The 144,179-nt window shown below is 40.1% G+C and overlaps 1 pseudogene across 1 annotated transcript; it reads right to left on the reverse strand.

The window, feature by feature from the left end:
- Positions 1 to 8,840: 8,840 nt before the first annotated feature.
- Positions 8,841 to 96,817, reverse strand: LOC148000168 (amphiphysin-like; annotated as a pseudogene). Its single transcript, XR_015641693.1, has 19 exons — positions 96,723 to 96,817; positions 94,387 to 94,500; positions 81,391 to 81,498; positions 80,187 to 80,272; positions 65,713 to 65,788; positions 65,049 to 65,131; positions 62,760 to 62,898; positions 61,471 to 61,599; positions 52,755 to 52,871; positions 50,087 to 50,110; positions 48,267 to 48,290; positions 47,561 to 48,054; positions 45,841 to 45,873; positions 45,162 to 45,206; positions 41,334 to 41,456; positions 27,063 to 27,257; positions 25,618 to 25,881; positions 22,926 to 23,027; positions 8,841 to 10,024 (listed from the first exon to the last, which is right to left on the reverse strand). The product of XR_015641693.1 is annotated as an amphiphysin-like (transcript).
- Positions 96,818 to 144,179: the final 47,362 nt, after the last annotated feature.

Consider the following 144,179-nt stretch of genomic DNA (forward strand, 5'->3'; position numbering starts at 1 on the left):
TTTTGGTTTTTGGTTTTTGATTTTTTTGTTTGTTTGGTTTTTTTTTTTTTTTTTTGCTTTTCTAAAGATGTTATTTATTTTATCATTTTATGTGAGTACACTGATGCTGTCTTCAGACACACCAGAAGAGGGCATCAGACCCCATTATAGATGGTTATGAGCCATCATATGTTTGCTGGGAATTGAACTCAGGACCTCTGGAAAGAGCAGCCAGTGCTCTTAGCTGCTAAGCCATGTATTCTAAAATATTCTCTGCGTAGCTTATTTCCTGCAGGTCATAAGCCCAGTCTTTTTATTTTACATATAATTCAATCCAGGTTTCCTTTTGATTATCCTATGAATCAGCATATCATGACCTCAGTCCCCTAATTCTTAGGAGACAGCAAGCACACATTTTCTTTTAACATTGCGAAAGAATTTAGAGAGCTGCCTGCAGGTTAAGCACAGGTGGTGAGCTAGGTGGGTGGGATCCTGTCCTAAAATGACCATTTTTACCACACCTGGGTCTAACTTTGCTGTGTTCCAGGCTGACCTTGAACTCAGGAATCTGCCTGCCTTATTAATGCAGCTGCCTTTGTTCCTTTAGATTCACAAAGCCCCTCATATATTTATATTGTGTCCTTATTCTTTGCGTAGTTGAGGAATTATATATTTTTGAACTCATGTTTTTAGACTCCTTTCCCACAGCCTTAAGGGCTGTCCTGAAGGTCCTAGTACATACAAAGTTTTGCTGAGAGATTAGCCACACCTTTGCCCAGATTATCATGTAGTCATTAACATTAACAGAGAGGACATTCCAGTAAAATGTGTAATATGGACATAATGAGAAATATGCATTTTATTATACAAACGAGCCTTAGGCCCAGGCAGCCATCAACACTCTTGGAGGGGGACATCCACTGGCCCTGTCACAGAGGCAGGAATCATGTCATTTTTTCTCCACCAAGGCCATGCTAGACCTGGCAAGAAAGCCATCAGTTATGATCAAACCCGGCCTCAGGTCCATGGCTGCCATACTACACAGTCAGTCTGAGGGGGTCATCTGGAAAGCGCCGCTGAAGTATGATCCATATACAGTGCACTGGGCAGAGGGACTTCTCAAGATGGAGCTTCCCGAAGGGCACCGTTAGAGAGCCTGACTGAGAGCCTACAACTGTGAACAGAATAGCTTTGAAGAAGGCAGAATGTCCAGTCAAGCCAAGTGCTGTCATTTCGAGGAGTGTGTCCTTGGGACGGTCACTGTCGTGGGCAATAATAACTCTTCCCCACGTGTCCCTACCACGCTGTGCTGGGAACTGCAACAACATATTGGTATAGATAGGTTAGCTTTAAGGACCATTTAAACTTTTATAATGTTCTAATTTTAATAATAAAAATTCTTCAAGAGAGATAAAAACTGCACTTGACAGGTGAGAGAATTGGAATGTAAGAAGCATTACCTGCTTCAGATCACTTTAGACACAAAGAAGCTGGGACTAAACCAGTCCAGGAAGTTCCCAAGAAGAAGCCACTGTCATTTAACATACAAGGAACTTTGTGTAGACAAATTTCTATCCTAGACTAGACAGTGTAAGGGAATAATGTGAAGAACATTTCTGAAGCTAGAAAACAACACTCAGATGTCACTAAAGCATGCAGGGTGTCCTCAGATCAGTTAGTCGATTATCGGGGCTGAAAAACATGGTAGGCATTTCCCCCAACACGGCAATAGTTAAGGGCACTTTTTGAAAAATTAATTCTTGATGCATAAAATAATAATGAACACCCTTTAGGACATAGTTAGCCATTTCCTAGGAATAATAGAGAAGGTATCACTTGTTCCATTTTTTTTTCTGATGGAATTCTGGCTTAGAAAAATGAAGGAAGTCATATATGTCATACAGCTCTCAGGGAGTACACTAGGATTTGAGAAGGGGGCTGGAGAGATGACTCTATTCTAAAGTCACTTGCCATATGTGTGAGGTCCACAGTTTACATCCCCAGCACCCCAGTGAAGCTGGGTGCAGCATGTATTGTATCCAGAACTCCAATGCTGACACGGCAAGAGCGGAGGGAGAGACGGAATCTCCCGAAGTGTATGTAAAAGGAACAACAAAGGAACTTTGTCTCAAAAACACTCAAGGTTGTCATTAACTTACTGCACACTGTGGCAAGCATGTGTCTACAGTCACACAAACATATGCAAGCATACAAACAACACACACACAGACACACACACACACACACACACACACACACACACACCAAATTTTAAAATTAAAAACAAATAAAAAGAAGTTGAAAAAAACCACTTAGTCCACTGCCTGTGCCATGAGTAAACTACTTGGCTGAGTCAAATTAATTATCTTTGCTAGAATGCCACATTTCAAACAAGAAAACATGATGGTGATCTACTTTTGCTAACTGTTGAACTGTGTGCTTCCTGCTTGTAAGATAGTTTGTTCTATTTTTTCCACTGATTTCTGGCGCCCCCTCCTGGCCATGGCAGGCATAGCAACACACTGTGTTGCCATATTAAGGTTCCAGAAAATGGCAAGTTCTAACAGCAGTCCTCATTTAGGACTGGAAAAGGCTGAGAAGCAACACAGGCCCTAATCCTCCCGTGGTGCATACCCTGGGCTTAGTTAGGACAGTCCCTTTTGCAATCTCTGCTTTCAAAACTTCAAAAGTGAGAGAAATGGCTGTTGTTTGCTTCCTTCCAGATTTAGCATTTTGTGACTCTGCTTTTAATAGATGGTCCATACACTGAGGGAAAAAAGGGTGCGTTAAGTTGAAAAAGGGAAGAGTTATCATTTTAATTTTGATTCAGCAAAGTGGGTATTGTTTTTATTCTCTTGATTAGACAAAAAGTAGGATTGTTAAGAAAACTATATGGGATGTAGAGTGTTAGCTGCCTGGTCACTGCTTAAGGTGGGCAATCCCAGCAGACTTGATTTAGACCAATAGAATGGCAATGCTCAAAACTCCCAAGGAAAGATCAGACTCTTGAGCTTGCAGTTGTAACTCGAATGCTTGTGGACATACTTGGACCCACCATGAATATACACGGAAACAACTAGAACACACCAGAGAAGCCGAGGCATGCTGATCCTTACTGGTGTTTGATTCTAGCTACCTAGACACTGAATGAGAAGATCCCTCAAGTAAAAGTGTGGAACTGGTTTGGAGTACTCAGAATGGGTCGTCTGTTGGCATCGTCTCATGGGGATTCAACCTTGTTTACCATTTTAAACATTTTAATGATTGAGTTTTACCTGTACCTGGATGGCATGGAGGTTGCCTATGATTTGAGTAAGGTCTTGTCTTCTAAAAGCAAGCTCGTAACCATTCTCTTGTGTTCTATGACTGAGCTATGAAAGGCTCTGGTCAGGCTTTTACCATTCTCTCGTGTTCATATTACTGAGATATGAAAGACTCTGGTCAGTGGCCAAATCCAGTGCCCTTCATTGTCATTGTCACCATTCCATGTTATTTCAATCACCTCAAGAAAAGAGAAGTGAGACAGATCCCCAAGATGAGTGCCCAGGGGTCAGAGCCACCTAAGTGCTCTTTGACAGATATTGGACACAGATTTTCCCTGAGAAAGGAAAAAGTCATGTTTTCTACAACCACCGAAGCAAAGGAACAATTCCTTTCACCCTGGTCTCAGTCTGTGAGCTGAGTCCACTCTCCATGGCTGAGAATTATGGGTTGTGTAAGTCTCAAGGCTTAATGACCAGACATGTTGGGCCACACCTGAGGGTCCAGCTACTTGGGAGGCTGAGATAGGAGATGTCAACTCCAAGGCCTGCCTGGCTTTGAAACTGAGTTTACGTCAATCATCTGCTGCTTAAGATTCCCACAAATAAAAATAATTTTTAAAAAAGTGGCTAGGCTGGGCAATATCTCAGTGGTCACGTGTTGCCTAGCATGCCGGATTTCAATCCCAATTACTGAAAAAGAATAAAATTTTTTAAAATATAAGGTTTGGATTCCGTTATCCAGAAATGTCATTGGTATCTTGTGGAGTTACTGGTATTGCTTTAGGTTATAGATCTCCTGTTTTTTTTCATCATATTTCTGAATGATGCTGTGCTGTCATTACTAATCCATGCCAGTAATATAGCATAATTTTACTTATCGGTTAACTGCTGTCCTTGTTGTCTCTTCTCCATTCCTATATCTTCCTGTGCACCCACTGTAATACATTTGATATATGTCCTTAAATCCTGTCTGCTGTGGAAATGGTGAGTGCTTTGTAAGTCATGTATTTTCCCTCCATGAGCAGCACACTCTTCCCACTGACTGGATGCCTAGTTCAGTTCTCCAATCTGCTTCTCTTGCTCCACAGCTGGCCCTGCTGGGTATTCATGCAGCTTCCCAGGGTTACGGTCTTGGCTGTCACTCTGCTTGCTATGATGTGACTGTCATGGGCCTCCTTATAGAAGGTCAGCACTTACTGGGAACTCTGTCCTAGGGTTGCTGGTTAGGAAGAACACACACATGTGTAAACACACACGCACACACACACACACATACACACACGTACTTACACAAAGTACTGAGAGTACTTTTCTTGGTAGAAATTTTAATATTTCCTGGTATAAGTGGGATCTCATTGTTTAGCAGAATGTGTTCTGGTGATTAGGATACTGGTATGTGCACTTATTGTTTCTAACAAATGTCTGGCTGTTTATGTCCCTAACGTATAGGACAAAAGGAAGTGCCATAGCAGAGCGTTAGAGGAGACAGTCCTCTGAGGGTACACATAGCCTGGTACTGCTGTTTATTGGTTAAATGACTTGCTTAATTTTCCTGTTTGCGAGGCGTGATATTAATGAGAACATAGTTTTGTGTAGATCCAGTGATTTCGAACTCAGGTTTTAGAGTCTGGCAAAAACAAACATCATATTCATTATTCATGTTAATTAATGAAAATAAGTACATAAACAAATCTAAGCAAGGGGCCCTAGAAATAAACTATTGCAAGGATAATTATCCTTTGTGAGTTTCGGACATAAGAAAACATAAAGCCACTCTGCCATCTGCATGCTTTATTAAATAAACATTTAACCGGACCTTTGCATTTGTTCTGGCTATACATGTGATATGCTTTGGAGTCTTATTTAAAATAAAACTGCATTGTGACAAGAGTAGTTGATATTTCCTTTATTTTTGATCTCAGAGATCCTGGAGTGCTGTACTTGGGATGCCTCTGCACTTTTGGGCACGAGTTGGTTGGTGCTGTGCCTCCTTTTCCCTCACACATAAACACCAGGTAGATGGAGAATATGAAGGTGGGGTGAGACTATATCTCTTAGTGTGGAGAATAGAAGGCTGAGAGTACTCATGCACACTCTATAAAGAGTAAGCAATCTGAAGGGGTGACAGCGCAGGATTGCACAGGTGAGAGCCTGTTAATTCAGAGGGAGACAGAAGCTGTGCTCTGAGGTGGTAGGGGAAGAGTACAGGCAAACAGAAAAGGGGACATTTGGCATTCTAGGAGAGGTTGTAGCAGAGCGAGCAAAGATAGAGTGTGTGCTGGTTTAGTAGTACAGGGTGGGGCAGTGGGGAGACTCATATGAGCAAAACCACAGGGACATGCTAGTAAAGATGGGAACCTTTGAGGGCCAAGCAATGTTACTGTGATTCCAGTGACATACAGTATCCAGAAACACGCATTGCTGTCACTGGTAGAAGAAGCAATGGCAGGAAGGGGTGCTGATGTGCTAGCATTGGTGTTGTTACTGTGATTCCAGTGACATACAGTATCCAGAAACACGCATTGCTGTCACTGGTAGAAGAAGCAATGGCAGGAAGGGGTGCTGATGTGCTAGCATTGGTGTTGTGCATATAAATGAGTTGAGGAGAGGGGCGAGCTGGGAAGGCAGGAACAGCAAAATCACCTCTGGCTAGGGGGGCATGCATGCCCACAGGACTCAGTAATAGACACCAGAACGCAGGATGGTAAGACATTTGGAGGGAAGAGACAACAGTGGTTGTGTGTTCTTGGGAAATGGAGCACAAAGGAAACTCCAAATTCAGCAAGTCCAGGATTGGGGCTTGTGCTTGGTACCAGGGGAAAGCCTTGTAGAATCATTCTCCAAAAGTCATAGGAATTCACACTGAGAAGGAGATTGACAACTGTTTAATGAACATGCAGATGTGTGGACTTGGAAGCAACAACAGGACCCTCTCCAGGGACAGTCCTCGGACAGCAGAAATACAAATGGAAGGACATTGCTATCTCCCTCCTTAGCGCTCTACTCCCAGTTCCCTCAGAAAGAAGGAAAACAAGCACAGAAAGCAAGGAAAAAAACCCAGAGAAGGACGAAAGCAAAGGGAATTTGTATCCTGGAATCTTAGGGAGAGTGTGAAAATGATGGATCGTGTTTCCGTATGCCGTAGAAATCACATGGTTACTAATGGGGAACACGTGGCAATGTGGAAGTTCTATAATATTTATTGATAGGAGGAGAAAATAGAAAAGAGTCATCTTGTGGGTAAGTGTTTAAGGACAAGGTTCTCTCACAGAGGGTTTATAGTGCTTTGTGATGTTCAAGGATGCATTTCTCAAGAGCTAAATACATACACACCCATAAGTGCTGCAGGGAGGCAAAATCAAGCTTACAACTACATGTGGCCTTCAAGTATCAGACAACCTGAGTGTTTGACCTGAGATCGTAAGGGTCATGGGACTATTTGGATTTTAGGAAACTAATACAAAGTTTGTTTCCTTTGAAAAGCTTTAGGGTCTTTCTTTCAGTTTGCATAGACTTAAGAATTGTATCACAATTATCTTTTAAACTGTAAAAGTCATTACACAGTCTTGAGAAATTATAACTAATGACTCACAAACTATTTGGGGAGACTATTCTGAATGTTTGGTGCTTTTGAATCAGTTCAGCCCCCTTGCTGTGTGCTAGGATACAGAGAACTGGTAGTCTCAGCCAAATTAGTTTCAGCCTAATATTGTAGGTTAAGAAAAATCTCAAATAATGACTGAGCCAGGAAAAAGAGTGTCTCTAAGCTGAACAAAACTACATGGTTCTCCGTTGTCTTTGCCAAGAGACTGCCACTGTCCTCTTCGTGAAGTTTCTAAATGTCTGTTTACTTGAGGTTCAGGAAGAGGTTCCATTCTGGGAAGACAATAGCTACTATGACATGTAGAACAGTATGATGCACCCCATACCAAGTTATGGCACATAGTGATTATAAGAGTTTTTTCTCAGCTCTATTTAAAAATTTTAGTTGAGCTTTTCAGAAAAGACTAGTAGAGTTCTAGGATGGTCATTCTGTTGACTGGTGTATTTCTATAGCTTCAAGGTGTGCAGTCATGCCTTTGTGTGGAATAAAGCATTGGCCCTTAGTCACCATCAAATTCTTCATTTCTCATGTGCTTGGAATTTCCCCAAGGTCAGGTGTTTTCTTTATTGGAACATCTGAATGGAATGCAGAATCATGATAATATCTCTCTAATGACCCATTCATGGCTTCTATATGATTTTAAAGAGCATCAGAACAACGAGTCTTCATACTCTATCCGACAGATGCCATCATCATGGGCTTCTTGTTGACTTCAAAGCCTCCCTAGCTTTCACAGAAAAAAAATCTTGTTCATAATGGGAAAGCAGAATAGTGCTTGGGGCTTTTGCTATGCAAGGTCATAGTCTACCCTGAGTCATCTGATTCTTGTATTTAGTATTTCAAAACTAAAGAAGTATCTTAAAAATAGGACTAAATGATTAAAAGCATGATGTCCTGGATGAATTTAGTAGGTCACTGAAGTACATTTGTCTAGGAAGCTCAGGGCAAAATTCACTTGAGCCACATCCTGTCTGTCTTACCGATAGGTCCTGTGACAGCCACTATGAGGAGGATCCCAGTGGGATTTCAGAGTAACTTCTCCTGGAGATGTGGCAAATAGCTTTGCACAGTTTAGGTACACCTTATTATTAAAATCATTTGCGCGGCTGGGATGCGGATACATTGTCTAGCATTGGCAAGGGTCAGAGTTTAATACCAAACACTGCAAACAACAACAAAACCAAAGGCCCTGATTGGTTCCGTCACTTTTCAACAGTCCATATGCTTTCCTGTTGGGAATGAGGTTCTTTTTAAGGGTCACCTCGCTGCACTTTGTTTAGTTCCCTGGCATGCTGCTGGACAGTGGTATTTTATTTTCTTGCAGGAGACTATCATTCACAATGACTAAGCCTTCTTTTAAATTAGCCCTTGGGGAAACAGTGGTCAACAATAGAAATTTCCCTATTGCCACTTAAGAAACCTAAAACCCAGTGATTCGTCAGGAGAATTTGAAACACAAATAAGAAATGCATTCACATATAGTCTTGATCTGCATACACGGTATCACCATACACAAAGCTATACTAGTAGACATTTCTCAAGATGAGGCATGCTTGTATGATACGTTCTCCTCTCACTACAATGACTCTACAGATTGGCTTTTCTCTCCAGTCAGAGCTCTTTCTTTATGTACTTACAAACATAAAAATGCCAGAAAGAAAAGTGACTAAAAATGAAGCTGCCATGAGGCTGATTATGCATCATATGGTTGCCAGTGATTCATAGACTGAGTGTCCACAGCCAGCAATAGAAGGAGGTCTCCCCATAGCTGTTATTTGCGCTCTAGTAATTGCTGGTTCCCAGGAAGCACCAGTAACCAGCAATGACTGGGATGGAGGGGTGGGGAAGTGAGGCAGGGCCACGGAGCACAACCCAGAGGTGGAGCAAGCACACATCTGCACAAATAACAACTCAGGCATAAATTGCTCCAAAGTAACTTGTCCCACTGGAACAAGATTTCAAGAAGAAAATAACCACTCTTGAAAAAGTACTTGTAACTTGGAGATTACCAAAGATTTATTTGGAATGACACAGCACTGAGAACACAACTGTTACAGATGGTTTGTGGTACAGCATACATCACCTCGTTCATTTTAGAATGATCTGTGAAGATGAGTTGCATAAATAGAATGTGGAAGTATATAGGAGCTTTTGTAAATAGGTTCTTTAGCCCCCTCATCCAGCCAATCATATAAAGGCAGAAATGATGACTGCATAGTTGCTGGTCCATGGATTTACTGGACTGAGCAGCTGGGCAGCTATACAACCAGGCCCTGCTCTCTCCAAAGGGGCAGCAGCGTAGACACTGTATCTGTTATATCATCCTGAAAACTGCACACAACACACACAGACACTGTCAACTAACTGTTTTGGCAATGGGATGAGTGGTTTTGCCTCAAGGCAAAACTGCAGCTGTAATGTCCACGAATAAGAGCAATGCGTGTATCAATGACGAAGGCGAAGAGCTACAGTGGAAAGGGAAGGAATCAGCTATGTATATGTAGCCATCTGCATACACATAGGTCCAGCAGGCATGGGAACTAGCTTGTGCGACTGTGTGTCCGTATAGATGTATATAGAGGTGATTGGAAAAGACTGTTAAGAACGTTTGCAGCTGTTCAGTTTTAATTGCAGTAAACTTGAAAGGAAAAGAGAGCACGTGCTCACTCACATCGGGCAAGGGAGTAAGATAATGTCTTACTACAGGATAACTCATCACATCTGCAGGGCAATCACTCAACACCACACACTTGATGCAAAGAAGTCAAAGTCTGGTCTGGAGAAAGCTACTTTAGATTTGGTGGGAGGGGAATCAAGTACCAGTGTCCATGGTTAGACAAAGCACAAACAGACCTCTACTGAACACAGGGAACAGAGTAAGGACTCTTTCCTTAATTTGTTTTTTCCCCTCTTATAGCTTTTGCATACATGCTCTATTGATCGGTCTTCTCAAGCCTCATCTGGCACCTGTCTGTCAGTCATTAAGAGTGTAGTAGCAAAAGTGAACTCCTCTGAATTTCATGAAGGTTTAAAAACCCAGTCACATGACCCTTTTGCAACATCTGCAGCCCTACTCCCGGCGTCGTGTGAAGTTCTCTGGAAAGAGGCCTTTGTATGTGGCCAGGTCTCTGTACTGAAGCCAGTCTGACTCCTTCACCCCCACCAACCAGCCTGCATCCTGCAAGACAAAAACAGTGTTTCAGAGTCAGGCAAATGTCAGAGTACACAGAGCTAAGAACTTACACAATAACCCATTCTGCTAGTACTGTGACCTCAGGATGCCACACTACTATAAAACACTGTAAATTTTGGTCATTTAAACATTATTTTTAAAGAGAAATAATTTGAGTCATGTATTATCATACATACTTAACTGAAGGTAAATTTTAACATTCTAATTTTCTATATGGCCTATTTAATTAGCATTATCTGAGTTATAAGTTGTTAAGGAAAAGAGATTTTACATGAAAATATGGTAAGCAAAGAATCCAACCATCTTGTGGTTCACAATGGACTAAGGAGTGAGAGAATGATTCTTGCTGGCAGGGAGGGTTAAACACCTTAAGTTGTTAAGTTAGAAAATAATGCTGACATGGCCACCAAATGTCTGGTGCTATTTTCTTATAGGAAAGCACTGCCCCAGAGCTCACACCACATATCCCCAATAAACACTAAGTAGAAGGCTCCCCACTACTGAATGCTGGACAAGTGTTGCTGACACTGCTGTTGCTGCTCTTGCTGATATCTGATGTTTCTCGTCCATGTGGATTACAGGGATGGTTGAGGCTGTGGGGTTCTTGCTGGAGACACATGTTCTTTCTAAATGAGCTTTGTTTTTTCATAGGTTCTGCCATTTAGCCATAGAAAGGCCAGAGAAGTATGGGTGACTCTGATGGCCACCTACAGAATGGGAGACTACTGCAATAACTGAGAATTACAAGCTGCTCTTTGCCCTCTGGAGGGGGTAACATGCACAGGCATGTACTACATGGAAAACAGTGAGAAATGACTATCTTTATTATGTTAACCAACGCAGGAAAGGCAGACACTTACAAAGAGGGATGGTCAGATTTAATCTGAACCAGTCCTCCATGAAACTCAAGTACATCTGATAAAAAAGAGGTCTCAAAAATTAAAGAAAAGGTTGGATGTATCCCCTTTGATATCATCAGACACTATAAACTGATGATTCTTAAAAAGACAAGAAATATGAGCACTTAGACAGGCCAATTTTGGAGAGACAGATAAAAAACCTCACAAAAATAGTCAAGGAAAAATCGCCCTAATAAACTGACTGATAATAGTCTAGCTGATGAGGAAAGGTGCCGTCCTTCAAATTACGATATCACCTATGTGAAGGACAGTTATATCTACATGAAGGACAGATAAGTAAACAATCCCCAAGCCTCTAGTGTGCACAGGAAAGGTCAGTTCCCCTCCCACAGGATTCTATTTGGAGTGAGTCAAAATCTAATGAGACCAAATAGAGCGAGGCATTTTTAAATCATTTCAACGGAGAACAAAAGATAAGAAGCGATATCCACAAAGCCATAATGAAGATATATTCTAACACATTACTCTGAAATACAACTTTAACTGGAAAGTGGAGGATATTAGGCGATATAAATCTTTAGCTAAGGAAAATTAAATTTGAACTGCTTAAAATATGTGGTAGAGAAGAATTTCCAGTTTTGAATATGGTGGAACAGTTTGTACTGGATAAATGCCTCTGCCTAGAATAAGCACTCAGACAACCATGCGTGTGTATGTGCATAAATGAATCTATACATTGGCAACTGTTTGTGGTGAAATATGATTATAAAATATAGTCTATATAAAGTGAATGGATATAAATCAGGTGCAGAGCTAGCTGAAGGCACCAAGACAAAAAGCAAATAGAATATTTAACCCTTGAATGTAGGGAATCACTGTGGGTGAGAAGAGGCTAATACAGCTTTTCCCCAAGGATTGTCCTCACTCTTGTATGCTGCAGGAGCATAGAATTTGAAGACACAAGAGCAGCTATATACTAGTGGATAGGAAAGTTCTGGAAAGAGGAATCCCCCAAGTATACAGAGGCACTTTCCTTAAATCCTAGGCTGCACCTATAAATGATACTTCAAGAACTAGGGGAGAAACAATAGTAAAATATCTGAGAACAGCAAGAGAGTTCCAGCACTGCCAGTAAAGGGGGAGTTTGGAGTTTATATCTGAGCGGGGCTGGAGAAGCGACTCAGCGGTTAAGAGTGGGAACACGAGTGAGCACCAGAGTTCGGCTCCAAGCATTTGAGTGGCTCTTAGAACCCACATCAGATGGCCCACGACCACCTGTAATTCAGGCCAGGACATTTGACACCCAGCTCACATCCCCACACAGCCATATATGCATACATGAAGCTTAAAAGAAAAATAAATGTTAAAAATAATGCAAACCAAGTTAGGAGAATCGGCAAAACTACACTATAGGCTTTCTATAGACAACTCCCCTAAAAACACTTTATGGTTTAGAGGTAGAAATATCACCCTAGGAAAAAGAACTTATGAAAAGACTGCAGACAAATATTCTAAGAAAATGCAGAACAAACAATCTTCCACAAATTTAGGGTAATAAGTTAGTAATTTAAGTGCCTGTTGGAACAAAGCTAAATGACCTTTAGATATAGAAAACAGACTCTAGTTCCCTACAGTGTAGTGTTCATTCACTGTATTCAGTATAAATAGAAATGTTACCAGACCCAAGGGCAATATTAGTAAACTATGTCCTATGGACAAAAGGCAATGGACAGGAATATGCCCTTAAGTCCTACATATGTCCAAATATTTGGAATCCATTAGAAATACTGAGTCAGCTAGAAGTACTGAAACCTTTAGTTAGAAATACTGAATCAGCCTCGGATCCCGGCCCGCAGCAGCTCTCTGCTCCCAAACCCCGTGGGAGAGAGACCTCATCGCCTGGTCAGGTGGGCACTCCTGAGGCTGCAGAGCGGAGGAGACCACCAACACTGCACAACCCTGCCCACATCCCTGGCCCAAGAGGAAACTGTATAAGGCCTCTGGGTTCCTGTAGAGGAGGGCCCAAGAGCAGCAGGACCGCTGGGTCTGAGACACCACCAGAACCTGAAGTGATCTACCGGATAAACAGTTCTCTGCACCCAAATCCCGTGGGAGGGAGAGCTAAACCTTCAGAGAGGCAGGCACTCCTGGGAAACCAGAAGAGACTGCACTCTGCACACATCTCTGACGCCAGAGGAAAACACCAAACGCCATCTGGAACCCTGGTGCACGGAAGCTCCCGGAAAGGGCGGCGCAGATCTTTCTGGTTGCTGCCGCCGTAGAGAGCTCATAAGCAACACGCCACCAGCAAACTTGAGCCTCGGGTCCACAGGTAAGACCAACTTTTCTGCTGCAAGTGACCTGCCTGGTGAACTCCAGACACAGGCCCACAGGAACAGCTGAAGACCCGTAGATAGGAAAAACTACACGCCCGAAAGCAGAACACTCTGTCCCCATAACTGGCTGAAAGAAAACAGGAAAACAGGTCTACAGCACTCCTGACACACAGGCTTACAGGACAGTCTAGCCACTGTCAGAAATAGCAGAACAAAGTAACACTAGAGATAATCTGATGGTGAGAGGGAAGTGCAGGAACCCAAGCAACAGAAACCAAGACTACATGGCATCATAGGAGCCCAATTCTCCCACCAAAACAAACACGGAATATCCAAATACACCAGAAAAGCAAGACCTAGATTTAAAATCATATTTGATCATGATGCTGGAGGACTTCAAGAAAGACGTAAAGAACTCCCTTAGAGAAACACAGGAAAACATTAATAAACAAGTAGAAGCCTACAGAGAGGGATTGCAAAAATCCCTGAAAGAATTCCAGGAAAACATAAATAAACAAGTAGAAGCACATAGAGAGGAGTCACAAAAATCCCTGAAAGAATTCCAGGAAAACACAATCAAACAGTTGAAGGAATTAAAAATGGAAATAGAAGCAATAAAGAAAGAACACATGGAAACAACCCTGGATATAGAAAACCGAAAGAAGAGACAAGGAGCTGTAGATACGAGCTTCACCAACCGAATATACGAGATGGAAGAGAGAATCTCAGGAGCAGAAGATTCCATAGAAATCATCGACTCAACTGTCAAAGATAATGTAAAGCGGAAAAAGCTACTGGTCCAAAACATACAGGAAATCCAGGACTCAATGAGAAGATCAAACCTAAGGATAATAGGTATAGAAGAGAGTGAAGACTCCCAGCTCAAAGGACCAGTAAATATCTTCAACAAAATCATAGAAGAAAACTTCCCTAACCTAAAAAAAGAGATACCCATAGGCATACAAGAAGCCTACAGAACTCCAAATAGATTGGACCAGAAAAGAAACACCTCCCGTCACATAATTGTCAAAACACCAAACGCACAAAATAAAGAAAGAATATTAAAAGCAGTAAGGGAAAAAGGTCAAGTAGCATATAAAGGCAGACCTATCAGAATCACACCAGACTTTTCGCCAGAAACTATGAAGGCCAGAAGATCCTGGACAGATGTCATACAGACCCTAAGAGAACACAAATGCCAGCCCAGGTTACTGTATCCAGCAAAACTCTCAATTAACAAAGATGGAGAAACCAAGATATTCCATGACAAAACCAAATTTACATAATATCTTTCTACAAATGCAGCACTACAAAGGATAATAAATGGTAAAGCACAACATAAGGAGGCAAGCTATACCCTAGAAGAAGCAAGAAACTAATCGTCTTGGCAACAAAACAAAGAGAAGAAAAGCGCACAAACATAACCTCATATCCAAATATGAATATAACAGGAAGCAATAATCACTATTCCTTAATATCTCTCAACATCAATGGCCTCAACTCCCAAATAAAAAGACATAGATTAACAAACTGGATACGCAACGAGGACCCTGCATTCTGCTGCCTACAGGAAACACACCTCAGAGACAAAGACAGACACTACCTCAGAGTGAAAGGCTGGAAAACAAATTTCCAAGCAAATGGTCTGAAGAAGCAAGCTGGAGTAGCCATTCTAATATCAAATAAAATCAATTTTCAACTAAAATTCATCAAAAAAGATAAAGAAGGAAACTTCATATTCATCAAAGGAAAAATCATCCAAGATGAACTCTCAATCCTAAATATCTATGCCTCAAATACAAGGGCACCTACATATGTAAAAGAAACCTTACTAAAGCTCAAAACACACATTGCACCTCACACAATAATAGTAGGAGACTTCAACACCCCACTCTCATCAATGGACAGATCATGGAAACAGAAATTAAACAGAGACGTAGACAGACTAAGAGAAGTCATGAGCCAAATGGACTTAACAGATATTTATAAAACATTCTATCCAAAAACAAAAGGATATACCTTCTTCTCAGCTCCTCGTGGTACTTTCTCCAAAACTGACCATATGATTGTCAAAAAAAGGGCCTCAACAGGTACCGAAAGATAGAAATAATCCCATGCGTGCTATTGGACCACCACGGCCTAAAACTCGTCTTCAATAACAATAAGGGAAGAATGCCCACATATACGTGGAAATTGAACAATGCTATACTCAATGATAACCTGGTCAAGGAAGAAATAAAGAAAGAAATTAAAGACTTTTTAGAATTTAATGAAAATGAAGGTACAACATACCCAACCTTATGGGACACAATGAAAGCTGTGCCAAGGGGAAAACTCATACCTCTGAGTGCCTGCAGAAAGAAATAGGAAAGAGCTTATGTCAGCAGCTTGACAGCACACCTAACAGCTCTAGAACAAAAGAAGCAAATACACCCAGGAGGAGTAGAAGGCAGGAAATAATCAAACTCAGAGCTGAAATCAACCTAGTAGAAACAAAAAGGACCATAGAAAGAATCAACAGAACCAAAAGTTGGTTCTTTGAGAAAATCTACAAGATAGATAAACACTTAGCCAGAGTAATGAGAGGACCCAGAGAGTGTGTCCAAATTAACAAAATCAGAAATGAAAAGGGAGACATAACTACATATTCAGAGGAAATTCAAAAAAATCATCAGATCTTACTATAAAAGCCTATATTCAACAAACCTTGAAAATCTGCAGGAAATGGACAATTTCCTAGACAGATTCCAGGTAACGAAGTTAAATCAGGAACAGATAAACCAGTTAAACAACCCCATAACTCCTAAGGAAATAGAAGCAGTCATTAAAGGTCTCCCAAACAAAAAGAGCCCAGGTCCAGACGGGTTTAGTGCAGAATTTTATCAGACCTTCATAGAAGACCTCGTACCAATATTATCCAAACTATTCCACAAAATTGAAACAGATGGAGAACTGCCGAACTCCTTCTATGAAGCCACAATTACTTTTATACCTAAACCACACAAAGACCCAACAAAGAAAGAGAACTTCAGACCAATTTCCCTTATGAATATCGACGCAAAAATACTCAATAAAATTCTGGCAAACCGAATCCAAGAGCACATCAAAACAAATACCTACCATGATCAAGTAGGCTTCATCCCAGGCATGCAGGGATGGTTTAATATATGGAAAACCATCAACGTGATCCATTATATAAACAAACTGAAAGAATAAAACCACATGATCATTTCATTAGATGCTGAGAAAGCATTTGACAAAATTCAACACCCCTTCATGATAAAAAGTCCTGGAAAGAATAGGAATTCAAAGCCCATACCTAAACATAGTAAAAGCCATATACAGCAAACCAGTTGCTAACATTAAACTAAATGGAGAGAAACTTGAAGCAATCCCACTAAAATCAGGGACTAGACAAGGCTGCCCACTCTCTCCCTACTTATTCAATATAGTTCTTGAAGTTCTAGCCAGAGCAATCAGACAACAAAAGGAGGTCAAGGGGATACAGATCGGAAAAGAAGAAGTCAAAATATCACTATTTGCAGATGATATGATAGTATATTTAAGTGATTCCAAAAGTTCCACCAGAGAACTACTAAAGCAGATAAACAACTTCAGCAAACTGACTGGGTATAAAATTAACTCAAATAAATCAGTAGCCTTCCTCTACACAAAAGAGAAACAAGCCGAGAAAGAAATTAGGGAAACGACATCCTTCATACTAGATCCAAATAATATAAAGTACCTCGGTGTGACTTTAACCAAGCAAGTAAAAGATCTGTTCAATAAGAACTTCAAGACTCTGAAGAAAGAAATTGAAGAAGACCTCAGAAGATGGAAAGATCTCCCATGCTCATGGATTGGCAGGATTAATAAAGTAAAAATGGCCATTTTACCAAAAGTGATCTACAGATTCAATGCAATCCCCATCAAAATACCAATCCAATTCTTCAAAGAGTTAGACAGAACAATTTGCAAATTCATCTGGAATAACAAAAAACCCAGGATAGCTAAAACTATCCTCAACAATAAAAGGACTTCAGGGGGAATCACTATCCCTGAACTCAAGCAGTATTACAGAGCAATAGTGATAAAAACTGCATGGTATTGGCAGGATTAATATAGTAAAAATGGCCATTTTACCAAAAGCAATCTACAGGTTCAATGCAATCCCCATCAAAATACCAATCCAATTCTTCAAAGAGTTAGACAGAACAATTTGCAAATTCATCTGGAATAACAAAAAACCCAGGATAGCTAAAGCTATCCTCAACAATAAGAGGACTTCAGGGGGAATCACTATCCCTGAACTCAAGCAGTATTACAGAGCAATAGTGATAAAAACTGCATGGTATTGGTACAGAGACAGACAGATAGACCAATGGAATAGAATTGAAGACCCAGAAATGAACCCACACACCTATGGTCACTTGATTTTTGACAAAGGAGCCAAAACCATCCAATGGAAAAAAGATAGCATTTTCAGCAAATGGTGCTGGTTCAACTGGAGGGCAACATGTAGAAGAATGCAGATCGATCCATGCTTATCACCCTGTACAAAGCTTAAGTCCAAGTGGATCAAGGACCTCCACATCAAACCAGACACACTCAAACTAATAGAAGAAAAACTAGGGAAGCATCTGGGACACATGGGCACTGGAAAAAATTTCCTGAACAAAACACCAATGGCTTATGCTCTAAGATCAAGAATCGACAAATGGGATCTCATAAAACTGCAAAGCTTCTGTAAGGCAAAGGACACTGTGGTTAGGATAAAACGACAACCAACAGATTGGGAAAAGATCTTTACCAATCCTATAACAGATAGAGGCCTTATATCCAAAATATACAAAGAACTCAAGAAGTTAGACAGCAGGGAAACAAATAACCCTATTAAAAAATGGGGTTCAGAGCTGAACAAAGAATTCACAGCTGAGGAATGCCGAATGGCTGAGAAACACCTAAAGAAATGTTCAACATCTTTAGTCATAAGGGAAATGCAAATCAAAACAACCCTGAGATGTCACCTCACACCAGTGAGAATGGCTAAGATCAAAAACTCAGGTGACAGCAGATGCTGGCGAGGATGTGGAGAAAGAGGAACACTCCTCCATTGTTGGTGGGATTGCAGACTGGTAAAACCATTCTGGAAATCAGTCTGGAGGTTCCTCAGAAAACTGGACATTGAACTGCCTGAGGATCCAGCCATACCTCTCTTGGGCATATACCCAAAAGATGCCTCAACATATAAAAGAGACACGTGCTCCACTATGTTCATCGCAGCCTTATTTATAATAGCCAGAAACTGGAAAGAACCCAGATGCCCTTCAACAGAGGAATGGATACAGAAAATGTGGTACATCTACACAATGGAATATTACTCAGCTATCAAAAACAACGAGTTTATGAAATTCGTAGGCAAATGGTTGGAACTGGAAAATATCATCCTGAGTGAGCTAACCCACTCACAGAAAGACATACATGGTATGCACTCATTGATAAGTGGCTATTAGCCCAAATGCTTGAATTACCCTAGATCCCTAGAACAAAGGAAACTCAAGACGGATGATCAAAATGTGAATGCTTCACTCCTTCTTTAAATGAGGAAAAAGAATACCCTTGGCAGGGAAGGGAGAGGCAAAGATTAAAACAGAGACTGAAGGAACACCCATTCAGAGCCTGCCCCACAGGTGGCCCATACATATACAGCCACCCAATTAGACAAGATGGATGAAGCAAAGAAGTGCAGACCGACAGGAGCCGGATGTAGATCGCTCCTGAGAGACACAGCCAGAATACAGCAAATACAGAGGCGAATGCCAGCAGCAAACCACTGAACTGAGAATAGGTCCCCTATTGAAGGAATCAGAGAAAGAACTGGAAGAGCTTGAAGGTGCTCGAGACCCCAAAAGTACAACAATGTCAAGCAACCAGAGCTTCCAGGGACTAAGCCACTACCTAAAGACTATACATGGACTGACCCTGGACTCTGTCCCCATAGGTAGCAATGAATATCCTAGTAAGAGCACCAGTGGAAGGGGAAGCCCTGGGTCCTGCTAAGACTGAACCCCCAGTGAACTAGACTATGCGGGGAGGGTGGCAATGGGGGGAGGTTTGGGAGGGGAACACCCAAATGGAAGGGGAGGGGGGAGGGTGATGTTTGTCCGGAAACCGGGAAAGGGAATAACACTTGAAATGTATATAAGAAATACTCAAGTTAATAAAAAAAATAAATAAATAAAAAAAAATTATAATCCCAGGATTGGGAAATAGAGACACAACAAACACTGAGCTCTATGGCCAGCCAGCCTAGCCTGCTTGGTGAGTTCCAGGATGAAGAGAGATCTTGTCTGAAAAAAAAAATACCCAGCACAAAACAAACAAACAAAAAACAAGGTGAGAGTGGAGAGATGTCTCAGTAGGTAAGAGCTGTTCTTACAGAGACTCTGGGTTTGGTTCACGGAACCCATATAGCAGCTCACGACCATCTGTAACTCCAGTTCCAAGGGTTCTTACTCCCTCTTCTGGCCTTTACATGCACACATTTGGCATACAAGCAAACAAAATGAACATACACGTAAAATAAATAAATTTTTAAGAATGTTAAAACAGAAAAAAAAAAAAAACAAAACTGCATGGTATTGGTACATAGACAGACAGATCGACCAATGGAACAGAATTGAAGACCCAGAAATGAACCCACACACCTATGGTCACTTGATTTTTGACAAAGGAGCCAAAATCATCAAAAGGAAAAAAGATAGCATTTTCAGCAAATGGTGCTGGTTCAACTGGAGGTCAACATGTAGAAGAATGAAGATTTATCCATGCTTATCACCCTGTACAAAGCTTAAGTCCAAGTGGATCAAGGACCTCCACATCAAACCAGATACACTCAAACTAATAGAAGAAAAACTAGGGCAGCATCTGGAACACATGGGCACTGGAAAAAATTTCCTGAATGAAACACCAATGGCTTATGCTCTAAGATCAAGAATCGACAAATGGGATCTCATAAAACTGCAAAGCTTCTGTAAGGCAAAGGACACTGTGGTTAGGACAAAACGGCAACCAACAGATTGGGAAAAGATCTTTACCAATCCTACAAAAGATAGAGGCCTTATATCCAAAATATACAAAGAACTCAAGAAGTTTGACCGCAGGGAGACAAATAACCCTATTAAAAATGGGGTTCAGAGCTAAACAAAGAATTCACAGCTGAGGAATGCCGAATGGCTGAGAAACACCTAAAGAAATGTTCAACATCTTTAGTCATAAGGGAAATGCAAATCAAAACAACCCTGAGATTTCACCTCACACCAGTGAGAATGGCTAAGATCAAAAACTCAGGTGACAGCAGATGCTGGCGAGGATGTGGAGAAAGAGGAACAGTCCTCCATTGTTGGTGGGATTGCAGACTGGTACAACCATTCTGGAAATCAGTCTGGAGGTTCCTCAGAAAATTGGACATTGAACTGCCTGAGGATCCAGCTATACCTCTCTTGGGCATATACCCACAAGATGCCCCAACATATAACAAAGACACGTGCTCCACTATGTTCATCGCAGCCTTATTTATAATAGCCAGAAGCTGGAAAGAACCCAGATGCCCTTCAACAGAGGAATGGATACAGAAAATGTGGTACATCTACACAATGGAATATTACTCAGCTATCAAAAACAACGGCTTTATGAAATTCGTAGGCAAATGGTTGGAACTGGAAAATATCATCCTGAGTGAGCTAACCCAAACACAGAAAGACATACATGGTATGCACTCACTGATAAGTGGCTATTAGCCCCAATGCTTGAATTACCCTAGATGCCTAGAACAAATGAAACTCAAGACGGATGATCAAAATGTGAATGCTTCACTCCTTCTTTAAAAGGTGAATAAGAATACACTTGGCAGGGAATAGAGAGGCAAAGATTAAAACAGACACAGAAGGAACACCCATTCAGAGCCTGCCCCACATGTGGCCCATACATATACAGCCATCCAATTAGACAAGATGGGTGAAGCAAAGAAGTGCAGGCCGACAGGAGCCAGATGTGGATCGCTCCTGAGAGACACAGCCAGAATACAGCAAACACAGAGGCAAATGCCAGCAGCAAACCAATGAACTGAGAATAGGACCCCCGTTGAAGGAATCAGCAAAAGAACTGGAAGAGCTTGAAGGAGCTCAAGACCCCTTATGAACAACAATGCCAAGCAACCAGAGCTTCCAGGGACTAAGCCACTACCTAAAGAGTATACATGGACTGACCCTGGACTCTGACCTCATAGGTAGCAATGAATATCCTAGTAAGAGCACCAGTGGAAGGGGAAGCCCTGGGTCCTGCTAAGACTGAACCCCCAGTGAACTAGATTGTTGGGGGGAGGGCGGCAATGGGGGGAGGATGGGGAGGGGAACACTGATAAGAAAGGGGAGGGGGGAGAGGTATGTTTGCCCGGAAACGGGGAAAGGGAATAACACTCGAGATGTTTATAAGAAATACTCAAGTTAATAAAAAAAAAAGAAATACTGAATCAGTTATTATAAGTTTGTTCAAGTATCTAAGTTGAAAGACAGTGATTATGAGACAGTAGAGGGGAAATTTTAGCAAGGAAATGGATACTAAATAGAAGGATAACAGAGGAGTGGCAGAAAGAATGTGCAGTGTGCTGGGATGGCTGCTACATAAACTTAAAAAACACAGAGCAACAGAGGAATTCTAATAAATTCCCCATCCAGACTATCACGGTGAAATATATATCAATTTAAAAAGTCAGGCTGTCAGGCATTAACTTTGAACATAATAGAATTAGAAATTCAGAAACAGAGAAGAAAAAGAAGGAGGAAGAAAAGAATTAAAGAGTGAGTAGTTGATAGTTTTCCATACACTGAAAAATACAATGTTGTGAGTCAAAGAAGCAAAATGAATCCCAAGTAGGAAATCACACACACACACACACACACACACACACACACACACACACACACACCCCATATCATTGTTAAACTCATCTATTACATTGAAGGACTCTAGTACTTACTGAAGTGTAAGAGCTATTAAGAGCCTGGTAGAAAGTAGGTAGGTTATGGAGTTCCTATGAAGGACTCTAAAGGCTTTCACCAGCTTTACACCTCAGGTCAAGATTAGGCTAAATACCAGCTTCCTGCCTCAGGTCAAGGCTAGGCCAAGTTCCATTCTCCACTCGCAGTTCTTGGGAGGAGCAGGGACATTCTCGAAAAACCACAGAATGTACTGACTAATAGTCACCTGACCCTCTGGTCCCAGATAGAGTTTGAATGCATGTCATATGCTTGCTAGCCAATAGATCCAAAGGTCAATATGTTTAGCCAATAAGTTTAAACTATAACCTTGTTGATGTAACCTGTACCCCTAAAAAGTATAAAAACTGTTTGTTATAGTCATTTGGGGTCACTTTCCAGGCGTTGCCATGAGGGGCTGATTGAAGGTCGACCCTGACGCACCAGAAAATACACCTCTTTCATTTGCTCGTTTGCATCGAACTCTATTCTCGTGTCTCACTTTGGGGCCGGGGAGTCTTCCAGTAGTTAAGACTCACTTTGAGCCTTATGGTAGCAGCATGTTAGAAAACAGAAATGCTACAGGAAGTCCCTTGTCCAGCTGACCCTCGACATGTTCAATATGGCTGGACACACCTTCCAGTCTTTACATTACCTGGTCGGCTTCTGAGTCTGAGGGCACCACGAGCACCACATCACCCCTTTGTAGGGTAAGTTCATCAGAGTTCGCTGCCTCGAAGTCATGCAGAGTTTCCACCTGCAACATATTTAAAAGGAATTAGTTACTTTTAGAAAGAGGCTGAGTGTGCTGACTCTGCCTGTAACCCCGGCACCCAGGAGTCTGGCAGGACACTAGTCATGACTTCAAGCCAGCTTGGGCTCACTATTAAGTCCAGACAAGCAAGGGCTGCAGGCTACACAGTGAGACCCTGCTTCAAAATAAAGAGAGGAAAGGAAGGAAGGAAGGAAGGAAGGAAGGAAGGAAGGAAGGAAGGAAGGAAGGAAAGGAGGGAGGGAGGGAGGGAGGGAGGGAGGAAGGAAGGAAGGAAGGAAGGAAGGAAGGAAGGAAGGAAGGAAGGAAGGGGGAACATCATAGCTCCCAATAAGATCACGCAGACACTGCTAGAAGCTTTCTCCTAGTACATAAAGGATGAAGATATGTATTGGAATGCTGCCATGCATGGGGTGTGGTTTGCTGCGGACGTTCTTTGTGGCTTCGGGTAGTAAGAGGCATGGAAAACAGCAAGACAAGGGCTGTAGTGGTGGGTCACTGGGGTAATGCCTTCAAAAGAATTAATGGGTTTCTCATAGGACCATGGTTTATTCTCCAAAAAGAAAATGAGAGAGTGAGATTTGAGATTTTCCTTACTCTGGCTTTCTGTGTCATGTGACCATTTCTTCTCACAAGATAGCATCTGCATGCAGCCAGAGCAGAGCCAGGGGCAGTGCTCTTTGAACTTCCCACTGTAGGCTAAATGGATTATTTGTCTTTCTAAAGACCTAGAATCCAGCATTTTCACATCATAATATAAATTTAATATCATAAAATAGGCAAACATAAATCTCAAGGGGAGGAAAACACCCTTGCTTCTTACTGACCTATACAAGGCCATTTGTATCTATATTTATTAATTAAGTGCAATATACAGTAGCTGAACTTTAGGCTGTTAGTTTTCATTAGCTATTTATTGCTATTGATGACTGTTTAAGTTGAACTAAACAAGCTAGGCTAAAAAGCTGTTTTAAATAATGAAAAACAAGACAAACCACCATTTGCATGTTATATAAGAATTAATATTTAATTAAACAAATGGCTTTTTAAAAATACATTTTCATCCTTTTCTATTAACACATTATACCATAGCAGCCTGCTTTTCCTTTGCATTAATTTTTTTTTCAGATTTATATTATGGGAAAAGCATAAAGGCTAACATACAATACCACATGCCTCAGCTTGAGGGACTCTCTACTCCTGGCCAGTTTTATTTCTCCTATGTTGATTCCTTAAAAACACCTGCACATTCAAGATGAAGCAGTCAACATTTAAAATATGCATTTTCTGTGTACAATAAAAACTATCAGAGCTATAACTGACTGTTATCCAAAAATTAATTCATGCATGAGAGCAGAAGGCCAGGGAAGGGTTGAGAAGGGCACTGTGGGTCACACTGCAGTGATTGGAAAGCTAAGCATGGGTCCGTCATGTCTCAGCCTTGCCTAGCACAATTTCCTGATTTTACATGCACTGCTTAAACAACTAACCAGGTTTTTAACCCCAACATTAACCCATATGTTTAGTTATTTTGCCCACATTAATCACTATCACCCTCCAGTACAAAGTGGCAATTTCCCTCTAAAGGAGGGACAGAGAATGGATCAATCCCATTCTTATGAACAGATTATTTATACGTACCTATACTTAACCTACACGCACGCACACACACACACACACACACACACACACACACACACACACACACACACACACACACACTTTAAAATAAAAATGGGTATCCAGGCAAGGTGGTCTGTGCCCATCACCCAGATGTCTGGGAGACTAGAGCAGAAGCTCACAAGGTAAAGACCTGCCTATCAAACTTAGCAAGGCCCTATCTCTAAATTAAAAAGGACAAAAGTTTGTAGCAAAGTGGCAGGATGCTAGCTTAGCATGCACAAAGCTCTGAGTTTGCACTCAGGACAGCAAAAGAAAGAACCAACCAAGCCAAAACAAGGGCTGTTTTGAAATACACTATCAAATTATACAATGCTTACAATTTCTAGTCAGATTCTTCTGGGGACCTTATCTGCCACAACCCTGGGCTGTAAATGGCTTTTCTGGGCAATTATTGTTGTTGTTGGGCAATTGTTGTTGTTTTGTTGACCAGTAAGTAGGCTTTATTTAGTTCCTGGCCAGAACTTTTTTCTTCCCAGGAATGGAGGCTTGTTTCTTTCTTCCTTTTCACAGTGTCTTTAGACACTTGATTTTGGACTTGTTGTTGGTCCCTCACTCTGCATTTGGACTGCATGACTCTGCTTCCTGTCTGTTTGACAATTCCTAATGAAACATAAAGTATGCTTGACTTGAAAGGCCTGGTCTGAGCCAGGCTACACAGACTCAGCTCTGCAGGAGGCATGGGAAGGTATTACTGTACATCTTGCTTGCCCAAAGCATGGACTTGGGGGCATTTTCCTGGGAGATGTCAGGGTAAAGAAAAAGCAGATGTGAGAAACAAGAGACAAAACGATGACAACGGTGACAATGACAACAGAACCCACACACTGGAAAACCAGAAAGTGATGCAAAGAAAACTAAAACAACAATGACTCTGAAGTGACAATACAAAGACCTTGTAGAGAAAGCCAGGAGGCAGTTCCTGAGCGGCATCCCCTGCAGACAGCGAAGCATCCACAGCACCTGCTGGTGCAGGCGTAGCAGCCTGAGAATCCAGAGGCGTGGGCTCTGTAGCCAGTTCCTGCTTCTCACCGGCTGGGCCCTGGGGAGCCACGTCCTCAGTGGCCTCCCTTGTTTCAGTACCCGTAGTGGTTTCTTGGTGTTCTTCTCCTTCATGGTTGGAGGCTGGCTCTATGACAACAGAAGGGATGACCTTTTCCTGGTGGTTAGAGAAGTGGACAGTGTCACGACCTGGGAAAGGATAGGTGTGTTTGTTTGTTCTTAGGGCAGACTCTTCTCCCCGCCACCCACACTTTCTCTATCCTACTAACCCGCAGTTCCAAGCCCACTAAGTTTGCAGACTGTGGACCTAGCCCTGACTTTTTCACTGTCTCTCTTGAGTACTAAACACTTAATGAGAATCCTATCTCGATCCTTGAGCAGTCCCACTCCTGGAAAATGGAGGATTCTATGAGCAATTCCACAGTGGTGGGAGGATGAAAAGGGAGAGGGTCTGCCCAGAGTGGGTAGGAAGCTATCCTGAAAAGAAAACACAAGGGAGGACTTCTTGTTGCTGTCACACTCTGCAATGGCTGTTCATTATCCTTGGGGCCTGGCATGTGATCTTTTTGATTGCTGCAGGAGAAACCAGAACCAGTTCTAACTTCCTGTGTGGGCTCATCTGACTGTTTCCTTGAAAACTGGGATTAGCATCGATGAGAGAAGCCCTCTAGGGAATCTGCGATGCTCTAATAATGATCACCATGAAATAGTGACAATAGTAACTCAGAGTCACTACTTACATCAAGTTCCCAGCAAGGGCTGGCCCTGGGCTAAGCCTTTGGGGGACAATTATAACTCAAATAGCTCTATCATTTTTATCGCAATCTTCCTTCCTCTCTCTATTGTGGATTTTCTCATTGTGGTGATCTGAATAAAAATGGCTCCGTAGACTCATAAAGAGTGTCTTTATGTGGCCTTGGAGCAAGTGTGTCACTGTGGGGTGTGTGTCACTCAGAGGTTTCAGAAGCAGGCATAGTGGTGCACTGTCTCTTCCTGCTGCTTGTGGACCCAGAAGTAGAAGTCTCAGCTCCTCCTCCAGCACCATGCCTGTTGCATGGAACCATGCTTCCCACCATAGTGTAATGAACTAAACCTCAGAACTAGAAGCCAATTGAATGCTTTCCTTTGTAAGAGTAGCTGTGGCCATGATATCTTTTCACAGCAATAGAAACCCAAAGACACTCCTTATCTGTGCTTCATTTCCTCTATCGTGATTGAAACTTCTTCCTCCTTTTCTGTGCTTTGGCCACAGGTATAGGAAGTCTATTCCACACCAAGCCAGCAGAAAAGACCCCACTAAATAGCCCTCTTATTAGAAGTCTCTCAAGGAACCCTTACCTGAGGAGCACCAGCTTCAAGCTCTGCTGCTTGAGGGCTCTCACTGCTTGCAAGCTCAGTGCTTTCCACATCGATTTTGGCTCCCTCAGGACTTTCGCCTTCTCCAGCAGGTAGGGCTGCCTTCTCTGCCTCTGCTTCCTCCCCTGTGGACCCCTCAGTTCCCACAGTCTCACCAGCATCAGTTCCAGGAGGGATCTGTAAGGTGGAGAGGGAAAATCACTATGCCCGTGTCTCCTGAGCCTCTACAAGGCCTCAGGCCCACTCCACTATTCTTCCCCAACTGCTAAAGCCCCCAGCACTGAGCTGCTTTGTCAGAAATAAAATCCCAGAAGTCAGGGGCAACAGAAACTGCTTGGAGCTCACTCTTCCTCAGAGCATCCTCAGAGCAGAATGATATGGATTCTGCATCCCTTAGCTTTCCCTTCAGCCAGGTATGGTGGATGGCATTGGAACAGGTGACATATACCATTCTTTAGAGGATTTTGCTAACTGGTGGGTGGATCTTTCTCAAGAGGCTATCTTTTGTTGTTGTTGCTGTTGCATGAAAGCAGACAACAGTGGATTGAGCATTAGGGAGCACCTCTTAAAACACCAAAGAGAACTGGGTTCCTTGAGGCCTGGCTCATGGAGGAACACCACAGTGGGATGACGACCCATCAAGCAGTCACAATCAGGATGGCTGCACTTTGTGATGGTCTCCACATCTGTGTGGATGAGGCTTCATAGTGAATCACCTTCAGGGAATGGGAATGACGGTGGGGTTTCCCCCAAAGAACACTAGAGGATGTGGGGAAATGGCTTCAAAATCCAATACACATCAGCAATATATAAATGCCCATGGAGCATCTGCTGGCTAGGAAAATGGCAAATCAGACTCTGGGTCTTTACTAAGGGAAGCAAAATTGATAAAAGTTTTCAGTAGTATTTAGAATGTGTGCTGATGAAATAAAGGAGGCACCATTATGTTTTAAATTTGGACAAAATGGTTGAGTCTAGCCTTTATTAGGACTCTAAAAATATCAGCATAGCAGACCTGATTCCAGAGGGTAGGAAAAAGAGGACTATTGAGAAAGAGTGTTAAGAACAAGTTTATATAGTATACCCAGGACATTCTGATGGGGTTAACATCAGTTGGTGCTTTCCTTTCCTGAATCAGCTCTCTGCTGTTCACTGCGTTAAGTCAGGAGATTGGCTCTCAATCCCGACTTCTGAAGTAGGGGTGGGGAGTAGCACTTATGTGCATCACAAATGTGGTATAGAATGTCAAGTCACAGAGGCACTCATCACGGTATTCTCTAAGGGCTCTCTTCTTCCTCAAAGTCACAGCTACTATAGTTCTTAAAATAATCTTCCATATGTGGCTACAGAGATGGCTCAGTAGCTAAGAGCACCGACTGCTCTTCCAGAAGACTCGGATTCAATTCCCAGCACCCAAATGGAAGCTTACAACTGTCTGTAGCTCCAAGATCTGACACCCTCACACAGATATTCAAGCAGAAAAAAACACCAAAGTACATAAAAATAATTAAAAAATTATAAAAATATTTTATGAAGCACTTTTTCTAAATATCAAATTTCACTTTGTGGGTAAATATTATTTGACACATCATGAAATGTCACTCATATTTGTAGAAACATCCAGGTCTCACGAAAGAATCTTCTACTATGCAAATGCAGCCAGTTGTCCCTTTTTCTTTATTCTTACACGGTTATTAAATACATGGACTAAAAAATGATCCTGTTGTATGAACAGTAGCTGATACTAATTTAAATGGATTTAAATGCTGATAGTTAATTAAAATGAGTTAAAGGTTATATGAAGATCTTTGTTCCAGTGAATGACTGAAAAGTCCAAGAACAAGAAAAATTTAAAATGTAAATTATACTTCCCATTTTAAGTAAACAGTGATGTTCTTTATAGATGTTGTCACTGTTGTCAAAAAAAAAAAGTACAATTAGTAACAACCTAGGAATTAATCTCAATTTTCGGAAGAAGAGAGAGCACTTGGTCATTGATTTAGGTGTTGGTAAAATCAGCAATTTTAGTCTGGGATGGAACTCAGTGGTAGAGTGCTCCCAGCTGAGACCCTAGTTTTAGTGCCAGGTATTGTTATAAAAGGAAGAGAAGACTGGAGAGAGGGAGGGAATAGACTTTCACTAGGATATTGAGACCTAGCAAGTGCTCTTCCACACTGGAACTGTTCATACATATGATATGAATGAAGTGAGTCATGGACTTGAATGGGGTAAACAAACTGTCTAGCCATAAATCTGTTATTTTTGCTTTTCATTTGCCTTGAAAAAGAGTTAAACCTATGACCAATCCAATGATTTCAATAGTTCAATATCTTGGGGGTTGGGGATTTAGCTCAGTGGTAGAGCACTTGCCTAGCAAGCGCAAGGCCCTGGGTTCAGTCCTCAGCTCCAGAAAGAAAAAATAGTTCAATATCTTTGAACAAGATGGACTCTAAATACATGCCAACAGAATGGCGAACCAGTCACATATGCACGCAGAGAGACAGACAGACAGACAGACACATAATACTATAGATTAAAAAGCATGCATTTGCATTTCATAACATGTACCTCCACTTACATAAATTTTTTCATGCATATATGTTCTGAGCAGCACATATCATTCATTAGTAATTGGTATTGTTTTATGTGAATTAATGTTACTTCTGTAGAAGAAAGTATATTAATTTTATGGCATATTAATGGTATTGCCAAAGGTAATTTTATGTTTTGTTTTAAGATTTGTTCTATTTTACTAATATATATGTGTGATTGTGTCTTTATGTGTACATGTGTGCAGATTTCCGTGGAGGTCAGAAAAGGGCATCAGGTCTCCTGGAACTGGAATTACAGGTGGATATGAGGCACCCAACCGGGTGCTAGAAACTGAACTGGAGTCCTTTGGAAAGACAACGAGCACTGTTAACCACCTATCCATCTCAACAGAAAGACCAAAGGAAATTGTAAAACTCATATGATGCAAACAGCATCATTAGCTTATGCATGATAAGTTTCTGTCTGTCTGTCTGTGGGCTGTATCCTATTTTACTATCGCAAGATATACACATTATAGTGTATATCTTTGGCTGAGTGATAAGAACAGGGTTTGACAGAATCTTCTGGTTCTGGCTCCAACATTGCAGTGACACCAGCCACCAGCAGATGGCTCTGTCACATGAAAGGAACCTAATAAGAGGAAGGCAAATAAAAGTCAACCAACCAGACCCTCCAGAGATCCAGGGAATAAACCATCAACTGTTGGAAGACTCCTCCATACTCAATCATCAATCATTGTAGGCTCTGCCATTGCTTCAGTCACTTCTATGATTTCCCTTATGGAACAGCCTCCTGGTCGTAGCTTAAATTTTGAAAATACAGCACTTGGGAAACTCAGATGGTCTTTGTCAGAATTCCCTTATGTCATCAATGCTGATTACAATAGAACTGATAGAATGTTTTTTATGGTGTTTTAGTGGTTTTTTGTTTCTCAATCCATCTGCATGTGCTCAGTTATTTTATTTACATTATCTCTGGCATAAATGACAATGATAAGTGAAGTCTACAAGAAGTATACACTGCACATTCTAAATACGTGACACAATCTGGTAACTGCGGGATGGCTTATGCTGGAGTCATGTATGGCAATGTTCCTGATGTTTGCTTCATAAAGACAGCTGATGGAAAGACCACTGAGCTCCAGGCTTTCTAGTTTATTCTGATTCTAAAGAACAATAACCCTGATGCACAGACAGATGACTCCTGCCGTTTTCAATCTATGTCCACCCTGTAGCTTGGGTAAGGAACCAGCTTTGACTGTGAATGTAGCATTCTGTAGGTGCTGTCACAGAAGTTTTGCATTTATTGCATATTAGTCTGTTAATATTTCTATTGTAGCTTATTCTCATTTCCTGGGAGTTATCTATGATGAAAAGAGCTCAAGGAATTTGCTCGAGTAGTGAAAAGGTTTGGAACAGACTGTCCAAATTCTGTGCTTTTGTCAAACTAATATGCACCCAAGGTCTGTAGCAATCTTTAGAACTTGAGTACAGCCTACACGAATCCATTGTTAGCTCTCAAGCCACCAATATTTGAAGAGCATGCTAAGCATGCTTTCAAGCAGTTGATATGTATCCTTATGCACTTGGAGTCAGACATGTTGCCATTGTGCCATGAAGTCACCCCTTATACAGTCAGAATACCATACTTTAAGTAACTTTTCCTATTTTCTGTACTATTCTGGAACTAGCAACCATATCACAAAGTCTCTCCTCATCAATAGCAAATTTTGCAACAAATAGAAATCAAGACGAGGTTAGTTGGTGTCCTAGTTGGTTTTAATTAACTTGACATAGCTTAGAAGAAAGCCATAACAAAGGAGTTGCCTGGATCAGATAGGCCTTTTGACATGTCTGTGGAGGCACTGTCTTGATTTTTAATTGATGAAGGAGGAATGAGTCTACTGTGGGCAGCACCATTCCCTAAAAGATGGTCCTAGACTGCATAAGAAAGGTTGCGAAGCATAAGGTTGAACAAACAGGCCATCAGGCAGTGTTCCTTCATGGCTTCTGCCTCAAGGTTCTGCCTACTCTGACTTCCCTCAATGACAGACTGTGATATGGAAAGTGAAGTCAAATAAATCCTTTTCTTCTTTCATTTTGGTCACAACAATGGAATGAAACTAGAACATCTGGGTAGAACTTTCTATATTACTTTTGACAATTATCTTCTAGATTTCACTGTTTAGAAAGTTATATAGAGAATATGAAAGTGCAGAAGGTCTTGGGATCTTTGCCTAGATTTCTCCATTCCAGTACAAATAAGAATATTTCAGTTATGTTCATCAGCTAAGTATTTATGTCATCCCAAAGGTAGAAGTTCCCTGGAGTTCTGTGTTCTCATTGTCCAGATGAAGAAATGAGAAGGATCGAAGGAGTGCTGAAGGCAGGGCTGGAGGTGGACTGTTAGTTCCCATGAGAGCTGCCTGTGTAACCTTACAGAGGAAATTACTACAGGGATAGAAGCAGTGGGATTCCCAACTATAGACTGCTGCTGCTCTTACCTCACTTTCCCTAAATGATGCTGTAGCTGAAGCTCTTGACAGACTGAATGCTATGACATTTTATGAATTATAAATTTAACTTTAAAAGGATTAAAATTAAAGAATAAATATTTTCTTCAGGATTTATTTTAAAGAGAAAGTCATGAGGCAACTCAGGTCTTCAAGAGACCATTATAATCCCATAGAAAAGATTCCGGTACTTTGGCATAGGATGGCAGTTGGTATACCTCTTCACAAAATGATATTGAAAACTCTGCCCATCACAGCCTTCCTCTAGCAAGACCAATGGGAGACTGTCACCCCAGAAGCTCATATCCTATGGCCATTTCTGTTGGAGCAGTACCTGGTACTGCAAATCTGCCTCACACATTCATGCATTTCCTTCCAAAGTTACAGGGTTTTCCCATCCTCGACCGCATCTCACTCAGCTTTCAAGCTACTACTCTAGTCTTCCGTGCAGTCCCATCAGAAGCCCTAAGCAGCTGGGTTCTATTCCAACTCAACCAACTGCTACGCTGTTACCATGGCAATAACTGTTTGAATTAACTCCACATCTTCCTTGAAAAATCATCTCCAAAGATGACAAAGTTAATGAATTTTTGTTGTTGTCAGTTTGGCTTTAAGTGCAGGGCACAGTATGAACTAATGACACTTTGTGGCATTAGATGTTTCTGCAAGAATAAGTGCTGAAGGCGCTGTCCCATTCTCTGGATGTCCTACCCCTGTTCTCCCACCCTTCCTTCACAGGGGTACAAATGACCCTCTCCCCATTCCACCCTTGTAGGAATCCATGCTGCCAGTTTCTTTTTTGGTTCCTTTCTGCCCAGGACTGCATGAGTTTCCTCAAGTGGGGGCTGCTAGGCCTTCCCTCACTTCCTCTGGGAACCAGACTTGTGCCCTGCCCTTCTTGAGCAGAGCTCCTCTTGCTGCTCCATTGGTCTAGGAGTGGGGCTCTTAGTCCCTTTGCCTTCCCCATATTGCAAACCAACACTGTGTGTGCATGCATGTGTGAATGTATGTGTCCATGTGTGTTTGTGGAGGCCAGAGTTCAGATATTTGCTTTCCACTTTGGTTTTTGAAACAGAATTGCTAACTGAAACTGGATCTTTCTGATTGGCTAAACTGTCCTGCCAAATTCTTGAAATTCAGTTTCTGTCTCCAGGGCTTGGATTATATACATGTACCCACCATAGTTGACTTTTGGTGTGGGTCCTGTGATCTGAACTCAGGCCCACATACTTGTACAGCAAGCCAACCACTGAGCCGTCTCCTCAGCCTCTGGTCTTCATGCTAAGTAGTGGCATAGGCTACTACATTTGCACAGAGCCCACCAATAAATTTGGAGAGACAGGAAGTTCAAACAAGGAACAGACACTTCTAGAAGGGATTCAGCTGAATGAACATACTTCTTATTTTTCTACAGGACATAGTCCCTCTCTGTATTTTCATATGGACAATATTAAAGCTTTATTAATTTCCTTTTAAATTTTTGTTTAAGTATTTATTTAGTCTTAATTTATGTGTATATGTTTTGCCTGCATACATATATGGACACTGCCTGGATGCCAAGTATGTGCAGAGGCCACAGAAGGGCGATAGAGTTCCTGGAACTGTAGTTAATGACAGTTATAAGCAACTTTGTTAGTATTATGGCCTGAATCCGGGTCCTGTGCAAGAACAGCAAATTGACTGTTGATCATTGAGCCATCTCCTTAGCCTCAGTCTTTTAAAAATTAGAATTATTTGGTATTTTCTATTTCTATGATAATCTACATTTACTTTTCCATTTTATTAATAATTCTATTATTTTCATCATTATTTATTTATGATGTAGTAATAAGTTGTTGAGTTGGTAGATAACCTATGATTTTATACATAAAGGAACCAATAACATATAATACATATGCAGTACATAGTCCAGAAAATAGGATTTTTGACAAAGCAGAAACTGATTTTCTATTTACATACATTCTGTGAAGACTGTGGCAAACACTGATATGGAAAGCCATAATAACATTCGCCATTACAAGATGGCGCTGGCTTCCGCTGTGCCCCATGTGGAAAGCCGCGATAACATTCGCCATTACAAGATGGCGCTGGCTTCCGCTGCACCAGCCCGACTTCCTTTCAGGAAACTAGCTGTGTGCACATGTGCAAGAGTGTGTTCGCGCCAAGTCTTTGCCCACCCCAGGGCGTGCCAATGAGATCATGGGTAAGCGTGCATTCTTGCTGGCGGGACGATAGCTCGAGACATTTGGTGCCAAAACCCGGAAAAAACGCCTCACCATCGCCGGCGCCGAGGACAGCCTCTGCTTGCGGAGACGGTCCAGAACTGCAGGTCGAAAGGTAAGCTCTGAGAGTTATGTTTGGTCTTGATCTCTCTCATCTCATCTCTCTCCCCCATTAGAAGATGCAGTGGAAGAGTTTGTTATCATTTTGGCAGCGCTCATTCTTTTTCTTTTGGTTTTTGATTTTGCGGCTGCCGCTAGGCACAGTCAGAAGTTGTGCCTAGAAGATGAGAAATGCCGCCCAACAATAATAGCAGGACAGGGGGCATTAGAGGAGTTACAGGACAGCATGTCAGAAACAGAGCGAGGTGAAAGATTAGAAGCTTTAAGAAGGAAAGGTGCACCTAAGAAAAAAGGCCCTTCCAAGGACCCTGGATCCGAGGAAGCAAGAGATAAGGGAAAGGACGCCCTGGGAGAGAAAAAGGGAGGAGATGAAAGGAACACAGTATTTTGGGAGAAAAATTTTGTCTTTGTGCTTGTAAAAGGTGTGATTAGGCTCTGGAAACTTCACAGAGTCATACTGATCAGATTTGATAGAGGTAGACCGCCTGAAAAATTTATTCAGGAGAATCAAACAAAAAGATATCTCGATTCTAAACTTTTGTCTTGAGAATTTTACAGAGTATGCCTACTTGGATTCCTGGTCTCAAGGACTTTTAGCTGGGACCAGTCAGAACACATCAGCTACAGCATTAGTTTCATTTTTCCTACCCCCTACCCCCAAGGACATCTCAACGCCCATGCACAGCTTGATGGAGTTAATGTAATTGAGTTGTGAGTGGAAATATTCAGGACTATGTTTCACTTCCATACCATTTGTGAATGTCAGTCGTGCTGCTCAGATATCCCGTAATATATCTCAGTATCTTACAGGAATTTGGTTTCAACACGTTGATGGACTAATCCAGGAATTGAGACAATCCATCGTCCATATCAACTCCACTCGAGTGGATGGTCACCATGGAAGTGGTGGGAAAGGGGAAATCCTACCTCTCTGCTGACTCCTATTGGAATCTGGGTCGCTTTGGTGGGACACCATCTAGTTTTTTCTCCTCTGTCTATTGTCTGTCCTTGGTGCACCAAGCTGTCCATGTATGTCAGTTTATGTCTGTGGTTTTTGTTTCTCATTGTTTAAATGTTTTATGTTTCATGTTCAAAAGAAAAAATGGTAAAAACATTATCTGCCAGTCGTTCACACCTTGATTTGGTTTTAACTCGTTTCAAAAGGAACAAATGAATAAAAAGCAGTTTCAATTGGCCTTTAGAGCCCTACACCTGTAGCTAGGAGCATAGGTCAGCTGGAGAAGCTGCCCGGGGCTGAGCGTCTACCAGCGGCTCCTCAGCTTCTATGTTACTTAGCAGGTGACAAGCTGCTTCTCTTAATATTACAGCTAGAAAAAGTAAAAATGGTGCTTGGTCTAAATATTAAAGATATGTGCAGCCAATTCAATTTGTTTCTGATTGGTTTTAAATGTATAAATATGCTCTACATGCCTTGGTTATGGACTATTGGCTTTTAAGGTATTGGATATGGTTAAAAAGGTATAATATTGGTAACAGAAAGTTGACATAAAACTGGTAATTTGGATAGAGTCATTCTAGACAACATGTGACATGAGCCAACCTAGGGAAACAGGTCTAAATTGAGATAATATTTTTATGGAATTCTTACTCTAGAAACCAGTCTTCTAAAAGAATTTAGGACAATGTCTCTTTGTTGAGGTATTGGAGACCGCACCATCATGCGTTCATATGTAGGAATTGGCAGTCAAACTTTGTAGCATGAAGGATAGACTTGGTGTTTTGGAGACTAGATTTTAGAGACTAGGTTGTTGGAGGTTGAGTTTTGCTTTCCAAAGTTGTGGTTTACCCTGAAGTTATCTGTATTTTAATGCTAATTCCACTGCCACAAGGACAGCTGCCTAGTCACTACTCAGAACTCAAGTGACCTTGTGGTTGTGCTCTGGTGTTACACGGAGAACTTAAGGATTGTGATTAAGGATTGCCAGTGTTGCATTGACTAACTAAAACTTATTTATTATTGAGAAAAAAATCAAACAGATAGAGATTGTTACAGGATTTACGAAGGATTGATGAGGTTTTAGAACTTGTGAGAGCATTACAGCCTGTTTGCTTACTCCAACTGCCATTTCAAGATAGATTTAGAGGATGTCCTGGCGATTGTGAGTTTTCATTTCGTGAGCTTGCTTATAATTTTAGAGAGCCCATAAAGTTATATCATTAAAAATTTTTACAAAGGAATGGCTAATAGCCTTGTATTATATAATTTTGTCGCTTCTTCAATGTAAGAAGTTAGAACTTTAAATCTTTCAGTGTATACAGAAATTTTTACTACAAACCTTTGCTCTCAAAATGAGCTTTAATATTTGGGGAGTAGCTGTTATACTACTCCAGAAAAGAATATTTGAAACTAATTTTAAACTTCTAAAGATATGTTAGTTGGCTAAATACCTCACCTTACCAGAGGACTTAAGTCTTTGTTATCCTCATTGGAAATAAAGTTTGTGAGGTGCTAGAGAGATGGCTTAGTGGTTAAGAACACTAAATACTGTTCCTTTAGAGGCCATTTAAGAACTCAAACTGGATTGCCTAGACCTCTTAACGAGGGAGGACAATACTAGACAGTTTATATCTTAATAAATAAAAAGGGGGAGTTATCCCTGTATGCTAAATAATACTCCTTTTATTTCAATGTTAAAATTTGGATGCCAAGGAACTCTGAGTGTTTATGGCACACTACAACTAGGCATACTTCTGCCTAGGTGAAATAGAAAGATTCACATATTGACATGATCCTGTTCAGATATTGTATATGGGGAAGAGGGAATCTTTGTGTTTTTTCTACAGGATGCTACAAGAGTATGCCAGCTGCCTGAGTGGTTGGTGAGACTTGCTGATCCTGGGTGCATGAAGATTCAGCTTTCGTGGTTCAGGTCCCTGGAGTCATTCCTCTGCCCTGAGAGGAAGATGGAAGATCCCCTCTCATCTTTTGTCAACCACTGCGTGTGTCCCGTCCCACTGTGGCCTACGCTCAGACTCTCTTTGCACTGCTGCTTGCTGGAGAAGACAGGACTCCAGACGTTACCCCTGCCCCCCTTATTCTCCTGGAGACTCTTGCTGCCTTAACTGGTGTTGTCATCTTGCAGTCTGTAACTTCACAGGAATGACATCTGCGTGAAGCTGCTGTGGACTGAGGAACTCTGCCCTGGTAGTACAGATCTCAGACATGGTTCAATTGCCTGCTGGTTGTTCCAGAGAAGAATGACCGATCCTAAACTGTCCTGGGAAAGACCTTGTTACTTTCACTGCTATTGTAGCAGCCATTACTGCTGCAGCCATTGTGTCTGCAGTGTCTAGAGTTACCCTCCCCCAATCTATTGTTAGGCAAGCACAGTGGGTGAACTTTCTGGAGTAGTTGCTAACAATTGGGAATTCTAAATTTTACTATAGGAGCGGCTTGACTATGGCCCTTGGTGGTAGCAGCTGAGGAGAACCAGATGAGGTGCCCACTACTTATCAGGAGTGGCTCTGTTTGGTACAGCCCTATGCTGTGGCTTAGTGTTCATGCTATGGTTGGTTTGCAAACTCAGATCTCAACAGAAACATGACAAGGTCGTTGTCACTCAAGCACTTGTGGCCATTGAACAAGGGGCTTCCCCTGGAACTTGGTTATCTATGCTCAGGAATTAGTCGGCATCTGAGTTCTCTGCTCTTGCACCCCATGGATTTGTGGGTCCATTGCATTGGGATGAGAGAGACTCAATGATTCTTTGATCAGCCCTTCTATATCGCTGAGGTTTCCTCATTGCACGTGATAGGGTGATCATGATTTCCCCACTAACTCATTTTCTGGCTGGCCTCTTTTGTAGAGTTTGCCCTAGGTCGTTTAGCAGTTACTGTCACACAGCACTGCGGTATCCCGAGACGGGCAACTTTCCTCATGCACAGACCAATTTAAGACACGGGGCCCGGTAACGATAGGGTTACCCTACGACGGATAAGGCTGTGACATTAGAGGAACGACCTAAGACAGGAGCCACAGCAGATGGACATAACTGCATAGGCCTAGACCAGCCTCATTCTAGTAAAACAAAAAGGGGGAGATGTGGAAAGCCATGATAACATTCGCCATTACAAGATGGCGCTGGCTTCCGCTGTGCCCCAGGTGGAAAGCCGCGATAACATTCGCCATTACAAGATGGCGCTGGTTTCCGCTGCGCAAGCCCAACTTCCTTTCAGGAAACCAGCTGTGTGCACATGTGCAAGAGTGTGTTCGCGCCAAGTCTTTGCCCACCCTGGGGCGTGCCAATGAGATCATGGGTAAGCGACCAATCAGGCATGGACACGCCACATTAGGGTGTATATAAGCAGCACCATTCTGGGGCTCGCTCTCTTCCTCTTTACGATGCAATAAACGCTTTTCTGCAGAAGGATCCTGGTGTCCTCGCGTCGTTTTTGCTGGCGAGATGTTGGGCGCACGACACACTGACATTCTTAGGCGCCATTTTCAACTCTCTATACGTTTATGAGCATTTTGCTATCCATGAGCTTGCTTACTGTTGGCATTTATTGTTTTTTGCAGCGTGGGCACAGCCATACCAACCAGAAATGGCCAAAGCCGTAAAGCTAGCACAGCGGTTGGAGACAGTTTCAGCAAATCTGAGGCAAATGCTGCAATCGCTGTCAACTCTCACTTTTAAATTTTGGTCTCTGAATGTTGTATTTTTGAGAAATTTCTGCATTATGATTCTTTTTATGTCTCTTCCTAAGAAAACCATGACTGAGTCCTTTTAGAAAAGTCGTAAACTTACTATCTCTTCTGCATTTAGGGAAATAACTTTATCTGGTCCTATTTGGAAGTAGTCCTTATGCCCTGCAGATTGTGATAAGCACAGATGAGGCTATGATTCTAGGAATCTTCTCAGGGTATCTGCCCCCAAGCAACTGGAACAGTATAATCGGGACAGGATAAACAGAGATACTTGACAAACTCTCACTGGCCAGGAGAATTGGCAACAGATTCATGACTGACTTTTATAATATGCTTACAGCTCTCTGAAGATGTGGTTTAAAGATAGGGGATCTTACAGGGTACACACCTGGAGTAATAGAACTCAGTAAATAAGACAGATTAACTAAAACAACGCAGATGATGTAACAATATAGTAAAAAAGTTAGGTACTAGGATTTGCTAATTCATAAAAAGACCAATTCAGATCTTTTCAGTTTGTCTGGGGTGTTTTAAAACTTCAAATACTGCCAGCCTAAAAAGCAAACTGTATATAATGAATGTTTGCTTTAGTGGATGCATTCTTTAGATTCATTGAATTGGAGTTATAAAGACAACAATAAAAATAAAATCTGTTCTATTCGTATTTTCTAATTGTGACTAAACTTGTAACCATGAATATGTAATGAAAAAACAAACACATGTCCAGAGACAAAATGATGTAATCGTTACTTCTTAGATAATTATTAGTCTATCTTTGTTCTCTGAAATCCGTATAAATAAAGAAGCCGATTGCTCTAAGACCCCCCTGACCACTAAACCTGACTCAATCCTTATCTCCTCTCACTGCTCAACACAGCTGCAGACACCCTGCAGGTCTTCCTCTTGGCTGTGTGCATCATGGTAAAAGCAAGTATCTGAGAAGTTGGGTGGGTCTCTAACCCAGCACAAAAGGTATCCTTAAGGTCCCTTATAGATGCAAAGCCTGTATAGACTGGATTCATAAATATTTATAGATTCACAGGTCTAAAATATGTACCATTGGTTCAATATTGGGCCATCACCAACTTATGAAAGTAAAACCATATATGGCAGGCAAGCATAGAAGACAAGATAGTAACCATGGACATCCATATGGTTTTGAGTTATGCAGTCCCTCCCCCCAACTTTTAATAATATACACTGCAGCCTAGTTGCATCACCTGCACCAAAAAGTCAGAACCCCCTTAAACTCCCATATGCAGCTGGTTACATGTGTTTCCATTTCTGAACAATGGTATAAGTTCCCCCACCCCCTGGTAACAAATTATACAGCTGCTACTCAAGCAGCTAAACCACACCTAGTTAGGTATGAAGACTCAAAGTGCCAGTCTGGCTGGAACTAGTTTTTGTTGCATATGTAGTAAGACAAAAATGTCCTCTATTAGGGGCCATCTTATGCCTATGGACAGTTTGCCATGCGTATGACTAGGTCAGATGTATTATGGAAGAGGACATGCATAGCAGAGAGATGATGACATAACCTAATCAATACGCTTGAAGGCTGCTCCAACTATGCCCCCCAGTAGCCAGCCATCCTCTTGGGCTCTTCCCAAGCACAATGGGGAAGCATAATGGGGACCCTTGGGTATATTCCCTCATGTGCCCTTCTATCCGTCTTCTCAGTGTATCTCTCTTTAATCTGAACTATTACTTTGCTGCAAACTAATTTATCTTGTTTCTTTTGTAGGTCTGTATGAGACCTCATTTTCTATTGTTTTTGATAAGAGGCCAAGGACTTGGAAACACTCTGTCCAGACATAACTTCCACTAGCACATAGGCATGAACAACAAAGTTATTTCAGGCTATATGATCCCTAATTACAGGGATTTCCCACTGTCTCAGGTGGAACACGGAAATAGGTCTGATTCTCTCCACTGACAAAAGAAGTGCATCAGAACAATCAAGGTAGTTTTGAAGAGACACAGCAGTGGCTCCTTAGCATTTTCCCTAGCATACATTTGATTCTTTGGTATAGTCTCAAAAATAATAATGATCATGATGTCAGGGAAATGTTCAGGTCAGCTAAAGCCTGGATAGGCAGTGATACAAAGGATCATCGGAGAAGCTTTTAGGAAGCAGCAGAGTGAATAGAGGGGGAAGGGGATAGTGCTCTCACTGCTGCCTCCTCCTTTGGCTCCTCCATCTCTAGCCCAAGGTCCAGCCCAGCAGTAGGTGCAGCAGCAGTGGTGGGAGGCTCCTCTGCCTGGGGCTCTGTAGGTAGAGCCTGCTCAGTTTCAGCCTTGAGTTATTTGGTGGTAAGGAGAAAAGAAGACTCAACATATGAATAGGTGACACTGCAAAACTCTGGACAATCCAGAATCCCATCATCACTCAGAACAGGCAGCCAGCTCCACTAAATCTATTCTAGAAAAATGAATTCTCTCATCTAGTGTCATGGGCCCTTACAGAACTGAAGAGTCATGGAGTGGAATTGTGTTGAGTTTCTTCTGAACATGCTCCAGAGCAGTTTCCTTCAAAGCTGGACCTACCACTACATTCACCTGTGACAGTTTGTCTTCATGCCACTGTGCATTATATGAGAGAACCTGAAATGACTCTTCTGTTGTATGGAGAGAGAGAAGGAGAGAGGGGGAAGGGGGAGGAAGGGAGGGAAGGAGGGGAGGGAGGGAAGGAGAGAGGAGGAGGGAGGGAGGGAGGAAAGGAGAAGGGGGACAGAGACAGAAGAGAGAGAAGAGAGAAGAGAGACAGAAGAGAGAGAGAAGAGAGAGGAGAGAGAAGAGAGAGAGAAGAGAGAGAGAAGAGAGAGAGAAGAGAGAAGAGAAGAGAGAGGAGAGAGAGGGGAGAGAGAGAGAGAGAGAGAGAGAGAGAGAGAGAGAGAGAGAGAGAGAGAGAGAGAGAGAAAGAGAATATCAAAGAGAATATCTCTAGAAGGTCCAACATTTGCCAGGTGAAAGGAGAAAGAGTCTATAGATCACATAGTTCTGTGATCCTTTGGTGTATAAATATGTACATGCACCAAATATATCTTTCTAGTTGGGAGAGCAGGCTCAGCAACCTGGCTACTTTGTAAATTGCAGAATGTTTGAATTTTTGATTCACTCCCTTTTTTTTTACTTCCATCAAGAAACTGTAGCAATCAACTGAGTGCTTGAAGAATTATAAGGCAGCTTTCTCCATGGTTTTAATTAGACTTTATACTGTGGGGGCAAAATAAGATGCTGTTGTTCCCATGAGACTACTATATATAGCCAGCCTACAATACCCCTTATGCACTGAATCAGGTCTCTAGTATCTCTTAGTTCAAAACCTTCTGCTTTTCCTATATACTTAATTAATGCAGTATATAATGAATTTTACATAAAAGCAGTGGGGACATTGTTTTAAAGCTGATGAGAAGTCAAGAGAAGATTTTATGTACAACTCATATAAAATATCAAAAACATTGTGCATTTTAACAATGCAAAGATAACTGAAAATGCAGAACAATGTTTGGATCATTGCCTTGGATTTCTATAAATCTGGAGAAAGTCTGGATCTATATTTAAATAAGAACAATGAGGATGGTTTTAGACATGAGTCTAAATGTATCTATCTGTTAAAATCAAAAAGTGCACCTACAGCATGGAGTGAACAGACATAGGATTGGAATTTTCTCACCAGCACACAAGTTCACTGAGTTCTAACAACTGTAACTGGGACTTAAGTCCTAGAGAAAAGTGCAGCTTACTAGTAATGAGCAAGTATGAAACATTGTATAACGCCCACTACTGAAACGAGTCTTACGGGCCTGTCTTTTATTCCTTCTGAGATATGAAAATACAAATATTTTCTTACGATATACCAATGAAGTTCAATGTTTAAGCAACACCTTATGGGAAAATCTGGAGTCCTATTATGTGAATTGGGCTCTGCTTCCACTGTTTCTGTTGTTGTGCCTATAAGGTATCTGCCTTGACAGATGTTAGTGGACCTATAACATGCTATGTCTACTTGTGGGCTCTAGAAAATGATTCTTTCTTCAGAATGAAAATTTGTCAGAATAAAGTCGACTGTGTGGTCTTGGATTACATATTCTGAAAACCCTCAGTGCTGTGACTAAGCCATGTCAGTAAAGAGGCAGAGAAGAAGGGCTGGGAGAGTTGAGAGTCTATTCATAAGGCAGCATGGGACTTGCCTTCTAGGACTGCCTTTTCAAGCTTAGCAAGGCTATTCAGTACAAACTCAGAGGATTGGTGACAGCTAAGGAACAAGATCTGAAGACTTAAAACAGTTTCAACTGGTACATAGTGATGTTCTGTGGGTCATGAGACATAGGCCAGGAGATATGAGCTGAATGCCAGCTTCAATCCCTTTTGTCCAGCTAGTCAGTGAGTCCAATATTGTGGCTTCTGCTATTCTTGACATGCTACACGATATCAACATACTGGTAGTTATAGTTTTCAGTTCCAGTGCATGGTGATTGCCTACGACCTTGTAGCAAGAACCTTAGTTACAAGTGCAATGCTGGGCAGGACAGGTTGTGATCCTCAGCAGAGAAGTATGAGGTTTGCTCAGGAGAATATGTGTAGAGAGGACTAGAGGGAAAGCACGGAAGTTCACATGACCAACACAACTAACAGAACCTGTAGAGATTCTCAAGGCACTAAAAGGTCATGGTTCTGAGCTTAGACTTTCTATGCTGAGGTAGTGCTATGCGTTTAAGCATGACCATTAGTTTTTCTTCTCTTCCTGAATTTCAGAGTTTTCCATAACTGTTCACAACTGATAATTTTAAAAAAAGAAACCTCACCATCCAAGTTTTATCATCAAGGCTGAGAATAACCAATATGAGAATGGGCATAATAAGCTTCTCTGGTTTTGTTATTAATACCATACCCTTAAAATAAGACTGAGAGTCTGTTCTACATTGGGTGTACAAAAACACGATAACACATTGACAAGGTATCAGAATACTGCAAAAATTAATGTTTAGACAAGAATTTCAGAATTTCTTATTCAAATGTAAACACGTATCTTATGGGGAAACACCAATCCAATGCCTGTTTCATGCCATAGGATAGGTACACTTTTTGATTTTAAGAAGGAGATACAGTTAGACTCATGTCTAAAGCCACCCTCATTGTTCTTATTTAAATAAAGATCCAGATTTTCCCCAGATTTCTAGAAATCCAAGGCAACGATCCAAACATTGTTCTGCATTTTCAGTTATCTTTGCATTTTTAAAATATGCAATATTTTCAATGTTTTTATATGAATTATGTATCAACCTCCTCTTGGCTCTTCTTCAACTTCAAAAGTCCTTCATAGCACAAACTCAGCTGGCCAGAGAAGAGCAATGCTAACAACCTCTTCAACCCTCAGCAAGTGCAAGCCCTCTCTCCTGCAGCAGGGTAAGCACACAGTGACATCTCTCAAGGTCTCTTCAATCAGCTTGATTAGGAAGCTGCTGAAAGGCTTCCCATGGGAATTGTCATTCCCACCTCCCAAGAATCTCCTCTAGTCTCCAGAGTAACTCTTTCCTACTCATGCCACAATGTTAGTCTCTTCATTAGCTGGCCTATAAATGCTTCTCTCTAGAACTTATAAAATGAAGAGATGAGATGAGAAATTAGTAGCTCTAAGCTCAAGGAAAAAGGCAATATGTTAGTCAATACAAATTCTTGAGACAAATTCATTTTTAATCCTTTAGCTTAAGTTATAGCCACATAGAAACCTGTGACTTTGATCGGTTCATTGTGTTCCACTGAGGGTCATAAGTATCACAAGAAGCTGGTTCCTGTTGGTGTCACTGTGCCAGAAATAAACAAGCTCAAAGTCAGATTCTAGGAATATGTTCTCATTTTTCTGAAAAAAGGGGAAGCTGTAAAAATCACATTATGTATATTAAAGTTCCAGACAGGCTAGTGTAGCCAACTAATTTTCAACTGTACCATGATAACAACTGTCCCCAAATATGGTCACATCAATTTTCCAAGCTACCTACCATATTCTGATCTGTCTGCATCGTGAATAATGAAGTATCCTGGGGCTGAAAAGGGAAAGAAAATGGGCCATTTCAAAAAGCCATATGAACTCGTAACCACCAGTTGTATCAACAAATATATTTTAACGTTTTTGAAAGTTCCCTTTCAAATTATTAAAACAATACCAAGTAAGTGTTAACATGAGTTATTCTAAACATAAATCTACACTATCAGAGTGCTCCAGGAAACACCGCTTTCCTGGACAGAGCCTGAGTGTGGTTTGTGATCTTCAGATGCCTTTTTCCCCCTGGAGAATCACCAAACCTATCACTGTATGTGATGTGGCTCACCTGGACATTCTAGAAGGAGCGCTTAAAAATCATCAGCTCTGAGAAACTTATCTCCTTTTTTCCCCAACAGCTGAGTATCTTTTGGATCGGAGTCACTTCTAAGAACTAGTGGAACAAATGGCATAGCACTATGGAGCACTTAATGTGCTGGGTCTGGGTTAAGTGCACTGACACACAGCTCATTTCATCACAACAATGTTATTTCCATTACTCAACTTGTAAGTATGTAGGTCCAATTTTGTGCTGACGCTCTTAATCATTTTGCTGGATTGATGACATAAAATCCACACAGAAAAGACGTACAACACTCTCTGCTGGGAGCTCTTATAAGAAAACAGAATCTCCTTACCTGGGTAAAATCATTAAATGAACCTCCAGAAGCCTAAAAGAAATGGAAACCAGGTGTGACTTTTTTCAACAATTCCACAAGATGAGTGAATATTCATTAGACAAGTAGGAAAGAAACTACTACCACACACCAATTTAAAAATAATACAACAGGCTGCTTTGTTCGAAAGTGCTCAGGAGCTACAAAGAACCATGCTGCATTATTATAAATAGGCTGACAAAAAAAAAAAAGGCAAAGATGGACACGCTTCAGTGTTCACCAACCCTGACCTTCTAAATGATGACAAGGTGATTCTAGCAAAAACCATGGGGGTTGATCTCTCTTTTGGGTCACTGATACGAATCACTGTGATAAACATCAACCAAGAGTCGAGAGCTTTAGTGAGACTGGGTAAAGCATTTCATGTGTTTTTACTGAGCAGAGCCACATTAGTGATAATCTCTGTTGCTCATAGTTTAGCACACTTTGGTGTCTGAAACAAAAATGAAAATAAAAGGGGGGTGGAGGGAGACAGAGAGAGGGTGGGGGAGGGAGAGAGAAAGAGAGACTCAGGAAGCGGGACGGCAAAAAGGACTCCACTATTTCCCAGCACAATCAATATTTAGATTTTTTTTTGTCAACCTGTTTGTGTTTGGTTTACATAGGTTTCAAGAGGTTCATATGTCAAGGAGATCAATGATGGAAATGAAGTTGGTGAGAGACATAAGGAAAAGCAGAGCCCAAGGACGTCTGGCTAGTCTAAGCTACATTCTAGGGTATGTACCTCATCTTTATCAGCCTCTATTTCTTGGTACAACAATCCATATCTCTGGTTAGCAATTTCATCTTCAGATAAATCTGAGTTGTTGATGTCATTGTCTCGGGAACTATCAGGACTCTCCACGCTAGTGTTCCAGGATGCTCCCTGACCCAATGGACTAGTTGTCTCCTGGCTTTGGTCCAAGCTGCTATCACTGGTATGTTTCCCACATATATCAGCTGGTAAGTTCTCCTCCAGTCCTTTCTCATTTCCTACCAAATGTTCCCAGCATCTATGTAAACCTTCTATATCTCTGATATGCCAGTGGCTATTAGATTCCTGCCATTTGGCAAATGTGCTTGTGTGGCCATCTGGAATATCAGAGCCTTCCACTATATCTACACTATTGATTCCTGACTCCAAGTCTGACTGCCAGACTTGACCTGGCTCTGTTCCCTTAGAATCTGTCCTTTCAGTTCTCGGAAATTTAATGAAATGACTAAAATTTCTGGTCATTTCTTTTTTAGTTAAATCCCATTCCCCAGTGCAGGAATCTTTAACAATAGACACGGGGTCAGTCTGCATAGGCAGGTTACTGATCCCTGTGTGATTGGCAGGTGTAGCTCCAGAGTCTTCTACCTTTTTATGATTAATTATTACTTGAGTCTTATCAGATAACTCTTGGATTCTGTCATCAAATTTATCTGTCACATGTACTCTTCCCATGTCCTTTTCTAATAGATAACCTTCCTCAAAGTCATTTTCATAGCTTTTTAGTTTTTCTTTACATATCATCTTTAGACCGTCCCAACTTTCCACTTCACTACTTTCAAGTGTCTCCTCCCCTTGCTCTGCGAGGTTTTTGAGATCATTTAGTGTTGTATTTCCTAGACTGTCACATACTTTCTCCTCAAATCCCTCAGGACCTTCTATTGTCTTGATATCAATACCTCCAGTGTCTACCCTTTGGTATGCCTCCGCACATCCCCACATAAGATCTTCTACCTTCTGTTTCTGTTTTATTTCTCCATCTGATATTTTAGCTTCTTCATGACCTTCCTTGAGCAGGTCAACTTTTCCGATGGCTGGTATCTCTGAGTCAAGTAAAGCATATGGCTGATCCGTCTCCATGCACGTAGGAATAGTAACTCCAGCCCCGGAACAGGTTCCGAGGACAGCTGCTCATTTCTAGCTGGAGGAGAATCCTCACCCTGACCAGCTAGAGTAGAACAGTCAGCAGAAGAAAACATTCCAGTGGATAATCTCATGCCTCGCTCTGCTTCAGAGAGACATGCAATGTCTTCTCGAGACTCACTTGGCGTCATCTCCTGGCTGACACTGTCTGTCCTAGCATGAGGGCCCCAAGTAAATGCACCTATATCAGTTTCATATCTTTGAATCTCTTCAGCCAAACCACTGTTAGGAGTTCCCTCCATGATGAGGTTACACATAGAAAGACTTTTTGAAGAGTCAGTCTTTAAATAAAGGGGAGAAAAATGAAACAGACCATGAGATATTTGATGAGAAACATACAGCTCTTCAGTAGTGTAGTACCAGTTAAATAAAAGCAGAAAGTCAAGTCTAGGACTAGCAATGTCATGGGAGAAAAGTCATTCAACAAAAAAGACTACACGTACAATGATATTAAATATCCTTAAAATAAAGAATGTTATGAAAATTAACTTACCGGTTGTACCAAATCAGTGCTTGTCTGTAAGGTGGGAAGTAGAGGAAAGAATAAAAAATGAAAAGACACATCAGGCAATGTTGAAGTCTCACACTATCTAGTGACCGCATTCTTTAGAGTGCTGTGGCTTTTACTGTCCAGGAATTACATTTTACAACTCATTTTGTGATAGGAATGGTTTGTTCTGAAAATTATGTAATGCTTCCTGTGGAAGAGGCACAAATGAGCCCATGTCATTTTCCACTATCAATGAGGATGTGCCATGGCTAGCTCACAATTCTGCCTTAGGAAACCAAGAAATGAACATGCTTATCCAAATGAGTATGTGAATCTGAGAACACCAGGATGCTATCAAACACAGAGGTCAAGAAATGACTCCATGCTGCATGTTCTATAAGAATATCAGAGCGAAATCTCCCCAAACTCATTCTTCACTAGGCTCTATCTTTGAGGAATATTCTGGATGGAGAATGAATTTGTAAAAATGACATTGATGAGCTTGAATATTCTCTTGTCAGTCTGCCCTCAACCAAGAAGCTGATTTCTGCCCACAAGAAAAGTACTGTGTAAAGTAGATCGGACTACGAATCATGGACAGTATTCCCAGAAAGCTAATATTTCATGCATTTTTGTTAGAATTACTATTCCTAGGAAGTCTGGCCTCTATAGCATTGAAAAGGTCCTTCTAGAAGGTATCTTTGCCCTTATCTCAGTACTTTTAGAGAGGTAAAAACGTGCTATAGTTATAATTAAAGTATAATATTCAGGGATAACTAAGATTAATATTGTTTCCATAATCAGTAATAAAAGTAACACAAAGTTGAGGTTAGAATTCTAATTCCCTGAGTATCAACCCATCCTCATCTTTTTATAAATACACAAATAAAACTAATCAAGTGTAAATTACGAAGTCAGTGTAAAAATGTCTTAGTCATGTATAGCTTCAACCAAAACTGTTAGTTTTGCTTTTGATATGTTTCAAGGATCCTAAAACGTGAAATATAAACTCTAGGGAAGTTTTTAAAGACTTAGACCCTGCCCCAAGGAATGCTGGGCTTTCCATGGGTGTCATCAGTCTCCTAATTTTGCAATGCAGATGAATACCACCAAGCTCTACTCATCTCTCTCTCTCTCCCAGGTCTAAATTCTGAAAATATTCAACCTTGCACATCAGGTCAGCTTTATAAAGTAACGCCATAATCATAGCTACCATTTGTTTATACATACTATATACTAGGATAAATGCCAGGCACCTACTTCACTAAATCCTTAAACAACCCTCTGAAGTATATGTCATTACCTTTATTTTATAGATGTGAAAAGCTGAGTCTTAGAGAATTTTAGAAATTGATCAAATTTACAAGATTATAAGTATTAGTGTTTAAACTCAACTCCACAGCTACCTAGCTCAAATTATATGTTTCTACCAAAAATTAATTAAATATAATGATATTAAAGTTCCCATTACCTTTCATTTTTTGATCCATACTCTGTGTTTTGATTCAGTTTAAGAGTACCATATGCATGCATGCCTTCCACTATGACTACTCTTTAGGTCTTCAATCCCCACGGGAATACACAAAGAGCACAATGCCATTGTCTTGATCACTATTAGTTCAGCAATGTGGGACACTGACATACATTTCTCTATTACGTTTTTCAGATTTGGGAAATGTTCCAAACTTTCAGGTATTTTTTCTAGGGGAATACATTATCATTAAATAGATGGGTTTTCTTTTTCCTCACAGGTGAACAAATATATTAAAGTTTCCAAATTTTTATAGATTAAAATATGTGGAACTAGTTCTCAGATGCCTTACCGTCCATAAGTCCCAGGGCAATGTCTGAAAGCAAACAAAAAGAAACACTCTAAGTGAAAGTCCACACAGTTAGTGGTAAACAAAAAAGAGGCTAGGGATAACAGCACTCTTCCCTGGCTCCACTCTTGCTTATAGAAACACCCCACTTCTGTTACCAATTTTGGTGGACACTTGTCACATGTGGCTATTGGGAACTTGAAATGTACTAGTCTAATACAATCAAAACTTAAATTTGATATAGTTTTACTTAATTTGAGTTTAGCCACATGTAGATGCTGTGATAACTGCAGGAATCTAGCCAATCTGCCTTTGGCTCTTGAGAAAAGCTGGCTGGGTCCTGAATGTGCTGTATGATGAGTGTGTTATCCAAATACACATGCCATCAAAGTAAGAATATTTTCTAGCACTAGGGTCATCATATCATTGAGAAAATACAGACCTCAATCGTTAACTAATGTGCTTGCCTCTCTCTACTACCTCAAAAGCATGTATTATGACTACTTTGATAGCAAATAGAGCCTTTAAAATGCCATTCTCCAATATGCTGGATTAGAGAACACGCAAATTAATTGGCAGTCATGAACATTAATAGGTACCCATCAAAGTCTATTAACAACATGCCTGACATGAACTTACTGATATTTTAATTACAAGGCTCGCTGATCTATGGAGGACTTTGGATGGTTAGAGCAGCTTGCCCTGAGGGTGAGGACAGTGAGAGAGCCTTCCTTTCTCCCCAACACTGAGAGTTACTGCTAAAGCCACATTGCCTCAGTGACTCATTCACCCACTTGTTTTGATTCAGTAAAGGTAAACAGAAGACTAGGAAGACATTTATTTCAAATGAGTTTCTAGAGGCTACCGCTGTCTTCTACAGATGCTGTCTCATAGAAAGCCAGGTCCTGTGGTGCTGACTGATATTCCTTACTCTCTCTGGCCTTCTAACTTCATCTCTATGTAGCTTAGATATCTGTTTGCTTATCACCAATCGAAGAACAGGGAAGATAGGACAGAACGGCTCCTTTAAAAAGCACACATATTTGTATCTTCAGATGCCTCGGTGTCTGAAATGCATTTTCTGTGTTTTTGACTATCCTAATGGTCTCTCTATAGCCTCTTGCTAAGAAGAGATAGTGAAAAACAAGTATAATATAATACAAGTCTCTGTGTGGTGCAGACAGCAGCAACACTTTCTCCAACGGAGGACGCAATGCTAACACTGGATTCAACTCTCCTTGGGAAAAGGAAAGGCCCTGCATGCTTGTGTGGACGCTGCAGAGATCATGAGATAAGCTGGTCCCTGGCACCTAGAATATCAGCTGACAAATGGGACCCAGTGGTAGGTAAAGGAGGTAGCTTTGAGAAGGAAGGGAAAGGGCATCTCCGAACCCAACAGACTCATGTAGTCTCCTTCAACCTGCCTTCCTCCTTAGAAAATGGACCGGTCTGTTAGGGCCACCAGAAAGCCAGAATTGCTTCCTCCTTGGCAGGGTCACAGGGACACATAGCCTGTCCTAATTGTGATTTGTGTACATTCTGAATCTCCAAGGAGAGTTTAGAGACAGCCTACTAAGAGATCCTCTTTATTTACAAAGCACCAATAACGTTAGTTACATTTGATAATTAAATTAGTATTTCTCCCATTTACAAAGAGCAGACCTTCAGAAGGCACATCACCCTAGCAAAGCACAGACTAGCAAGAAAACTGTCTGCACAGAGCAGTGTGCACTCCTCAGGAGTCAGCTATAATGATTCACATCATCAGGACTAGAAATTGAAGTCAGTTCTTAATACCCAGTTGAATTTTAGTTCTAATTTGCACTATATTCTATAGCCTTGGATTTTCTCAAAGTTAAGTGTGAGTGCACCTCCTGCCCCCATACCTAATGTCAACAGTACTGATTTGTGTTTTGTTCTGAGGCTCTGTAACCGAGGGTCGCTGACTTTTTGTCCTCCTCTTACATCTCCCTGAGTAATGAGTGGGATTTCAGGTACATACCACCACATTTCATTCCTCAATATTGTGTTGATTTTCTTCCACTTAAGCAACAATTATATACTAACCACACCAAAAGCCTCATCCCTACATGCTCGGGTGTACACACCCAAGGCAGGCATCCTAACAGATCCTAAGGAGAATCTTATTACAGTGGTTACCAGAACGGGGAGAGAGTGAGGGAGAGATGAGCAAGAGTAAGCACAAGAAGCAAGGCACTCCACATCCACCTGTGGTCAGCACCAGAGCATTGCTCTGCAGGGGGACACTAGTATAGCTTCAAGCTCAGAACCATCCAGACTGCAAGTACATTTCTGTGGGGCGTGGTCTGGCAGTTATCCAAATAAACCTTGACCTCTAAAACATGAGGAAATGAGTAGGAAACTTGAAACTAAAAGAACTGTTTAGGGAAGCTGTAAGGCGTGTTATCAAAAGCCACACTCTTTGAGTGCCAGTGAGACACTGATAACCACTCCGAAAGACATGGTTCTGAGGGAAACAGCTCTGTGACAAGAGAAAGGTAATGGCAAGGAGAAGAGTAAAATATTTCCTACAAATAGGAAATATTTGTCAACCAAACAGAAAAGCAGAAAGGCACAGAGATCTCCTGTTAACTAACTACGCACACTCATTAATGTTTATCATCCCTAAACACCTGAGCTCACTCTATACCTGAGACATGGGTGAGTGGGTCGCTGCAGCAGAACCTGCTGGGGTCACATCAGGTTTGAAAGGGTCAAAGTCCAAATCCAGCAAAGTCTCCTCCTTCTTCACCTCCAGGACTTCATTCTGTTAAAACAGATGAATGGAATTTGTGGAAAGAGCCAGGTAGAATGTCTCACCGAGATGCCCAAGCCATGTCAGCTCTTCATCCAACGCAGTGATAGAGTCTAGCCACACATAACTCATGGCCCTGGATGACATCCCATCATTTCCCATTGAGGGGGAGTATTGGAATGCCACACAGATAAAAAGATTCTCCCTTTTAATTAGAAAATTAAACAGATTAAAAAATTCCACATGACTACAAAAGTAACAAAAAAAGATACTAAGATTTAAACTCAGTAGCATAACCATTGCTGCAGTGTATGTCTATGATGCTAAAACCTAGGAAGGAACTGATGCATGCTGCTGCCCACCTCATGTCCATCCCTCATCCTCCCGATGGTCTCCGTGAGTGCACTGAATAGGAAATGTGATCCAAATGCACTTGTATGTGAATACCTGGTCCCTACCTCCTGGCACTTTCTTTTTTGAAGATTACAGAAATTTTATGTAGAAGTGTTGCAAGGAAATTTTGATATTGCATAGTCTACTCCCTTCCTATCCTCTCACTTCTTCCTCACTGTGGACTCAATGTGACCAGACACCTTGTATTCCTGCTACCATTCCATCCATATCATGATGAATTGACCCTCAAACAACAAACTGAAATGCATTCTGAAGTCAAGGTGCTTTTCGTCAGGAATTATGACTCAATTTCTTGATTGAATTATTATATTATTCATTCCACCACTCTGTGTTTGTGTGTGTGTGTGTGTGTGTGTGTGTGTGCATGCACACGTTTGTGTAGAATAGTAAAAGGGGAGAAAACAGAGAGTTCTGAGCCAGTCAGTATTTGCTACAACATGACCCCTCCAACCTTTACTTGTAAAGCAGGTAAGCAACTATGACAGGATGGAAGTCTATTACGATACTGTAAGGCTGTGTTCAACATTGACATCTGTGCACCAGTCATAATGGGAAACAGGGAAACAGCATGGATTGAAGTTGGTTTAACCTGAGCTCAAGCTACAAAGTAAAGGTCAGAGCTGAGACAAGGTCTCCATAAATTATACCACAGTGACAGGAATGAAGGCAGTAACACACATCCAAATAACATGTTTTTGATATTTGGTATGTTTCATTTTTGAACATTTGGTCATGTAGAAATCGAAAGTTTATATCAATGGGTAGTGCACTATATAAAATTGAAGTGTTTGAAGAAAGATTTTGAAGGGCAGAAAATTTTTTTATTACTGGTCAAAGAAACAAACTTCAGAATCTAGAAAGGTGAGAACAGCTGAGAAGGTGCGGAAGGCAATACTTAAACATTCCACATTCGTTGTGTAGGAAAGCAGCATATCTATCAGGCTGTGGTCTCGCTTTTCAAGTGAATAATGCATTCTTATAATTCAAGGTTCAAACTTTATATTTACTAGGTTATTTTTAATATTTAGAGATAGATTTTTATTGTATTGGTGTACACTATCTTTAAATGGAAGCATTTTCCATCAGACAAACTTAAAAATGTATTTTACTTCACTATGTGTCCCTGTGGCTATGTTTTTTCATGATGTATTTTCATTGTTTGGAGTGAAGGTTTTCATAATAATTTTTTCAGTCAACCATGCTTTGACCATGTTTACTCCAAACATATTCTATCATTCCCTCCTAGTACGGTTTCTTTTGCTAGACAATTTTTCTCCCATAATTTTATATAATATTGCCACTACTGCTTCTCCTTGTGTCATATATATGCATATATATGCTCCAATATTAGTCTTTAGCTTTCTATTTTTCAGCACAATTATTTCTCATAATAGGTTTTAAATTACATATACATTGCTCTCTCCAAAACACTTGTTTTTTAAAACTTTAAATCTTAATATCATAATTATGTTCTCTGTAAAGAGGGGGCATGTATCTGGAAGGGGAAAGTGGTAGGAGGCATCAGGGAAGAGTTGAAGACGGAATGTAGATGGGTATCATCAGAATATGTTATATAAATGTGTGGAAAGGAATATAAAATATATACTTTACAATCTAACAGTGCCCCATGTAGAATTTGGGAAACTGTTTGCCTACAAAAGTATCACGTTTCCAACATAGCCGTTTATTAGAAAAAAAGAGGTAACACAAAGCAAATTCTTTGCTTTCATTGGATGCAAACTTGTTATTCAGACCTCAAAGCCAATATAATGGGAGAGTTAGACAACACCAGGAAAACAGCTCTTATCCATTGTTCTGGTGGGTTCTTAGCTGTATACACAAGTCAAAACTTAGTAGTATGTTCATTTTAAATATGCACCTTAAATATGTGCATTTTAAATATGTGTGTATGTTAACACACAGTATATTGACCAATGAAGAACCACTGTAGCAAGAGTTATCTAGCATGACACAGCCTTACAATGCAATCATCCTGTTGTTTACCACGATAGGATCAAGTAAAACTGACATGAGATCATCGTTTTATATTTGTAGTAAAATATTCAATTAAAAAATTTAAATTTTCAAAACCATATTTTGTTTCACTATTTAAAGAGAATACTATGTATTATACAATGGCTAAAATATTGCATCTTGGAAATGGAATTATACTTCCTAATTTTTATCGTGTACTTTGTTTAATTTTACATTCTTTTTGTGTTAATTATATATCATTTTCAGCATGTAAAGCCTTCAAAGTAATATGAGGTAGCGCATATTGGAATTTACAGCTACAGCAACAGTACATTTAGATACAAAACATGTACTTCAAAATTAGACCTCATAACTTCATATGTGTACATACACAGTGTTGAATTATAACAGTATTTTAATGAGACAGATCAGTGAGGGGATTGGTATTACTTCTAGAGATTGTTTTCCCTCTTTGTTCTTTCAACACATTTTAAGGATGTTTATTATATCTCAAGTATTTGCATGCTTCTAGAACTCTTTAATGAGCCAGAGGATGTCAAATGGGAAGCTTAAGGGACAGAAGATAAAGCTTCTAGGAGCAATGCCAATTAGGAACAATTTTTTATGAATATAAATAGCAAAAACAAGAAAATAGTTGATAATTTCTAACAATGAGCAAAGTTGTAGCATTTCATCAATACATATGAGGAAGTTGTGGCTGGAGAAATGTAATTTAAGACTGGAAACATGTGAGGAGTATGTTGCAGATGGATTGTAGTTAACCTGAACACTGACATTAACTACAGTACACTGATAGGATTTAAATATTCACAATCTCATAATGGAGCAATTTACTCAAAAATAATGTTGTCAAGTGCTTTTCTCACAACATTTATTATAGAAAGATTTTAAAGAGTAGCATAACTCTGGCCCCTTTTATCTATAAACTGACTGACCATCTTCCTCCTATTTTAACATTTGCTACACTTGGAAGCCTGCAGTGTCCTGGCAAGACAGCACACAATAAGCCCAACATTCTACACAACAGATTCCCTAGTTATTTTGTTTTTGTTTTCTTGGAAGCCAGTTGAACAGAGTCATTCTGAGCTCGGCATCATGGCACTGAGGCAAGGTCTTCAACATGCTATGACTAAGTATGAAAGTCAACAGGGATAGAGAAGGCAAGGAAGATGGATGATGGCTGCTTTGCTTAGAATGAGCTTTTGTGATGACCAGTGGATTGACAACCTAAACTGATTGTCTGATGAGGTCTTCCTATGGGAAGGCGACTGCTGAATAAATTGCTCCCTATGACTAATATGACCTTTAACTGATATAATCCCATGAAGATTAATATCAGAACTTCACTGACATGTCCATTTCAAGAAATTAAACATTGTGTATGGGAAGCAAAACAAACAAACAAACAATAAACAAAATAAAACAAAAAACTTGCTCTGGGCCAAGAATCCAGAAGAAAGTCTCTGGTGACAGAGAAGGATGGATTTGAAATTATGTTCTCAAGGTAAATTAGAAAGCACTTTAATCCATTTTCTGAAGATAAATGAATCCTATATGGGTGTACCTAGATATTGTGTGTATCTATGTGATTGCTTTATTTTTGATATGAAGTATTAAGATCTTACTACATGCATGGAATGGTTTCCCAGGGATATATAATTTAAATCTTCATTTCTTAAAATATATCACCGAACCTACTTATCAAGAACAAGGTCTGGAACCATTAGAGAAGGTAGCTTATGGAAAGACAAATTGGGGCTTTTTGTTGTAGCACTTCTTAGAACCTTGAGCATGCTAGCATGAGCTATTACAAAGAGAAACTCGATAGAGATACTCTTCTCATATGACCCCCTCCACCTGAATGCCTATTTTCACAGCATGAGATTAGTGTATTTTAGGAATGCACATTGTCATTCTGTTGAAAATAGCCACAGATACTTGTGTAATATTGTCATGACACAAATATGGAGGTAACCCACCACTTTTTAAAAGCTGGACTTAAGGCACACTCCTCGAGATGAAAACCACCCTAATACTCCTAAAGTGCCTAAGTACCTGAGGCTAGATAGTTCGTGGGCCCTACGGGACAAACACACTACTATTATTCAGTTAAAAGAAAACAATTAAATGCCTCTTAATGACATATCTGGTAAACCCATAGATAAGTGTCTCACTCAACTCTCATCAGAGATGCTTTTCCTGTGGTGATTACAACTAACACAGACCCACAAATGGGCAATGAACAGAGAATAAGGGACTTTGGCCCACTCAAGACACAGAATGTCATTATTTAACCCCTCCTCATTGCTCAGGCATCTAACTATGAGAAAGAGAAGGTAAAAGATTGAAAAAGCCAGAAGTTGTCATAGATGGTCACAAGGAAGCAGTATGTTCTAGACACCACAGAACATATATATATGTGAACTCACAGACACTGTGAGAGTATACACAGGATGATTTAAAGCACTTAAATCACTGGGAGAAGGGAGATGCAAAAATCACCTCTAAATACAGAAGCTATCTATAATTGATGCCTGCTGGGAAAGAGAAAATGAGTTTTCTCTAGTGGAGTGTCACTGGCTGTATCAATAACTCTATTGGAAGGCCTATGCTCACAAGTAGTTGGGCAACACAAAACAGACTCCATGTTTTGTGTTTGTGTGCAGGGGTGAGCAGGGGCATTTTTTGTCTTACTATTTGTTGTTTGTTTTGACTTTTGTTGATGTGTGCTACATGCTACCAGAGGAGAATGTAACTACCAATCCACGCAGCTGTGAACCCTGAAATCGATAGTAACAACTGCTTATCAAGACATGGCCACTGCCACTATAGTAGTATGAATATCATGGGCATAAAGAATCCCTTTTTGATTGGATTTAAGGCAAGTTAAAAACCCATTCCTGTTACCATTGTTGGGCTAAGAGCCTGAGGACGAACGGTCAGAGAGGCAACAGGAAAGCTACTACTATTATTCTCCTAAATGGATGTAGATTACACCAAGTCCTGGTGACATCATTATGTCTACAAACTGAGGCATCTCTCAGCTTTCATCAGACAAACATCTGTACATAGCATTTAACATAGGAGACTCACAACTAGCCAAAGTATACAGAATTAGAAATTAGCTGTGTAATGCTCAACTCTAATAGGCCATCTATATCACAACCCTCCTTTTTCCAATGGGGATCATTGTGGAAGAGGTGAACAGACAGATTATATGAGCCAGTGGTGGTAGGAGACTACGAGGAAACTGTTTTCTGGACACAACTGGGCAGTTTCACATATGAACTGACAGTAGTTTAGACAACATACATAAAACCTGTAGGAGTCCAAGCCAGACAAGATACGAACATGGAAGGGAGGGTGTGTGTACAAAGTCACACACATTACTTGAGGCGCTGACTGTAACTGAGCTTCAGTTTTGCAGAGAGTATTGGTTTTCTTTATTGATATGATATTTGGTAGATTAATCACACTTTAGTGGAAGGATACACACCTAAGAATATATGGACAGTACAAATTGAGTCTAATTAGGGAAGAGGAGAAGGAGGAGGAGGAGGAGGAGGAGGAGGAGGAGGAGGAGGAGGAGGAGGGCGAGAACACGAAGGACAAACAGAATGAGAAGTTGTTGTCAGTGTCAATGACTTAGGTAGATAGTGAAGGGTGTGGATCTTGAAGGAATTAGGTAAAGGTGAATATTATCAAAATATATAGTATTAAATTCTCAAAGAATTAATCAGATATTAAAACACAATAAAGGATTTGTGCACAGGATTGTAAGTTCTTGGGAGAAAATATTTGGAAAAAATGAACTTGTCTTTTAGCAGTTTTATTTTTGTGAACAAAACTTTGGGAAAACAGGAAAAGTATTTTCACAGTCCATGCATGGTGTGCCTGTGAGCATGAAAAAGCATTCCCATGGAAAATTCTGGGCTATATCTAATTAAAATTTGGCCATTAGAGGGCTCTGCAAGCTTAGTGGATTTCTGTTTTCAGTTCCAGGGACACAACAGTGAAAGCATTGCTGCGAGGCGATTTTCCATCATACAGGTTAGATTTTGCTTCTTACATTTGCAGCATCTGGCCAGGATTAACACAAAAGTGTTTTTCTTTCTCATTAAGTGCATTATAAAAATAGCCACTGTGGCCATAAATGATCTTCTAAGTGTAGGATGACTCACTTAGCAAAAATCCAAGGCAACCTGGAAAGGATCATTCTGCAGTAATGTAGGGGAAACCTTTCAGATAATTCTCAGTTTTCCAGTTTTCTGGAAATAGTAATAGTTTAACTATTACTATCTCATTTCTCATCAAGAATTGGTATCTTTCCTCTCTTAACCATTTATCTTTGCACTGCCCAAAACATTATTATTCTGATTTTATAATCCATTAGCTTATGCCTTAATATACAGTCTGTTCAATGCATCTAATATTATAAGCACCTAACACACATGTCCAAAAATTTTATATGAAACATTTGAAATCAGACTCTTTTAAGTGGGACAGTTATAAATGGGCCATCATTATACAGCCTTGGACTGGCTGGACATCTCTACAAACAGAAGCTGTTAATTCGTTGTGACAGCCAGTTCACCATCACTGATCTGAACCATGTAGACTTCCAACTGTTCAAAGTAGTAGTTCTCAGAATTAGGTTCCAAGACTAAGGACTGCTGGAGATACATTAAGTGACATAAAATCTTGCAGCTGCAGAAGAACAAGCAACTGAGGAAATTGTTAAAGGACTGCAGAGAAGACAGGTTCTGCCTATTTTAAATAAAACTAGATTTTTCTCCACTCAAAACCCCAAAATGACAAACCAAAATATAAATCCCATTTCACTTCTCTGCACATCTTAGTGTGAAACCAGGAACCATTTGGTGAATTAGAAGCATTGGATTTCACACTCTGTGATCCAGTTATTGGAGGCAGGGTACTTCTCAGGTAAAAACACAAAACACAACACAACACACACACACACACACACACACACACATGCACGCACGCACCCCAAATCAACAAGACCAGAATTCCTCTTCTTTCTCTCCTTAAAATTAAAAGAAAGCAGATTAAATGACAAGGAACATCTCTGGTGGGTAGTAATTTCAAATTCAGCTGACAGACTAACAAACATGGCACATAATCCATCAGTTACGCCCCAGTAGAGCGGTTCCATGAGATCCTACAGAAATGGTACGTAACTCAGGTAGCAGCTCTACCTGTAAACTATGAGGTTTCTACCTTGTTCCCTTCCTCTAGCCAACTGTTTTCTGTCTCTAGCATTCAACAGTAGTAGGGTGAGTTAAGGCTCCCAGAAGTACTTACAGACTCTCCTGGCATCTGTAATTTTCAAAAGTACCTTGATTCTCCCTCTCCCCACCATGAGGGTCCTTGTAACTGAGCCAGAATACTTGAAATAAAAACACTTAAAAAGAAAGAACACTTCTGGACCTCATCTTTACTTCGGAACTACTCTGTGCGCCACTTAAGTAGTCTCATCTCCTAGGCAGGGTGTCCTCAGCTAAGTACACAGGCTTCTAGAGGTCTAAAGTTCCCACTTAGGATGTAACTGAGAGGATGCTATTGGTGGACACAGGTTAAAGCAACTGAACAAGGAAAAATCATCCTAAAATATCCTCAGTGCAAATGTTAATGTGAAAATAAAACTAGGAAATGACTCTGGCTAGTAGAAAAGGTGCAGGCTGATAAAATCTGGAAATTGAAATTTAGTCAAGAGTCAGGGGTTAGTATATCCAGTTGGTATGATAGTAATGTCCAGTGCTTTAGTTACGATAATATTGTGACATAAAAATGACCAATGAACTGAAGTTACTACATTAAGACTGCATAACCACACAACTTGAATTTTAAAATGTGAAACTGACAAATCCTCAAGGACGTGGTAGAAAAATTGAAAAAAAATAGGCCAGAGTGCATGCAAGGTTTTGTCACAGTGGTAGGATGACAGCAACTCTTCTTCATTGTATATTTTTCAACATACTTTCACATATATGTAATATATTCAATAAATATTAGAATTTTCAAATCCTATACATCTTACATTTAATAATCCTTTGATTACAAAGCAATGAAGCAAGCACAAGTGATAAAATTTTATTAATGGCTCTGATATCTACAGCTGACCAGAGAGTCCTGCCCACCATGGCACTTTGATGGTCATTCAGCTGTCCTGAGCACTCACCTGGGAAGGTGTTGTCACATTGATTTCTGGTACAAAGTTGTCCTCAAAGAAATTGATGATGTTCTCCTGCTGTAGTTCCTTTGTTGGGGTGACTTTAGGCAGAGGTGGGACAGGAGGCCCTTTCCTTGTCTGGGAAGCATTAAATACAAACATAGTAGCCTTTGAGGAAGTGTCAGATGAGCACAGATATGCAAGCAGACATCTAACTGAAACTGATCTATACAAAGGTGTAAGCCTACTCGATTCAAGTCAAGAATGCTGTCCCCTTGGGTGCCTCTCCAAACACTGACAGGCACTGGTCTAATTGGAAGAAGTCAGGTCACTTGATGAGAGTCCATACATCTTAATTTAAGCAACGCCCCAAACTGCAAGACCTATGATCTCACCCGGAAGCCATTCTTTCTCTCAGCTCATCTACCATTGATTTCTCTCATAAGAAAACAAATGGAATTTCAAAACAAAAATCAAGCCAGATGGGTTTTTTGTTTTGTTTTGTTTTGTTTTGTTTTCTTCTTCATTTGTTTTCCCCAAATGAGTCAATGAGGTCAACAAAAGACAGTTCCCACTTCTCTTTCCACTCAGGAATTTTAAACATTAGAATCTACTACACTTATCTTCTTACAATGTTGCAGCTTCAGCCATATTCATAAAGCTTATACTGGACCATGAATGTTAAATGTAGCTACAGAAATATTATGTTCACACAATGCAGGGAAATCAAGAGTGGTGGGATCTTCTCTTTAGTTCATTTTGCCTGGTCATTACTTGGCTTTCACTGAGTGGCCACTCATGTGTAACACAATTTGGGGGATGAGATGTCTCCCAATACCCCAGTTCCGGGTGGTCATTGACTCCAATGGAGCACTGAAAAGAAGATTCAGTTCAGGAGGAATGTAGAATGAATGGAGTTTTGTAGATAGGGTTTTTCCTTTTCAAAGCTAATAGCTGCTCAGAGCATGGGCCAACCCAGCAAGTACTCCATCACTGAACAGACTCCTTCAGCCTCTGAATGGCAGGAGTCCAGGAACAAGTGAAGGTAAAGATGAGTATAGTCCAGGCCAAGAAGGTGGGGATGGGGCTAGAACACCCAAAAGAATAAAAAAACTGAGCATAGGAGGAAACACAAAAATCAAATAAAAAAAGCAGACAATGGCAATAATAATATCACTGTATCATGCCTTAGTCTTGTCATAGAAACTTTCTATAATGCTTATAATGCTTAACAAGAGAATCCCAAAGAAAGTCACTTCCCCATGAATTCTTCCATGGCCCTGATGCACACATCATACCTGTGAAGGTGATCTGGGTCGCACTGGGGCAGGAGATGCAGGTACTAATGTGTGGTTGGGACTAGCCGTTGGGCTAGGGAGGGGTGAAGCCTCCTCTGGGGGTGATGGTGTCTTTGCAATGCGAAGAGGACCCGAATCACTGGATAGACACAGAGGGTTGAGCAAGAAGCCTTCTGAGAAGCAGGATTCTTAAAACCCAATATTCTTTACCCCAGAGAAATCCTGAAGCTTAATGTCACTGTTATTTCATCCCCCACTTCCAGGTTATTTCTAGCTGTTAGAAGTAGTAATGGATGTTGGAAACTGTCACTATTGATTGCTCCCTGTGAACCACGGTCAACCATGCTTGGTTTTAGATATGTAAATAATGAGGTGTAAATAGGTTAAAAACAAAGAAAAACTGCAGTGCTTTACGACAGTTGCATTTATATCTTAGTATAAAATCTTGTTCTCGCCACATGCCAAATCAGCTCCACATCCCAACGTAAGGCGTAGTAAGAAAACCAGCTTCACTTCTGCTCTACAACAGAATCATGTCACCCCACAATCATAGAAAGTTACCCAGAAAGCTGTGACTTTTAATTTCAAAGGCAACTTGGAAGAGAGTTCATAAATCTTTTTCAGGAGTGCCTTTTGAATTATGTTTAGAGAGTTACAAAATACTTCTTTGTGTACTTTATGAAACAATGACTAACTCAGACACCTCAGGGCACCAGCAGACCACATGACAGGTGAGATACCACAACTTCCTAAGAAGCCATCATGTTCTAGGCACCTTGCCAGATGCTTGGGAACAGCTTAACATGATGACTCAGATGGCACATCCTACTCTCTAAGAACATCTAAAGACAACAGCAGACGGAGCAGAGTCTGTGACCTAAATAAGAGTACAGACACAGCAGCATGATCTACACATTCAGGAGCTAAGGGAGCCACATTCTTTTAAAGACACTCTACATGATTGCGGCTCTTAGCCAGCAATCATGACCTCTGACTAGAAACAGCCCAATCTATACTCTATTCTAAAGACTGCCTTCAGAGCTAACTCACCACCTCGCTCTGCAGAGAATGTTTTTGAAAAGGAATAAAAATAAGAGACACTTGTCAAGTGGCTGTAACCCGACTTCTTGCTTTAACTGATTATGAAACTGATATTTGCAAATGCTTCTGTTGACTTCATTTCCATGTCAAGCCACTCTTAACATGCCTTAGTTTTATAATATCCAAAAGGTAATTTGAATATTCTTATTATTCTCTTATTCTTAGCTCAACAATGTAAAAAACAATGTTGGAGCCTTAATCCTGTTCTTTTCTTAGATTACTTTAGGTCACACCTTTCCCCTGGAGAGAAAAGACACTCTGGCTTCCCTGGCAGCTATAGCAGAGGCTGTAGTTATAGGTAGGTACTCTAAAGAGAAGTCCATGATCAAAACAGTCATCATCAGATGCTGACATGCGGAAAGGTTGGAAACTGCATATGTCAATGGATGAGTCTGTACATACATTCCTATAAGTGTTTATAATGATTGGCATTAAAAACTACAAGTGTAGAGTCTCAGAACTGACCATCACCTTAGGAATAATTTTATTCCATTGGACCCTACTTTTTCTATAGATATTTAAATGGGTTCTTTAATTACAAAGGTTATTGTACTTGAATAAGGAAAACAAAGCAAATTGACCTTAAATGTATGTAACTGAAACCTGGGGCTTCTGACTGCTCAAGGCTTGTTAGGTGAGATAAAATCATAGGAGAAAGTAAGCATGCAGTCAAACCAAGGTATACAGCTCAGCTGTGCCACTGGGCCCTCAGTCTCTGACTGGCCCATTCATAACAACATGCCATGGAACACTAACAAAGCCATGTTGCAGGGCAAATGGCAAAGCAGAGGTAGAGAGAGGGTGGGCGGCGAGATCTCTTCCACTCTTTTCCTTTCTTTAGTAGTGAACAATGAGCACAAAGCTGGAGGGGTTTTCTCTATTGCAGATGAAGTAACAAGGAGAAATGGTGACTATCCCAACTGTTGCTCTCTGGTTCCATGTTCATCAGAAGCAGCTACTCACTTCTGCTGTGACCAGTAGCATCTTGATGTGAATGAAGGCAAGAAGTAAATGTAAGAGCCAAAAACCTAAGTTTGGGATCACTGTCTAGGTGGAAGGGCTCCTTTTAGATTTTTATAAGGTGACTAGAATAGTACAATGTGGTCTCCAGGCTCTAGAACGTTCAATACATAGGATATCACTTGCACATGCAGCTCACTTGCACTGGTCAGAGGACCAGTGGCGTACCTGGGAGCTCCTTGAATGCTGAAGGCCTTGTCAGCGTGCTGATCACCAAGTTTCGTCATCACTTCATAAAGCTTGTGGCAAAGCTAAGAAGACAGAAGCCTGTTAAACACAGGATATTCTGGTGGCCACCCATGTTTTCCTCCCCATGAATGAACTTGTTTAGTGAGAAGCTACAACTCTTCTGGGAATTAGATTGGTCTTGAAATTCCACATACCACATTTAAAATCTACACCTAAGTTGAAATAACTTTATACAGTGAAAAGAATGTGCTACTTGCTGGATCAATCAGACATGTATTCAATAGGACATGAAGCAGAAATGACAAGGTGATTATCTTAAATCTATTAACAAATAGTCCTATGACTGTCCTGGTGAACTAAGGTAATAGAGAACACCATTACTGCTGCTTATCTAAATAATTTGAGACCAGGTTTATATATATATATACTAATTTAGAAGATCATTTAAAATTCCAAATTTTCAGCTAACAGAGGAGGAAGTAAAATAGTGGGGCTGTAATAAAATCTTCAAAACCAGTGCAAATAGTTCAGAGAGTAGTAACACAGTACCGCTACAACATCCATGGAAGGGTAAGCTAGTTGACAATTCTATACAATGCCCTTTGCATTACTTTCCATAAGAGCAACAGTCAGCATTACTCACCACTGCGATTTCCTTGTGAAACTTGGCCTCAAGGCTGGAGACATTTTTGAAAGTATTGACATAAAACCCAACTCGTCTACCAAGGGGAAACACAAATAAAAGAGGGAGCTGTTAGCAAAAGTAGCTTTTAATGGCCCTGAAACAAATTAAGACTATGTTTCTAATATATAACTTTGAAAAATATTGAGTTCAACAGCATCCTAGAGTAAACCTGACTTTCCTCCACTGTTCAGCACACGAGCTGCTCATTGGCAACATCTCAAACACATTTGTAAGGGGAAGCTATGGGAAGGGTACTGGGACATGTAGCAAATTGTCTGTCTTTATCACAGTTCCCTAAGAGTAAGCACAAAAGCCAAACAAAGATTTAGCCAGGATAAATTCTTTCTCCACATAAAGAGTATCTGGACACTATTTTACTTAATTATTTTTCATTTAGTTGGGTAACAATTACTTTAATTCATTTTATTGTTTCAATGACATTCTCAAAAATAACTGAAGAATCCTGATTATTCAACTAGATCTGAACTCTCAGAAAAAAAAAAACTAAGTAAGGTCTTAGATGACAGAAAACTTCTGATCTTTTCTTGCTTAAGCTAAGCCTTCCAGTGCAGTTCCAATGAGAGTGAACAGAGAAAACACGAAGGTTAGTGGATCCAGGAGCCAGAGAGTTTCTTTTATTTGTTTCTTCATTTGATGCTTACCAAAATCCCCTGGGACGGTGAACCTCATTTACTAGAAAAAGTAAATGGTGCCCATTCAGAGCCTGCCCCACATGTGGCCCATACATATATAGCCACCAAACTAGATAAGATGGATGAAGCAAAGAAGTGCAGGCTGACAGGAACTGGATGTAGATCTCTCCTGAGAGACACAGCCAGAATACAGCAAATACATAGGTGAATGCCAGCAGCAAACCACTGAATTGAGAACGGGACTTCCGCTGAAGGAATTAGACAATGGACTGAAAGAGCTTGAAAGGGCTTGAGACCCCATATGAACAACAATGCCAACCAACCAGAGTTTCCAGGGACTAAGCCACTATCCAAAGACTATACATGGACTGACCCTGGGCTCCAACTGCATAGATAGCAATGATTATCCTAGTAAGGGCACCAGTGGAAGGGCAAGCCCTTGGTCCTGCCAAGACTGAACCCCCAGTGAACGGGATTGGTGGGGGGGAGGTAATGGGGAGAAGATGGGGAGGGGAACACCCATGTAGAAGGGGAGGGGGAGGGGCTAGGGGGATGTTTGCCTTGAAACTGGGAAAGGTAACAACAATTGAAATGTAAATAAGAAATACCCAAGTTAATAAAGATGGAGAAAAAAAGAAAAAAGAAAAGAAAAAAAAGAAAAAGTAAATGGGATAAACTGTCTAGGGTCATGCAGTTCACAGGTAGAGAAAATCAATTTTTAAACCCCAAAAGAGAGAAATGTTATTTAAAAATATCATAGACTATTTCACAAGAAATTTTTTTGTAGGAAAGTATTTAGATTTTATTTTATTTTATTATTATTTTTTTTATTAACTTGAGTATTTCTTTTATACATTTCAAGTGTTGTTCCATTTCCCAGTTTCCGGGCAAACATCCCCCTAATCCCTCCCCTTCCCGTTCTTTATGGGTGTTCCCCTCCCCATCCTCCCCCCATTGCCACCCTCCCCCCAACAATCTAGTTCACTGGGGGTTCAGTATTAGCAGGACCCAGGGCTTCCCCTTCCACTGGTGCTCTTACTAGGATATTCATTGCTACCTATGAGGTCAGAGTCCAGGGTCAGTCCATGTATAGTCTTTAGGTAGTGGCTTAGTCCCTGGAAGCTCTGGTTGCTTGGCATTGTTGTACATATGGGGTCTCGAGCCCCTTCAAGCTCTTCCAGTTCTTTCTCTGATTCCTTCAATGGGGGTCCTATTCTGAGTTCAGTGGTTTGCTGCTGGCATTCGCCTCTGTATTTGCTGTATTCTGGCTGTGTCTCTCAGGAGCGATCTACATCCGGCTCCTGTCAGCCTGCACTTCTTTGCTTCATCCATCTTGTCTAATTGGATGGCTGTATATGTATGGGCCACATGTGGGGCAGGCTCTGAATGGGTGTTCCTTCGGTGTCTGTTTTAATCTTTGCTCTCTATTCCCTGCCAAGGGTATTCTTGTTCCCCTTTTAAAGAAGGAGTGAAGCATTCACATTTTGATCATCTGTCTTGAGTTTCATTTGTTCTAGCCATCTAGGGTAATTCAAGCATTTGAGCTAATAGCCACTTATCAATGAGTGCATACCATGTGTGATTTTCTGTGATTGGGTTACCTCACTCAGGATGATATTTTCCAGTTCCAACCATTTGCCTATGAATTTCATAAAGTCATTGTTTTTGATAGCTGAGTAATATTCCATTGTGTAGATGTACCACATTTTCTGTATCCATTCCTCTGTTGAAGGGCATCTGGGTTCTTTCCAGTTTCTGGCTATTATAAATAAGGCTGTGATGAACATAGTGGAGCACGTGTCTTTGTTATATGTTGGGGCATCTTTTGGGTTATGCCCAAGAGAGGTATAGTTGGATCCTCAGGCAGTTCAATGTCCAATTTTCTGAGGAAACTCCAGACTGATTTCCAGAATGGTTGTACCAGTCTGCAATCCCACCAACAATGGAGGAGTGTTCCTCTTTCTCTGCATCCTCGCCAGCATCTGCTGTCACCTGAGTTTTTGATCTTAGCCATTTCACTGGTGTGAGGTGAAATCTCAGGGTTGTTTTGATTTGCATTTCCCTTATGACTAAAGATGTTGAACATTTCTTTAGGTGTTTCTCAGCCATTCGGCATTCCTCAGCTGTGAATTCTTTGTTTAGCTCTGAACCCCATTTTTTTTCCTTGCTACAGCCAAACTTTTATTAAAATCTTAAGGAGAAGCCCCGTGCGCCCGCATGGCGCGGTTTATATACACCCTAGCGCAGCGCATCCACACCTGATTGGTCGCTTACCCATGATCTCAATAGGCACGCCCCGGAGTGGGCAAAGACCTTGCACGAAGGCACTCTTGCACATGCGCACACAGTTAACTTCCTGAAAGGAAGTCGGCTGGTGCGGTGAAGGCCAGCGCCATCTTGTAATGGCGGGAGCTATCCTGGCCTTCCACATGGGGCGCAGTGGAAGCCAGCGCCATCTTGTGGTGGCAGCGGCCCTCTACATCTCCCCCTTATTATTTATATTTTATAACAAATCATTTATTTTATAACAAATCATGATCACCCTATCGCATGCAATGAGGAAACCTCAGCAATGTGGAAGGGCTGATCAGAGGATCATTGAGTCTCTCTCATCCCAGTGCAATGGATCCACAGATCCATGGGGTGCAAGAGCAGAGAACTCAGATACTGAGAGAGAGTCTCTCTCATCCCAGTGCAATGGATCCACAGATCCATGGGGTGCAAGAGCAGAGAACTCAGATACCAACTAATTCCTGAGCATAGATAACCTAATTCCAGGGGAGGCCCCTAGTACAATGGCCACAAGTGCTTGAGTGATAACAGCCTTGTCACGTTTCTGTTGAGATCTGAGTTTGCAAACCAAGCATAGCATGAACACTAATTCACAGCATAGGGCTGCACCAAACAGAGCCACTCTCGATAAGTAGCGGGCACCTCATCTGGTTCACCTCAGCTGTTACCACCAAGGGCTGTAGTTAAGCCGCTCCTATAATAGAATTTAGAATTCCCAATTGTTAGTAACTACTCCAGAAAGTTTACCCACTGTGCTTGTCTAACAATAGATTTGGGGAGGATAACTCCAGACACTGCAGACACAATATCTGCAGCAGTAATGGCTGCTACAATAGCAGCGAAAGTGTCAAGGTCTTTTCTAGGACAGTTCAGGATCAGTCATTTTTCTCTGGAACAACCAGCAGACAATGGAACCATTTCTGAGATCTGTACAACCAGGGCAGAGTTCCCCAGTCCACAGAAGCTTTACGCAGGTGAACCCCATTTTTAATAGGGTTATTTGTCTCCCTGCGGTCTAACTTCTTAAGTTCTTTGTATATTTTGGATATAAGGCCTCTATCTGTTGTAGGATTGGTAGAGATCTTTTCCCAATCTCTTGGTTGCCGTTTTGTCCTAACCACAGTGTCCTTTGCCTTACAGAAGCTTTGCAGTTTTATGAGATCCCATTTGTCGATTCTTGATCTTAGAGCATAAGCCATTGGTGTTTTGTTCGGGAAATTTTTTCCAGTCCCCATGTGTTCCAGATGCTTCCCTAGTATTTCTTCTATTAGTTTGAGTGTATCTGGTTTGATGTGGAGGTCCTTGATCCACTTGGACTTAAGCTTTGTACAGGGTGATAAGCATGGATAGATCTGCATTCTTCTACATGTTGACCTCCAGTTGAACCAGCACCATTTGCTGAAAATGCTGTCTTTTTTCCATTTGATGGTTTTGGCTCCTTTGTCAAAAATCAAGTGACCATAGGTGTGTTGGTTGATTTCTGGGTCTTCAATCCTGTTCCATTGGTCTATCTGTCTGTCTCTGTACCAATACCATGCAGTTTTTATCACTATTGCTCTGTAATACTGCTTGAGTTCAGGGATAGTGATTCCCCCAGAAGTCCTTTTATTGTTGAGGATAGTTTTAGCTATCCTGGGTTTTTTGTTATTCTAGATGAATTTGCAAATTGTTCTGTCTAACTCTTTGAAGAAATGGATTGGTATTTTGATGGGAACTGCATTGAATCTGTAGATTGCTTTTGGTAAAATGGCCATTTTTACTATATTAATCCTCCCAATCCATGAGCATGGGAGATCTTTCCATCTTCTGAGGTCTTCTTCATTTTCTTTCTTCAGAGTCTTGAAGTTCTTATTGTACAAACCTTTTACTTGCTTGCTTAAAGTCACACCGAGGTACTTTATATTATTTGGGTCTATTATGAAGGGTGTCGTTTCCCTAATTTCTTTCTCGGCTTGTTTCTCTTTTGTGTAAAGGAAGGCTACTGATTTATTTGAGTTAATTTTATAACCAGCCACTTTGCTGAAGTTGTTTATCAGCTTTAGTAGTTCTCTGGTGGGAAGCAGCTGGGAGATGAGCCTCTGGGTATGACTACAGGAGGTTATTTTGATTATGTTAATCGAGTTGAAATGTACAGACTTTGGGTAGTGGCTTAGTCCCTGGAAGCTCTGGTTGGTTGGCATTGTTGTTCATATGGGGTCTCAAGCCCAATATTTTCAAACCAGAGACATCCACTGTGCTGTCCTATCATGTCCCATGATGTCACCAGTGCCTGCCATGGAGCCCCTGGTCCCTCCACTCATTGAGCCCTCTCTGGAAGTTCAGTCAAGGTGAAATATCCTAAGTTCTCATGCATTTGGTCTTCCTATATTGTAATGGGTATTCCTGGAACAAATTCAACAATGGGGTGTCCTCTGTTCTCAGCTTCTTGAGGTTCTATTTTCTTTGAGGGCCCTGGTAGAGCTATCATTATTTCTTCTTCTTAGGTTTTTCTGTGGGGCCTCCTGACACTGCACACTGCTTCATATTGCCACTCAGACATGGCCATTGACACCTCCCATACTTCCTTTCCTTCTTTTTCAGTTACAGGTATAGTAAACTTACTTTATTACTTAATAAACTTCTTAATGCATCTTCAAACACATCACACATGAGATGGAACTCAGTACATTTCAAAACCTTCATTTTCATTATGTACTAACTCAGCAAGGTCAGTCTCAATTACATTATTTTTGCATGACATTTATGAGGTGCCATCTCAAAGTAAGCAAACTAAAACATAGGACATTTTATAGAGATAATATCCTCAATAATACACACATCTAAAAATGAGTAAAATATATATTTTCTATCCTCAACAATAAAAGGACTTCAGGGGGAATCACTATCCCTGAACTCAAGCATTCTCAAAAATAACTGAAGAATCCTGATTATTCAACTAGATCTGAACTCCCAGGGGAAAAAAAACAAAACAAAACAAAACGAAGTAAGGTCTTGGATGACAGAAAACTTCTGATCTTCTGTTGCTTAAGCTAAGCCTTCCAGTGCATAGAATTCCAATGAGAGTGAACGGAGAAAACACCAATGTTAGTGGATCCAGGAGCCAGAGAGTTGCTTTTATTTGTTTCTTCATTTGATGCTTACAAAAATCCCCTGGGACGGTGAACCTCATTTACTAGAAAAAGTAAATGGCGCCCATTCATAGCCTGCCCCACATGTGGCCCATACATATACAACCACCAAACTAGATAAGATGGATGAAGCAAAGAAGTGCAGGCTGACAGGAACTGGATGTAGATCTCTCCTGAGAGACACAGCCAGAATATGGCAAATACATAGGCCAATGCCAGCAGCAAACCACTCAACTGAGAACGGGACCCCCGCCGAAGAAATTAGAGAAAGGACTGAAAGAGCTTGAAGGGGCTTGAAACCCCATATGAACAACAATGCCAACCAACCAGAGCTTCCAGGGACTAAGCCACTACCCAAAGACTATACATGGACTGACCCTGGACTCCAACTGCATAGTTAGCAATGAATAGCCTAGTAAGGGCACCACTGGAAGGGGAAGCCCTTGGTCCTGCTAAGACTGAACCCCCAGTGAATGTGATTGTTGCGGGGAGGGAGGTAATGGGGAGAGGATGGGGAGGGGAACAACCATATAAAAGGGGAAGGGGATGGGTTAGGGGGATGTTTGCCTGGAAACCAGGAAAGGTAATAACAATTGAAATGTAAATAAGAAATACCCAAATTAATAAAGATGGAGAAAAAAATAAAAAAGAAAAGAAAAAAAAAAGAAAAAGTAAATGGGATAAACTGTCTAGGGTCATGCAGTTCACAGGTAGAGAAAATCAATTTTTAAACCCCAAAAAAGAGAAATGTTATTTAAAAATATCATAGACTACTTCACAAAAAAATTTTAACCACGACTTCTATTTCCCTGTCAGCAAGTTCTGCTTTAATTAGGTGTTTTTGAATTTTAACTAAATTAGAAAAAACTTGGAGCCAAATGTAAGAATTCTGAAATGAAGTGATAATTAAATGGTAAATCTGCCCCATAAATAAGGCACTGTTTTTCTGTGGTTTACCTTGTACCTTAAATCCTTGCTACATTACATTCTATTTCCTCTACCCAGACACCAGGTGACCCTGATTTCACCTATTTTTATTGTAACTGATTTCAAAACATATATTTCACATATGCATGAATGCAGATGGTTCTTTACATCCATGGCTCTGTACACTGTACCTTAACTGTCCATGGGTTAAACCATCAGAAAACAAAGGGCATCTGCACTGGAGACAGGGTTCTCTCACCATCTTACTCTTTGCAGTTTCTAACAAAACAGCTATCTGCATAATGTTGTCATGGCATTAGGTCTTCTACATAATTTAGAGATGAGTGAAAGTTCATAACATGATGTAAGGAAGTGATACACAAATACAATGTCACTTTATTTTACATAAGGTTTTGCTTCCCTTAGGCGATCTGGGAACTGATTATCCACAGATACAGGGCAAAAATATATGTATTTACACATGTATATGTACTTTTGCATATAGGAATACAGTAATAAAAACTCTGGCATAGTGTCATTGGGAAATAGTAAAAGCTAAGGTCAGGGACTTAATTAATGAGCATTTGCACCATTATAATTAAATGGAATTATAAAAGCAAAGTATAGAACCGAATATGAATGCAAAGATGCCACAGTTAAATATAAAAAAAGAAACAAATGGATGTGGGGCACAAACAGCTAAAAGAACCCAGCCACAAACATTTGCTTGAGAGGACACACACAGGCTGGCCAGAAGGATGGGCCAGAATTGACTTGATGAGTACAGAGGTCATTAAAGTTGACTAGTGAGAGCTTCGTTTACTTGTCTTTTGCTTTGATAGAACACCATGACGAGGGCAAGCATCAGTTTATTTGGCCTACAATTCCAGAGTGATAAGAAGCCATAATGTTGGAGACAGTACGGCAGCAGTGGAAGGAATCTGCAAGACCACATCTTAAATAGCAAACACGAAGCAGAGAAACTGGCTGTAAGGTGAGGCCTTATGCTCTTATAGACCATCCTGATGACATTCTTCCTCTGGTGACAAGGCCTCACCACTACTTTATAGATGTTAGAAGCAGCTGGGAGATGTGCCTCTGGGTATGACTACAGGAGGTTATTTTGATTATGTTAATTGAGTTGAGATGACCTACCCAGTGGGAGTGACATATGCCCTAAGCAGAGAATCCTGAAATGTGTGAGAGTCGGACTAAGCAGAGTACTTGCATGCACATAGCTGTTGCTGACTTCTACAGGCTGTGGGTGTAACGTGACCAGCTCCCTCAAGCTCATGACACTAACTTCATTGCCACATTGGACTGTATTGTGGACGTGCAAGCCAAATAAACCCTTTTTCCTTAAGTTGCCTTTGTCATGGTATTGTATTGAAGTAATAGCAACTAAGACACTACATTTCCATGATTAATTTTTGTTTCTCTGTCACATCATCTGTTATATCAGTTTTTATCTAGAGATAATTGGGGCAGTTCTAGAAAGAAACAATATATTTCAATAGCTAAATAAGCATGTTTGCCTTCATAATATTTTCTTTCATTTTAGAATTTAAAAATTAAGTAGCATGTCTTAATTTAGAGAAAAAAATGGACGTAGTGGTGATACAACTTATCCTATAGAAGTTTTCTACAATAAAAAAAAAAAATCAGGGACTGTTTCCAAAAGGGCCTTTGACTTGTTCACAACTGCATTCTTGGCCCTGGATACGTAACCTAGTACACAGAAGACACACAGTGATTATTATGTGAGTAAGTACAGGATAAATAGATAAATGAAAAAGCCATTGGGAGGGTTCACTCCAATGGGCCTTGACTTATAAAACACTAATGTGAAAATTAGTGAAATATATATGTACAAAGTGTGAGGCTCTGGGCGCTGATATTTCTTAGAAGGCTCATTTCACAAGTTCTTCATCAATAAAGGATTTTGAGACTTTACCACTTCAGGACTCAACAGGACTCCTTCTGATTTGCTGTCAAGAACCTTTTTTTAAGCCAGCAGTTTTGATGACATCACCATCACTAGGTGGGTATCACTGAGACATATTTTGTTCTGAGAAATATGCAAGCCCACATATACGCTGTTACCTTCACACACTCAGTCCTAACAGGAACATAACAGAACTCTACACTCCTATGGTGATCTATCTAAACAGCAAGTACGCATCCCAAGGCCCAAGCATCTTGTTAATCCCTGTTCTTCCACATCTGTGCCAGATCCTGCTTCTTGATCACTCTCATGGCTTCATCTGGGAATTGGAGCAACCCACTGTCTCACATCTAACTTATCCCATGAAAAATCCCTATTACTTCATTTGCAAGCACCTATACCCTACCTTTAAGACTTGTGTAAGACTGATGACTTTCTGGGCTTTTGTAAACTTTTTAAATTCATTTTTTTATACAATATATTTTAATCATGTTTTCTCCTACCCTAGTGCCTCTGAAATCTTCCCCACCACCATGCTTGCCCATGCTTGTTCTTTCCTCTCTCTTTTTTGTTTCATTTTTAAAACAAGCAAACACAAAAATGGAGAAGAAGCTTAGGGAAAGGAGTTCCAGAGAAAGGAGGTCTCAGGAAGAGTCTACAAGACCTGACACTATGGTATGGTGTGCTTATAGACAGGAATTTAGCATGGCTGTCCTCCAACAGGCCCAACAAGCAGCTGAACACATCAGACACAGACACTTACACCCAACCAATGGACAGAAGCTCGGGACACCTGTGGTTGAATTAGGCTAAGGCTGGAAGAAGTCAAGGAGGAGGGAGACCCCATAGGAAGACCAGCAGTCTCAACTAACCTGGAGCCCTGAGATCTCTCAGACACTGAGCCACCAGCCAAGTAGCATACACTAACTGGTATGAGGCCCCCTACACATATACAGTAGAGGACTGGCCTCAGTGAGAGAAGCTGCACCTAACCCTCTAGAGACTTGAGGCCCCAGGGAGTGGGGTGGCCTAGTGGGTGGGACATCTTCTTGAAGATGGAAGAGGAAGAGAAATGGAATGAAGAAATGTCAATGGGTGAACTTGGAGGGGGATAACAATAGGACTGGAAAAGAAGATTAAAGAATATATATATATATATATATATATATATATATATACATATACACATATGTATGTATATACATACTGATATATATAATTAAATGTACACACTCCCAAGTTACACCCTTCAACAACTAAAGAGTAATCATTGAATACATATTAGTGTATGTAGTTTCAGACCGGCAAAAAAGTTAGGTACATATATATAATGCATATATATGGTATATAAATACATGATTATGTATTTTATTATATACATACATGTACTTTTCTAACACACACATATATATTCATGACATAAACTTGGTGACTTGAACTGTCATAATATACATATGGCTTTATAGTTTGTTTTAATATACTGAAAAACAATAATAAACATTTCTCATTATCAGAAAAAAATAAAACCTCCACAAAACCACAAAAACAGAAATCAAAATAAATAATCATAAGACCAATAAGAAAAAAATGTCGAAACAAAACAAAATGAGATAAAAAGTCTACAAAATGCATTGAGTTTGTTTTGTTTCCCAACTACTCCCGGGCCTGAGGCCTGGCCTTAAATGTTATATATACCCAGTGGGACTCCATTGGAGAAAACTACTTTTTTTTTCATTGCTAGGCAATATCAGTTGCTTCTTGATTAGGGGCAGGAGCTCATGTCCCCTGCCCCTTCTCAGGGCTGGGATGTCATCTGTCCTGAGTGCTTGCAGATCCTATGCATGCTACCATAGGCTCTGTGAGTTCATATGTGCATCAGTCCTGTTGTGTCTGGAAGACACTGTTTTCTTTCAGTCACCCATCACCTCTGGCTTTTACAATCCATATGGCTCCTATTCCACATAGATCTCTAAGCCTTCAGAGGAGGAAGACTTTGATGAAGACACTGCATTTATAACCAGATACACCAAACTCTCTCACCCTGCACATTAGATCATTATTTCCGTATTTCAGGCAACAGAATCTACTGGGTACCGACCATTTCAAGCCAGAATCATGTAATCCAGCCCTTAGCCCTGTCTGACTAGTCCTATCAACATCTTCACCATTCATTTTACACATTCTCTGGCTAAATACCCACACCAACCTGCCACTGACAATGCTGTCTTCTGAAGGTGACAAGAGTTATTTTCCAATATTTCCCTTATTCTATCTGCTATGTCTGTGGCATGATTCCCCATGCCCATCCTAAAATCAATATTTACAAACCAGAGATATCCACAGTGCTGTCCTCTCATGCTCCATGAGGTCACCAGTGCCTGCCATGGAGCCCCTGGTCCTTCCACCCACTGAGCCCTCTCTAGAAGTTCAGTCCAAGTGAAATATCCGAAGTTCTCGTGCATTTGGTCTTCCTATTATAATGGGGATTCCTGGAACACATTCAACAATGGAGTGTCCACTGTTCTCAGCTTCTTGAGGTTCTATTTTCTTTGAGGGCCCTGATAGAGCTATCATTATTTCTTCTTAGGTTTTTCTGCGGGGCCTCCTGACACTGCACACTGCTTCATATTGCCACTCAGACATGGCCATTGACACCTCCCATACTTCCTTTCCTTCTTTTTCACTTACAAGCATAGTAAACTTACTTGATTACTTAATAAACTTCTTAATGCATCTTCAAACACATCACACATGAGATGGAACTTATTACATTTCAAAACCTTCATTTTCATTATGTACTAAATCCTCATCTCTAAAGTTACCCTGGGCACTCAGCAAGGCCAGTCTCAATTACATTATTTTTGCATGACATTTTACTTTTGTTTCTTTTTATCCTTCAATGTAGGCTTTAAGAAAACAAAACGTTCAGTATAAGGTCTATAGCACATCAAAGAAGCTAGACACAGAGTGGGCGGCCAATAAATACTTGACAAATAAGTGAATATAACCTCTGCTCTCTGTCCTGCTTTCTCCCCACACTTCCCTCCTTTGAGTTCTCTTTTCTATCACCTTTGTGCCATATCACATTAATAAGCTTCCAAGAACCGGAGCTGGAGAAATGTCTCAGGGGTTAAGAGCACTAGATGCTATTTCAGAAGACCTCAGTTTAGTTCACACCACTCACGTGGCAGCTCCCAACCACCATAAACTCCCCCAGTTCCAGGGTACTTGACCTTCTCTTCTGGGCTTCATTGGTACCAGGCATGCATGTGATACCCAGAAACATATGTAGGCAAAATACCCATACATATAAAATAAGACAAAAATTCTAAATTAAAACCTCTCCAATTCTCACACCCTTGTTGGTGCACTCATTAGCTTGGAATATTTGTTAACCAAATACTGACTGCAAAAAATTCTACTTAACCATTCCCTATGGAATCCCCCTTCTTTACAGTAATTTATCACCATTTTCTATGAATCATAAGTTTGGTTAAAATATAAATATAGGTCAGGAGGTAAAGTGAGGCATGAATGAGACTCTAAGTTCAATCTCCATCAAATCCCCCAGAGTAGAAAATAAGTCAGTTTTTTGCAATCTATATCTCCTTCTATGCAGTAACGTATGTGTGTATGTGCGCATGTGCGCATGTGTGCATGTGCATGTGATGACCAGAGGTAGATCGATGTCTCACCACATTCTTTGAGTCTCTCACTGATCATGCAGCTCACCAATTGGCTAGACTGACAGCTGCTGAGCTCCAGTGAGCCATCTGGATCCTCTGGTCTCTGGTACTTTTTGGCAGATGTGTGGCACCACACCCAGCTCTACTTGGCACTGAAGATCTGACATCGGGTTATCATGCTTGCATGGCAAGAGCTTCACTGACTGAGTCTTCTTCCCAGACCTTGCTTCTTTCCTTTGTTCATCTACATGTTTGAAATAGGATTTTCTTTGCAGGAAAACAAAAGATAATAAAAGAACCAAGGAGGAAAGGACCAACTAAAGATGAACATCAAGCTTAGTATCATCCACCCTTTGGATTCAAAGACGCAAACTGGGTGAATGGAAAAGGGTGCACCATGTAAATAGTAAACAACAGAGTCCTGGAGTGGGTATCAGAGAGACACTTTTTAAGAGAAATAAAAGAGGATGCTTTATAGCTCGACATGGTGTGCACACTGCAATTCCAGAGATTGGGAGGTAAAGGCAAGAGGGTAGTAATTCATAATAATCTTTTGCTACAAAGTGGGTAAACAGACAGCCTGGGCTATATGAGGTGCCATCTCAAAGTAAGCAAACTAAAACATAGGACATTTTATAGAGATAATATCCTCAATAATATGCACATCCAAAAATGAGTAAAATATATATTTTTTAAAAGCTGACAGATTGAAGAGAAAAATGGGACTGAAAATAGCAGCTGTCAATAAGGCAGCTTCATTGATAAATTAGGCAGAGAAGAGCGAAGAGAGGACCTTATGAACAGTACAGCACAACTGGACACAATTAATTTCTGAAGGGCTAAGATGACTTTGATGCAGGAATTCAAGCATCCATCACTGAGTACATGTTTCCTGCTGCATGTACAGTCCTGTGCATTTCCCCACAGGAGACACTGAAGATTAAAAGTACTGACTTCAATTTCAGGCTTGAGCAATGTAAATGTGAAAAGAACTATGTACTTGTAAAAATCATGAGTGTGTGCTATTTCAGTTAAACCCTTTAACTTAGAGACAAGCAGCAGGAAGTTAAGCCTGCAGATATGTTTAATCTCTTTGGGGCCACCAGCTATTTAGAAGTAGGGTAAGTATTAACTAAAAGTAATACAGCATATCAAGCAGAGTTATATTTGAATGGCTGGCGACACGGAACTGCTAATGAGGACTGAAAACCATAAGGCATCACTGCTTCCAGCAACTCCGTGGTTCTAGCACAGAGCAATAAAAACAGAATAAACTACATAAATCTCACTCAAGATCATAAACTCGTGGAATACCTGTAAGTAAGAGCAGCATTTGATGTCTGAAATAGTGCTATAACTCAGGTGAAACTTCCGAAGAACAACGTTAGAAGGTAAAGATGTGGTTTTAGGATACTGGAAATCCAACCAAGAGCTGAAGGGGTCTTGTTGTAAGTTTTATGACAGGAGAAATTCTCCCAGTGCCTCTGGTTAGAATTCTCCACTTGAGAAACTTAACAAGGTTTAAACAGCTGCCAGACACTCATGGCTACTTAATTAAAATGAGATACAATGAAATAAATACAAATATTTTTCCTCAGTCTCCACAGACACGCCTCAAGTGGCTGCTCAGCAGGTCTATATAGCAAGTGGCTTCCATATTAGAAACCACAAGTACAGAACTTCTGAACACAACAGAAATATGACAGACCCAGAAGAAAGCAGAGACAAGGAAAGTGACTTAAAAGAAAGCCACTCCTCTTGAACTGCTGAAAGGCGCAGCCTGGAGCAGAAGAGCGTTTACCTTGACCATAGTGATGGCAATTCTTCTTGTAAGTCAACATTGAACTCTTCAAACACTTTCTGTGCTTTCTGAAACTCCTCTTCTGCCTAGAAATGACACACAACACATTACACATGAGAGATCCATTTCTGTATATATAGGCATTACTTCATATTGAAGAGAAAGAACCTTACTGTATCCTGAGAAGCTTTTTGAGGAGAGATATTTGTTGAAATCCACACCATTTTGTAATTAAAGGGCAACAGAAAGAACTTGAAATTTGTAAGCCTTGAAAAGTAAGTCATGATCAAGCTATGAAGTTCTCATGTCATGCTAGGGGATTGAGAAATTTTTCCCAATGGGATCCATTAAGAGACATAGGCAATAGGGAACTTGATCTAGAGATGTCATGTTGGAAGGAGATTTAGCAGTGATACGTGATAGGAAAGACAAACTAAGCCTGGAATCTAAGGGAATTGTGGCTAGCTGGCCTCATTTAGCTGCCATCTGCAGACTGCTGACATACACAACTGTGGTGGCTTGAAAGAGATAACCCCATAGTCTCTCTCGGGCTTTTGATTACTTGTTCCCTGATTAGTGATGATTTCTGTGTAGGCTTGGAGGGGTAGCCTTGATAGAGGAAGCGTGTCACTAGGAGCTTTGAGAGCTTAAAGTCTTGCTCAATTTTCTGTCTGATCTCTGTGTCTCCTGCTTGTGAACTAAGGAATGAGCTCCCAGATTCCTGATTGCCATCCCTGCCTGCTGCCATAATTCCCCCTTGTGATGGTGATGGACTCCTAACCCTCAAGACACAAAGCCTCAAACAAGCCTAGGCACGGTGTTTTATCACAGAGTTTAAACAGTAACTACATTTTTCTCTGGGCATTACAGTGTTGGCATCTCACCTAAATCTATATTTTATCAGTATTTTCCAACAATATAGAAAGAAGTGCAGAAACACTCCTTGGTTTCTTTGATCTTGCAACACTGCAAAAGGCTTGAAGTTATTCTGGTCACAATGTGTCAGTAAGGCTCGCTCATGTGATCTCAATTCTAATAACAAAGCAAAAATGTATTTTTACTTAAAGTGACTTAGAAAAGTAGGATTTAGTTTGAACTCTGTCCTAATTGAAGTCTTTCTTTAAAAGGGGAACATGGAATTTTTAAACGTTATATGCCTTAAGATTCAGAGTGTGAGTCCATCCCTGGATGGATCCAGCCCTACCTTAGAGATCCGACTCTCATCCTTCCTTTTGGAACTCTGCAGAGCCTCCAGGTGATGGCGGGCACTGTCGTAATCCACGAGCTTCCTGCTGCGCTTAGCGATGCGATTCTGCCAACGTGGAAAGCACATGAACTGGAGAGGGGGTGTCAGTCTCTGACTGCCAAAAGTCAAAGGTCAAATGCTTTCTGTGATGAAAGTAGCTGAGGACTGTAAAAGAACCATTGTATTTACAATGTATTTATGTGCCTGTGTGAGCACAGTTAAAGAATAATCTACAGGAGTGTGTTCTCTCCTTCTAGCCTAGCATGAGGGTTTCTGAAATGAACTCACATGGGTTACCAGGCTTGGTGGCAAGCACCCTTACCTTCTAGGCCATTTTATTGGCATGGAAGGTGAAGATTTAAAACAAGACGGGGGTGAGCATGGATAAGAGTAGGGAGAAGACTGCGAGAAATCAGAATAAAGCTTCTAGACCATTGTGCTACAACAGACCAAACAGCGTCCCTTCTGACAAAGAGGCCGATTACAAGTCACTAATAGCATGTTTCCACCAATTACTGAGAAAACCCTGCAGTTGCTTTGGGGGAGCAGGCAAATTGGACTCTCCATTAGCATTTACTCTGATTCTTAATGTGCTGCAGTCTGCAGATAGAAAGCTATATTAGGTTTTGTTTTATGACTAAATAGCAATTTATGATTATAATATAATATGATTATAATGGCAGTTCCCTAAGACAGATTTACTGCCCGAGAAATCTCTTTTCAATATATCATGGTCCTTTATGTATTAGAATCTCTAGAGCTAATGTGTCACTTTGAAAATGCTGGTGTTCAGAACACAGGGATACTGCTGATGGGATGGTTCATTCCCATGGCCACTTCATTAAGGAATTTTCACAGCCTTGGTCAGAAATCCCAAACCACTAGGTATGGACCAAGCATTTGATCAGAAGTGCACTTTGATCAACCAGGACTATCTTCATTTGCATGACTCCTACTTGCATAAGGATCATATAGCTAGTAATTATGTACACAGTAGCCCACAGTAAGCTCCCAGAAATGTGTAGTAGCCAACACAGGCCGTTCTCCTTTATATGGAGCTAGTCATTTTTCAGGTACCTGCACATAAATGGGCTCAATCTAACCATCAAAGGGTGTTTTCAGGATGGAGCCCTCAACAAGCTCCAGGAGCCATTTCTCCAGCCCTTGAAAAAGTTGGTAATGTAAATGAACTTATTGTCCTCGAACTTCAGCTCCTATTTGTATCCTATCTTTGTGTTTCTCTAGATTGGATGGAGAGAGAGAGAGAGAGAGAGAGAGAGAGAGAGAGAGAGAGAGAGAGAGAGAGGAGAATGACATACTGATGGACTGATTCTAGGCTAAAGCTCTGGCAGGTAAAGTGAGTAAAGCGACACCCTAAGATTTGTGCCCCTCCCCTTCAGAGGCCAAACTATTGAAACAATGGACCCGAAAAAATTAAAATTTAACCTAAATTTAACACCTGGGAAAGGACAACTAGAGCTCTAGCACTAGTCAAAGGAGGAACTGGCCTCATGGAAAGAGATTTCACACAGTTCAGCACCTCATTCCACAGCTAAACCAACTTATACATACTTCCAGGCTTTTGTGTTTTATATTCTAGAAGGTTTAACCACCAGTTCAGGAAAGACTGAAGACTGTCTCTTCTTTACAGTAATGCACAAACTGTTCATAAATCCACTGTTTTTTTTCTTTTAATCAGCTCCTACTTCTTTGTTTTTTTGAAAACACAGGGAATGTGAGCATCAAGTTTGTGAACGTAAGTGCTCAGTTACCAAAGTACAGATTTCAGAAACTCATAAACCTAGAAGGAAAAAAAAATACTGACTTGTAGAAACCTAGACCTGTCATAGGCGGTTGTTAAGATAATTAATAACAAAAAACAAAGGAGGGGCAAATGGAGGGAACATGAGCAATACAGTAATACCTGTATGAAAATGAGAACATAACCCACTATTTTGTATCCTGACATAAGAAGTAATTTAAGAGGAAGAGCTGAAACCCAGTCCCAAGGAGGAGTGACTTCAGGACCGAGACGAGAGGTAAGACCAACTTTTCTGCTCCAAGTGACCTGCCTGATGGACTCAGGACACAGAAAGGCAAAATTCCTCTGAGATCAGACACTGCCAGTTTCTAGCTGTAGACCAAACCTTGCTGATCCCATCCTACAGCTCCCTGCTCCCAAACTCCATGGGAGACAGAGCTGCTCGCCCAGACATGTGGGCACTCCTGAGACTGCAGGGCAGGAGAGACCGCCAGTACTGCCCACCCTTGCCCACATCCCTGGCCCAAGAGGAAACTGTATAGGACCTCTGGGAACCAGAAGATAGAGGCACTCAAGCTGCAGGAACCCTGTGGGCCAGATTGGGCCTGGATCTAAAGGGAACTAGTCAAACAGTTTCCTGCACTCAAATCCCTTGGTAGGGAGAGCTAGACCTTCAGAGGGGCAGACACACCTGGGAAACCGGAGGAGATGACTCTCTGCCCACATTTCTGACTCCAAAGGAAAATGCCTAACACCATCTGGGCACCCTATGCAGAGAGACCCCGGAGAAGGAGGGGCAGGCCCTTCTGGTTACTGCCCTCAAGGAGAGCTGAAAGCTATATCCAAGGAGCAACTTCAGGCCCATGATCAGAGGTAAGACCAAATTTTCTGCTCAAAGTGACCTGCCTGGTAGACTCAGGACAGATGCCCACAGGAACAGCTGAAAGCCAGTAGACAGGAACGATTACACGCCTGAGAGCAGAACACTCTGTTCCCATAACTGGCTGAAAGAAAACAGGAAAACAGGTCTACAGCACTCCTGACACACAGGCCTAGAGGACGGTCTAGCCACTGTCAGAAATAGCAGAACAAGGTAACACCAGAGACAACCTGATGGGGAGAGGCAAGCACAGGAAACTAAGCAACAGAAACCAAGAATACATGGCATCATTGGAGCCCAATTCTCCCACTGAAGCAAACACTGAATATCCAAACACACCAGAAAAGCAAGATCTAGATTTAAAATCACATTTGATCATGATGCTGGAGGACTTCAAGAAAGACATGAAGAACTCCCTTAGAGAAACGCAGGAAAACATAAGTAGAAGCCCTTAGAGAGGAAACACAAAAATCACTGAAAGAATTACAGGAAAACACAATCAAACAGGTAAAGGAATTGAAAAAATGGAAATAGAAACAATAAAGAAAGCACAAAGGGAGAAACCCTGGATATAGAAAACCAAAGGAAGAGACAAGTAACCGTAGATACAAGCATCACAAACAGAATACAAGAGATAGAAGAGAGAATCTCAGGAGCAGAAGATCCCATAGAAATCATTGACACAACTGTCAATGATAATGGAAAATGGAAAAAGCTACTGGTCCAAAACATACAGGAAATCCAGGACTCAATGAGAAGATCAAACCTAAGGATAATGGGTATAGAAGAGAGTGAAGACTCCCAACTCAAAGGGCCAGTAAATATTTTCAGCAAAATCATAAAGGAAACTTCCCTAACCTAAAGAAAGAGATGCCCATAAACATACAAGAAGCCTACAGAACTCCAAAAAGATTGGACCAGAAAAGAAACTCCTCCTGTCACATAACAGTCAACATACCAAACGCACAAAAAAAAGAAAGAAAGAAAGAAAGAAAGAAAGAAAGAAAGAAAGGATATTAAGAGCAGTAGGGAAAAAGGTCAAGAAACATATACAGGCAGACCTATCAGAATCACACCACACTTCTCACCAGAGACTATGAAAGCCAGAAGATCCTGGACAGAGGTCATACAGAACCTAAGAGAACACAAATGCCAGCCCAGGTTACTGTATCCAGCAAAGCTCTCAATTAATATAGATGGAGAAACCAAGATATTCCATGACAAAACCAAATTTACAAAATATCTTTCTACAAATCCAGCCTCACAAAGGATAATAAATGGTAAAGCCCAACACAAGGAGGCAAGCTACACCCTAGGAAAAGCAAGAAACTAATTGTCTTGGCAACAAAACAACGAGAAGAGAAGCACACAAACATAATCTCACATCCAAATATTCCTTAATATCTCTCAACATGAGTGGACTTAACTTCCCCAAAAAATACACATATTAAAAAACTGGATACGCAATGAGAACCCAGCATTTTGCTGCTTACAGGAAACACGCCTCAGAGACAAAGACAGACACTACCTCAGCGTAAAAGGCTGGAAAACAACTTTCCAAGCAAATGGTCTGAAGAAGCAAGCTGGAGTAGCCATTCTAATATGGAATAAAATCGATTTTCAACCAAAGTCATCAAAAAGATAAGGAAGGACACTTCATATACATCAAAGGAAAAATCCACCAAGATGAACTCTCAATCCTAAATATCTTTGCTCCAAATAAAAGGGCACCTACATACATAAAAGTAACCTTACTAAAGCTCAAAGCACACACTGTACCCCACAAAATAATAGTAGGAGATTTCAACACCCCACTCTCATCAATGGACAGATCATGGAAACAGAAATTAAATAGAGACATAGACAGACTAAGAGAAGTCATGAATCAAATGGACTTAACAGATATTTATAGAACATTCTATCCTAAAACAAAAGGATATACCCTCTTCTTCCCACCTCATGGTACTTTCTCCAAAATTGATCATACACTCATAAAACAGGTTTCAACAGATAAAGAAAGATAGGAATAATCACATGCGTCCTATCAGACCACCACAGGCTAAAGCTGGTCTTCAATAACAATAAGGGAAGAATGCTCACATAAACCTGGAAGTTGAACAATGCTCTACTCAATGATAACCTGGTCAAGGAAGAATTAAAGAAAGAAATTAAAGACTTCTTAGAATTTAATGAAAATGAAGGTACAACATACCCAAAATTATGGGACACAATGAAAGCTGTGCTAAGAGGAAAACTCATAGCTCTGAGTGCCTGCAGAAAGAAATAGGAGAGAGCATATATCAGCAGCTTGACAGCACACCTAAAAACTCTAGAACAAAAAGAAGCAAACACGCCCAGGAGGAGTAGAAGGCAGGAAATAATCAAACACAGAGCTGAAATCAACCAAGTAGAAACAAAAAGGACTATACAAAGAATCAACAGAACCAAAAGCTGGGTCTTTGAGAAAATCAACAAAATAGGTAAACCCTTAGCCATACTAACCAGAGGACACAGAGAGTGTGTCCAAATTAACAAAATCAGAAATGAAAAGGGAGACATAACAACAGAATCAGAGGAAATTCACAAAAACATCAGATCTTAATAGAAAAGCCTATATTCAACAAAACTTGAAAATCTGCAGGAAATGGACAATTTCCTAGACAGATACCAGGTACCGAAGTTAAATCAGGAACAGATAAACCAGATAAACAACCCCATAACTCTTAAGGAAATAGAAGCAGGCATTAAAGGTCTCCCAACCAAAAAGAGCCCAGGTCCAGACGGGTTTAGTGCAGAATTCTATCAGACCTTCATAGAAGACCCCATACCAATACTATCCAAACTATTCCATGAAATTGAAACAGACATAGCGCTACCGAATTCCTTTTATGAAGCCACAATTACTCTTATACCTAAACCACACAAAGACCCAACAAAGAAAGAGAACTTCAGACCAATTTCCCTTATGGATATCAACACAAAGATACTAAATAACATTCTTGCAAACCAAATCCAACAGCACATCAAAACAATCTTCCATCGTGATCACGTAGGCTTTATCCCAGATATGCAGGGATGGTTTAATATACAGAAAACCATCAACGTAATCCACTATATAAACAAACTGAAAGATAAAAACCACATGATCATATCATTAGATGCTGAGAAAGCATTTGACAAAATGCAAAACCCCTTCATAATAAAAGTCCTGGAAAGAACAGGAATTCAAGGCCCATACTTAAACATAGTAAAAGCCATATACAGAAAACCAGTAGCTAACATTAAAGTAACTGGAGAGAACTTGAAGCAATCCCACAAAAATCAGGGACTGGACAAGGCTGTCCACTCTCTCCCTACTGATTCAATATAGTTCTTGAAGTTCTAGCCAGAGCAATCAGACAACAAAAGGAGATCAAAGGGATAAAGATTGGAAAGGAAGAAGTCAAAATATCACTATTTGCAGATGATACAATAGTATAGTTAAGTGATCCCAAAAGTTCTACCAGAGAACTAAGAAACCTGATAAACACCTTCAGCAAAGTGGCTGGGTATAAAATTAATTCAAATAAATCAGTCGCCTTCTTCTACACAAAAGAGAAACAAGCCGAGAAAGAAATTAGGGAAATGACACCCTTCATAATAGTCCCAAATAATATAAAATACCTTGGTATGACTTTAACCAAGCAAGGGAAAGATCTGTATGATAAGAACTTCAAGCCTCTGAAGAAAAAAATTGAAGAAGATCTCAAACAATGGAAAGATCTCCCATGCTCAGGGATTGGCAGGAATAATATAATAAAAATGGCCATTTTACCAAAAGCGATCTACAGATTCAGTGCAATCCCCATCAAAATACCAACCCAATTCTTCAGAGAGTTATACGGAAAAATTTGCAAATTCATCTGGAATAACAAAAAAACCCAGGATAGCTAAAACTATCTTCAACAATAAAAGGACTTCCGGGGGAATCACTATCCCTGTACTCAAGCAGTATTACAGAGCAATCAATAGTGATTAAAAACTGTATAGTATTAGTACAGAGACAGACAGATAGACCAGTGGAATAGAACTGAAGACCCAGAAATGAACCCACACACCTACGGTCACTTGATTTTTGACAAAGGAGCCAAAACCATCAAATGGAAAAAAGATAGCATTTTCAGGAAATGGTGCTGACTCAACTGGAGGTCAGCATGTAGAAGAATGCAGATCAATCCATTCTTATCACCCTGAACAAAGCTTAAGTCCAAGTGGATCAAGGACCTCCACATCAAATCAGATACACTCAAACTAATAGAAGAAAAAGTGGGAAGAATCTAGGACACATGGGTACTGGAGAAAATTTCCTGCACAAAACACCAATGGCTTATGCTCTAAGATCAAGAATCGACAAATGGGATCTCATAAAACTGCAAAGCTTCTGTAAGGCAAAGGACACTATTGTTAGGACAAAACGGCAACCAACAGATTGGGAAAAGATCTTTACCAATCCTACAACTGAAAGAGGGCTTATATCCAAAATATACAAAGAACATGCAAAGTTAGATGGCAGGGAGACAAACAACCCTATTAAAAAATGGGGTTCAGAGCTAAACAAAGAATTCACAGCTGAGGAATGCCGAATGGCTGAGAAACACCTAAAATTTTTTCAACATCTTTAGTCATAAGGGAAATGCAAATCAAAACAACCCTGAGGGGGGTGGGGATTTAGCTCAGTGGTAGAGCGCTAGCCTAGCAAGTGCAAGGCCCTGGGTTCGGTCCCCAGGTCAGAAAAAAAAATAATAATAAAAAAAACAAAATAAAAACAACCTTGAGATTCCACCTCACACCAGTCAGAATGGCTAAGATCAAAAACTCTGGCGACAGCAGATGCTTGTGACGATGTAGAGAAAGCCGACTGGTACAACTATTCTGGAAATCAGTCTGGAGGTTCCTCAGAAAATTGGACATTGAACTACCTGAGCTATACCTCTCTTGGCCATATATCCAAAAGATGCCCCAACATATAACAAAGACACATGCTCCACTATGTTCATAGCAGCCTTATTTATAATAGCCAGAAGCTGGAAAGAATCCAGATGCCCTTCAACAGAGGAATGGATACAGAATATGTGGTACATCTACACAATGGAATATTACTCAGCTATCAAAAACAATGACTTTAAGAAATTCAGAGGCAAATGGAAGGAACTGGAAAATATCATCCTGAGTGAACTAACCCAATCACAGAAAAACACACATGGTATGCACTCATTGATAAGTGGATATTAGCCCAAATTCTCGAATTACCCTAAATTCACAGAAGACATGAAACTCAAGAAGGATGACCAAAATGTGGATGTTTCACTCCTTCTTTAAAAGGGGAACAAGAATAAACTTGGAAGGGGATAGGGAGGCAAAGTTTAGAACAAAGACTGAAGGAATGCCCTTTCAGAACCTGCCCCACTTGTGGCCCATACATATACAGCCACCAGAAAGATAAGATGGATGAAGCAAAGAAATGCAGGCTGACAGGAACCAGATGTAGATCTCTCCTGAGAGACACAGGCAGAATATAGCAAATAGATAGGCAAATGCAAGCAGCAAACCATTGAACTGAGAACGGGACCCTCGTTGAAGGAATCAGAGAAAGGTCTTAAAGATCTTGAAGGGGCTTGAGACCCCATGAATCCGCTCGGCGTTCTACAGTGTGGATATGGTAAGGGTTCATCCCATTTTATTCAGAGAGACCTGGAATTTGCCTAGAACTGTTCACCATGTCTGAGCCTAACTGGAGCAGGAATAGAGGAGGTGAGAGAAGCTGCACACAAGAACAAAGCTGACCCTGGGGAGTGGGAGGGTGGATGTGGTGAGCACCTGCCAGAGGCAGCCAGCCTCCTCCCAATGTGCACCTTCTGAGTGCTCTCCTATCTAACTTCCTGTCAACCTTGCCCTGCTCTTGGAACGCTGTTAACAATGCTCCTCCAATGCCTGCACAGACTCTGCTCACAATTCAACATAACTTCTCCACAAGCCACTGACACTCATGACAGATAGATTTAGAAGGTTATTCTAAATGAGCAGCTTCAGCTCTTCATATTCATTTCAATGATATTTTTCTGTTGCTACCATTTCCACATGTCCAGGAAATACTTAAAGACACACTCTGAGTAGCTTTATGGTGGTCACTGAGCTAGCCTAGGCAAGGGAAAATGAATCTCTTCTGCAAGACCAGCAACCTCTTGTGTCTGAAAAGTGATAAAGCCCATTATTTCTAAGCTACAGAAGCTTGTGTAGCACTCACCACCTCAGGACTGTTCTGTAGGGATGTGCCTCGGCCCCGGGAACATCTTTAATATCTTCCAAATAGCAAATCATTAGTTTTTGAAGATAGCATTGGTCTTTGAAAAGAGCTGAAATTCAGTTACTACCATGCTTCAGAAGGAGGTGGAAGAGTACAGTGTAATCTGGTTTTTGTTTGAAAAATAGGTGGGGTGAATCTTGTGAAGCTTTGCCCTCTGGAACTGGCAAGGCCCTCACAGAAGGTAGTTTACTAGGGTGGAACTAAATATTGTAAAATCTGTCATTCACTTGACACAGACAGTTTTGTGCTATAAAAACAAGTCAATCATATTTCCTTTTCTATATGGCATTTTGGAAGCTTGGAGCAATAAATAAATAAATAAATAAATAAATAAATACTCAAAAATTCATAAAAACAGAATTAACTCAGATTAACTTTTTCATACAACACAATTCTAATTAGGTACCCAATGCTAAACTTAAATAAGTCATTTTAAGTAATAGTAATAAACTTAATTGAAATTCCTCACCACCTTACATTTCTGTAGTTTAGAAAATAATTCACTATTTAATATTCTCTAGCAACCCCAATTTGGAATTCATCTGGGCACACTGAAGTAAATATATGCTTAGTTATTCATGCATGGGTGCAAACTTAGAATCTAAACTATATTTTATAATAATTCTTCACAGCTGTAAGCCTGCTCGGGTTGATGACATGTGTGTTCTTATCATAATATTGATTTTAGATGTCAGCACGACACAATGGGAATCACAACATGGACTGCCCTGCTAGTCACAGCTCAAATGTCAAACATCATCCTCATGAATGGTACTTCTCAGCCTTCTGTGACAGTCTGTGTTAAGTGCTTGGAAATTTGTTGAGGTTTTGAATGCATGTGCCTGTTGATCTTATTGGGAGTCAAGGAAGTCAATTTTGGTCCATGCTTTGAAAATTGTCCACTTAGTTCATCTTACTCATAGTGCTTCTTCCCATCAAAACTCCTCTTCATTACATAGTCACTAATCATCATTTTATGACCATAGGGAGTCAACTCCTACTTCTAAATCAGACTCATTGAATACATGTAAGACTTCAATATAGCTATTCTTCACTCTCCAAGTTGTTTCTTTCCTGAGATACACATGATATTTCCTTAATTATTTGTCATATTGCTGTTTTCTAATCCTCTGCCTTGGATGACAGTTTTGTCAGTGTAGCTTAAGAGTAAAGGAAAAGGGAGAGGAGATTGATTCAGCCTCTTCACATGACACATGGAAAGCCTTAAAGTGCATTTGCCTTCAGAGTAGCATGAGGAAGCCCTTGATCCTGCTGCTATTAAATATCTACACATGCTGCTACTGGAGGATCACCCTGTGTGTGACCGCAACTCTGTGTCTCAAGAAAGGGGCTCCTTGGGAAAAGTTCTACTGAGTATCGCATCAGTTTGACTTCAAATGAACTGAAATGACAGTCAGTACAATCGGTTATGATTTTGTTTCAACCGTGTAATTCTATGCATCTTTGCTTTGTAATTATACACTTTTAGGAAAAACAAGTAATAAAATAACTGCCTCTCAGTAATACACTGGATTTTTTTCTTCTGAAATTCAGGTGCCTTTCAGTTGTCTACTTATCTAGTCAATCCCAACTTTCCATAGTAAAGTCACACTATGAAAACACAACAGAGTTAGACAACTTGCAGGTTGATTTAAGTTTTCAGGTGGGAGAATACTATTTTCTTTGTTCTCTTCTGACTTTCAGATCCTGGACTTCTAGAGATTAAACTATCGTGCAATAGAGGTAACATCAGAGGACAGAGGAATGAAGCCTGGTTTCTGTTTCTCTCCTGGATACACTGATTCAGACTACAAGTCAATTCTCTTGTAAATGACAAATATTAGATGAAAGGCGGCATAAGCAGCAAGTGCAATGACAAGCTGCACTTTACAAGTCTGCAGCCACTTGACATAGTTCCACTGCCTGTCACAGTCCGGCATGTGGCTGCTATGCCCTCACTCCCAGATCTTACTTGAGTAGAGACTCTTAGACCTTCTATCTGACTTTGAACTTTTGCGTGGTATCCATAGGCTGGCTCAGTCTTAAAAGAGTATTGGCACACTGAATACTCTTAAACACACTGAAAAGCGAGTGAAATCCTGGATGACACTTGATTCTACAACAGAATTAGCCACCATCACTGTCTCTCTAAGCTTAGCACACACAAGGCTTTTTAAAAGTCCAGACTCCTTCTCCTTTGGAAAGAAAAAGTTCGACAAAGTGGTCCCACTTTCAGACCTGTGGAAGCCCTTGTGCAAGTGGCTTTGTTTTCAGCAATGATGGGGTCTAGCTCTCTCTAGATATTTGGAGATGTCACAGAGCAGATGGATTTGGATAACACAAAATAAATTCAGTCATAAAAGCATGAAATCTAATGTGAAGCTTCACAGCTTCCATTTCAAATGCCAATTTTAAGTGTAAATAAGTTTACTAAGTTTTACAGACTCTGGGTCTGGATAAATATGAGGTGTAGTATTCTTGTTCATTGACAAGGATTTTTTTTAAAATAAAGTTAATTTTAAAAGAATAGGAAGCAGACTGTACAGGTTTTTCAAAAACCGACTGGAATAACTATTAGGATTAATCCAAAAAGAGACCATCAAGATAAGCACATCAGAAACCAATGAAATTGGGGATAAGAAATTCTCCAGAACCAAAGGTGACCCAAAATAGAGCAAGCACATTAGAATAGAGCTGGCACCTTACTGTGCACAGTCAGAGCCCATACTGCCTGAAATCACCACCACTGAGCCTCTGTTTATCAACACACAGACTGTTTCTATCACCATCGCTCATCCCTCATCTAATCCCTTACTCTGAATCATGAGGACCTAGTAAATTCTAGTAGTAAATCCTCGACTCTAATGTTTGCTGATAGTCAAGTGGCTGTTCTTTCAGATGCCTGCACAGAGACTCTAAGAAAATGACAACATAGGAAAGAAATCTCTAGTGCTTATATTAACATGGGAATCCATCATTCCGATTTGTTTCATTGATGGCCACCAAGGGGAATATATTTGGAGAGATCCACTTAAGTTCCTACCCAGTAGTCCAGAAAGCCCAAATGCTCTTTTTTCATAGTCTGTGGGGGTTGAAAAGCTAGTTCTCCCTTCCGTGCTAACATGGTGACGCCATTTCATTTCACTGTGGGAACAATGCCAGAGCATTTCCTATAGGTAGTTTCCTGGTATTTGTTCATGACTACCCAGAAGGCCAGGGTACAATGGATTTGTGCAAGATGTCACAGGTGCCCACTGGTGCTGGTTCAGAACCTCCTTACCCTGGTAGGAAGCCAACATACCCTGACTCCGTTTTGATCCCAGAAGCAAAAAGGCTATTGCTGCACATCTGTTACATACAGATGTTTATTCAAACACAGCTTTGGCTACAATGACAGTTCTAGAGCTACAACATTCAACCATTCACTTCTTTACCCACGCAGGGGAGGTAAGAGCCAAAGCTATTGCTTTAAACATAATTCTTTCACATCCTAAAAGGCTCATAATTTGACTTTAATCTGAAAATTTAAAGGCCAGCAAAATGTCCAGGTGCATTGTGTGTACATGTGAAACTAACCGCAGATCGTGAAATATCAGATTTCTCCTCACATTCACAGTTCAGTTTCTCCACTCCCTCTGACCATCATTTATTCAAATGAAAATTGCCACATACTACATATAAAAAGGTTTGAATAGACTTTAGGTATTTGATTTCCGATTTTGTATCTACAGGTTCGAAAAGACTTAATAAAGAAAGAAGCATTGAAGTGTTCACTAAGAGGACCGCTTTGATTTCTGTGGCTGGATGTTATTTCAGGATGGCAGATGAAAAATCCATGCTTAAATAAATGAAAAGTTATAAATGTCTTTCATTTCAACTTGAGAACTTTTAATTCCCTCCTCTTGCTCTGATTTTAATAACTGCATGAGACCATTCAATTATTTCCTTCACACATGGAGAATGAAATACCTTTATGTCAGGAAACTGGCCCAGGTGCGTGTCCAGTGTCAGCAAGGACCCATCCACTAGCTTTTGATGGAAGTCTTCCCACAGCACATCTGAAAAGAGAAACAGAGACCGTGACTTTAAAATTCCAGACACATTTCATTAAACTGCTAAAATATCTAAAATCATAACATGTAGAAAGCCATACTTCCTGACATATTAGAAGAGATGATATGGACTAATTGGGATTCTATCAAACTTCAAGGCAATCTGGTCAGTGTTCTCGTTGACAATATAAGCTAAGAGCTTGGCTTGTTTGAGTACATTACTGATTCTGAGTTATGAGGAGTGCAGAGGCTTTAACAGGTCCCCAAGTCACAGTAGATGGGTGTTGGTGTGAAAAGATTAAGAATTCCTATGAGACAGCTAACTTATCTTCAACAACTGATAAAAATAGAGACATTCCCGAGAGAACAAATAACAAAACACAGCTTAAATATCATTTAAAGAATTAAGAGAAAATTCTATTATACTGGGAGGCTATCACTATGAGGTATATAGTGGATTAAAAAACATATCTCTGGTATTTGTCATGTCATACTTGGGCTGTCACTCCAAAATTTCTTTAAGTGAGTGGTAAATCTTGATCTTGTTTGAAAAGCAAACCAGTGCAATCTAACTTAGAGGTAGAGACAGTGACCCATACCAATAATCTCTTTACTTGGGAAACAGAGCCACGAACCCAAGGCCTGCTTTAGCTGGACAGTAGGCCTGAGTCCAGTTTAGCCTTTCTGATAGCATTTCCACAAACAAGGAAGCTTTATTTGCATTTTGTTTCCTTTTTTGACCTATAAAAACTAAATCCTAGTTATTATAATGGCCAATTTAAAAATCGTAAGCAAACAAAATAATTTAAATCCATCAAATAAAAAAGGCCCATCATCTGTTCTGAGTAGACACTGAACATGTAATGATCGGTTGCTCTATTGTCCAAAGGATGATGTTTGAAGCTGGAACTGTGGGTTCAGAGGTCCTGGAATCCATGGGGACTAATGCAGCATAGCAGCCATTTCACTAAAGTGTCAGTGTCAATAGTAGCATTGTCATGGACAAAATGGAATCATACAATGTTCTGAGGATAGGAGCACACTTTCCACTATTCTTTAAATTTTCCTTGCTTGTGATGAATTTTGAGAATACATTATTAGTCAGAAATATACAAAGTAAGATAAACGTTTAACAACATGTTGTTGAAATACGATGTCTTCATACAGGAAAAATGTCAGATGACAAAAATACTTGGTAACTGCATTAAAAAGTAATATGTGGGAACAACCTTCACCTAATCCACATCCTGAAAGATTTTGGAAGCTAGAATATATCTAACAAGAGCCCTTCCCACAGATAAATCCATTTTCCTTTCAGTTCTAACAATATCATGGATATCAGGGTGTTAGCACTGCCAAGCAACAGCCAGATACTCACTATGGTTGTCCTTTTGAGGCTGCAGAGATATGCAACTCCTGAATTAACTTCCCCTGGGCTTTGGCTGCATCATCTAACTCAGATTTTCTGTTCCTAGAGGAGCTTTACTGACCTACCTGAGGAGCTGACATGACAAACAATTGCTCTAGCTTCAACAAAGATCTTGGAGGGGAGATAATTTTTGCCTAGAAGCACTCACCCATCAATGACCAGGACATGTTCTGAGCACTGGTGAGAGGACCTTATAATTGTTATTACTCCAGTCTTTTACATGGGAATGACTCCCTCGAGGATAAAAGAGTGGCCTGAGGTTACATGGCTGTTCTTGCTATTTGTTCTACTCCACTTTCCACAAGGTGGTGATACTCATTTGCTCTCTTACTGGAAGCTGGGTGGCCTAGGGCTACGGTCTTCAATTCATGTGTGGAGATATTTCCAAGTCCAAGGCTGTCATAAACTTCAGTAGTTTAGTGACTGGACTAGCTGTGCTACAGAGGGATGGGTGAACTTATGAGCTTTTGTTTCTGCATTCCAGGAGGGCTGATTAAAAGGGAGAAGGAAAAAAGGGGGTGAAATTGCTGCATGAAAATCAAGTTGATATAGCTGGTACAACCCTATGCTATGTAACAGACATGAGTCACTGTTATTGTGAGGAAAAGCAATCTTTAACCCCAACTTCAAGTGGTTTTAAAATCACCTTCCCTCACACTACAAGTTGGTGATGGCCTAGGCAGTAGAACTCCAGGCTGCTTTTTTAGTATCTCATCTTGATTTGTGATTCATGCCCTGAGGTGGAGAAGTGAAATGTGGACTAAGTAGTAGAAGTCTTCTGGAAGCCACTCAGGGACTCCTAGAAGTTGCCATCCAGCTCTTACCTCACCAACCATCTTTACATCTTCCCATCCATACCAATCTGGCTCGTAGACTTCATGTAGTGACTCGGTAAGCTTCATTGAGGCCTCCTGCATACCTGGCAATGGAGAAAACCAGTTCCGGTTATATGGAATAGGGAGGCATTGCTGTCTTATGCCCCGCTTTGCTAAGTGACACACAAAGAACTGTGATGGCACACCTACATCGTTCCTGGAGAGACTCCTAACCTTACATTCATTCTCATGATACACCTTTTTAGTAACTGACACAATGGTAGTAAAACACTGGGTCTCAGAAAACGTCAACAGTGTCATCATCTAAGAACTGCAACAACAGTGTGCTCTAGTTGCCTGTTAAAGGGGACCTAACAAATAGTTAGGACACAAAAATAGTAGGCAACATTGCAAAGTTCTAAAAGCAAAATTAATCTTGGATCAATGTACAGAAATATAGCACTTTTGAAGCAGGTAGAAACAGTATAAATAGGACTTTCATATGTGTCAGCTGAAAGTGGTTTAATGATTTAAATAGTAAAATTGTTGAAAATGGTTACAATTCAAGAGGAACTTTCTTCCTAAGATAAGGAGTAAAATGTATTTATCTCTTAAAACTGTAAATACAGTTTTGGATAAGGCCTTTTAGACAGTTTTGACTTCATCAGCCTATGGCTCTAAATTTTCTTTGCACATTGGTAGGTGGCAAACATGGTTATTAATAGTCATGGTGTGAAGCTTCTATGAGCAGCTGAGGTATAAAGCACGGCTAGGGCTTTGCTAACACTACCCCCTTTTCCTCCTCCTGACATGGTCAGACCCATCAAAGCATAGAGAATAAGATGCAGATGCTGGGTCTACATGGTGGTGCCTGTAAATGACACTAGAAATATAAGCAAACAATAGGTGGAAGACCCCACGTGGCCACATTAATGTCTAAGCCTTTATCGCGAAGAAGCTGATATAGGGTAATGCAGTAAGCAAAGATTGAAATCATTTATAAACTGAAAACAACCACATGATTGATGGGCAGGCAGTAAGCCGTTTTGGGTTCAGCAAGGAGCTGAACTATAATCCTGATGACAAGGCTCCTGGTATTTTCTTTAATCTCTGTCTGCATCTGAAAAAATTATAAATAGCTAAGAAATAGGCACTAGACAAGTTGGGGGATGCCACTGTCAGTCAAATGATCTTTGTGGTGAAAAACAAAATGGGCCTCCAACAAAATTTACTCAATGATGCTATAAGCACAATATTATAGTCATGTTTCTCTTAGTACTGTGCAATACGTGGCATATACATGGAGAATTTGGAAAAAACCATTTTAACATAGAAATAGGTTCCAAGAAGTTGACCCCATACGTACCAGGTGGATTAAGACCCAAGTGAAGAAGGGGTGGCCTTCCTTTTAAAGTGCACAAAGACTTTGGGGGATTTTACAGCTGGGAAATATTTCCACATGAATGTGCCTCTCAAAGTTTATGTTTTAGAACCTTAATTATCAGTACAGTGAAGTCTTCAAGCAGAGACTGTCAGAATGCCTTCAAGAATGGATTAGTGCTAATATTGAGCAAGCAGGCTCATATCCAAGAGGGCAGAGCCTTCTAGAGAATGAGCTCCTCGATTTTTCTCCTTTGCCCAGGGAATGGTTATGCTGTAGAGTGGCAGAGCTTTCCAGATGTGGGACTTTGCATCTTGAAATTCCCAAACTCCAGATGAGCCAATTAAGTTTCTATTCTTTATAAATTACCTAAAAGCACAAAACCAAACTAAAACAAAGTACTTCCTCTGATTACAGAATATAACATAAATATCTAAAGTCCAGTTTCCTTACAAAGTAATTTGTTTCCCTTAGAAGAGAATTCATGCTAAAAGCTACTGCTGGCAGTTAACGTCTAATACATGATATAAGATTAGTCATTTATAAGCTTGTATATCACTACAGAGTACCATATATAGGAGAAATATTCAGTTTCTATTAGATAGGAGCTTCTATTAAAAATGTTGGGCTTTCTCCAAGGTATTTAGTAAAATAGATTTCCATTTGAAGCCAAGTTCATGAGCTTCCTTTCATCCTCTGAGACTAATGGTAGATATTGCGCTCCAATAAGAGTATTCTTTGCTTGCATAGCCTTGAAATAAACATTTTAGTTAAAACTAATTGAGCATGTATAGAACAAGAAGCAACCACTCCAATAAGCCTGTAGAAATGTTGTCACTGGACTCACACTACATTGGGTAGCAGTGTGCTACAAGAGGAATAGACCATGTAACAAAACCCCAGGCCCAGGTAAAGAAACCTCCCTTCCTATTGTTGGTCAGGAGTGTTCAGAACTCCCAAAACAATGTCGGCTGCTGCCATTTTCATTGGCTCCCTCCCAGAACTTGAAGGTAAAATTCTATTTCTGAAGACACACCACACACTCCAGACACTGGACTTGAAGGATTCAAGCTGGACTGACCTTGGAGGTTCCTCCCTGAGGATTAACTAGCTCTCACAGTATTATAAAGGCCATTCAAGCAGCCAAGGAAGAAAAACAATCAATAATCCTCCCCAAATATAAAGCCTATAAAGCCCAGTAATGACAAGTGGGATGAGATATCCCCGGGGGAACAATAAGAACACTTTTACCTTAGGGGCTACCAACTGTGATCTAATTGGACTTAAGGCTGCTCAAGGGGAGGGAATTCATGCTTGGGACTATACACGTAGCGAGCTACCAGATGCTGGAGGAGCAATGGACCCTAGTAGATGGAAAACCTAAAACTGCCAAGTTTTTAAATCAATATGGCTTCTAACTATATTCTAAAGACTTATTCTTATACCCACAGCGTCTGATCACTCAGCAAAAGAAGCTTATTTTATCAGACAGACGGTACTACAGAGATCTGAAGATGGTCAAAATGTAGAGAAGAAGTGGCCACAGGAAAACAAACTCCAAGTGGCACAACTTCTAGAGCTGAGGTTCAATGAATGCTATAGGAGAGAGGGCAGAGAGTATAAGAGCCAGGGCTACGGTACTAGTTTGGAGATAGTGTTTGTGAATTCAGACAGTGACTCAATGCTTCTCCCAAAATTGCCTCAGCTTCCACAAGCCTCTGGGGCTGATCTCGTCTCTTTGTACTGCTGCTGAAATGGTGCTGTGAGGTTGTGAGCACTGCACTACCATCAATTTGCCAGCATTCTCGGTTAAACAGAAATTGGCCTCAAGTGAAATGTCTTCACAAGGCTAATTATGACCTACGTAATGCATGCATGAGCCTTGTGTTTAACTGTGTTTTCCAATCCAAAATGTGTTCCAATGAGCATGACTTATACTTCTTAACACTGAGAAGAGCAGCTGTCTGGGATAGCCTGTCTACACCACTGTATGTCTGAAGAACACAGTGTCGTAGGCAGCTCTGAGTACCACTCTGAGAAGCTCACCAGGCATCTGCTTAAACATTCATCATTCCAGTTTTTTGCCAAAGTAACATCAACACAGAACACCTTGCAACATAACTAGCTAATACCATCAAATCAGCAGAAACCAAGGAGGGTCAAGCTCATATGATCGCTTCTCCGTCAAAGAGATGTGGCCACCAGAAGTAGGCGGGTGCTGCTTTCATGAGCCACCCAAGTTCCTCACTGAACTACTGCCTCACTTAAGGAGCTTTCTTTCTCTATTATACTAAAGAAAAGAATTATACCAGTCTTTTCCTGCAGAATTCTCTATATTAATGAGATAAAAGAGACCAACTTATACACAATTATAAGAAGGAGAATCCTGTGCCATTGTCTCTTTAACCATTCTTTAGTGAGTCTTGAAGATGGCATTTTCATGTCACAGCCCTCAGAAGTTCTTTGCTACTTTCTGATTTTGCAGTGCTGGGGACTGGACCTAGGAATGGGTAGTCAACTACACAAATGACTGTTCCACCACCAAACTATGTCACCCTAACCCTGTTTACATTTTCATTTCAAGACAATTTCACTAAGTTCATCAGGGTAGCTTTGAACTTATCATCTTCCTGCCTCAGCTTCCCCTGTTTTATTTTTATGTACCTAATTTTTTTCCTCAAATATTTTGTTCAGAGGAAGAGGGAGAGAGGGAGAGAGAGAAGAAGAGAGGGAGAGGGAGAACAAACAAAACTTTCTCTACTTAGTTTACTTACTAGGTTCTTTATATCTTAGTTCAATTGCATTGAATAAATTGTCAAAGTATGGTAGTTTTAAATACACATTTATATAATCAAATCTCTTGTTCTTGGTTTATATCTTTTGGGTATCTTGTAAAGACCTAATTCATTCAAAAAACGGGGACTAAATATTTTGTGTTTTAATCTGATTTTGAAAAATTTTGCATGTAAATATTTAACTGGTTTTTTGAATTAGGCAGTAGTGAAATGTAAAATGGGGCCTTCAATGTTTGGAGAATTTTCATAACACAACTTATAGATACTTCATCCTGCTGCCACACGTCTTGAGATCTGAGGTCTAATCCGCGGAGTATCACATCTGCTGATGCCCTTGGCTCTGACTCAGAGAAGTCCTGGTGATCAATGGAGAGCAGTTTCGCTGAGCACAGCACACCACCCATTCCTCTCTTCCCCCTTCCACTAGCCTCTGAGTTTGCGTGACAAAGATTAGAAACCAATGCAGAGGTCTAGCTATTTCCATCTGGGAAACAATCTAGCACATTGGCAAGACTTTATAAATAATGTGGGGGGGGGGAGAGGCATTGTGTTGTTGTTGTTTTGGTTTTGTTCTTGCAATCAAGGCTGTGTTCCCTGCCCAACTGCAACCAGCTTGTGCTGCAACTTCTTTCTCCTCATATTGAGAGATCTTAAGTGGGTCTGTGAGTATTGTACTCTTGGGACCTAACTCCTCAGGCTGCAGCTTTGCTTTAGTAACATCTCTAATACACTTGGTCTAACGAGCCTTCCTAGAAATCTCTGCCATGTGGGTGGTATTTATTCTTAGTTTGCAACAGAAGGGCAGATGTATATTTGTCCATGTGTATTCTGATTATCATTTCAACGGAAATTGGAGGTGGGTGGAATAAAACACCTGTGTTTAAGTACCCTACTTGCCAGTAACCCAAGTGGCTTCCTCGTTAACACTCACTCCTGTCTCCTACAAATTCTAAGAACAGCTTCGCTTGGAAGCAGGTTATAAACAACACACATTCACATTACCTTTGATTGCCACTAAATATCCTCGCAGTTCTCGCTGAAGTCTGGTACCCTCTGCCTGAAAAACATACAAATACAGATATACTAAACATCCTGTCTATGTTTTGCATACAAATATCTAAGAAGCAATAAGATTCAGTTATCATTTCCAGAACCTTATTATTGCAAAAAATATAAATATGCAAACACAATCTGAACAAGATAATATGTCCATCTATCTTGGTACTTATAAAGGTGCTAGTCAGAAGAAGAAAGAAAAATAAGATTTTGCTAAGAATAGAAAATGGGGTCCAGCAGGCAAACTCCTGTGTATTTAGTCACTACTTTTTAAATTTAGATGCCAGGAAATAATGACACAGATTTCATCCCCTGTGTCTACCATGCTGCCGGCTGCTGTGGGTCTGTCTGGCAGCCTGGTGAAGGCAAATGCTGAAGCACAATGCTCTGCACAAAGCTTAGTCTTGTGATAATGCCACAAACGTGCAAAAATGAACTGTTCCACCTTGTGTTTAATGGGAACAATGTGGCACTCATATTTGCTTAACAAAGTAATCCAATGATTATGCATATGATTATAAGTCATCCTCCAACACAAAGCCTAAAGTATCTAAGCAAACTATGTAATCATACACAAATGGCATTTAGTCCTAAACAGCCATTCAAAACACTCAGAGACATGTAAGAACTCTGAAATATCATAAAAACACGAAGATTATTTTTAATCTTTGTGACCAATACAAAGAAACTCTGACAAGAATAATTTACCTGAAGAGTATGTTGGATTCAAGGTGCATCCTACAGAGCAGCAATGGAGCACAGAGTCACATTGTGTCTGAGAAAGCTATGTACGGAGCACAGAGGGAAAGTGTATACTTGAATTAAGCTCAGACTAGTTTTGCTACTTTGTATACTGCTAACATCAGATAAGGGTTGAAGGTTATTGTATTTACTTGAACACACATTTCAATCAGAGTAGTTCCATTCAGGATGGGAGAAGGAAATCATCAAGTTTTAAATAATTGGCTGTCCTCTTAGTGTATTGAAATGGTGTAAAATAAACATTCTAGGGTTCTCTTGACTTAATGAGCCATTTAGAATCAGAGTGAAGAAAAACTGTAAAAAGCTAGGGAATGACAGGTGAAATTCTAAAGCAAAAGAGTACAGTAGCAAAGCTTTCCACAGAGACACTAAAGATAGGGGATTCCATGTATGAAGTAAGGTGGAGAGTGAAGAGCCTCCAGAAATGCCACAGCCTTCAGGACTGCTAAGGCAATATCTCAGGAAAAGGACTTTTCCCACTCAAATCTAAATCTGAAGACAGTAGGTCATCCCCTGCCTGATCACCCTTTCACTTTCTACAGAGGCCATATCTCATAATCAACCCTGGTGTAAAAGCACTTCATGGAAAACTCCATCAGCAATCCTAAATTTTAATTTGTGCATTGCATTGAGTCATGCCCTGATCTCTCCCTTACAGGAACAGAAAGCCTATGTTTGATGAAGGTGTCCATGTTGTATATGCTTCAGATGCTTTGTTCACTACCCTTGTGTTTAAGAAAATGTTACCTTAAAATGGGCCCTGAGAGTGGGAGCACTCATTGTGGTGGTTTAGATATACCAGAGTGAAAAAGTGAGAGTTCTGAACATAAAAAAGAAGAGTAGTTTGGTGAAGTCACATGACCTTAGGAAATATGAAAAGTGATTGTTGTTAATCTTCTACCATGTCTCATCTATAAACATGTAGATTATAGGTGTGTACTATAGGAAAAACAATATACACAGGTTTGATATAATTTGTGACTTCAGAAAAGTTGATCTGTATTCTTCTCAGAAAAGAAAGTATTGTATATGAAAGATGTAAAATATATATTTGGATGATTATATTATTGCCAATCTTTCCTAATTATTTTAATAGGAATAAGACTTCCAGTTTAAAACATCAGACTTGGCTATAGGGCTTCTCTTAGGCCATGGAATGTGAGTAGAAGTGCCATGAAGCAGTAAGATGGGAGCCATCATACATCCCTGAATGTCTTTTCTGTGCTCTGAGATCCACAGTGTAGGACATCAGGCAGGGGTGGGAGAGCTGCTTGCCTGCACTGGATCACAGAGAGAGAGAGAAGAAATGCAATACAGCTACTCTTTGCATTTCCAAAAGTTAGAACCATTTTTGTAGAAAGTCATGGTGATAGTGCGACCTCAGCGGAATGCAGACAAACTGCCCAATTGAATGAGTCACAGAGAGCACAGACCACTGACAAGTAGAGAAGGCAGAGATACAATAACAAAAGATCCCGTGGAGCTGCTAAGCAGAAAAGCATTGCTGGGATTCACAGAAATCCAGCAACCAAAAGCAACTGGAAATGTTAAAGCAGATGCTTAGAAGATAATGGACGCTTTGACAACGGAAAAAGATGGTTTGTCCTTACAGAGAAGCCAGGTTACCCATCCCTAATTCCAGAGATTAGATTTAGAGAATCAGATCTAAATTCAGACACTCTACTCTCTTAGAAAGATTTAGACTCCAAATGACCTGAAGCTAAAGTCTCGAACCAGCAAAGTAGAGAATCTGGGTCATTGTCAGTGGCTTCTCAGGAGCACATCCAGAAGAAAACCATGCTTGCAGTCCTTAGGCCAGACCCTCACAGATAGATACCTTTGGTTTTTAGAGCGTGGCTGTGCTCTTCCTGGTCCTTTGCAACAGTTCAGGGTCACAAAGATAAGAGAATCCTCCCTTTAAGATGCTTCGCCCTCAGCATCTCATGCAAATAATATGCAGAGTCAGCTTGGGCGGCCATAAATTACCAAGATGGTTCGGTGCACATGAAATAGCATGAGTACCACAGCAGGAGAGATCATTCACTTTGCAAACATACATAGAACAAAGTGTGCCAAATACAGTCCACAATAAGCCACTGTCTTTCCTTTGAAAACAAGAAAGAAATTAAATTATTCATGCTCAACTCCATACACTGGATTCATCTTGCCAACAAGAAATGATTATTTTTTTAATGAAGTGAGATTCTAAGAAGAAATTGTTTTTTAAATGTAACAGGAAAAGTTCAAGCTGTACAATACTAGCTTAAATAGATGAGTTCAATTTAAGCAGAAAATGGAACTTTAAATTACTTTCTTCTTTCCCAATTATTAAAATGTTTAATTTCCCCCACAAGGGCATGTAAATCTTTCGGTAACAACCCCATTGAGCTCCATATAAAATTGTACCTAATTCCACAATATAAAGGCTTTACAGGAAAATTCTTCACCTCCAGCATATGATAGGCCAGCTTCTTTTGCATGTCGATATTTCTCTCCATCATTGTGGGTAAACATAGATGATTGTAATATATCCTTACTATATGTTTGTATGCTCCCTTCCTATTCATCTGTACCATGTGCCAGGATTCCTGTCACAGGTTATGTGTGTGGTCTAGAAGATGTTTCTAAGGCTTGCTTGCCCCTGGCTTATAACAGAAGAGCAGAGAGGCTCAGCCCCTTTCCTGTGGTCCTTTTCTGCTCTGTAATGGTCTGGTCAATGGCTTTCCTTTCCCTCTGTCTGTGTATGCACTCCCCTTCTCCACACAGGTTTTTCCTGTGACACAGCAGCACCTACTCTCTGGAAAATACTCTCCCTTCATTTGTTTCCAATGCACTGTACTTTCTGGTGTATGTTTCCCTCATTCATTTCTAATGATTTCTCCAGTTTCTCCAATGTTACTGGTGCATCTCCACAGAACCCAGACCTCAATGCAGTTCTCCTCAATTTAAGTTGAAAAAAGCTTATCCTGCTATTCAGATTTCACTGACTCTGAAGCCAGTCTGAATTCCTCTTAGGTATGTTATTGAACTCAATCATAAATTTTGTATTCTATGTGTGTAGAAAGTATATTTAACTCCTCATACCTGTGGTACTATATGCCTTTACTTTTCCTAACTAGTTTTTTTTTGCAATTTTCAACAAATGGTATTATGCTATTATTTCACCTTTTGATCACAGTTTCTTCAGGGATCATGGAAACAGGGGAGCAAAGAAAGCTATTATTATAATTAAGTAATATAAATCTCTTAGCAAAAATTCTTTTTCAAACAAGACCCAAGGAGGATTTGCTACCAACAAAGGCCCTTATCCTACCAAACATTATATTATTGCAGGAAAGTTCCGATGTTGGTCAGAAGTTCTTTTCTTCTTTCAATTGAATCCTCTATCAATTTGTCAGTAGCTGCCTGCTATTTCTCAAGCCAAGCTGATTCCCCACTTTACCACACATAGAACCTAAGGGAGTTGGGATTCTTTTTCTTCAACATTAAAACTCTTTCACATTCTTCCAGCACAGGGAAGAAGGAGGCACTCCCTCAGGTTGCCTTCTCTTCAGATTTCCTGGAAAACATGTGACGATTTCATAATAGAGGTTGCAAAAATTAGCAGGCACATACAAAGTTCATATGGATTAGAAGATCTCTGCCTTGCTGAGACTTATGACATCTTGCTTCTTTCTCCTGTGTGCAGCTTTCATCAACACACTCCCTAAGGATCAGTTTGAAGTTAAAAATCAAATTAAGAGAGAAACACTGCACATTAGCAATAAGTATTTCAAAGATCTTTATTAGTACAAAGAAGTCACATTTCATGTTTAGTTTAATGTTTTCAAGTTACTGTTCAACATGCTAGTTTAGAAGAACAAAAGCTCATTGATAATTTGCATTAATAATCTGTCAAGAAGTGCAGCATTGTGCGCAGTGAGTGGTACCCAGACAACCCAGGCTTCAAAACAGTTGCATCTGTAAGGGTCTTCAGAACCATGGACAAGTGCCACAGTCCAGGAAGCACTGTCTATGAAGTCATCATCTATAAAGCACCTAACAGGGGCTGGGGATTTAGCTCAGTGGTAGAGCGCTTACCTAGGAAGCGCAAGGCCCTGGGTTCGGTCCCCAGCTCCGAAAAAAAAAAAACAAAAAAAAAAATAAAGCACCTAACAAGCAGTGGTACCTCTACTGAAACATTAAAAGACATTGTCTATGAAGTACCAAACAAGCATGAATAAATGACACTGAAGAGAAACGCCATGATATACTCTGGCAGTGACAGGTGGGCTTTCTATGAAGTGACAAAGAGGAGCTGCAATACATTTTGATAGACTTCTAGGTCTTTGGCTTCAGAGCCAGGTATCCATTAAGGTGTAATAAGTAGCACATTGAAGAATCAAAAATACCCAAGAACATAATCATAGTAAATACTCCAGGAGTCAACAAAGAACAATTTTATTAGCTTCATTTTTTCTCAGTTAGTTCTTTCTAAAATAAATAAGCCATATTTTAGGTATTGAGTTAATAAGATTATGAACAAAATGCATAGAGTTAATGATATTGTAGGACACTAGTTAGTGCTAGATGATTTTAACAACTACTTTTACACACAACATTATGCATTGGGCATGACACCCATGGGCAGGGGATGTGAGTCTTTATCCCTCACTAACATTAGAAAACTGGTCATAAGGGAAAGAGAGAAAGAGGGGGAGAAGGAGGAGAAGGACAAAGAGGAGGAGGAGGAGGAGAGAGAGGAAGAGGAGGACAAAAAGAAGAAGAGGAAGGAGGAGGAGGACAAAGAGAAGAAGAAAAATGAGAAGAGGAGGAGGAGGAGAAAACAATATACGACAAATGTTATTAGTGAAGTTATGCAAGACAGGAAATTACCTTAAGGTTTCAGGGACTTGATATCTGTTTAAAATACAGTAGAATAGAATTAATGTCTGAAATGTGGTAATGTAATAACTGATTTCTCTACTCACGTACCTTTTGCTACAAACAAAACATCTTTTTCTAAGTAGAACCTCTGTAAGAACAAGGCAATGTTCAACTCGGGGACAAAGATCGTGAGGGTCCAAGATGAGAAGCCAGACAAATATGAGTCGCGAATCCCTCAGGCACTGCTTGAGCTAGAGAGGAACTCAGATCTCAAGGCACATAGCTATGGGAGCTTAACCTCACCTTGGCCGTGGAAACTGCAGTTGGTGATGATTTGGAAGTTCTCATAATTTTTGTACACGGTTGTCAACAAAAAACTCATTCCAGAAAGTCCAAATCCAGTCATCGTGAATTGGAAAAAAGTTCAGTGGGAAACATGTAGTCTTCTGTGCACAAAGGATTCTGCCCAAGCCAACTCAGAAACAGACATAAACAAACAAACAAAACAAAACAACTTCACTGTGGTGCTTGATGCCTTCCCAAAATTGTGGGCAAGCAGATTCATGTAAAATTAGAGGGCAGAAAGTTATAAACATTCATTTAGACAGAGTACCTAACACACCATGGAGGGCAAGGTTGAAACTATTTGTGATGTGTACAAGTTGATATGTATACTACACATATAAAAATTTAGATGTCATTAAGTCATCTCTCTAATTAAGAATCTGCATGCACACAGCCCACACTCCAGTTACAGCTTGACCTGCCAGTTATTCTGACACATCCAGGAACACAGGGTCATAGAATCACAGAATCACAGGGTCACAGGAAGGGCAGGATTCAGACAGAGTCAAGGAGGCCAAATAACACCAGGGATAACCAGATGGTGAGAGACAAACACAAGAACATAAGCAATGAAAGTCAATTGGATTGGCAATATCAGAACCCAGTTCTCCCATCACAGCAAGTCCTGGATACTCCAATACACCTATAAAGCAAGATTCAGATGTAAATTCTCATTTCACAAAGATGATAGAGGACTTTAAAAAGGACACAAAAAATCCCTTAAAGAAATACAGGAGAACAAAAGTAAATAAGTAGAAGCCCTTAAAGAGAAAACACATAAATCACTTAAAAAAATACAGGAGAATACAATCAAACAGGTGGAGGAATTGAACAAAACCATCCAGGATCTAAAAATGGAAATAGAAACATTAAAGAAAACACAAAGGGGAGAGCCCTGGAGATGAAAATCCTAGGAAATGGAACAGGAGTCACAGAAGCAAGCATTACTGCTAGAACATAAGAGAGAGATGGAAGAAAGAATCCCAGTGGTAGAAGTCATTGCATCAACACAACAGTCAAGGAAAGTACAACACTCCTCTCCCAAAAAGTGTAAGAAATCCAGGACACAGTGAGAAGACCAAACCTGAGAATAATAGGTATAGAAGGGAGTGAAGATTCCCAAACCAAAGGGGCCAGCAAACATCTCCAACAGAATTACAGAAGAAAACATCCTTAACCCAAAGAAAGAAATGCCCATACATATATAAAAAGCTGACAAAACACGGAACACATGGGACCAGAAAAGAAATTCCTCTCATCACATAATAATTAAAACACCAAATGCACAGAACAAAGAAAGAATATTGAAACCAGTAAGAGAAAAATGTCAAGTATCATATAAAGGCAGACATCAGAATTATACCAGACTTCTCACCAGAAACTCTAAAAGCCAGAAGATCCTGGGCAGATATCACACAGAACCTCAAAGAACAAAAATGTGAGCCCAGCCTTTTCACCCAGCAAAACTCACAATTACCATAGATGGAGAAACCAAGCTATTCCAAGACAAAACTAAATTTAAACAATATCGTTAAAATAACCCATCCCTGCAGAGGATAATTGAAGGAAAAGTACAATACAAGGTGGGAAACTACACACAAGAAAGGCAAGAAGCCAATCTTCTCACAACAAACCCAAAAGAAGAGAAACACACAAACATAATTCCATCTCTAACAACAAAAATAACAGGAGCAGACAATCATTGGACTGTAATATCTCTCAACATCAATGGGCTACATTCCCCCAATAAAAAGACATAGGCTAACAGAATGGATAGGTAAACAGGATCCAGTATTTTTCTGCATACAGGAAACACACCTCAGTGACAAAGACAAACAGCACCTCAGAGTAAAAGGCTGCAAAAGCTATTCCAAGCAAGTGGTCCCAAGAAACAAGCTGGAGTAACCATTCTAATATCCAACAAAATAGGCTTTCACCCAAAAGTTATCAAAAAAGATGGGGAAAGACACTACATACTTATCAAAGGGAAAATCCAACAAGATGAACTCTCAGTTCTGAACGTCTATGCACCAATTGCCAGGGCATCTACATTTGTAAAAGAAATGTTACTGAAGCTCAAAGGAAATAGAAGCAGTCATTAGAATTTCGCCCAATAATAGTAGGAGATTCAACATCACACTTTCACCAATGAACATATCATGGAAAAAGAAATTAAGAGACACAAAGAAACTAAAAAGAAGTTATGAACCAAATGGATTTAACTGATATCTACAGGACATTTCACCCTAAAACAAAAGGATATGCGTTCATCTCAGCATCTCATTGTACATTCTTAAAAATTGACCATATACTCTGACACAAAACAAACATCAACAGATACAAGAACATTGAATTAATCCCATGTATCCAACTGAACCACTACGGACTAAGGTTGGTCTTCAATAGTAACAAAAACAACAGAAAGCTAAACCCATGGAAGTTAAACAACTATCTTATATAACTTAGTCAGGGGAGAAAAAAAACAAAGAAATAAAAAACATTTTAGGATGCGATGAAAATGAAGGCACAACATACCCACAATTGTTGAACAGAGTGAAAGCAGTGTTAAGAGGAAAACTAATAGCCCTGAGTGCTTCCATAAAGAAATTGGAGATATCATACACGAGCAGCTTAACAGCTCATCAGAAAGCTCTAGAACAACAAGAAGCAAATACACCCAAGAGGAGTAGATGGCAGGAAATAATCAAACTCAGCACTGAAATCAACCAAGTAGAAACAAAAAGAACTATACAAAGAATCAACAAATTTAGGAGCTGTTTCTTTGAGAAAAATCAACAAGATACATAAGCAGACTAACCAGAGGGCACAGAGACATTATCCAAAATAACAAAATCAGAAACAACTGGGAAAATTAAAAAAATAATCAGATCCTACTACAAAAGTCTATACTCAACAAAACTGGAAAACCTGGATGAAATGGACAATTTTCTAGACAGATACCAGGTACCAAAGTTAAATCAGGATCAAATAAACCACTAAATAGCTCCATAACCCCAAAGGAAATAGAAGCAATCATTAGAAGTCTCCCAACCAAAAAAAGCCCAGGGTCAGATGGTTTTAGTGCAGAATTCTATCAGACCTTCAAAGAAGAAATAGTTCCAATACTTCTCAAACTATTGTATAAAATAGAAACAGAAGGAAAACTACCGAATTCTTTCTATGAAGCCACAGTTACACTGATACTAATCCATAAAAAGACCCTCAAAAAAGAGAACTACATATCAATTTCACCTAAAAATATCAATGTAAAAACACTCAATAAAATTCTCTCAAACTAAATCCAAGATATAACAAGTAGGTTTCACCCTAGGAAGGCACAGATGGCTCAATGTACGGAAATCTATCAATGTAATCCTCTATATAAACAAACTCAGAGCAGGGGGGGGGGGAACATATATGATCATCTCAACTAGATGCTGAAAAAGCCTTTGACAAAATACAACACCTATTCATGTTGAAAGTATTTGAAAAATCAGGAATTCAAAGTTCATACCTAAATATAATAAAAGCAATATACTGCAAACCAATTGCCAACATCAAACTAAATGGAGAGAAATTCAAAGCAATCCCATTAAAATCAGGAAGAAGACAACAAGGTTATTCATATTTCCAGGCAGAACAATTAGACAACAAAAGGAGATCAAAGGAATACAAATTGGGAAGGAGGAAGTCAAGATAACACTATCTGCAGGTATGATACTGTATGTAAAAGACCCCCAAAATTCTACCAGAGTGCTCCTACAGCTCATAAACACCTTTAGCAAAGTGGCTGGATATAAAATTAACTCTAACAAACCAGTAGCCTTCCTCTACACAAAAGATAATAGGACAGAGAGAGAAATTCGGGAAACAACACCCTTCACAAGAGTCACAAATAACATAAAATATCTTGGTGTGACTCTAACCGAGCAAGTGAAAGATCTGTATGACAAGAACTTCAAATCCGTGAAGAAAGAAATCAATGAAGAATTGAGAATCTGGAAAGACCTCCTATGCTCATGGACTGGCAAGATTAATATAGTTAAAATGGACATCTTGCCAAAAGCGATCTGTAGATTCACTGCAATCTCCATCAAAATTCCAACTCAACTTGTCATAGAGTTATAAAGATCAATTCTCAAATTCATTTGGATTAACAAAAAACTCAGGATGGTGAAATTATTCTCAACAATAAAAGACCTTCTGGGGGATTCATCATACCTGATCTCAAGCAATACAGCAATAGTAATAAATAGTGATTAAAAATTGCATGGTACAGCAACAGACAAGTGGATCAATGGAACAGACATGAAAATCCCCAGAAATAAAACCACATACATATGGTCACTTGATCTTTGACAAAAAAGCTAAAAATATCCAGTGGAAAAAAAGACAGCATTTTCAACAAATGATGCTGGCTCAACTGGCAGTAAGCATGTAGAAGAATGCAAATCAATCCATTCCTATCTCCTTGTACAAAGCTCAAATCCACATGGATCAAGGACTGTCACATAAAACAACACACGCTGAATTGAATGGAAGAGAAAGTGAAGAAGAGCCTCGAATACCTGAGCACAGAGAAAATTTTCCTGAATAGACACCAATGGCCTATTCTCTAAGATCAACAATCGAAAAATGGGAACATATAAAATTGAAAACTTCCATAAAGCAAGCAAACAAACAAAAAAACACTGTCAAAAAAGACAAAAAGGCAACCCAAGATTGAGAAAAGATTTTTACTAACCCTACATCCAATAGAGGGCTAATATCTAAAGTACACAAAGAACTCAAGAAATTAGACTCAAGAGAACCAAACAACCCTATTACAAATGGAGTAAAGAGCTAAACAGACAATTCTCAACTGAGGAATCTCAAATGGCTGAGAAGCATGTAAGGACATGTTCAGAATCCTTAGTCATCAGGGAAATGCAAATCAAAACAAACCTGAGATTCTACCTCACACCAATCAGAATGGCTAAGATCAAAAAATGCAGATGACAGCAGATGCTGGTGAGGATGTGGAGAAGGAGGAACACTCTTCCATTGCTTGTAGGACTTCAAGCTGGTACAACTACTCTAGAAATCAGTCTGGAGTTTCCTCAGAAAATTGGACATAGTACTACGTGAGGACCCAGCCATACCACTCCTAGACATATAACCCAAAGATGCTCTAACAGGTAACAAGGACACATGTACCACTATGTTACTAGCAGCCTTATTTATAATAGCTAGAAGCTGGAAAGAACCCAGATGCCCTTCAACAGAGGAATGGAGACAGAAATTGTGGTACATTTAAACAATGGAGTTCTACTCAGCTATCAAAAAACAATGATTTCATGAAATTCTAAGACAAATAGATGGAACTAGAAAATATCATCGTAACTGAGGTAACCCAATCACAAAGGAACCCACATGGTATGTACTCACTGACAAGTGGGTATTAGGAAAAAAGCTGGGAATATCCATTATAAAAATTACAGACCAAGTCAAGAAAAAGGAAGATCAAAGATCAAGAGTGCCTCAGTCCTACTTTGAGGAGGAAACAAAATAGTCACAGGAGGTTGAGAACAGCAGGGAATTGGGAGGAATAAAGGCGGGGGAGAGGAAAAAAGTGTGCAGGGTTAGGTGTGCGAGGAGATGGGAAAGACGTACAGAGGGTCAGGAAATTGAACAGAGATGTGAAGCAATGGTGGACGAAAAATGGGGTTTGTCACCAGAAATTTCCAGAAGTCAGAGAAGCAAGAGGATCTGAGGACCCAACAGGGATGATATTAGTTGAAATACCCAACAAAGGGAATCTGTAAAGACCAAATCTAGAGGTTAGGCATGCCGCCGGTTGAGGGATGGTGCCCCTACCACCTTCACAAAATTTCAACCCAGAATTGTTCCTGTCTAATGGAAATGCAGGGAAAAGGAATGGAGCAGACACTGAGGGAGGGGCCGTCCAGGGACTACACCTCCTGGGATTCTATCTGTGTGCAACCACCAAACCCAGACATTTGCTGATGCCGGGAAGTGCTCATTGACAGGAACCTGATGTAGATGTCTCCTGAGAGACTCTGTTAGAGCCTCAAAGATGCAGATGTAGATGCTTGTAGCCAAACAGTGGACTAAGCACAGAAACCCCAATGGAGGAGTTGGGGGAAGGACTGAAAGAGTTGAACTTTGCAAACCCATGGGAGGAACTACAATATCAACCAACCAGAGCTCCCAGAGCTCCCAGAGAACCACCAACCAAAGAATACACATGGAGGGACCCGTGGCTCCAGCTGTATATGTAGCAGAGGATGGCCTTGTCTGGCATCAATGGGAGGGGAAGCCCTGGGACCTGTGAAGGCTTGATGCTCTAGAGTAGGGGAATGATAGGGTAGTGGGGCAGGAGTGAGTGGGTGGGTTGGGGAGGACCCTCATGAAGGCAGGAGGGAGAAGTGGGGGCTTTTTGGGGTATGGTGGGGTAACCAGGAGGAGGATAGCATTTGAAATGTAAATAAATAAAATAATAATCTGCAAACTCATAGTTAGAAAAGGGCCTTTGTTTGATGCCCACAGTAATATCAGATACACAACACCTCAGAAGACAAAACTTACAATGTGATTTCAGAAGATTAAACTACACCATCTCATGCAGTGTGAGTCTACAGGAATTCCAATCATTAACCTTATAATTTTTGGCCTTTTCTGACATTTCTCTTCTGAAAATGGTCAAAGTCATAAATTGAATTTAGAACGGGCTATGATTTATAAGAAAGAGTTCAGGAAAGTAAACTCAATAATAAAAGCAAGTTAATAAAAAGTGCTTATCATTGTTAAACTTAAATGATATTATATTATTGGATAATTGAGACTTCATGAGTCCATAAACAGTAGCTTAACTAATAGAAGGTTAACAAGTAATGATATTGGAATCCACTTGTGGTAAAATACTCTAATACACGACAAGCACCTTCAGGAAGCGAAAATAATCTTTATGACAACATTGCAAACGTAAAAGAAGTGATACACCTCGGTCATATTTCTTGCACCTCACATTGAGCACTATATAGCATAGAAGCCATCATTAAAAACCATAGTCTGAAGACTGGACAAATAGCTCAGTGGTTAAGACTACTAGCTGCTCCTCCAGAGGACGCAGGTTTGATTAACATCACCAAAATGGAAGCTCACAATTTTCTGTAACCACATTTACAGAAGATCTGACATCCACTTCTGGACTCTGCAGACACCAGGTGCACAAGATATATACAAGCATTCATACAGGCAAAACACCCATGTACATAAAGAAGAAATAATAATAATAATAATGATAATAATGACAACAACAAGCATGCTCGGCATGTGATCATGGGTAATGTGAGAGGGAGAATCAGTTTCCCTTAGGGACAAACTCCCACATAGATGGTTCAATCCAGAGTTGTCAGTTCTGGTAACAATAATAATTAGAGAAGAGATATTAATTTGGAAAGGAGGTATAGGACATGGAAAGAATGATGAGAGGGATGGGAGCAATGTAGACTCCAGGGTCATGTGTGAAGTTCACACAAAACATTGTTGAAAACAGAACCCCAGGAATTCAGGGATGGTTCAATCTATGGAAATCCATTAATGGAATCAACTATATAAACAAACTCAAAGGAAAAAAACCACATGATCAATTCATTAGATGCTCAGAAAATATTTCACAAAATTCAACACCCCTTCATGAGAAAAGTCTTGGAAAGATCAGGAATTCAAGGCCAGACCTAAACATAGTAAAAGCAATATACAACAAACCAGTAGCCAACATCAAACTAAATGGAGAGAAACTTGAAGCAATCCTACTAAAATCAGGGAATATATAAGGCTGCCCACTCTCTCCCTACTTATTCAATATAATACTTGAAGTCCTAGCCAGAGCAATTAGACAACAAAAAAGGTCAAAGGGATACAATTTGAAAAAGAAGTCTAAACATCACTATTTGCAGATGACATGATAGTGACCCCAAAAGTTCCACTAGAGAACACCTACAGCAGATAAACAACTTCAGCAATGTGGATGGATATAAAATTAACTCAAATCAGTTGCCTTCTTCTACTCAAAGGGTAAACAGGCTGAGAAAGAAATTAGGGAAACAACACCCTTCACAATAGTCACAAATTATATAAAATACCTTGGGTGACTCTAACCAAGCAAGTGAAAGGTCTGTATGAGAAGAACTTCAAGTCTCTGAAGAAACTGAAGATCACAGAAGATGGCAAGATCTCTCATGCTCATGGATTAGCAGGATTAATATTATAAAAATGGTCATCTTGCTGAAAGCAATCTACAGATTCAATGCAATCGTCATCAAAAATCCCCAGTCAACTCTTCACAGAGTTAGAGCAAATTGCAAATTCATTTGGAGTAACAAAAAGCTCAAGATAGCAAAAACTATCCTCAAAAATAAAAGAACTTATGTGGAAATTTCCATCCCTAACCTCAAGCTGTATTGCACAGTAATAGTGATAAAAACTGCATGGTATTAGTACAGAGACAGACAGGTAGATCAATGGAATAGAATTGAAGTCCCAGAAATAAACCCACACACCTATGGTCACTTGATCTTTGACAAAGGAACTAAAACCATACAGTGGAAAAAAGACATCATTTTTAAAAAGTGTTGGTGGTCCAACTGGAGGTCAGCATGTATAAGAATGCAAATTGAACCAGTTATTGTCTTATACAAAAATCAAGTCCAAGTGATCTTGGATCTCCACGTGAAACCAGATACACTGAAACTAACAGAAGAGAAAGTGGGCAAGAGCCTCAAACACATGGGCACTGGGGGAAATTTCCTGAACAGAACACCAATTACTTAGGCTCTAAGATCAGGAATCAACAAATGGGACCTCATAAAATTGCAAAACTTCTGTAAGGCAAAGGACACTGTCAATAGGATAAAACAACAACCAACAGATTAGGAAAAGATCATTACCAATCCTACATCTGATAGAGGGCTAATATCCAATATATAAAAAGAACTCAAGAAGTTAGACTCCAGAGAATCAAATAACCCTATTAACAAAAAATGGGTACAGAGCTAAACAAAGAAGTCTTAACTGAGGAATCTTGAATGAGAAGCACCTAAAGAAATGTTCAACATCCTTAGTCATTAGGGAAATGCAAATCAAAACAACTATGAGATTCCACTTCACATCAGTCAGAATGGCTAAGATCCAAACCTCAGGTGACCACAGATGCTGGCAAGGATGTGGAGAAAGAGGAACACTCCTCAATTGTTAGTGGGATTGCATGCTGGTATAAACACTCTGGAAATCAGTCTGGAGATTCCTCAGAAAATTGGACATAGTGCTACCTGAGGACCCAGATATACCACCCCTGGGCATGTACCCAAAATATGTTCCAGCATAAAATTACAGGACACATACTCTACTATGTCCATAGTGGCCTTATTTATAATAGGCAGAAGTCAGAAAGAACCCAGATGTTCTTCAAAAGAGGAATGGATACCGAAAATATGGTACATCTACACAATAGAATACTACTCAGCTATTAAAAACAATGACTTCATGAAATTCTTAAGCAAATGGATGGAACTAGAAAATATCAATTTGAGTGAGGTAACCCAACTCACTGATAAGCAGATATTAGTCCAAAAGCCCAGAATACCCAAGATACAATTCACAAACCACATGAAGCTCAAGAAGAAGGAAGACCAAAGTATGGATGCTTCAGACCTTATTTGAAAGAGGGAACAAAATATTCATAGGAAGAGATCTGGAGAAAAAGTTTGGAGCAAAGACTGGAGGAATGGCCATCCAGAGACTGCCCTTTCTGAGGATCTATCCCATATACATACAGCCACTAAACCCAGACAATATTGCTGATGCCAAGAAGTGCATGCTGACAGGAGTCTGATATAGCTGTCAGCTGAGAGGCTCTGCAAGATCCTTACAAATACAGACGCAGATGCTAGAAGCAAACCATTAAACTGAGAACAGGGTCCCCAGTGGAGGACTTAAAGAAAGGACCAAAGGAACTGAAGGCGTTTGCAACCCCATAAGAAGAACAACAATATCAACCAACCAGACCCAACAGAGCTCCCAGGCATTAAACCACCATCCCAAGAGAACACAGGAACAGACCTATGGCTCCATCCACATTTATAGTAGAGGATGGCCTTGTTGGGCATCAGTGAGAGGAGATGCCCTTCATCCTGTCAAGGCTTGATGTTCCAGTGTAGGGGAATGTCAGGGCGGGGAGGTGGGATGGAATGGGTGGGTGGTTGAGGGATCACCATCTAGAAGCAGGGATGGGGGTAGCATAGCAGGTTTCTGGATGGGAAACTAGGAAATGAGATAACATTTAAAATGTAAATAAATAAAAGCCATTAAAGAAAAAACAGAACCCAGTCATATTTTTATAAATATTTTTCTAATGGTGTAGATATTCTTTTGGTAAATACTAATATTAATGCAGAGTATATAAGGCAGACAAGAAGCCAGAGTGAGTGGTATTGGAAACATAGTTCTTGATCTATGGGGATGTAAGGATGATCATGAAACAGAAAATGACAACAAAGAAAATTTCTTTTGTAACTGTATCTACTATTTTTGGACTAATTTCTAGTTTCACTAGTCATGAACTTAAAGAATACATAAAGTCAGAGGTAAAATTAAACACTTTTTGTACCTGTAGGTAAAAGATAGAAAAGTAATTAAGAATCTTTTGCATGATTTTTTCCATTAATTTCTTCTAGGCCAATTAACTTGAGTCTATAACCATGTGTATTAAGAACTTGCATAAAAGCTAACCATGAAGTCTTCACAGCTGCCACTGCAATAAGCTGCAAAATGTGACCAGCTGCCCTTAGGACATTGAGTTTATAAGTTATTACCCTGGCTTTACTATGCACACACATGTTTGGGGAAGAGAGAGTGGGATACTTGACTTGTAAGGTGTACTAGGCCATCATTTAAATATCTTTTCATCACTCCTTAAATATCTAAAGCACAATATTGAATAGATCAGGAAAGGAGTGGGTAAAATTAAAGGAAACTCAGCAGAAGCCCACCCCAGTAGTAGTTCACCTTACTTCCTGCTCAGTGACCTTAATGGCAGTACATGAATGGCAGCTCCACCTATCACATCCTTTCATGACTAAATTGAACAGACTTGAAAACTCTATAAAAACGACTACTGTGTCAAGGTGAGGAAATGCATTAATGAGGAGGAGGAAAGTGACTTGACTGTCATTACTCCAGTCACAACAGAATATCTGAAATGTTCTTGGTGCCGCCACTTATAAAAGTTGCATTGTGAGCTATTTTCTAAGTGTTTCTATTAAAAATATCACAGCATGGAGCCCTAACCAACAGAAGTGCAGTTCCTCACAAGTCTCTAGATCAGGATGCAAAGATCCCAAGCTATTACATGTTTGGTCTCTCACTTGCTTAGAAAAAGTTGGCCTTAGAGAATCCTCACCACATGCACGTACTCCTGTAGTCTCTGCCTCTTGTCTTAATACCACTGGTAATATTGGTTTAGGACTCACCCACATGACCTCATTTAACCTAATCAACAACTATAAAGATATCATCCCAAAATACAGGTGCATCCCTAGGTCCTGAAGGTTAACATCAACATATAGATTTGGGGGAAACAAATTTCAATTCATGACTCAACAAAGTTCTCAATAGAAGCCATAAACATGGCAATATAATTATAAAGTCCAATGTTATTAGATTGTTCCTTTATTACCAGAACTGTCCCAAGTATCACGGCTCTGCTATTTTGCAACAACTCCAAAAGATGGCTGTTGAGTTTTAGAGTTTTAGAAAACTAATAGATAGGTTTTCCCTTTTAGAAATGAGAAATTAAACACAGAGGCAGAAAACTTGCCTTCTTATAACGTCAGAAGCTACATCCATGAACTCTAACCAACATGACTGTCTAAATGTGAGCTGAACAAGGATAACACCAATGGAAATGTCAAAGTAGATAGGGAAAAGCCCATGAGGCCACAACTTTACACAAAGAACTACAGCAACCAAGGAATACTGAGAGTGGGAGAAAGAGTCTTCTTCAAGATAGAGAACTCTAATTAGTTATCTAATACTAAATGGGAAGCCTGAAAACAAACATACAAGTAACATCATACAGACTGAGCAGGCTATTTAAGATGTACATATACATAAACATATGCATATGCACATGCACATGCACAAACACAAATACATATACATATATATATAACAAAACCATGACCTTGCAAAAGAGCAAGGAAAGGTATATGGAAGAGTTTAGAGGGAAGAAAAGGAAGGCAGAATTATAATTATATTATAGTCTCAAGCATTATTAAAAGTAAAAATAAATATGTAATATATTATCTCTGTCCTTCTAGCTATGCAATCTTGAGCAAGTCACTTAGTCTCTCTAATTTTATTTTACAAAATGAAGGTGACCACAAGACTTACTTTCTTGAAAAACAACAAAGGCTGAGCAGTGAGGTCCATGAAAGTCTCAGTAGAATGTGCTTGGAATGTTTCATGTGTGAGACATATGCTGTATGTCACTATCACCACCCTGTTCTGTGCTTTTCAAATGTTCAACTACACCAAGAGGAATGGAACTAAGATGGTTCAGTGTGTTAAAAGTAGTAATCTGGCAAGCCTGCCAACACAAGTTTGACCCCTGGAATCCATACAGACTCAGTGACACATATCCATAATCCCCAGAGTATTATCGTCTAGGAGGGAGGGAGGGAGGGAGAGAGAGAGAGAGAGAGAGAGAGAGAGAGAGAGAGAGAGAGAGAGAGAGAGAGAGACAGAGACAGAGACAGAGAGACAAAGAGACAGAGAGACAGAGAGACAGAGAGACAGAGAGACAGAGACAGAGACAGAGACAGGAGAATCATCTGGAAGTTCACAGGACAAATACCCTGGAGTTCAAAGTTTAGCAACAGACCCAGCCTCAGCAAGGTGAGAGGCATGAACCACCATACACATGTTGTCAGCATGGACCTCCCCTCCATAATTAAAAAGTTAAGGCACTAAATTTAGCTCCAACCTTGATGCAGAAGAATATCTTCACAGGGAACACAGCAAATTTCCCAAACAATTTCTTTGGGAATTTATAATGTTGTCCTTGTTCACTTGTACTTGTGAGTATCAAATACATAATCAAGCTATTCAGAAACTTTTTATGGTTTTAAATATTGGAGTAATAAAGAGTCCAGAGGCACATAGGAACAATTTACACAGGTGTACAGGAAAAAGTTTAACAACAGATATGGGAGATATAAAACTGATCTGAAAATTTACTGACTGTGAAAACTAGAAAACATGAATATTAACAGCAAAAGAATAATTAAGCTAATCCCAAAATGAAAGTTTTGTAACATATCTTTAGTTTTCTCATGTATACAGCAAAATGACAATCATGGGTCACTGTGGTAATCAAGTAGATACTTTACTTACAGTTTGTAATTTGGAAAGCTCTTGTTAAAGAATATTTCAAAAACAAACACCTTCATATTTTATGTGTGGTAATCCGGTAGGGCTTATAAACTTAAAACTCACAATGCTTCTTAGGAGACACACAATCGGGTATAGGTTCAAATTCAAATACATATACAATGAAGGAGCCACTGTATCTACTGTTACTATGAAAAATCAGACTATGATTCCATCAGAGGATGACTTGTTGGAGATACATTTCAAATGTATGACTGGATTGAAAGGCAGAGGAGAATGCAGGAATCAACATTTTTAAGGACCCCCAGCTGATGATTGCTGGACACTTCCTTTATTGTTCATTACAGCTATGATTGTGTGGGAACTTGGTATGTGGGCTGTATCTAGTGCACAGCCCTACACTTAAACACGTGCCTTGGTCTAGGTTCAGACAATTGCTATAGGAGATTCCAGGTAACACATCTTTCAATTAGAATGTTACTCTAATGGCAGGACTTAGAATGGAATTGTAGATGGACTCATAAAAGGCACAGTCCACATAAAACAGTCAAATGGCTGTAATCTGAAATAAACTAGAGCTTCTTTATGTAGACTTACAACATCTCAGATGATCATTACCTTGGTATCCATGAGAAAGATGCCTATTTCTCTGATGCCATTCCAGCATGACAGAGTTAGGAGTCATTTAGAGAGAAGTTTCTCAATTAGGTAATGAAATTTTGTCTCAGAAGAAAAGATAGATATAATAAGTCTTTTATTAGGTACTGAAGAATGAGAAACAAATCCTCTTCCATTGTCATGGTCGATACAGGTAGGTGACAGATAATTGAAGAGAAGTAACAGAATGGGGTATGACAGAATAGGGTGTATCAAAAGAAGTCTTTAGAGCATAACATGAAGAGTCTTTCCAGGAACCATCTCTTCAGCTGGGAACAGGCACCACAAGAAACCATAGCAGCAATGTTAAAAATGTTGGTAGTCCTACTGACAGAAATTTCAGTTCATTTTAAAGCTTTTGATTTTTGTAAGATAGAAGGGGGGTGGGGGTAACCCATTGCTAATAAGGTAGACACATATGAGTAAGGAGACTAGAGATATTCAGGTTATCTGACAAGTATGACCAACTTCAGTATGACCAACTTCTTTTGTCATCTGGCATTATAGATGGCAACTGTGGCATGGACATGAAGCAGGTCAACTACTCATATCACACGTACCACTCTCTGCTCTCTCATAGGAACCAAATGACTGACAACCTTGATGAGTTAAATTTTTTAAGAACTGTAAATCAAGAGTCTGTAAATAAAACACTCACACACACACACACACACACACACACACACACACACACACAAAAGCATGCAAGTGCCTGTATATGCACAGACACATACTAGGTTACAAAACAAACTGCTGTGGCCAACCTAGAGAACTCATGGCCCTCCTGCCTTTCCAGGCCTTCCTAATATATCTCTTTTATTTCCTTCAGACCAGGGGCCCAACTCATGCTGGTAAGCCCATTCACCCCTGCAGAGAAAATCTTTGCTCAGAACTTAGCAAGCAACTTTCTTTGCTATGACTATGTATAATGAATACATCTCGAATGTTCAAAGACTATCATAGCAAGTTACAGTGAGTTCCATGACACTTAGTATATCATTTTCAGTAATATCTCTTGCTTTCTCACTGAGCTTGGAGAGTCCAGCTCTGAGAGGTGTTTACCTATAGGGAAGTTATGCTCTACCTACTACCTGAGAACTGTCCGGCTCTTCTCAAGTCAACTACCACAGTTGTATATGCCATCCTTCCTTCTCCTCCCACTTGGGTGTCAATCGACTGATCATCTTTATGATGAAGCAACACATTTTCCTTTGAGAAGATTCCATTGTCACTTATATTCATCGTCTTAAACAATATTTTTCTTTTCTTTCTTTCTCAGCTGGACTCTTATGATGCGCACTATAGCTCTGCTAAGAAGCAGACCTTGAGAACTGATTTCCTCACGTCTCCCAGCATCATACACAGACTCAATTTGTCCCTCACTCACCTATGTTTTCATACTGTTGACTGTTCTGAGAAGGCAATATATTCTACCCACTTATTAAATTTTGATTTGTTGTGAGATGTAAGATCTTTAGTAGCAGCGATTTTACCTGTCTTTTACTTAGTTTCCTAATGACCTAGTTTAGCTCCTGGCAGAAAAAAGAAATACCAAATGAATGCTTAACTACTTGCCCAATACTGGTCTAATTATACCTTCACATGATGTCATCTATCAAATGATCTATAAAAAATTTTGAAAGCTGATTTGAGATGTTGTAATGTCTAAATGTTGTAATCTTTTGTGGACCAAGTTGACACTGAAGACAATAGAGCTCCTGCAGAAACTAAAGTATAGGATCCTATGGGAACCTTCCAGATGCAGACAGATGCTGATCCCCTTACAAGACAAAATAGGACAACCAGTCTTCACCTTAATAACTAGTATAAATTCAGGCAAAAAGATGCACAATCCTCTCAGAAATACCAATTTAGAAAACACATGCTTGCAATACACTATTCTTAGAGAAATTAATGAGCTTCTACAGAAATATAAAGCATATTTTTCTTAATAATGTTATTTAAATTGAGAACTTTACTTATCTGCACATACATGTATATACACACATATAGAATCAAATGCAATCATATCTACCTGGCATTTATTTCCTCTTTCTAATTTGCCCCATGACCTCCAATACTTTTCCCTCAGAACTTTATATCTCCTTTTTACTTAATTTTTTAATAATCTACTAAGTTCAAAAGAAAATGATGTCATTACGTTCATGTGGCATTTGTATATGTTGGGGGAAGAGTACCTCCCATAGTATAAGAAAACTACCAGTTGTCACATCCTAAAAACAAACAAACAAAACCACTACCACTATCACCACCACCACCACCACCAACAACAACAACAAACACACACACACACACACACATACACACACACACACACACACACACACACACACACACACACACGAAGGATTTTCAATTGCCCAGCCAATTAACAACTGCCAATGGCTTCTGTGTAAGGAGTGGGGCTGGAGAACACTTCTTCCATCTATGCTAGAATTTGGGCCAGCATTATCATGTGCAGGCCACCACAGCTCCTGTGAGCTCATGACTGCAATAGCCATGCCATGGCCCAAACCATCTCACAGCAATATCCCCATCTAGGGGAGGAGCTGATACTAAAATCTAGTTCCCTAATTGGCTCCTGATTGTGTCAATAAAGAAGGTAATAACTGGTGGTTTGGCCAAGCTAGTTGAGAGGGCCGGTAGAGTGAAGATAGCAGCTCCCAGACTTCCTGGGTTGGGGGATGGTTACAATCTACTTGGAGCAAGGGGAACCAGGAGAGGTCAGAGTGGGTGCTGAGGCACAGGACAAGGAGGTAGAAAGGTGTGTTTATAAAATTACACACAACACCCCCATCCTCCAGCTCTTTCTTACCTTCTATCTCCTCTTCCACATGCCCCCTGCGTGGTGGTGTTGGGGATGTTTAATAGAGAGCTGATTTAGGGATGAACATTCAGTCTCTTGTTCTCCTCATTTGGAAAAATTATCTATCTCTGCATTGACCACTGCTTACCCAATGCAGTTTTTAATGCTAAAAAGTAAAGAACAGATCTAGAACTCAGTGACAGGAGAAACATTTTTGTTGCATAGATAAAATGACTTAATTAAATATATAATGATATGTAAGGCTCTTTGAAGAGGGAATATAGTATGCACCAGCAGATCTTTTTTGGGACTCATAGTTGTCAGCTGAGCCTAAATCATGTAGACATCCTCCTATGGGTATTTTGCTGAAAAAGTTAGAATGAAGGAAGAAAACAGTGACGGCAAAAAGAGAAACTGATGGTGAATGCGCAAAACAAGAAACATAGGCTCAATAGGCAAGTCAAAACTGGGATGCACTTATTAAATACCTGGCATCGGATGGGAGCCACAGAGAGTTTCTTTAAGTGACCGAGACTGGGAATCTTTCTTTAGAAGTATGACAATCTAACAGACATTAATACACAGATAAATAGTTGTCATGCAAAGGAGTGGAAAAATAATATATTAATGAAGTGAACAGTGGAGCACACTCTGAAAGGACTGGGAAACATCAGGTCAACAGTAGCTTAGGAAGAGGTGTTTTTAAAAGTGGGACTTCCATGTGGACATGGAGGACCAGAGGAGAGTAGGCAGTCACAAGGAGTCAGGTGCACTGGAGGATGTAGAAAGAACTTGAGGACAAATGGTCTAGTCCCCAAGGGACCCTGCAGACATACTGACCACAACCTGTTCACTGCTCCAGCATCCTTTCCTCACTTGATTACAGCAGAGTGTCTGGAGTCAAATGTCTCTCTATCATGATCCCTAAAGAGAAAAGGCTTTGCTCATCTGGTGGCTGATGAGTTCTACCAAATACAAGAAGGGTAACTGGAATTTAATCTCTGAGTTTGGCCAAAGACAATTTTAGTGTTCTGAATGTAACTAATTCCAACAAATAAACTGTGTTGAACAAGAGTCCAAATGAAGGCAAGACAGAACAATTAAGATTTGTTCCAAGTCACATGGACAGACACACATTTAGGAGGAAGTCAAGGGACCAACATGAGAAGAGAGGTTAGACAATTTCTGTTTTAAAATATATTCAGGTAGCGAAATTTCTGGTAGAGAAGATTCTGAAAAAGTACAAAGTAAATGGAACACATTCCTCCACATGTCATGTCTTCCCTTACTAGCCTTCCTTAGATGAAAAGCCATCATTTCCATGGTTTCTTGTTTCCCCGAACCACGGACTGCTCGTTCTGTGTGGGAGATGTTCTTTGGCCACAACTTTCTGAAGAAGCTTTTCTTATGCATTTTTGCTGAAATGTCACCAGAAGTCAGTACTGAAACACTGAACAGCCCATTGCATTGTGGGCAGGGAGATAATCCTGATCCAGTGTAAACCTGGGAGTTGCTGGAGGTTGTCAACCAACAGGTTGCAACCTGAACATCAGCCATTTTGTTACATCCTTGTAGCATTCTGCTAAGTAAACATCACAGATTTGGAAGCAAGTTGTTTCATATCTATTGACAGCTGTGGTATGACAGAGCCCTGCTATACAATATTTACACTACTAAGCTATTTTCTTTTCTTCTTTCATTGGATATTTTTTATTTACATTTCAAATGGATTCCCTTTCCTGGTTTTTCATGCATAAGTCCCCTATCCCATCCTCCTACCCCTTCTTCTATGAGGGCATTCCCCTTCCCAACCACCCCCCTTCCCACCCTGATATTCCCCTACACAGGGGGTTCAGTCTTGGCAGGACCAAGGGATTCTTCTCCCATTGGTGCCCAACAAGGCCATTCTTTGCTACAAATGCAGCTGAAGCCATGGGTCTGTCCATGTATATACTTTGGGTAGTGGTTTATTCCTTGGGAGCTCTGGTTTGTTGGTATTGTTCTTATGAGGTTGCAATCCCCTTCATCTCCTTCAAATCTTTCTCTAACTCCTCCAATGGGGACCCCACTCTCAGTCCAATGGTTTGCTGCTAGCATTCGCTTCTGTATTTGTCATTCTTTGGCTGAGCCTCTCAGGAGAAAGCTATATCAGGCTCCTGTCAGCATGCACTTCCTGTCTTCATCAATATTGTCTGGGTTTGGTGGCTGTATATATATGGGCTGGATCCCCAGGAGAGGCAGGCTCTGAATGGTCATTCCTTCAGTCTCTGCTCCAGACTTTGTCTCTATATCTTCTCCTATGAATATTTTTATTCCACCTTTTAAGAAGGACTGAAATCTGCATTTTGGCTGTCCTTATTCTTGAGCTTCCTGTGGTCTGTGGATTATATCTTGGGTAATTCGTGCTTTTGGGCTAATATCAACTTATCAGTGAGTGCATGCCATGTGTGTTTTTTTGTTTGGATTACCTCAGTCAGGATGACATTTTCTAGTTCCATCCATTTGCCTATGAATTTCATTAAGTTGTTGTTTTTCTACATCCCATGACTGTAAACAAATTATTTCTTTTCTCAACATGACCTGGAATAATGCTCACTACAGTAATATACTCCAAGTAGAGAACAGAACAAAGCATGTTCTATAAATAACAAACCTGCAATTTGTACAACAGCTCAACTGGCTTGAGAGAGCCCTCATCCCAGCAGTTGGGTGCTACTCTGATTTCTCTTACGGGTCATGATGGAACAGGGTAATCACAGTCAACTCAAGCACGCTGTAGAATTTGCTGCTTCACTTCTCTGAGGAATTTCCTTCTAAAACTTAGGTGGATGACTGGTTATAAATGAGCGTTTTGGGACTTTAGGGTCATTATATTGTAGACATAAAAGACATCTCAAGTAGGAATCTCAGTCTTAAAGACCAAGAACAATGTTTCATTGTGTAAGGCAGCAGTTCTCAACCTGTGGGTTTTGTCCACTTCAGCAAACATCTATCTCCAAAAATATTTCCCTTATGATTCATAACAGCAACAAAATTACAGTTACGAAGTAGCAACAAAAATAATGGTATGGTTGAGGGTCACCACAACATGAGGAACTGTGTTAGGGTCAGAGCCTCAGGAAGGTTGAGAACCTCTGCTGAGGCTTAATACAAACTTTGCATTTTCAATAATTCATCTAACCCTTAAAGTTCAAAAGCCAACTACCTCAATCACAGTGGTTAACATAGTTAAAGGCCCTGTCACCAAAGTCATGATGTTCACCTAATTGGATTCCACAAGTGTGTGAAGAAGGGACTCACGGCTTTCATGCTTGGCTCTTACCATATTAACTGTTAACTTTTTAAGACAATAATAATAATTACAATTCAGTATAATTGGGTAATAATAAAGCTTTTACACTCAATATAATGTAGCCATGGGTAAACTTTGAACCACAGGACCTTTTTATAATGTTCATTATAAAACTGAATCAGTTTCTAGTTAATAACCAAGATATCACTCCATTGCAAAGCCAGCATTAGCAGGAGTGAAGAGAACCAAGAGTAAGCATTAGAGGAAGTTAATGAAGATACTGTATTATAAACAGGGAACTCTCAGCTGGTGAGCTGAGTAGCCAGGGGTTCACGGCCAACATTTCTTGGGAGTGGAAAGGAGGAGAAGGGACAGTGTATGAGCATCCCACAATACCTAGGCATGAGGTACTACTGTGCACTAGTATCAGAAGAACTGTTACAAAAATAAAGTTGCACAAGGAAATATTTACATAAAGATTACTGGGTAACAACTGTCAAAGGAGGTACTACTGAAGCATTTCCTCTTGTTTTCTACAAGAGTTTGTAAGTTTGATGTCAATTCTCCTGTAAGAATCTTCCTCTCCTAAACAACATGGAGTTAGATGTTTCTTTATCAAACATTAAATCACAAATTCACTTTCTCTAATGTTTACATTTGTGTTGCTGATCCTGTCTTAGTGGCTGTGAGGAAATTGGCCCACTGTGTTGCAGTATTCACTTACTGTATTTTAACTGACTACCAGTTCTAAAATGAGAATCTTTCTCTCTCAGACTGGTGATTTGTGTCTATTTGTTGTAACTGTTGCTCAGAGATTTATCAATTCTATTGATTCGTGTTTCCAAGACGCGGCTTTGTTTTGTTTCATGTACCATTTCACTGCTTTCTGACTCTGAGAATTATTGATTTCTCTTCTTATCCTTTTTATGTTCTTAGTCTTCCTTGCTTAAGGCTTATTTAGCACTTCTAATTTCTTGATATAAAAACTAGATTAGCAATCTGTGATTGTGTCATTCACAAGAAGGTTCTAGTATATTCATTCAGTCTACTAAGTTTCCCTTCCAGCAAGGTTCCAACTCCGTGCAGAGAATATGTTTCCCTCCATCTAAAGATGGTTTAATAATGTATCTGATTCCCCAAATGCTTTTAATATTACTCCAATAGCCTAAATTTAGAGTGCTAGTGCTGACTAAAATTTCCCTTTCTAAACCATAGGACCTAGAAAACCATTCATTAAATTAATTGTTACTAAAATGAAAGCACTAGTGCATCTGTAGTTTAGCAGATGCCCAACTTCTGTTGGCATGACAACTGCATGGCCTTGGGAGCTCTATCACTGAACTTGGCATCATGCACATTACAGACAAGTCCTTTCCACTGTTTGATTTTGGAAAGATAATGCAAAGCATGACCAGCAAACCCTTTCCATATGTCATGATGCTAAAACTAGCCACTGTCCATAATGTTAGAAGGCTAAAGTACTAACCAGAGAAGGCAGCAGAAAACACTATATGAATGTATCAGTTTTGTGAATGTACAGGTCCTCCTTGTACTGTCCCTGGATGAATATCATTGTTGTTACTTAGGGGCATATCAAAAATGGCTAATCCCCTAGGATTTATCTCAGGGATCTATACTGTTGTGCTAAGGCCTTCTTGATGGTTCTGAATATGCTAAATTCTGAAGACACTGCTCTGGTAAGCATACAATTCAACAAATAATCCTCCAGACAGGAGGATTTGTGTCAGACTGGGACTGACTAGGCTAGGATTTAGAACCAGATCATTATGCGCAGACCTGATGGACACACATTTACTCAAAGTAGTGGCTAGCTCAGAAAGAAAAGGTCATGGTTCATATTTAATGAAATATGAATGTACCAACATATTCACAGTATGACTGTTTTTTGTTGGGACAGTCTTCCAAAGGAATGTACTAGTGTATCTTACCATAATAAAACAGTAAGTTTACATTAATATGTCAGGGCAATGTACTTTTTATTTATGTGCCTTTCAAAATGAATTTTCTAAATTCATTTTGAATCACTGATACACACCTTCCAAGTTCTTTGACTATGTTGTAAAAGTGTCTTCACTGATACACATAATAAACATCACTTTCATCCCAGAATTCCTCTGGGAATACAGTCAAGCATCAGCAAGTATGTGTTCTACTTCTGAGCAAGACTTCAAGTCTCTTAGAGAAAAGTGGCAAAGCAGAATCTGGGGCTCAGGAAAACTAGCTTACAGGGAGGCCCTGGGTTTGCAACCTCAGCAGAAAAGAACATAAGGTCCCAGAAATTCTTCTTCTTGGTGTCCACAGGTTGACTATCTCTAATCAGAAGAACTAAAGTCTGAGAGACACTAAAATGGAACCTTTTTTAAAGTTTTGAGTTCAGAAGTAGTTCAGATTTTGAATTTTCAGATAAATTCTGTCCAACAAATAAAATCTATACAAATATTCCCCAATTTAAACATCTTGAGGTGGTGAAACACATCTGATCCTAAGCATTTCACCAAAATTGGCACCCTGAAGAGCGCTGAGAAGGAAGCAGGAAGGACTCCTACTGTGGCCTTTCTCAGAGGAGATGGATACGCATGAATCACAGATCTCTCTTCCAACACTGCCATTGGACCTGGCCTGGACGAATATGCTCACATCCCTATCACCAAGATGTGATCTGATAGTTGTAGCTCTGGGTCCAGCCAAGCCACCCGACCTTTCATTATAGCCAGCCAATTTGCCAAAGGTGAGAGCTTCTTAGCAGGAAGAGTGCATTTGTCAGGCAGGAAACAGAAAGGTCAAGCTCCCTCCTTCCAGAACCTTTTCTGCACTTATTAAGGGATCTGTCAGCAGGAAGCCAGGTGAACTGAAAATAATCGGTGCCCATACCAATTCTGCCACTTATTAGGAACTCTAATAAAAGAGAAAAATCAGAAAAGGTGGCAGGGGAGAAGGGGCACTTCAGGCAAGGAGGAATTAACATCAGATTTTGTTGCTTCCCGTGGATTAGTTCTCATCAAGGAAAATTCTGAATCCTTCATAGGAGACATCACTGATTCTATTTGCTGTTCTATCCTCATTTCTCCTTTCCTCTTCATGTTAATTAATCAGGTTGAAATCTGGGTCACAAAACTACAGTTGGAAATCCAACAGACTAATAGGGCCATGCAAACAAATCCTTCACATAAAACCAGTCTCACATAAACTATGTTCTAGGAAAAGACATTTTAGTTTTTTTTTTTAAGGTTTGTAGTTGGAATAAACTAAATCTAAGCTTCAAACCAAAGTTCAAGGACAGGCCTCATGCCACCTATGTTCCAACATAGACTAGTAAGGAAATTACCAGCAAGAATGCTTATTTCACAAAAGTAGAATTTTGAAACATCTAAAATTTTGATTCGATTTGTGGTATACTATCAATCATATCACTGATGGTTGAAAAACATACTTTTTGGGAAACCATGAACTCTAGGTTGTCTATGCTAGATAATGACCTTGGATTCTGTTTCAAGCAATGAGTCACCATAATATAACATTAATTATTCTACACTCTGTAGAGGTGACCATTGTCTTGGTAGGTCATTCTTACTAAGTTAGTATTTGCACATAAACATCACACCTTTTCCAGCATATGCAACATATGTGAATTGTTTGCTCTGTTAGTCAGATTATTTCTAACCATTGTGGCCAAATACTTGAGAAGGAAAAAGTTTTTAAATAAGTATTTATTTGGGCTCACTGTTTCAAAGGTTAAGTACATGGCTGACTGACTTCAATGTTTCTATGGTATGTTGAGGCAGAATGACATGTGGAGAAACTAAATTTCCCACCTCATGGAGACCAGAAACCACAGAAGAGTGTCTGAACATTAGATAAAGGCTTATATCTCCCTTTGTTCTCTCTAGGGTCCCTATCAATTTGCTGGTTTCCCTCACATCCATGAAGCTTCTTTCCTGCATAATCTCTTAGGAAAACAGAGGCTTGTTCTACTAATCTAGGTGCTTGCCAGTCCAATCAAGTTGACAGTTAAGATTAACCATTGCAATACCCAACAAATTTTAAAAGTAAAAGAGAACTCATTCTCTGTAAAGCAAAATTTTCAGACCCCAAATTTAGTTCTCATGAAAACTCAGTGAATCCCTCTATTGGCTTCACATCCTCCTTTCCGTCTTTCTCTGCCTCTAAAACACATAGAAGAACAAGGTACCCACTGTCTCCATTCAGTGGTCTAAACTGCAAAGAAGCCGTTCTGATTCTAATAGGTAACACTAAGAAAAAATGCAAAAAATATATTATATTTTTATGAAAAAATACTTTCAAAATGAAGTCAATAGTACTCTCAAAGACTCCTTGAGAAACTGTATGTTTCTATCTCCCTAGCCCTGGGAATACACGTGTGTACCATCATGTCCTACAATTGATAATGTATGATAAGAATCAGACTCACACCCACTTGCTTCTGAGGTAAGCACTTTACTGAATGTTCTATCTCCCCAATCCAAGAGTGTATGGTCTTGAAGCATGTATTGACTGAGATCATTTGATAGACATGCTTAATTAACTCTCTAGGATTCTTTAGCACATGGAGTTCCAAGGAGTTCCATGGAGTATCCTTCAGCTTATTCATTTGCAACGCAAAGGTCCAGGGTGCTGAATATCCTGAAACTATGCTCCAAACTTACTGCCTGCAACCCCTGCCCATCTTCTTGTCTTCTGCAGAATATAGAAATATCAAGTATCATCTTCACATTGGGTTAGTCACCGTTGTATTACCAGAGACACAGGATCACAGACTAAGGACAGTATAAAGACTTGGGGTTTATTTTAGCTCATAGTTCTTGGGTAATGACAGTCGTATTCGCAGAGATCTGAAGCAGCTCAGAGTCAGAAAGTGTCATCACAGGTCAGAAAGCATGTAGTATCTCTCTGCTTTCTATCCTTCTTCTTCTGAAGCTGCCCAAATGGCTTTTATAATCCTAACCACTTCTGACAGGCCTTGCCTCTAAATACTGTAGTAGTAGATTAAATAGGGACCTCCTTAAGTGGGGATTAATTTACAACACATGAGCTTTGGGAATCATCCAAACCATACCATATATGAAAACAAAGTTCTTCCTACTGCAGAAACTAAAAAGTGGTACTCACCTCTTGCCGCTTGACATTCTGGACATATACTTCAAACTGTTCATCTTTTGTTTCATCTGCCTTTCCCAGCTTCTGGAGGACCTAGTTTGTGAATGAAACAAAATGCTTCGATTTAACAATTATTGTGGAACAGGACCACATGCTTGTTCAGTGGAGACTACCGTCTTTCTTGAGGGTTCTGAGCAGAACTTGTTCTCGCCACTGCTACCTTTTCTGTTGTGGAAGTGTGCTTCTAACTTTGGAGCTAAATAGACTTAAATTTTAGTCACAGATCCATCACCCACAGGCTGTGTGAGTTTTAAGCAGGGTTCATGCAGCATGGCATCTGCTTGCTTACATATGCGTTCCCTTAGGAGGCTGTGGATAACTTTAAAACTTAAGTTAAGCTTTACTTGTCATTTTGTCCCCAGAAGCTACCAAAATGCGTGATGAATGGGTAACCAGCTATGTGCTATTCAGTGAAGCAAGGCTATAGGGCTTAAGTATGCATCTAGGGATGATATTCAATTCTCTTGACCATATTTGGATGGATAGTACCTTCAATTGAATAACCATTCCAAGTGCCATGGGTATAGAAATATTGTACAAGCCCACGGTAATGATTGGCCACCCAGAAATAAAAAACAAATGAATCAGGAGGCAGTGCTTATCCTACAAACATCTGGACATCTAGGAGAATTCTACAAAAACAATTAGGAGATGGGGTATTATAAGCAATACAAGGATATTATAGTGTTGTGACAATATTTTGTAGAGCTCAGGGCTTCAGAGAAGAACCGTAGAGGTGGTTTTTCATCTGCTATTAGAGACTGCAATCTACAGAAATGTAGCAGCATTCGTTCCAGGCCTCGAGGGGGTCTAAGCAAATTCACAAGAAGAAATATTATGTCTGGAGCACAGTACATGATGCCAAGGGAAGCATTTTTTTAAAGACAAAAAAGAAGCCATCTGAAGATGAAGCAGACAGAGCTGTGTGCTACAGTAGAGTTTGGTAGTTGATGTTGAGTGGTCTTCTAGCTCATTTTTTAAACTCTGACTTGCTCAAGGACGGGGAAACTATAAACACTGCCTCCTAGAAATTCACCTTGTCACATCCTGTGGCATTATCAAATGTTATTTTTTTTAAAAAAGAGCTCTACTACAGAGATCCACATTCATCAAGACACACAGAATTAATGCCTGTGGGGAGCTCAGTTCCAATTCAGAATCTTACTACATTTTCGTTATTATTATTATTATTGTTTCAGAGATAAAGAGAAGCAACAAAGGCCACACTTGCAACAATGGCAAACTTGAATAACCAAGTGAGCCCCAGGTTCTTGTCTTCTCCCTTGTTTTCTTTCTAAGCCTCACAATTTTTAAGAAAGGAGATTTTGGTATTTACTGCTGCTTTACTCATTTTTGCTTTTCATTAAAAAAACTGTTTTAAAGAAAAGTCTACCAAATTACCTTTAACTACCCAAACATACACATGTATACAAATACACAAAGTCTAACGATGATGAGAGAAGGCAACTGTCATGGACCACACAGCATTCCCCTAGATCTCAAAGTCCACACATCCAGCTCCCCTTCAGATACTCTATATCATAGGACCGGCTGAGACACCTTTAACTCCTCATCTGCTGACAACAACGTGAGGTGAGGAGTGCTACCATTCTCTTCTGAACAAGAGGAGCTGCCACGTTCTGAGCTCTACAACCTTCTAGAGGAGCGAATAGAAACTTCTGTCCTGCGCATAAGAAAAGAATACTACAAATATATTATACACCCACTACAAGCGTAATATCACAGACGACCAATTACCTTTACCCTCTTCCTCATGACAGCCTTGTGTGGCACCTATTTTAACTATGTAACACTTGAAGAATTAGGATCACACAGCTGGGTAAGTGGCGTCTTGGAAACTTCTAGGAAGTTTCTGAAGTCCAGTGTCTCTATCACCACCAGTGTGGTCTTTTCCTTCTCAGAGGAAGCAGGTAAGACCCATTCATTAAATCTAATATTATTTTCATGGACAAAATATATTAAGGCCACTGGGTTCAAAGAAATGTGTCTTATGGGCTACATGACTGTAAAAGTCAGAAGATCGTGTGTGGACTCCTGCTTGAGGCTCTTCACTGAAATTTCAGACCTTGGTTCCTCGTATTTCCTGTCTGAAGAATGACATGTTATAAGTGAGATGAGATCAGAGAACAACCATGAGACAGTTTCTACATGTAAAAAGAGTTTCCAACCTGACAGTGTCATTGAGAATGATACAGCATATAGAATTCTGAGTTGCACTGGTCCTCCAGTGTTGGCTGCCTTTGCCTTTGTCTCCACAGAGGGCATAGAGGAAGGGAGGAGGGGTGAGGAAGCTAACCTTTCCAAGAACATTTTTCACTCCAGTGGCCACATTGAGAATTTGGCGCATTCTCTTTCGATTGACCCTTAAAACAGCCTACTCATCCCTGAACTAAAGATGAATAAACAAAAAATGGATGTTTGTGCAAAATCACTTCCTTTGTAAGTAGCATAACCCATTCACTCTGGTGCCTTTCCCACAAAGATAGCATTACCTCAGGGCTTTGACATTGCACAATGGAGACTTAGAATACCGATTCTGAAATATCAAGGGAAAGTTTGACTGGCTTTCAGATTTAATGGGCACCCAAGAGAGGTTGTCATAGCAGATATTGAATTATTTGCCTTTCTTTCAAGGTCTCTCAATAGAGCTCCACTATGGATTCCTAATTCATCATGAACCAAATCTGAAACTTTTGTGATAGGTGGCAAAGTTGACATGGCCTCTGATACCATGGATAAAAGAAGAAAAGTTTGTTATATAGGCTGTCACATTGTAATGCCACAACATAGAGACCCACTCTACATATGACCTAGAACACTTATTAAAGGTTTGCAATTTATGCATGAACAGAAACACATCTGCCATCTTCATTTTTCCCTTTTATTGAAAATGGATTTTTTTCTCATATAATATATCCTGATTATTCTTTCTCTTCTATCTCTCCCAGTTCCTCCCCTATTCACCTCCTAACCAGATCTTCCCCTTTCTGTCTCTCATTAAAAAACCAAAAGGTTTCTAAGAAAAAACACTACACTAAAATAAAATAAAGAACTGTCACATCAGACTAGGACATTACAGAAGAAAAGCGGCCCAAGAAAAAAGAGCAAGAAATGGATAGAAATGCAGAAACTCACTCATTTGCACACTCAGGGATCTCATAAAATCACAAAACTGGACATCCCAATATGTGCAAAAATTGCATACATATTTTAATATATTAAAAATTGAAAATATAAAAAAATAAGCCCTGATACAAAATTGTGAGACAAGGAAGCTCTAAAGATGCCATTAAGTTCATTCTCCATTGCCCATCTACTGCTGGGAATTCTGTCTACCCTAAAAGGTACTTTTCCCCAGTAAGACTCCCTTGGGGAGAAGTAAATTATCATTGGCAGGTAATTATCAATTGAAGATAGGTTCAGGGTAAGGAATGGGGAATCTATAATGTAAGATCTAGCTGAATTTTTATATCTCCAACGTTTCTTTAGTGAACACTTCATCCCTATCTTGGCATTTCCTGACACTTTCAACCTAGAAAATTCTCTCTCCTCTCATACAAGCATGATGCTTCCTAAATCCTCCATGAATCTTCCCTAGTTCAAGTGGGATTGTCACCACTTAACTTCTTCCCATTTACCATAGTAACAAAAGTGCCGTTATAGGCTTCTAGTTATTTCTGTAATAACTACTCATTTAATTGAGCTTTACTGTGTCTCAGGTTCTTTTTCAAGGACTGAAATAGGTTAATTCATGTGATTCTCATGACAACCTTATGGCATATACTACCAAGTTTGTAGTGAAGAAAACTGAACAGTGAGAAGGCACAAAGTTTGTATGAGGAGATTATAATCTAAGAGAGAACTCTGGTCCTATCTACACCCTTGTTCTGAAAGTATCAAACATCTATCCATTGAATTTCTTGTCCATGTTACATTTATCTTATTGTCCAAAGATCAGGTCTCCTTAGTAGTCCATATTCTCCACAACCTTCTTAATGCCCGTGTGTCATCAAGTCAATCAAGAAAAATACAGGGACTAATTCATGATTTTCATTATAATTTGTTAGAGTTTGGATCGATTTCTGTCCTGGCTGGGTCTTGGCAATGACTTGACACAAACCTACACATATTTGGGAAGAGAGACTGATAACTGAAAAAAATTTGTCCATAAAATTGGCCTACAGCAAGTTTGTTAGGAATTTCCTTAATTAGTAATTTGTATGGATGGGCCCAGCTCACTGTGGATAATACTATCATTTGGCTGTTGGTCATATCATAGGTTGTATAAGAACATTTGTGTTTAGGGATTTAATTTCATCCATACTGATACTTTCCTATTTGAAAACAAAGGCATTTTCATTGTTAAATTTGTTCTTGTTTTTTAAATGACAAATCATAGATACAAAGTCCAACATGTACTGTCCCTCAGTGATTCTTCATTCTCCCCAGAACTGCATTATTTCCCCCAGGCTCGCTGAGCCTGTTCCAATTTAAAAAAAAAATCAAATTAAGAGTCAAAGGGAGAGGCAAAGCAAGAACAGGACAACTTGGAGTGTTTTGTGGTAAGCCCTCTCTTTTTCCCCTCCAACAGTGATCTCATGAGACTGAGTTGCAAGCCCTCTCCCAGAAGGATGATACTTATATTCTTTGCTAGGGAAATTACTCCCGCATAATGTGACCAAGCACATTACCTAAGGATTTAGAACTGTGGTTTCCACACTTTCTTCATGATATAAAGGCAAATTCTAATCAAGTTTTATGTTCGCAAAGTGGAAGGCAAATTCACTACTGAATGCAGCTGTGGGTGGGAAACAACAGTTCTGTTTAATGTTTTAAATTAGAAACGGGGCAGTAAGTTGGCACCTTAAAAAAAATGACATTTGAAGTCAGAGGGAAAAAAATTGCAATCTTCATTTTACCATGGAAATGGCTTAAGTTAATTAAAGGAAAAGATCAAAGTGGGGTCCAGCCATGCTGATGTCTGAGCCGCAGGAGCACCACCAGTCTTGTGAGTCAGAAGCGGAGAAGCTGATAAGGGCAAATGGTGCAGACCGCAAAAGCTGCAGAAGGAAGGGGATGTGGGGTGTCAAGGACAGGTGCCCAGGCCAAGCTTGACACTGAGGCCAGGGTTATGTATTTTTAAAAGAACTGGGATGTATTGACCCCTGGACATTTTATTAGAGTGTATATATGGAGAAGGAAGGTGACAACTAGACAAATTTCACGTCCTGTTGATTCGTGCGTTCTCTGTCCAGACTCTGAATGTCAATGGGAGAACTATAATGTTAAATTAGTTTTGTTTGTGTAATGAGGCACTGTCTCATCACACTTTCTACCTTGACCAAAATAAAAAGGATGTAGTATTATAGGAATATTTTCTATCATTGAGATGGCTAAGGTAAATGACTGAAAAATCATATGTAATCAGAGTAAACACCAGGCAATTTAGCTTTTTATTGATGGGTTTCTAATCAGGTATCAAGTTCATAATTTTACACTCTTCTATTCACAATGATCTTGAAAAGATGACTAGATTGTGAAATTATCCTCTCCTGTGTCTGTTATTTTTCTGTTTCTAAAATAAAATACCGTGACCAAAACAACCTAGAAGGAAGAGTTTATTTTGGCTTACAGTTCCAGAATGTTAGAGTCCATCATGGTAGAAAGGCATGGCAACCAACAGGGACAATGGCCAGAGCAGGAAGCTGAGAGGTCACATCCTCAGCCACAGACGTGAAGCACAGAAACAAATTAGAAGTAGAATAAGGTTCTATTCTCTAAACACAACCCAGGTTTTCAGAAGCCTGAGCCCATGGGGGGCTCAATCAAACCAACATACCCTGGACTGATTCTTTGCTCAGAACTACTTTCTTAAAAAACTTGATACTTCCAACTATCAATACTAGGGTGCAATGTACGCCAGTCTACAGTGAAAGCTTGACAGTTATCTCCTGAGGCTGCGAGATGGACAAGTCTTCCCTGACCAGCAGCCTTGTTTGTTTCTTGTTTTATTTTATGTTTTTAAGAAGCAGCCAATGTCTCCCATGGGAGGGCTATATGACATGAGGCAGCATAACAAACTGGCAAAGAGTATACTGGTTCCAGTTGCACAATTCGCATCCCAGACCTGCTATCAGGCTCAGTGAATGAGGCTCTTCATTTTTCCACTGAATTCTTTTTACCTGCAATTAGGCACAGTACCACTGAGAGTGGACATCCAAAGATCTGCTGCTGAAACACATGGAAACGTTTATTCAATGACTGCCCAGCAGTGCTCAGAAATACTAGTCGCTAGAATTGTTGACACCCTAACAGACAGAATCCTAAACAATACTTCCTTGATGAAGACAGATTGACGTACAAGAAGAAGGAAACCTACTCAGCAGCCCTATAATGAAGACAAAAAGGCAGGGCAACTATCTTCACCGAAGAATGGATACTGACCAGGACCCCTCTCTCTCTACAAAGGGTTTTAGGTTTTACATCTATAAGTAGAGTGCAAGAATCTGGGGAAGGTCTTAGGACCACAGCTATTATACTATGTTTCTTTTTTTGGGGGCTGGGGACCGAACCCAGGGCCTTGCGCTCGCTAGGCAAGCGCTCTACCGCTGAACTAAATCCCCAACCCCAATATACTATGTTTTTATGCTAGGAAAACAATCATGGTTTCCATCATGAGAGGAACCGCTATTTAAATTTTAAGAGACTTTCTGGGTTCAGTGAAAAGAAGGTAAGTAAAACTCACACAAAACTCAACTCCACTTTTGAGGGATGTATTGCCCACAAAAGGACTTTAACTCTTCAAAGTCTGTTTCTTTGTTTATAAAAAATGGGCTAAACACCAACTCTGAAAAGAATGCCTTAATTAGCATGCAATGTGTCAAATGCCACCATGATAGATTTAATTGATATAATTTTGAACAAATTATATATTCACGGTTCTGCTCCCCACTAACACTGTTCCCCTTTTGTACCCTCTTCTTCAGATGCCTTTCCACACCCCATCCTCCCTCCTCATCAAATATTCCACTCTCCTCCTCTCCTCTATCTCTTTCTATATTTTAAGATTACATATATATATATATGTGTATATATATATGCAAATACACTATAGGCTACGTGGGAGCCACATATGAACTAGAACCTGTCTGTCTGCTTGTTTGTTTTTGTTTTTGTCTTTCTGCAATTCCAGGAAAGTTAAAGAATACAAGCAAATTTACCAGCTAAACTCTGAAAATACTTAACAAAGTAGAACCTCTTATTGATTTAATAACTTTAAATTCCAATATGAAAGAGTTACAGGGCCTGTGCCTGGGGCTGACCCTGTGCCACAGCTCTCTGTTCCCAGGTCTGCTGGGAGAAAGCTAGATTCTCAGAAGTGCTGAGAATTCTGAGAGCACAGGTGAGAGCACCACTTCTGCTCACAGTTTTGGCCCAAGAGGAACCTGTCTGGAGCCCTCTGGACACAGGAACCCAGGTGCAATCTGGGACAGGATCCTTCCGATTTTCACCTGTGCCCAGAGCTGACCCTGTGACGGAGCTCTCTGTACCCAGATCCCACCCAGAGAAAGCTGGTCTCCAAGAGTGCTGACACACCGAGAGCAGAGGTAAGACCACCACTGCTACAAGGGACCCACCTGCCATTGGTGCCCAATAAGGCCATTCTCTGCTACATATGCAGCTGGAGTCGTGGGTCAGTCCATGTGTACTCTTTGGATGGTGGTTTAGTCCCTGGGAACTCGGGTTGGTATTGGTGTTTTTGTGGGGTTGCCAACCCCTTCAGCTCCTTCAATCCTTTCTCTAAGTCCTCCAATGGGGACCCCATGCTCAGTTCAATGGTTGGCCTTAAGCATTGGCCTCTGTATTTGTCACCCTCTGGCTGCACCTCTCAGGAGACAGCTATATCAGGCTCCTCTCAGCATGTACTTCTTAGAACCTTTTGTTTTAACACCTTGGAGGTCTCAAGCACAGCAAATCACAACGAAGAACAAATTTCAGTTGCTCTTATTCTGTGTTCATGGGGAAATCAAACTGCACACTAGGTTGTTGTTAAGAACAGAGGATAGGTAATAGAACTCAAAAGAGAAAACTTAAGGGCTTGGCCAGATTTCTGAAACAAAACGACTGAGACTGTATTCTCCTGTGATGGTGGCTCAGAGACACCAGGTACACTCACTCCACACTGCATGGGAGGAAATGGAAAGGAATACTTCATCTTCTGTGAAAAGTTAGATAAACTTGCGTTTGAAAGCATTGGTTCTTTTTCTTCCAATTCCTGCATTTCTGCTAAAACTGTAACTTACAACAAGTAACATCTGATCAGTCAGAACATTGAGAACACTTAAGTCTCATTCCTGTAACATCAGGATGAACTCAAAGAAGCAAACACATTCAAATCTTATCACCTAGTGGCATAATTTACTGTCAACCTGACAAAATCCAAAATCATTTGGGAAATAGTTCTGGGTGTGCCTATGGGGGTGACCTCCATTGCGTTCATTAATGGGAAGATCTATCATAATTGAGTGGGACCACTGTCTGGCTGGGATGCTAGATTGTTTGAGAGGAGTAGGGGAGCTTCTCAGGAGCATACATTCAATCCTCTGTGCTCCTGATTGTGGCTTGGATCTGTGGTAAGCGGCTTCAAGCTCCTGCACCCTTGACCTCTCCACCTTGATTGGCAGTACACTTAAACTGTACCCCTTAGCTTGCATGTGGCATGGTATTTTACCATATCGGTAGGACAAGAAACTAAGCCAAAGCTTTTCCATGAAAAGTAGTCACAATGTGAATGTGTTATTGCATTCTTTATTTGATTAGTTCTTTTATTCCTTTTATCTTTCCTCCTCTGATGCCACTCACACAAACCAGAAGTATCCACTGTAAATGGAGAATCTAGTTCTCTAAGCCCTAAATACAACTCACAGTTTAACTAAAAGTCTATAGACAAATTGTCTGTGCACGGAAGTTTGGGATTCTTGCTCTGTATTACAAAGTCAACGTCACGTGAAGCCTTAAGTAAATCAAAGAATTGAAGCCATTGTTCTGGACACTTTATGCAAATGCAAAAAGAGATCATAAATTGGTGGTCTTGAAGCTGTCATAGAGTGCACCTTGGATATTGGCTACTTAAATGAACATATAATCTGTATGGGGTGTTTCCCCATTCTCTAAAAGCAGAAGGCTGACAAGTCCCAAATGGTTTAGGTGTTCTGGATGGTTGACTCAGCTCTGTTTTGTTGTAGTTCAATTTGCATTTTAATGAGACTATTACATTTAGATTTTTAGAAAAAGATGTTTCTGCAAACCTCTCTAGAGGAAGGGGAATCACACTGTTACTTACATTTTGGTTCTGAATATACAAATTAACCTCAAATTTCAGGTTTAATGGTATTCACATAAATGAAACAGCAACATGAGTGAAGTTTTCCCTAGCCATGATCCAAAGTGATAAATAATCTCTGGCTTGTGCAACTCCCTTGATGACTGAGTCTGCTCCGTCATGCAGAAATAACTGAAAGCAGATGAGCTGCATCTGGCTTTCGATTTCAGAAAGGATATTTCAAGCAACTCAGAGTGCAAACAGGGGATTGCAGCATTGAGTGAGCATAGCTGTAAATTAGAGAGAATCTGCATGTCAAATGAAGACATTTTTACACAAAATAAGACATGGGCTTTCTTTCAATAGCTCACAGGAAGGATACAGTGTCACTATCATGGCACTAATTCATGCTTCTTCATTGGAAACCAAGGAAGAGTCAACAACCAAATACCTACTAGTTCTTAGCTGTGAACAAGGTATTGTGTTTGTTCTGTTCAGAGAGACTGAAAATATTGAGTGATCATGGCTCCTTATGACCTACAATTGTAAATGCAAGATTTCCATCACACTGTTGACTTCTCTTTTCTCTCCCTGCTTCAGTTTATGATTCTGAGATGCAGTTTGCATAAAATAGACAGTAAAGATGTGATATTATGCTTTGGAAAATGTTCAGAGATAGCAGAGGATGGTTTCATTTTGTAAAAATCTCTCTTTGTAGAGAATAAAGGGGGAAAACATCGCCAGGAGAGGCCGAGAATCTGGAATCTCTCCACATTCTGCCCATGGATATAAAACTCCAAGTGCTCTTGTGGGAGGGGGTAAGGAAGGTGGTGGACAGAAAACGAAGGCGAGAAGTTGGAAAGACAGGACCACACATGACCAGTCACCTTATGAAATGCTAAACTTTTTTATTGCAGAGAGGAAATACTCGGTAAAATTAACAGAGGGGAGAAATGGTTTACTTTGGCTCACAGTTCAAGGGTACAATCCATCATGGTAGAGAAGTCATGATGGCAGGCAGAAGTAGTTGATCACATTGCATCTGGAGTCAGGAAGCAGAAGGAAATGGATGCTGCTGCCTGGCTCCTTCTCTCCTCTTTATTTAGTGGAGGACCTCTAACTCATGCAGTATGGTTGTCTGTATTAAGACTGTGTCCTCCTACACCTCAGGTAACCTCATCTAGAAAGTCCCTCATAGACATGTCCAGAGATTTGTTCCCAGAGTGATCCTAAACCACGTCACTTGAATCAACCTTCAGAGAAACAGACAAGTGAAAGAAGAAGAAAAAAAAAAGGTTGAATACTTATGTAGTTGTGTGTGCATATTTGCAAATGCAGTGTTTTGTTTGTGAACATGGGTGGGATAAACTTTTTCGAGGTGCCATCACCTTATTTGGCAGCCAGCATTGAGTGGTCTGTGCTGTGAGTCTTGGGGATACTCCGTGCATGGCTCTGCCTCATTTCTGCTGCTCTCAGGGACTAGGCCTCAGTTTT

The sequence above is a fragment of the Rattus norvegicus genome, chromosome 17, assembly GCF_021556685.1.
Source record: "Rattus norvegicus strain SHRSP/BbbUtx chromosome 17, alternate assembly SHRSP_T2T, whole genome shotgun sequence".
In the NCBI taxonomy this organism is placed as follows: domain Eukaryota; kingdom Metazoa; phylum Chordata; class Mammalia; order Rodentia; family Muridae; genus Rattus; species Rattus norvegicus.